The sequence below is a fragment of the Homo sapiens genome, chromosome 7 (genome assembly GCF_000001405.40).
Source record: "Homo sapiens chromosome 7, GRCh38.p14 Primary Assembly".
Classification (NCBI taxonomy): Eukaryota; Metazoa; Chordata; class Mammalia; order Primates; family Hominidae; genus Homo; species Homo sapiens.
In genome coordinates this window covers 76945674-77072099 of record NC_000007.14, presented here as the reverse complement: position 1 = coordinate 77072099, position 126426 = coordinate 76945674, and the positions used below count along the sequence as shown (strand labels likewise).

The 126426-nt window shown below is 49.5% G+C and overlaps 2 protein-coding genes and 7 pseudogenes across 6 annotated transcripts, besides 9 other annotated features; 4 read left to right on the top strand and 5 right to left on the bottom strand.

The window, feature by feature from the left end:
• Positions 1–372, top strand: part of LOC100422695 (SNF2 related chromatin remodeling ATPase 5 pseudogene) — a 764-nt pseudogene extending 392 nt beyond the window's left edge.
• Positions 6768–7442: an enhancer, noted in NCBI's record as "H3K27ac-H3K4me1 hESC enhancer chr7:76693975-76694649 (GRCh37/hg19 assembly coordinates)". NCBI's record gives its function as "activates a minimal SCP1, AML or CMV promoter by ChIP-STARR-seq in primed H9 embryonic stem cells {active_cell/tissue: H9 hESC(primed)}" and the evidence as "EXISTENCE:reporter gene assay evidence [ECO:0000049][PMID:30033119]".
• SPDYE18 (speedy/RINGO cell cycle regulator family member E18) lies at positions 9542–21709 on the top strand. 2 transcript variants are annotated; one of them, NM_001394953.1, is made up of 9 exons: positions 9542–9604; positions 11167–11747; positions 12702–12920; positions 14233–14463; positions 15492–15550; positions 16779–16864; positions 18897–19140; positions 19263–19367; positions 20221–21709. In NM_001394953.1, the coding sequence occupies exons 2-8, from the start codon at positions 11588–11590 to the stop codon at positions 19320–19322; spliced, it is 1059 nt and encodes a 352-aa protein (NP_001381882.1). In that variant the 5' UTR covers positions 9542–9604; positions 11167–11587; the 3' UTR covers positions 19323–19367; positions 20221–21709. The 2 variants fall into 2 exon arrangements, with proteins under 2 accessions (NP_001381882.1, NP_001338277.1); NM_001351348.1 differs by lacking the exons at positions 9542–9604; positions 14233–14463; positions 20221–21709 and having other exon boundaries at positions 11219–11747.
• Positions 19062–32620, bottom strand: PMS2P9 (PMS1 homolog 2, mismatch repair system component pseudogene 9; annotated as a pseudogene). Its single transcript, NR_028058.1, has 5 exons — positions 32011–32620; positions 30037–30123; positions 28322–28505; positions 25183–25271; positions 19062–20423 (listed from the first exon to the last, which is right to left on the bottom strand). The product of NR_028058.1 is annotated as a PMS1 homolog 2, mismatch repair system component pseudogene 9 (transcript).
• Positions 32621–39738: 7118 nt separating this feature from the next.
• Positions 39739–49794, top strand: SPDYE17 (speedy/RINGO cell cycle regulator family member E17). 2 transcript variants are annotated; one of them, NM_001351351.3, is made up of 8 exons: positions 39739–39860; positions 41077–41659; positions 42649–42867; positions 43900–43958; positions 45186–45271; positions 46989–47232; positions 47355–47459; positions 48313–49794. In NM_001351351.3, exons 2-7 carry the CDS (start codon positions 41530–41532, stop codon positions 47412–47414), a joined length of 798 nt encoding a protein of 265 aa, NP_001338280.1. In that variant the 5' UTR covers positions 39739–39860; positions 41077–41529; the 3' UTR covers positions 47415–47459; positions 48313–49794. The 2 variants fall into 2 exon arrangements, with proteins under 2 accessions (NP_001338280.1, XP_047275675.1); XM_047419719.1 differs by lacking the exons at positions 39739–39860; positions 48313–49794 and having other exon boundaries at positions 47355–47938.
• Positions 46546–60653, bottom strand: PMS2P11 (PMS1 homolog 2, mismatch repair system component pseudogene 11; annotated as a pseudogene).
• DTX2P1-UPK3BP1-PMS2P11 (DTX2P1-UPK3BP1-PMS2P11 readthrough, transcribed pseudogene) lies at positions 48339–91278 on the bottom strand (annotated as a pseudogene). The gene is made up of 11 exons (NR_023383.1): positions 90840–91278; positions 81731–81831; positions 71712–71791; positions 69779–69937; positions 67793–67882; positions 66325–66550; positions 60081–60220; positions 58102–58188; positions 56245–56428; positions 53103–53191; positions 48339–48506 (listed from the first exon to the last, which is right to left on the bottom strand). The product of NR_023383.1 is annotated as a DTX2P1-UPK3BP1-PMS2P11 readthrough, transcribed pseudogene (transcript).
• Positions 63774–64068: a silencer, noted in NCBI's record as "tiled region #3059; HepG2 Repressive DNase matched - State 8:EnhW, and K562 Repressive non-DNase unmatched - State 18:Pol2". NCBI's record gives its function as "represses a minimal TATA promoter and a strong SV40 promoter by Sharpr-MPRA in HepG2 and K562 cells {active_cell/tissue: HepG2 | K562}" and the evidence as "EXISTENCE:reporter gene assay evidence [ECO:0000049][PMID:27701403]".
• UPK3BP1 (uroplakin 3B pseudogene 1) lies at positions 66224–67539 on the bottom strand (annotated as a pseudogene).
• DTX2P1 (DTX2 pseudogene 1) lies at positions 67743–112332 on the bottom strand (annotated as a pseudogene).
• Positions 71470–72298: an enhancer, noted in NCBI's record as "H3K27ac-H3K4me1 hESC enhancer chr7:76629119-76629947 (GRCh37/hg19 assembly coordinates)". NCBI's record gives its function as "activates a minimal SCP1, AML or CMV promoter by ChIP-STARR-seq in naive H9 embryonic stem cells {active_cell/tissue: H9 hESC(naive)}" and the evidence as "EXISTENCE:reporter gene assay evidence [ECO:0000049][PMID:30033119]".
• Positions 72299–73129: an enhancer, noted in NCBI's record as "H3K27ac-H3K4me1 hESC enhancer chr7:76628288-76629118 (GRCh37/hg19 assembly coordinates)". NCBI's record gives its function as "activates a minimal SCP1, AML or CMV promoter by ChIP-STARR-seq in naive H9 embryonic stem cells {active_cell/tissue: H9 hESC(naive)}" and the evidence as "EXISTENCE:reporter gene assay evidence [ECO:0000049][PMID:30033119]".
• Positions 87012–87291: an enhancer, noted in NCBI's record as "active region_26202". NCBI's record gives its function as "activates an Ori minimal core promoter by ATAC-STARR-seq in GM12878 lymphoblastoid cells {active_cell/tissue: GM12878}" and the evidence as "EXISTENCE:reporter gene assay evidence [ECO:0000049][PMID:35858748]".
• Positions 87961–88534: an enhancer, noted in NCBI's record as "H3K27ac-H3K4me1 hESC enhancer chr7:76612883-76613456 (GRCh37/hg19 assembly coordinates)". NCBI's record gives its function as "activates a minimal SCP1, AML or CMV promoter by ChIP-STARR-seq in naive H9 embryonic stem cells {active_cell/tissue: H9 hESC(naive)}" and the evidence as "EXISTENCE:reporter gene assay evidence [ECO:0000049][PMID:30033119]".
• On the top strand, positions 102790–103964 carry FDPSP7 (farnesyl diphosphate synthase pseudogene 7; annotated as a pseudogene).
• Positions 114373–115237: an enhancer, noted in NCBI's record as "H3K27ac hESC enhancer chr7:76586180-76587044 (GRCh37/hg19 assembly coordinates)". NCBI's record gives its function as "activates a minimal SCP1, AML or CMV promoter by ChIP-STARR-seq in primed H9 embryonic stem cells {active_cell/tissue: H9 hESC(primed)}" and the evidence as "EXISTENCE:reporter gene assay evidence [ECO:0000049][PMID:30033119]".
• Positions 116801–117001: a silencer, noted in NCBI's record as "peak6614 fragment used in MPRA reporter construct". NCBI's record gives its function as "represses an SCP1 promoter by STARR-seq MPRAs in K562 erythroleukemia cells {active_cell/tissue: K562}" and the evidence as "EXISTENCE:reporter gene assay evidence [ECO:0000049][PMID:32103011]".
• Positions 116969–117835: an enhancer, noted in NCBI's record as "H3K27ac-H3K4me1 hESC enhancer chr7:76583582-76584448 (GRCh37/hg19 assembly coordinates)". NCBI's record gives its function as "activates a minimal SCP1, AML or CMV promoter by ChIP-STARR-seq in primed H9 embryonic stem cells {active_cell/tissue: H9 hESC(primed)}" and the evidence as "EXISTENCE:reporter gene assay evidence [ECO:0000049][PMID:30033119]".

Below are 126426 nucleotides of genomic sequence, written 5' to 3'. Positions count from 1 at the left end.
GCAAGAGAAGAAGAGGGAAAAAGCTTACGGGAGGTCCTTGAATACTCAACTGTGTTCTGGGAAAAACGCAATGAGCTCCAGGACATAGACAAGATTATGGCTCAGAGTGAAAGGGAGAGATAAGAATTCAGAGAATAATTTGCATCAGAAAAGCACCTGACAAAAAGATCAGATGGTACAGAGCATCTAGCACCTTTTCTTCAGCTGAGGATATCATGGTACTAGTATAACAGAGGGAAAAACTGTACTGAGGAAGAGGATCATTCTGTACTTTGTGTGCTTGGATTCAACAAGGAAAATATTTATGATGAAATGCAATAGTGTAATCACAACTCTCCTCAGTTCAGATTTTGTTATTGAACCAAACGGAGGTCCACTCGCCCAGCGTAATAAGACTATGTATCTATACCATATCTAAACCAAGGCTTGTAGCAAGAGAAGGGAAAGCCTTTGTTTGTAGGGACCAAGCAAGGAGAATCAGGCAGATTATACTTAACACTTGAACTCTCAGATGGCTTATAGGTAAGGGTTTTTAAAGGTGGAGAGAGCCCTTTAAAAGACTAGATTGCGGCTCTGACTCGGACGGACAGAGCAGCGTGTAGAGGCTCGTGTCATGCATTTTAGCTCCAGAACAACCATAGGAATAAATCAGGAAACCTAAGAGGACCCACAGACCCTCTGAAGGAAGCAGATTGCTCCTGCAGGACCCAAGAGACACCCGAAATACTATGCTGGTATCCATGGCTGAGAGACCCATAGACGGTTCACATCACAGGAATCTGTGCAGCCAACCCCCGTACCAGCCCAGAGCCTGGTAGACTTGCTGGGTGGCTAGATCAGAAGAGAGATAACAATCACCACAGCTCGGCTCTCAGGAAGCCACATCCATAGAAAAAGGGGGATGGTATTACATCAAGAGAACACCCCATGGGACAAAATCTCAACAGCCTTCAGCCCTAGCCCTTCCCTCTGACAGAGCCTACCCAAATGAGAAGGAACCAGAAAATTGTGTTGGTTTTCTGACAAAACAAGGCTCTTTAACAACCCCGCAAAAATCACACTAACTCACCAGCAATGGATCCAAACCAAGAAGAAACCCCTGATTTACCTGAAAAAGAATTCAGGAGGTTAGTTATTAAGCTAACCAGGGAGGGACCAGAGAAAGATGAAGCCCAATACAACGAAATCCAAAAAATGGTACAAGAAGTGAAGGGAGAAATATTCAATGAAATAGATAGCATAAATAAAAACAATAAAAACTTCAGGAAACAGACACACTTATAGAAATGCAAAATGCTCTGGAAAGTCTCAGCAATAGAATTGAATAAGTAGAAGAGAGAAATTAAGAGCTTGAAGACAAGGTCTTTGAATTAACCCAATCCAACAAAGAAAAAAGAAGAAAATATGAACAAAGCCTCCAAGACATCTGGGATTATGTTAAATGACCAAATCTAAGAATAATTGGTGTTCCTGAGGAAGAAGAGAAATCTAAAAGCTTGGAAAACATATTTGGGAGAATAACTGAGGAAAACTTCCCTGGCCTTGCTAGAGACCTAGACATCCAAATACAAGAAGCACAAAGAACACCTGGGAAATTCATCGGAAAAAGATCTTCTCGTAGGCACATTGACATCAGGTTATCCAAAGTTGAGACAAAAGAAAGAATCTAAACTGCGAGACAAAAGCACCAGGTAACTGATAAAGGAAAACCTATCAGATTAACAGCAGATTTTCAGCAGAAACCCTAGAAGCTAGAAGGGATTGGGGCCCATCTTCAGCCTTCTCAAACAAAACAATTATCAGCCGAGAATTTTGTATCCAGCGAAACTAGGCATTGTGTATGAAAGATACAGTCTTTTTCAGACAAAAAATTGCTGAGAGAATTCACCACTACCAAGCCACCACTACAAGAACTGCTAAAAGGAGCTCTAAATCTTAAATCCTGGAAACACATCAAAACAGAACCTCTTTAAGACATAAATCTCACAGGACCTATAAAACAAAAATACAATTTAAAAAACAAAAACAAAAAACCAAAGTACACAGGCAACAAATAAAATGACAAATGGAATGCTACCTCATATCTCAATACTAACATCGAATGTAAATGGCCTAAATGCTCCACTTAAAAGATAAGAACTGCAGAATGGATAAGAATTCACCAACCAACTATCTGCTGCTTGAAGAGACTCACCTAACACATAAGGACTCACATAAACTTAAGGTAAAGGGGTGTAAAAAGGCATTTCATGCAAGTGGACACCAAAGGCGAGCAGGAGTAGCTATTATATCAGAAAAACTAACTTGAAAGCAACAGCAGTTAAAAAAGACTAGAAGGGCCAGGTGCAGTGGCTCATGCCTGTAATCCCAGCACTTTGGGAGGCCGATGCGGGTAGATTGCCTGAGGTCAAGAGTTCAAGACCACCCTGGCCAATATGGTGAAACCCTGTCTCTACTAAAAATATAAAAATTAGCCAGGCGTGGTGGTGGGCACCTGTAATCCCAGCTACTCGGGAGGCTGAGGCAGAATTGCTTGAACCCGGGAAGCAGAGGTTGCAGTGAGCTGAGATCACGCCACTGCACTCCAGCCTGGGCCACAGAGGGAGACTACGTCTCAAAAAAAAAAAAAAAAAAGAAGAAGAAGAAAAAGACAAAGAAGGACATTATATAATGCTAAAAGACCTTGTCCAACAGGAAAATATCACAATCCCAAACATTTATGCACCTACCACTGGAGCTCCCAAATTTATAAAACAGTTACTAATAGACCTAAGAAATGAGACAGACAGCAACACAATAATAGTGAAGGACTTCATTACTCCACTGACAGCACTGGACAGGTCATCAAGACTGAAAGTCAATGAAGAAAAAATGGATTTAAACTATATCTTGGAACAAATGGACTTAACAGATATATACAGAACATTCCATCCAACAACTGCAGGATACATTCTATTCAACAGCACATGGAACTTTCTCCAAGATAGACCATACGATAGGCCACAAAATGAGCCTCAATAAATTTAAGAAAGTTGAAATTATATCAAGCACTCTCTCAGACCACAGTGGAATAAAACTGGAAATCAACTCCAAAAGGAACCTTCAAAACCATGCAAATACATGGAAATTAAATAATGTGCACCTGAATGATCACTGGGTCAAAAACAAAATCCAGATGGAAATTTGAAAATTCTTTGAACTGAAGGACAATAGTGACACAGCCTATCAAAACTTCTGGGATACAGCAAAGGCCACCTTTCCTCCTAAGAGGAAAGTTCACAGCCCTAAATGCATACATCAAAAAGACTGAAAGAGCACAAACTGACATTCTAAGGTCACACGTCAAGGAACTAGAGAAACAAGAACAAACCAAACCCAAACCCAGTAGAAGAAAGGAAATAACCAAGATCAGAGAAGAACTAAATGAAATTGAAACAAACAAAAAAATTCAGAAGATAAAAACAAAACGCTGGTTCCTTGAAAAGATAAATAAAATTGATAGACCATTAGTAAGATTAACCAAGAAAAAAAGAGAGAAAATTCAAATAACCTCAATAAGAAACAAAATGGGGGCAGAAATACAAAAGATCATTCAAGGCTACTATGAACACCTTTACGCATATAAACTAGAAAACCTAGAAGAGATGGATAAATTCCTGGAAAGATACAAACTTCCTAGCTTAAATCAGGAAGAATTAGATACCCTGAACAGATCAATAACAAGCAGGAGATTGAAGTGGTAATTAAAAATTACCAACCAAAAAAGTCCAGGACCAGACTGATTCATAGCAGAATTCTACCAGACATTCAAAGAAGAATTGGTACCAATCCTATTGACACTATTCCACAAGACAGAGAAAGAAGGAACCCTCCCTAATTCATTCTATGAAGCCAGCATCACCCTAATACCAAAACCAGGAAAGGATACAACTAAAAAAGAAAACTACAGGCTGATATCCCTGATGAACACAGATGCTAAAATTCTTAACAAAATACTAGCTAACCGAATCCAACAACATATCAAAAAGACAATCCACCATGATCAAGTGGGTTTCATACCAGGGATGGAGGGATGGTTTAACATATGCAAGTCAATAAATGTGATACACCACATAAACAGAATTAAAAACAAAAATCACATGATCATCTCAATAGATGCAGAAAAAGCATTAGACAAAATCCAGCATCTCTTTATGGTTAAAACTCTCAGCAAAATCGGCATACAAGGGACATACCTCAATGTAATAAAAGCCATCTATGACAAACCCACAGCTAACATAATACTGAATGGGGAAAAGTTGAAAGCATTCCCTCTGAGAAATGAAACAAGACAAGGATGCCCTCTCTCACCACTCCTCTTCAACACAGTACTGAAAGTCCTAGCCAGAGCAGTCAGACAAGAGAAGGAAATAAAGGGTATCCAAATTGGTAAAGAGGAAGTCATACTGTCACTGTTTGCTGATGATGTGATTGTTTACCTCAAAAACCCTAAAGACTCCTATAGAAAGCTCCTAGAACTGATAAAAGGATTAGCAAAGTTTCCAGATACAAAATTAATGTACACAAATCAGTAGCTCTTCTAAACACCAACAGCAACCAAGCAGAGAATCAAATCAAGAACTCAACCCCTTTTACAATAGCTGCAAAAAAAAATGAAGTACTTAGGAATATACCTAGCCAAGGAGGTGAAAGACCTCTATGAGGAAAACTACAAAACACTGCTGAAACAAATCATAGATGACACAAACAAATGGAAACACATCCCATGCTCATGGATGGGTAGAATCAATATTGTGAAAATGACCATACTGCCAAAAGCAATCTACAAATTCAACACAATCCCCATCAAAAAACCACCATCATTCTTCACAGAGTTAGAGAAAACAATTCTAAAATTCATATGGAACCAAAAAAGAGTCCCATAGCCAAAGCAAGACTAAGCAAAAAGAACAAATGTGGAGGCATCATATTACCTGACTTCAAACTATACTTTAAGGCCATCATCACCAAAACAGCATGGTACTGGTATAATAATAGGCGCATAGACCAATGGAACAGAATAGAGAACCCAGAAATAAACCCAAACACAGCCAACTGATCTTCGAGAAAGCAAACAAAAACATAAAGTGGGGAAAGGACACCCTTTTCAACAAATAGTGCTGGGATAACTGGCTAGCCACATGTAAGAGAATGAAACTGGATCCTCATCTCTCACCTTATACAAAAATCAACTCAAGATGGATTAAAGACTTAAATCTAAGACCTGAAACTGTACAAATTCTAGAAGATAACATTAGAAAAACCCTTCTAGACATTGGCTTAGGCAAGGATTTCATGACCAGTGTGTGTCTGTAGTTTGAGCTACTCAGAAAGCCGAGGCAGGAAGATTGCTTGAGCCTAGGAGGGGAGGCTGCAGTGAGGTATGATCGGACCACTGCACTCCAGCGTGGGCGACAGAGCAAAACTCTGTCTCCAAAAACAAAAACAAAAACAAGGCCAGGCGTGGTGGCTCACACCTGTAATCCCAGCACTTTGGGAGGCCGAGGTGGGTGGATCACCTGCGGTCAGGAGTTCGAGACCAGCCTGGCCAACATGGTGAAACCCCATATCTACTAAAAATACAAAAATTAGCCGGGCATGGTGGCAGGCGCCTGTAATCCCAGCTACTCTGGAGGCTGAGGCAAGAGAACCCGGGAGGCAGAGGTTGCAGTGAGCCAAGTTCGCACCATTGCACTCTAAGCCTGGGTGACAAGAGTGAAACTCAGTCTCAACAAACAAACAAACAAACAAACAAAGCAAGGAAGGAAATTCTTACACATGCTAAAAGATGGATGAAACCTGAAGACATAATGCTAAGTGAAATGAGCCAGTTACAAAGAAAGACAAATAGTGGTTGCTTCAACCTATGGGAGGTATCTGGAATAGTACAATTCACAGAAGCAGAAAGGAGAGTAGAAGTTTTCAGGGGCTGGAGCGGGGCAGGGAAAGCGAGTTGTTTGTTGAGTGTAGGGTTTCAGTATTGCAAGGTGAAAAAGTTCCAGAGATCTATTGCACAACGATGTGCATATAGTTAATACTACTGTGCTGTCCACTTAAAAATAGTGAAGATGGGCCAGGGGCGGTGGCTCAAGCCTGGAATCCCAGCACTTTGGGAGGCCGAGGTGCATGGATCGCCTGAGGTCAGGAGTTTGAGACCAGCCTGGCCAACGTGGTAAAACTCTGTCTCTACTAAAAATATAAAAATTAGCTGGGCGTGGTGGTGCACGCCTGTAGTCCTAGCTATTCAGGAGGCTGAGGCGGGGAGAATCGCTTGAACCTGGGAGGTGGAGGTTGCAGTGAGCTGAGATGGCACCACTGTACTCCAGCCTGAATGACAGAGAGAGACCTCGTCAAAAAAAAAAAAAAAAAAAAAGCTTAAGATGGGCTGCGTGCGCTGACTCATGCCTGTAATCCCAGCACTTTGGGAGGCTGAGGCGGGCGGATCACCTGAGGTCGGGAGTTCGAGACCAGCCTGGCCAACATGGTGAAACCCCGTCTCTACCAAAATACAAAAATCAGCCGGGCATGGTGGCGGGTGCCTGTAATCCCAGCTATTCAGGAGGGTGAGGCACGAGAATCGCTTGAACCCAGGAGGTGGAGGTTGCAATGAGTCAAGATCGCGCCACTGCACTCCAGCCTGGGTGACAGAGCCAGACTCTGTCTCAAAAGCAAAAAAAAAGAAAAAAGAGAGGCAGCTGAGGGGAGGGACAAGGGTCATTAGTCGACATGGGAGCTGGCTGAGGCTGGTGCCCAGGGATAGGGGAGCTGAGTGGGTGCAGGCCCAGGAAGTGAGCAATTGCCAGTGACACCGGGTGGAGGGACAGGTGGAGGAGGAGTTGTGAGCTCAGCTGCACAGGACATTACTCCAAATGGGGCTGAGGAGCAAGGGGGACCCCCACACTCCCCACCTCCCAATGCTGAGGCATGTGGGTAGGGGGCTATCCAGGAGGGCTTCAGGGAAAAAGTGTTCTGAAGGAAGAGGCAGGAGGGTGGTGAAGGGGACATTTGGGGGCCACCCCTTCTCCAGCTGGCAAAATTGTCCTGTCCCCGCTGGGTGCGGTGGCTCATGCCTGTAATCCCAGCACCTGGGGAGGCTGAAGCGGGAGGATCACTTGAGGTCAGGAGTTTGAGACCAGCTTGGGCCACACGGTGAAACCCGCACCCCACCCCCCACCCCGCCCAATCTCTACTAAAAATACAAAAATTAGCTGGGCATGGTGGTGCACGCCTGTAGTCCCAGTTACTCATGAGGCTGAGGGTTGAGGCATGAGAATTGCTTGAGCTGAGGGTGGTTGGGGGAGGTTGGGGGGATGGAGGGTAGAGCTGAGCTGGGATAGTGCACCACCGCATCCAGTCTGGGTGACAGAGTGAGACCCTGTCTCAAAAAAAAAAAAAAAATGCATCTTATACCTTGAGGGTCATGGAGTCTTTCACGCCTTCCTGTGTGTGTGTGTGTGTGTGTGTGTGTGTGTGTATGTGTGTATTCAGGTCAACTTCTGGAATTTCTGTTTCATTTCTTGGATCAATCTGTCTGTTCAGGTGTCAGTACTAGACTATTTTAATCCCTGTATGTATGTATGCATGTATGTATGTATGTATTTTGAGACGGAGTTTTGCTCTTGTTGCCCAGGCTAGAGTGCAATGGTGCGGTCTCAGCTCACTGCAACCTCCACCTCCTGGGTTCAAGCGATTCATTCTCCTGCCTCAGCCTCCCAACTAGCTAGGATTACAGGTGCCCACCACCACGCCTGGCTAATTTTTGTGTTTTTAGTAGAGATGGGGTTTCACCATTTTGGCCAGGCTGGTTGAGAACTCCTGACCTCAAGTCATCCGCCCGCCTCTGCCTCCCAAAGTGCTGGGATTACAGGCGTGAGCCACTGCGCCCAGCCAATCGCTGTATTTTTATAGTCTGCTTTGTTCTGTAAATGATCCCTCTCGAGTGTAACTCACTAGTGGGCTGTGTCCTTCTTTGGTGAATGTCTCTTTTTCCCATTAAACTGTAACTCTCTGAGGGCGGGGACTGGATCTGTTTATCTGTTTAGTTCTCCCACTGAATCCTCACTGTTAACCTAGGGGTCTGGCACAATAATTGTGTCCAGTAATTTTTTTTTTTTTTTTTTTTGAAGCAGGGTCTTGCTGTGTCACTCAGGCTGGAGTGCAGTGGTGCGATCAGAGCTCACTGCAGCCTCGAACTCCCAGGCTCAAGTCATCCTCCTACCTCAGCTTCCTTAGTACCTGGGATTACAGGCACATGTCACCATGCCCATCTAATTTTTAAATTTTTTACTTTTTCTTTTTTTTTTTTGAGATGGAGTCTAGGTTTGCTGTCCAGGCTGGAGTGCAATGGCATGATCCTAGCTCACTACAACCTCCGCCTCCTGGGTTCAAGCGATTCTCCTGCCTCAGCCTCCCACGTAGCTAGGATTACAGGTGCCCACCACCATGCCCAGCTAATTTTTGTATTTTTAGTAGAGACGGGGTTTCACCATGTTGGCCAGGCTGGTCTCAAACTCCTGACCTCAAATGATCCATCCCCCTCGGCCTCCCAAAGTGCTGGGATCACAGGCATGAGCCACTGCGCCCAGCCAATTTTTAAATTTTTTCTGGAGATGGGGTGCTCGCTATGTTGCCCAGGCTGATCTCAAACTCTAGGCCTCAAGTCCTCCTGCCCCGACCTCCCAAAGTGCTGAGATTACAGGCATGAGCCACTGTGCTCAGCCCCAACAATTATTTTTGACAGATAATAGGGATGTCTCCTTGCTCTCTGTGTCTGGCCAAGTAGCCCCAGGTGACACTCGTTTTTTTTGTTTGTTTGTTTTTGAGACGGAGTCATGCTCTGTTGCCCAGCCTGGAGTCCAATGCCGTCGTCTCGGCTCACTGCAATCTCTGCCTCCTGGGTTTAAGTGATTCTCCTGCCTCAGCCTCCAGAGGAGCTGGGACTACAGGTATGTGCCACCACACCTGGCTAATGTTCTTATTTTTAGTAGAGACGGGATTTCACTATGTTGGCCCGGCTGGTCTCGAACTCCAGACCTCATGATCCACCCGCCTTGGCCTCCTAAAGTGCTGGGATTACAGGTGTGAGCCACCATGCCCGGCCATGACACTCGTTTTATAACATCAGGCTGGTGACCAGAATGTCATGGCTTCTGGGCAGAGGCCAGCTTCCATGCCGTGTCCTGTCTTCCTAGTGCAGATGTCCCCAGCTGCAGTGAGTACCAGTGTGAGGGAATGGGCTCCAGACTCCCAGAGGGGCCAGAGGGATGGCCACGCCAAGCTCTGGGGAGTAGCCGATTCCCCAGCACCTGCCTGCCCATGCACCTTTGGGGTGACTCATGAGACAGGGTGGGGCTCCCACCTGCCCTCTCCCAAAAGGCAATCAGCTATAAAGGCTCTCAGAGGCCCACCCAGCCCCAGGTCACCAAACAAGCCCCAGTTCCATGGCAACCATTATACCCATTCATCAAGGAGATGTAGAGGGAGGTGCTTCCTGGTTCACCCCACCCTCAGCAGAGACAGACCCCAGATCTGGGCCCAGGACTTTGTGCAGGGAGGGGAAATGCAGGTGACCAGCCCCTATTCCTCCATCAAACCAGGCTTGAAGATGGGTTAAATCAGAGCTTTTCATTCCACAAAAGAGAAATTTTAATGGGGTCAGAACATTGATCTTCTAATATTTGAAAGCCTGTTAACTAGGAGAGAGAGAGCAAACGATTTTGTTGTAGGAGGACCCACCCAGCTCTGACGGTTTAAAGCGTCATGAATGCGAATTTGAACTCCAGAAAAGCAGAGCTTCCTAACAATGGGACTTCCACAGCAATGGGATCTGCTTCCTCTTTCAGTGTGTGCCTTTTCTATGAGCGAGAGACTCCTAGGAAAGCAGCAGCCCATTAGGAAAACGTGTGGGAACTCACTCGCAGGTTATTTTTTTTGAGATGGAGTTTTGCTCTTGTTGCCCAGGCTGGAGCACAATGGTGCGATCTTGGCTCCCTGCAACCTGCGCACCATGAGTTCAAGTGATTCTCCAGCGCCCTCTCCTGAGTAGCTGCGATTACAGGCATCCACCACCATGCCTGGCTAATTTTTTGTATTTTTAGTAGAGATGGGGTTTCACCATGTTGTCCAGGCTGGTCTCAAACTCCTGACCTCAAGTGATCCACCCACTGTGGCCTCCCAAAGTGCTGGGATTACAGGCATGAGCCACTGAGCCCAGCCGGGAACCCACAGGTTTTTTGGATGGTCTCTGAATGTCATGTAACTCTTTTATTTTTTATCAAAAAAAAATTTTTTGACACAATATCTTGCTGTGTTGCCCAGACTGGAGTGCAGTGGCAAGATCATGGCTCACTGCAGCTTCTAACTCCTGGGCTCAAGTGATCTTCCTGTCACATGAGTCTCCCAAGTAGTTGGAACACAGGTGCCAGCCACCACACCTGGCTAATTTGGTTTGGTTTGGTTTTTTTAGAGATGGGCTCTTGCTATGTTGCCTATACTGGTCTTGAACTGCTGGCCTCAGGCAATCTTCCTCCCTTGGCCACCCAAAGTGCTGGGATTACAAGCAGGAGCCACTGTGCACAGCTGAAATTTTTCGACTTAGTCTTTTTGTACATGTGATATTTTATTCATAGAATCCATAAATGGAAGGGAAATTTCTGAGTTCAGAGCAATACATATGATACAAAACTTGATATATAGACTAGAGTTTCTTAGCCAAACTGGAGGGGCTGGCTTAGGTAATCCATGGATTCCCTGAAATTGGGGACACCATTGGAAATATGTGTGAGCTCAGGGGCAGTTTCCTATGATCTTTAGGCCTCAAAATGTCTCTTGGACTCAAAATTGCCTTAGGGCAGAGGACGTGTGTACCCCCAGTATAGAATCTCGGACAGTGAATGTGAGTAAACATTCGGCAGAAAAGCTCTGCCAAACTGAGTGCTCTGATGTGACTTTTTCATCAAGTCAGTATTCCTGGGATCTCTTGTACATGATAATCTCACTCTTGTACGTGATAATCTCACTCTTGTACGTGATAATCTCACTCTTGTACATGATAATCTCACTCTTATAAGGTTTCATCATTTCTGCTTACCCTAGTTTTCTTTCCCACTCTGTTCCCTCTCCCACCAGACTGGACTCTGAAATGGGCATGTACAGAGATGAAGAGACCCCAACATGCTTCAGGCTTTGAGTGGAGAGGACACAGCCTCTGCTGGGACAGGGAACACAGGGATGTGGAGTCCCTGAAGATGCTTTTGGACAATGGTCTGAGGTTGGGACAGTGGCAGGAGATACCATTCACCCAGGATCTCCAGGACAAGAGATCAGCCTGGCAGTTACATGTGTTTTTTTTCAAACTGGTTGCCAGGTTGGCATGAACGATGACATCAGAGATTCCGACCTTCCTGATTGGAGGGACCGGACTCCGTGGTGCCTGGAGATCAGTTGGACAACAGTATCTTCTCAGAGCTGTTCTCCACTCCTGACTTCTCCTAGGCTTGAGAATTGATAACATACTCTTCTGGATCCTAGCAGTGTCCAGAAGAAGGCCATGGACAGAACGAAGACTAGGTTCCGTAAGAGGGGACAGATTACGGGAAAGATCACGACCAGCCGTCAACCGCACCCCCAGAATGAGCAGAGTCTCCAGCGGAGCACCTCGGGGTACCCCCTCCAGGAGGTGGTGGATGATGAAGTGTTGGGACCATCAGGTGAGGGGACTGGTGGAAGAAGAGGTGGGATAGGGTTGACTAAGACGAAGGAAGGGGGCCGGGTGCGGTGGCTCACGCCTGTAACCCCAGCACTTTGGGAGGCCGAGGCGGGCGAATCACCTGAGGTCAGGAGTTCAAGGCCAGCCTGGCCAATATGGTGAAACCCCATCTCTACTAAAAGTATAAAAAGTAGTCAAGTGGTAGTGGTGCACACCTGTAATCCCAGCTACTCAGGAGGCTGAGACAGGAGAATCACTTGAGACTGGGAGGAAGAGGTTGCAGTGAGCTGAGATCACGCTACTGCACTCCAAAAAAAAAAAAAAAGAAAAGAAAAAAGAAAAGAAGGGTCAGCGGTCAGGAAGGAGAACCTGAGGAGGGTGTGTGGGAAGAATGGAGAAATTCAGGCTGGGTGCAGTGGCTCACACCTGTAATCCCAGAACTTTGGGAGGCCAAGACAGGCAGATCACTTGAGGCCAGGAGTTTGAGACCAGCCTGGCCAACATGGTGAAACCCTGTCTCTACTAAAAGTACAAAATTGAGCTGGGCATTATGGCAGGCACCTGTAATCCCAGCTACCTGAGAGGCTGAGGCAGAAGAATAAATGGAATCCAGGAGATGGATGTGGCAGTGAGCTGAGATTGCACCACTACACTCCAGCCTGGGTGACAAACCAAGATTCTGTGTCAAAACAAAACAAAACAAAAAAGGAGGGACTCAGAGAGCCAGAGACCAGGGAAGGACATGAAGCAGTGTTCGGAGGACAGAGAGAGAGAAGAATGGGGAGGGGAAGGAGCGGCACATGGGGTTGAGCAGAGGAGAAAATCAGAAAGATGGCTTAGAGAAGCCAGCAGTCTGCGAGTCTGGGGAGGATGGAGAGTGGTTTGGGGTTTTGGGTCGGGGTCTAAGGTGATCAGATGCAGAAGCATTACACAGTGGCCTGGTTTCTTTACTCAGCCCCTGGGGTAGATCCCAGCCCCCCATGTAGGTCCCTTGGCTGGAAAAGGAAGAAGGAGTGGTCAGATGAATCTGAGGAGGAGCCGGAGAAGGAGCTCGCCCCTGAGCCTGAGGAGACCTGGGTAGTGGAGATGCTGTGTGGGCTCAAGATGAAGCTGAAGCAACAGCGAGTGTCACCCATCCTCCCTGAGCACCACAAGGACTTCAACAGTCAGCTTGGTAGGAGGACACCCCAGAGAGCACCTCCAATCCTGTTCTTTCTAAAAAGAGGAAACTTCCAATAACCACACTTTTACAATGGGAAAGATACGCCCCCAGTGGGTGAGCTCTCCACGCAGGAGGACTCAGAAGTGATCACTCATGAGGGACACTTAGGAGATGATAGAGGACTAGGCTAGACTTGATAAAGGTTGGCGCTTGGGATGAGAAAGCTTGGTTTCGGGCTAGGTGCAGTGGCTCACGCCTGAGATCCTAGCACGCTGGGAGGCTGAGGCAAGAGGATTGCTTGAACTCAGGACTTTGAGGCTGCAGTGAGCTATGACTGCACCACTGCACTCCAGCCTGGGTGACAGAGCAAAACCCTGTGTCAAAAGAAAAACGAAGGCCGGGTGTGGTAGCTCATGCCTGTAATCCCATTACTTTGGGAGGCTGAGATGGGTGGATCACTTGAGGTCAGTTGTTCGAGACCAACCAGACCAATATAGCGAAACCTCATTTATACTAACAATACAAAAATTAGCCAGGCATGCCTGTTATCCCAGCTACTCGGGAGGCTGAGACAGGATAATCGCTTGAACCCAGGTGGAAGAGGTTGCTTTGAGCCAAGATAGCGCCACTGCATTCCATTCTGGGTGAGAGAGTGAGACGCTGTCTCAAAAAAAAAAAAAAAAAAAAAAAGAAGGAAGGAAGGGCCCAGAAGTCAGGAAGGAGCACGTGAGGAGGGTGTGTGGGAAGAATGGAGGTACTGAGGCAGGGTGCAGTGGCTCACACCTGTAATCCCAGCACTTTGGGAGGCCAGGCAGGCAGATCACTTGAGGCCAGGAGTTGGAGACCAGCCTGGCCAACATGGTGAAACCCTGTCTCTTCTAGAAGCACAAAAATGAGCTGGGTGTTCTGGTGGGCACCTGTAATCCCAGCTACTTGGGAGGCTTAGGCAGGAGAATCACTGGAACCCAGGAGGCGGAGGTTCCAGTGAGCCAAGATCGCACCACTACACTCCAGCCTAGGCCACAAAGCAAGACTGTTTCTCAACAACAACAACAAAAAAAAAAAAAAAAAAAAAGAGACTCAGAGAGCCAGGGACCAGGGAAGGATATGAGGAAGTGTTCTGAGGACAGAGAAACGGGAGAATGGGGAGGAGAAGGAGCGGCACATGGAGCTCAGCAGAGGAGACAGACAGAAGGAAAGATGGCTTGGAGAAGCCAGCAGTCTGCGAGGCTGAGGAGGATGGAGAGTGGTTTGGGGTTTTGGGTCGGGCTCTAGTGTGATCAACTGCAGAAGCATTACACCGTGGCCTGGTTTCTTTACTCAGCCCCTGGGGTAGATCCCAGCCCCCCGCATAGGTCCTTTTGCTGGAAAAGGAAGAGGGAGTGGTGGGACGAATCTGAGGAGTCGTTGGAGGAGGAGCCACGGAAGGTGCTCGCCCCTGAGCCTGAGGAGATCTGGGTGGCGGAGATGCTGTGTGGCCTCAAGATGAAGCTGAAGCGACGGCGAGTGTCGCTCGTGCTCCCTGAGCACCACGAGGCCTTCAACAGGCTGCTTGGTAGGAGGACACCCCAGAGAGCACCTCCAATCCTGTTCTTTCCAAAAACAGGAAACTTCCAATAACCACACTTTTCCAATGGGAAAAATATGCCCCAGTGGGTGAGCTCTCCATGTGGGAGGAATGTGAAGTGATCACTCATGAGGGACACTTAGGAGATGATAAAGGATTAGGTCAACTTGATAAAGGTCAGCGCTTGGGATAAGAAAGCTTGGTTTTGGGCCAGATGCAGTGGCTCCCGCCTGAGATCCCAGCACGTTGGGAGGCTGAGGCAAGAGGATTGCTTGAACTCAGGACTTTGAGGCTGCAGTGAGCTATGACTACACCACTGCACTCCAGCCTGGGTGACAGAGCAAAACCCTGTCTCAAAAGAAAAACCAAGGCTGGGCACAGTAGCTCATGCATGTAATCCCAGCTACTCGGGAGGCTGAGACAGGAGAATCGCTTAAACCCAGGAGGCAGAGGTTGCAGCGAGCCAAGATCAGGCCACTGCATTCCAGCCTGGCCCACAGAGCAAGACTCTGTCTCAAAATAAATTAATAAATAAATAAAAATAAAAATCAAGAAAAACAAAATCAATAAACAAAGAAAGTGGTTTCAGCTGTGCCCTCTGAAACTTAAAGTCTCTTACTGACTTTTCTAAACCTAAGTGTCTCCATCCATAGTGGGGGATCCCAAGGCCATGGTCACACCCTGATGTGACTGTCTCATGAGGAAATGATGGGAATTCCTTTATGACTCTGCAGTGGTCCCTCCGTGTCTGCTGGAGGGGGTCCTGGCTGATTCCCAGCTCTACATCCTGTAGATTCTCACACCCAGGGCCTCCTTCGGCCTCTTCTCAGGGGAGTCTCAGAGCAGGAGCCTCTCTCCCTTGCCCAGTGAAAGTCATTCTCCCCTCTCCCATCCACCTCACCCGCAGCCACAATCCTGAGACTTCCCCCCGGGAGGCACACTTCTCCTCGCTGCCCTGCTGCTCCCACGGAAACCCTGTCCTGCTTCTCACACTGACATCTGCTCTCTAATCACAGAGGATCCTGTCATTAAAAGATTCCTGGCCTGGGACAAAGATCTGAGGGTGTCGGACAAGGTAAGGTTGTTCTCCATGTAACTGTTCCTGTTCCAACGCATGGCTGGGGGGAGGGCGCAGCTTCCAAACCCACAGTTCTCCCTCCACCACCTCCCACCAGATGCTCCTACAGTCTTTTTTTTTTTTTTTTTTTTTTTTGTGAGACAGAGTCTTGCTCTGTTGCCCAGGCTGGAGGGCAGTGTCTCGATCTTGACTCACTGCAGCCGATGCCTCCCGGGTTCAAGCGATTCTCCTGCCTCAGCCTCCAAGCAGCTGGGATTACAGACATGAACCACCACGCCTGGCTAATTTTTGTGTTTTTAGTAGAAACGGGGTTTTGCCATGTTGGCCAGGTTGGTCCTGAACACCTGACCTCAGGCGATCCACCCGCCTTGGCCTCCCAAAGTGCTGAGATTATAGACGTCAGCCACTGTGCCCGACCAGCTCCCACGGTCTTGAGTCTTGGCACCCACACATTTTTTTTTTGTGAGACAGAGTCTAGCTCTGCTCCCCAGGATGGAGTGCAGTGGCATGATCATAGCTCATTGCAGCCTCTAATTCCTGGGCTCAAGCAATCTTCTTTCCTCAGCCTCCTGAGGAGCTGGGACTAGGCACATGCCACCATGCTCAACTAATTTTTGAAATGTTTGTAGAAACAGGGTCTCACTATGTTGCCCAGGTTGTTCTTGAACTGTTGGGCTCACATGATCCTCCTGTCTCCACCTCTCAAAAAGTACTGGGATCACAGGCTTGAGCCACCACTCCCGGCTATTCTTGGTCTTTTTATGATTTGTCAGCATCTCCCTCAGGATTCTGCTGGTCTCTTGCAGAGTGAATGAGTGGCCCCTGCCTCTCCTATGGGTCCTTTGGGATCTGAGCCCTGGGCCACAGTCTGGCTGCAGCCCTGAAGCTCCTGGCCCCTCTACTCTCAGCTCCTTGGGACAGTTCTCTGCCTGGCACACAAAAGACCCTCCTGACACCAGCCGACCTAGACACACCCCCTCCAAAGATCCCATCGGAGCCCACCATCCTGGGAGCATCACCCAAAACCCTTCCTCTGGCTTCTCAGATTTGCATCCGACCTTCGAATACCCCTCCATCCCGCAATTTCCAAATGAGTACAGTCACCCCAACACTGAGGTCCCTTCTCTGATGGGCAGCCCCTCCCCAGACCCTCATTCCCCCTCTCCACAATCTTCCTCTTCCAAGATGTGACCTCTCCCTCTCTGTGTTCCTTTCTCTCCATCAGTATCTCCTGGCTATGGTCATAGCGTATTTCAGCCGGGCCGGCCTCCCCTCCTGGCAATACCAACGCATTCATTTCTTCCTGGCTCTGTGAGTGGTTTGCTTCCTCCTATCCGTCAATATCCAATGCCCTGGGACAGCGGGGGAAGTGGGATTCCAGCCTTTCATTTATTCTTTCACCTATTTGTCCTCTTTACTCTGTGTACAAAAAAGAGAGGATTATACTATCATAGACTGTTGTTTCTAAACAGAAACTCAGGCTGGGCACAGTGGCATACGCCTGTAATCCCAGCACTTTGGGAGGCCGAGGCAGGCAGATCACCTGAGGTCAGCAGTTCGAGACCAGCCTGGCCAACATGGCCAAACCCCGTCTCTACTAAAAATAGAAAAATTAGCTGGGCGTGGTGGTGTGCATCTGTAATCCCAGCTACTTGGGAGGCTGAGGCAAGAGAACCCTTTGAACCCAGGAGGTGGAGGTTGCAGTAAGTTAAGGTCGAGCCACTGCACTCCAGCCTGGGTGACAGAGTGAGACTTTTTCTCAAAAAAAAAAAAAAAAGCCAAAAAAACAAACTCCAATGCCAGTGTACAAATAAAAGAATAAAACAAAAGGAACCATAAACCGCTCCTAAGGGGAAAAGAAAAGGAGTGGAGGAGCGGACATGCCGCTTCCTCCAGCAAGCAGACGTTTCTGGTTCTTCTCTCTCTCTCTCCTTCCCACATCAACCACAAACGCCATCGACCTCCTCTGGGTTCCCATGACAGAGGCCACAGTTCAGGTCCCCCTCGCATCACTCGAATCCACTGTCAAATGCTCCCTGCTGGGGTCTCCTGGAGTCTCTCCCCAAGCCAGGGGGCTTCCTAGTGCAGCCTGAACATCTTTCCAAAGCACGACAACCTCACTGCCCACCTGAACAACTTCCTTAGCTGATGCCTTTCTCTATCGAGGCCAGGGTCCACAGTGTCAATTCTACAATCTCTACAAGCACACTGGCTCGCCATCTTGGTATTTCCTGGCTCGGCTTCACTGCTTCTTCCAAATGCCCTCCACTCGACTTTGTGTTTGTGTTTTCTGTCTGGGTGTCCCGCACACATGTGGCTCTGAAGGGAAGGACCCATTCCTTGAAGTCAGTTCACCCCACAGCCTCTGTGATGCCTTCCCTCATCTTCCAACTTCTGCATGCCCGTAGCTCTCTAGTTACATCCTGGACACTGGGATTAGCTCATCTGCCTTGGTTACTGCCAGTCCCATTAGACTAGATGCCTGTAGAAGGCAGGGTCCTGGCAAAATATCAATGTATTCAATTTCTTTTATTTTTTTGAGACAGACTTGCCCTGTCCCCCAAGCTGGAGTGCAGTGGTGAGATCATAGCTCACTGCAGCCTCCATATCCTGGGCTCAAGCGATCCTCCCACCTCAGCTTCTTTATTAGCTCCGACTACAGGGCTGTGCCACCACACCTGGACAGTTTGTTTGTTTGTTTGATTATTGAGATAGAGTCTTGCTCTGCCTCTCAGGCTGGAATGGAGTGGCCCAATCTCGACTCACTGCAACCTCCGCCTCCTGGGTTCACACAATTCTTATGCTTCAGCCTCCTGAGTAGCTAGGCCTAACGGGTGTGCCACCGCACCAGGCTGATTTTTGTATTTTTAGTAGAGATGGGGTTTCTCCGTGTTGACCAGGCTGGTCTCCAACTCCTGGTCTCAAGCGATCCACCTGCTTCAGCATTCTAAAGTGCTGGGATTACAGGCATGAGCCACCGCGTCTGGCATATTTCTTATATTTTTAATAGAGACGAGGGTCTTGCTATGTTGCCCAGGCCCGTCTCAAACTCCTGGCCTCAAGTGATCCTCCTGCTTTGGCCTCCCAGTGTGCTGGGATTCCAGGCATAAGCCACCACTCTCGGCCACCAGTTGGGCTTTTGTCTCCATCCTGAAGGAGTGGGAGACGCCCTTGATCAGGTCTCTGTCCAGCAGAGCCCTCCTGAGGAAGGCGTGGCTCTCTGCAGGGTGGGTGCCAGTCCTGAGCTAGGGACAGTCCCTTACCTTCCTCTCTGGGAAGCTGACCTCAGCCGGAGGCCTCTCCTGGTGGTGCCCCTGAGCACCAACCTGATTTCTGTCCTCAGCTACCTGGCCAATGACATGGAGGAGGACGACGAGGACCCCAAACAAAACATCTTCTACTTCCTGTATGGGAAGACCCGCTCTCGCATACCCTTGGTCCGTAACCGTCGGTTCCAGTTATGCCGTTGCTTGAACCCGAGGGCCAGGAAGAACCGCTCTCAGATAGCCCTGTTCCAGAAACTTCGGTTCCAGTTCTTCTGTTCCATGAGCGGCAGGGCTTGGGTTTCCCGGGAGGAGTTGGAGGAGGTGAGTGGGGCCTGGGGAGGTGGAGGAGGTGGGGAGGAATCGGGTGGGCTGGAGGCTGGATGAGGGGAGAGAGGGGTATCCTGGCGAGTCCCCGTCTTCTCAAAGGGCGTTTGTTTTTCCAGATCCAGGCTTATGACCCAGAGCACTGGGTGTGGGCGCGAGATCGCGCTCGCCTTTCCTAGAGCTCCAGGGACCGTGGAGGCCTGAGGTCATCGGCCTGAGAGAAGGTACATCTGCATCCTCCGGGGTAAAGGCAGAATATTGGGGTCTATTTTGGAAATCCGAGGAACCCAATTGCTTGATCCGGCTTCAAGCCTGGGCAACGTGGCGAGATCCCCTCTCCACAAAAATACAAAAATTAGCCAGGCGATGTGGGACGCATCTCTACTCCCAACTACTCAGGAGGCTGAGGCGGGAGGATCGCTGGAGCCTGGAAGGTCAGGGCTGCACGGAGCCCTGATCCTGCCACTGCACTCCAGTCTGGGCGACAGAGTGAGACCCTGCCTCAAAAATAATCATAAATACTGAGTTTGGGGAGGTTCATTATGATTGACGCACTTGAGTTACCGATTTGGGTCGAGGGTTCAGTGAAGCTTTGGTTTACATCTTGTGCAGCTAACCACGGTGAGCACAGAGCATGAGACTTCATCATGAGGAGGTAGGATTAAGGATTAGGCTTCTGGACTCGTGGTTCGTGATGTTGTCACATTAGAAACACATCTAGCATGGTTACAAGTTTAGATCTTAAGTGACACAAAAGGCCCCAGCTATGATGAAGTCCAAAGCCACATTCTCTGAGGGTGCCCTACTCCCTGGGCAGACCCACCCAAAGTCCTTGCTATGAAGCAGATCACTGGGGCTGACCTTGGGTGTATTAAGTGAGTTTTGGAGTTGTGGTCACCAAAGTGTGAGTTTCACAGTTGAACACGATGGTTCAGAAGCAGGGTATAGAATGAAAGGCAGCAGATAAAATTGCATTTCTCAATTGCTCTGAACTCTAGACTTGACATGGGACGTGAATAACCTTCCTGTCTAGAGAGCTGCCTCCTTCAAGTGTGACATTGTCTCTCTCACTTCCAGAACACCGGACCCAGGGGAGATGTGGATTTTCAGCAGGAACTTTATTCCAATGCTAATGGCAGACAACAGGAAAGAGGAGAGGAACCATTTGTGCAGATCATCTAGAAGAACCTGGACCATTCTTGATGGAGCTGAATACAGTGATCACGTTGTCCTCCTGGGAGCAGGGGTGGGGGGAGGGGGGTGGGGTCCTTCTAGGAGTCCTTGGAGAAAAGTAAGAAAACAGGAGTGTTTCCAGTTCCACCCTTTCCTGCGGCACCACCACCCTTTCTATATTGCTGAATTCCAACCTCCCTGGGCCGGAACCTGGAGGTCCTGTTTCTTACAGACTTGGTTGCCACAGTCCAGGAGCATTTGAAGGCACAATGCAGGGGCTCAGATTGGCACAGAATTCTTTTGTGAAATATCAGTGCCACAGATTGTAACAGATAGCTTCATGCACACTCTGCATTTTATTGGTTTGTTTGGAAATGTTGGCCATTGAATTATTCATAGATTTATTTCAAATAGTTTGGAAATTGTTGTACTTTTGAAAACATGCTGTTCCTGTAGTTTTTTGATGAGAGTTATAGTTGTTATATATACATAAAGATAATTTTCTTTTCATTTTTAAGAGACAATTCTTTTTATCCTAAATATTTTATTATCTTTAAATTTGTTTCTGTATTATTATATGTGCTCCTGAAGCGAGCACTCTTTTTATCTATGATACTTCCATAAAAATCTCTTCTATTTATAGCTATTGGTAGTTCCCCACCAGAAAAAAACATAATTCTGGTGATAGAAATTTTTATTTGCTGTTTAGGTTTGTGACTGAATTGTGAGAATTCAGTTGTGATTTTTAACATGTCTCAGATATATATACTAACACGTCTAATACATACTATCTAATTTATTGGTTTATTTTGAAAAACATGGGTATAGAATTATTTAAGTATTATTTTATTTATTGAAATATTTATTAAATATATTTATTTATTTAAATATTATTATTACTTTAAATATTATTTTAAATATTTTGGAAATACTGGTATTTTTGAATAGATGCTGTTTCTATAAAGCTGTGTGATGGGTGTTATAACTATTATATACACATACATATAATTTTGTTTTCCTTTTTAAGAGAGGATTCTTTTCATCCTAAATCTTTTACCTTTCAATCTTTGTATCTATTATTACACGTGCTGCTGAAGGGAGCATGGTTTTTATCTGTGATACTTAGTTAACATATATATTACATTTATAGCTATGTAGTAGTTCCCCTAAATTCTTGTAAAAATAAATTTTTATTTGATATTTCATATATGTTTGAAATGTGAGAATTCAGATGTAATTTTTTACCTTGTTTTGGCATCTTTGTATGTTACTTTAAAGAGGATGTGTGTTCTAAAGGAGGACATGAGCTGTGTGTTTTCAAGAGAACAATAGAGTGCGTCTCTTGTGGAAACATAATAAAAATGAACTTTTCTCACCTTCACAGCAACTGTGATCATATTGGTCTGGATTGATTATTTGCTGCCCAGTGATATTTTTCCTTAATGGGGTTGTGGTTATTTGAACATATTTATTAGCTCTGGAAGATAATCCTGTGCTGTTTTTTATGTAGAAAAAAAACATACGGCTGGGTGCAGTGCTCACACCTACAATCCCTGCAGTTTTGGAGGTCTTGGCAGGAGGATCACCTGAGGCCAGGAGTTTGAGGCCGGCCTCAGCAACATAGCATCTACATCTATTTTTAATTTTTATTTTTTAAAGAAAAACAATAGAAGAGAAGGCTCAAGCTACAGGGTTTTTTTGTTTGTTTGTTTTGGAGACAGTCTTGCTCTGTCTCCCAGGCTGGAGTGCAGTGGCACAACCTCGGCTCCCTGCAACTTTCACCTCTGGGTTCAAACAAATTCTCCTGCCTCAGTCTCCCAAGCAGCTGGGACTACAGGCACCCGTCTGTACGTCCGACCAACTTTTGTAAAAATAGTAGAGACAAGGTTTCACCATGTTGGCCAGGCTGGTCTCGAACTCCTGACTTCAAGTGATCCACCCACCTCGGCCTCCCAAAGTGCTGGGATTAACAGGCATGAGCTACTGCGCCCAGATGCCAAGCTAGAGTTTTAAGGCAGGAAATGAGAGAAAGATATTGAGAGAGGAAAACCAGGTGGTAAGAAAACTCTAAAGGTGGCCGGGCGTGGTGGCTCACGCCCATGATCCCAGCAGGAGTTTGAGACCAGCCTGGCCAACATGGTGAAACCCTGTCTCTACTAAAAATACAAAAATTAGGCAGACGTGGTGGTGCATGCCTATAATCCCAGCTATTTGGGAGGCTGAGGCAGGAGAATCACTAGCAGAGATTGTGTCTCCTCACGCCCTCTCAAAAAAAAAAAAAAAAAAAAAAAGAAAGTTCCTGCAGCAGTTAAAGCTGTGAAAGACAGGCACTCTGCCATGAAATTCTTTGTGATTTTTCTTTTTTCTTTTTGGAATTGGGGTCTTGCGCTGTCACCCAGACTGGGGTGCAGTGGTGTGGTCATAGCTCACTGCGGCCTCAGGCTCAAGCTCAAGCTCAAGCGATCCTCTTACCTTGCCTTTCAAATTGCTGGGATTATAAGCATGAGCCACTGCATCTGGCCTGTGTGACACAATTCTGTTTTTTGTCTTTTTTTTTTTTGGGGGGGGGATGGAGTCTCGCTCTGTCACCCAGGCTGGAGTGCGGTGGCGTGATCTTGGCTCAATGCAAGCTCCGCCTCCTGGGTTCACGCCATTCTCCTGCCTCAGCCTCCCGAGTAGCTGGGACTACAGGCGCCCGCCACCATGCCTGGCTAATTTTTTGTATTTTTAGTAGAGACGGGGTTTCACTGTGTTAGCCAGGATGGTCTCGATCTCCTGACCTCGTGATCTCTCCGCCTTGGCCTCCCAAAGTGCTAGGATTACAGGCGTGAGCCACTGCGCCCAGCCTATGTGATGCAATTCTGATGTCAACTCCCTGATGTTACCTCAAATGCCACAGGTTAAGGCCACCAGCCCCCACTAGGCTGCCCTCGCTTTAGACACACCTGCAGGCTTGGGTGTCCTCAGACCACATGTACTTCTCACCAACTGGCTGCAAATTTGGAGGTTCCCACCATGCCCTGAAGTTCGATAACTCACTAAAACAATTCACAGAATGCAGAAAAGCATGATACTTTCTTTCTCTTTTTTTTTTTTTTTTTTTTTTTTTTTGAGACGGAGTCTTGCTCTGTCGCCCAGGCTGGAGTACAGTGGCCACCATGCTTGGCTAATTTTTGTATTTGTATTAGAGACGGGATTTCGCCATGTTGGCCAGGCTGGTCTTGAACTCCTGACCTCAGGTGATCCACCCGCTTTGGCATCCCAAAATGCTGGGATTATAGGCATAGCCACCATGCCCGGTCGACTTCTAGAGTTTCAATAACAGAGATGTGATTCAAGAAGGGAGACATGTTTTGTAGATGGCAGGAGCTTCATGAAAAGAAGCCAATGAAGGGCAGGACGTGTAGCTGTCTACCTACAGGAAACCAGCCAGGAGCCTCCCCACAGGGACTTCAGCACAGACAGCTGGGAAAATCTGTATTCACCTGAGCTCTGGACCTAAGAGAGGACAAGGCCTTGACTGTTTCTACAGACTCACAAGATGCAATCTCTGCGGTCCATGCCCGTGGTGTGATCTGGGAAACAGGGGGCCTTCTAAATGCCAACAACAAGGAAATCAAATGTGCAACAGACAGAAATATCGGCATTGACACGGGCCATGGAGAGGCCTAAACAGATGACTGCAGTCCACTGCCAAGGTCATCAAAGGGGTGACTCTGAAATAAGAAATTTCAGACGCCACGGCCCAAATAGCTGCACGAGGTGGGGAAGTCCTCCACATGCCTCTGCTTCCTTCAGTACCTCTTCATGAAATAAGCCGAGGTACTTCCCTGGGGAATTTCCTTTCTCTTTCTTTCTTTCGAGACGGAGTCTTGCTCTGTCGCCCAGGCTAGAGTGCAGTGGCGCGATCTCGGCTCACTGCAACCTCTCCCTCCCGGGTTTTGGCAATTCTTCTGTCTCAGACTTCTGAGTAGCTGAGATTACAGGTGTGTGCCACCATGCCCAGCTAATATTTGTATTTTTACTCGAGACAGGGTTTCACCATCTAGGCCAGGCTGGTCTTGAACTCCTGACCTCGTGATCCACCCATCTTGGCCTCCCAAAGTCCTGGGATTACAGGCACGAGCCACCACACCCAGACTTCTTTTTTTATTTTTTGAGATGAAGTTTCGCTCTTGTTGCCCAGGCTGGAGTGCAATGGCGAGATCTCAGCTCACTGCCACCTCCTCCTCCCAGGTTCAAGTGATTATCCTGCCTCAGCCTCCCGAGTAGCTGGGATTACAGGCACCCAACACCAAACCCCGCTGACTTTTTGTATTTTTAGTAGAGATGGAATGTCACCATGTTGGCCAGGATGGTCTTGAACCCCTGACCTCTAATGATCTACCCGAATTGGTCTCCCAAAATGCTGGGATTACAGGCGTGAGCCACTGTGCCCAGCCCCTCCCATACCTCTTTTGGCCAAGGCAGTACAATTCAGAGAATCTTGCCAGGGAAGACTGGTAAATGGACATCAACATGATGCCTATGGCTCCTGGTGGATTTAGATACCTCCTGGTGCTTACTGATACCTTTACCAGTTACATGGGGGCTTTTCCATGCCAGACTGAAAATGCTGGAGATCACTGATCAACCTTCAACTATTTACTAGCAGAACACTGAGGGGACTCTGCAGTCACCAATATCTCCTATTGCACTTGGATAAACACCTCCCGGGAAATAGAGATGAATAGAAAGGAAATACTTAAACAAGCAGAATGGCTACATTCCTTCAACCAGAAGGGTCCATTAGTCTGTTTTCACACTGCTATAAAGAACTACTGGAAACTGGGGAATTTATGAAGAAAAGAGGTTTAATTGACTCACAGTTTTGCAGGCTGTACAGGAAGCATGGCTGGGGAGCCCTCAAGAAGCTGACAATCACGGCAGAAGGCGAAGGGGAAGCAGGCACGTTTCTGGCCATGGTGGAGCAGGAGAGACAGAGAGAGTGAAGCAGGAGGTGCTGCATGCTTCTAAACAACCAGATCCCATGAGCGCTCACTCACTATCACGAGACCAGCAAGGGGGACGTCAGCCGCCATGAGCCAATCATCTCCCACCAGGTCCCTCCCTCAACACTGGGAATTGCAATTTGACATGAGATTTGGTTGGGGATACAGAGCTGAACCATATCAAGGGTAGTTCAACCACTGAGATTGATTGATTGACTGAGATGGGGTCCTGCTCTGTTACCTAGGCTGGAGTGCAGTGGCACAATCTCGGCTCACTGCAACCTCCGCCTCCCAGGTTCAAGCAATTCTCCTGCCTCAGCCTCCCTAGTAGCTGGGACTACAGCACACGCCACCACACCTGGCTAATTTTTGTATTTTCAGTAGAGACGGGGTTTCACCATGTTTGCCCGGCTGGTCTTGAACTCCTGACCTCGTGATCACCCTGCCTCGGCTCTTCTTTTGCTGGAATTACAGGTGTGAGCCACCGCACCCGGACAACCACTGAGATTTAGAAGGCAGTCGAGTCCACTATACCACACCTCACCTGGTTTCTTCCTCTGTTGGGGCCCCTCGTGGCCACTGTTCCGTTACTTTTTGGTCCTATTTATTTAAATGGATGGTGAGCTGTTTGTCCTCCAGGATCCAACACTTCCACCTTCAGCTTGTATTACAACAATACCAGCCTTTCAAGCTACTCCGGGTGACCCCAGAACTCATCTGAACTCAGAAGCCCAAGAGTTTCATTCCTCTCACTTTAGGGGACTAAGTGCCCCTGGTCAGCATGAAGTCGATACAGAAGCATGACCTCCATCCCTAATCCCTCAAGAATGAGGAGTGGAAGGTGTTGGCAGGAGGGTGGGACGCGGTTTGTAAATCTGTAACTGCATCAGACCAAATCTAGTTCAACTTTTTTTTTTTTTGATGGAGTTTCACTCTTGTCACCCAGGCTGGAGTGCAATGGCACGATCTCAGCTCACTGCAACCTCCACGTCCTAGGTTCAAGCATTCTGCTGCCTCAGCCTCTGGGGTAGCTGGGATTACAAGGGTGCGCCACCACGCCTGGCTAATATTTATATTTTTAGTAGAGACGGGGTTTCACCATTTTGGCCAGGCTGGTCTTGAACTCCTCGACCTCAGGTGATCCACCTGCCTTGGCCTCCCAAAGTGCTGGGATTACAGGCGTGAGTCACCGCACCCGAATCAGTTCAACTTTTATGTAATGAAGTTGTCAGTTGTTTTCCAATTGCCATCGACCTGCAGGTTGAAGGTCATGTACCCTGTGCATGCCCAGGTTAACCACGCGTGCCACCGTGGAGTGGAACCTAAGAGCTCAGCCTGAAGAGCTCGGACCGATTTAAGAACCAGACACCCCCAGGCAGGAGCCAGGATCCAATCAGATTGAGTTTTGGTGTCACCCCATGGCAGGATCCAGTCAGATCACACCTCCCAGCATTACTTTATTGCAAGATCCAATCAAATCACACCTCATTACCCTATGCTTATAAAACCTGACATAGCCCCCAGCTGTGTAAGGGAGATTTGAGTACTTCCTCCTGTGTTCTTGCTGGCTGACTTACAAAAAAGCTTTAAAAAAAAAAGCCAGGCGTGGTGGCTCACGCCTGTAACCCCAGCACTTTGGGAGGCTGAGGTGGGCAGATCACTTGAGGTCAGGGGTGCAAGACCAGCCTGGCCAACATGGTGAAACCCCATCTCTACTAAAAATACAAAAATTAGCTGGGTGTGGTGACACACACCTATAATCCCAGCTACTTGGGAGGCTGAGGTAGGAGAATCACTTGAACCCAGGAGGCGGAGGTTGCAGTGAGCCAAGATCACACCACTGCACTCCAGCCTGGGCGACAGAGTGAGAAGACTCCGTCTAAAAAAAAAAGTTAAAATTAGCACCAAACGCTTTACAAGTAAAAAAAGTTTTTAGCTGCATATGTTTAAGTAACTTTTTAGATTATAAGAAATACGCATGCAAAATGGAAAGGCACAAAGAAGAGAGCAAAAAGTGCATGAGATCTCACATCCAAGGATAACCGCTGAGAACATGGAAGTGCTGACTCTTCAGTCTTTATACTATACACATTTAGGCCTGTTTTGTTTTTATAAAACTGTAATCATATAATACAGACAGTTTTATAATCTGCTTTTTAAACACGACAATTATATAACATTTAGCTGTTTCATTTGCATTCAAATTCATAAGGGTGCCAGTAACTCATTTATCAGAAAACCAAGAGAAATATTCTCATAAAAATATAAGTACATAAGGTCAGGCATGGTGGCTCACGCCTGTAATCCCAGCACTTTGAGAGGCCGAGGTGGGCGGATCACCTGAGGGCAGGAATTCGAGACCAGCCTGGCCAGCCTGGACAACATGGTGGAACCCCGTCTCCACTGAAAATACAAAAATTAGCCGGGCGTGGTGGCGCGCGCCTGTAATGGTAGCTACTCAGAAGGCTGAAGCAGGAGAATCGCTTGAACTTGGCAGGTGGAGGTTGCAGTGAACTGAGATCGCGCCACTGCACTGCAGCCAGGGCGCCAAAGTGAGACTCCATCTCAAAAAAAGATAAAAATAAAAAATAAAAAAAATGTATATATATGTATATATATTTTTCCAGACAGGGTCTTACTCTGTCTCACAGTCTGAAGTGTGGTGACGCAATCATAGCTCACTGCAGTCTCAAGTTCCTGGGCTCAGGTGATCCTCCCACTTCAGCCTCCCAAGTAGCTGGAACTACAGGTGCATGCCACCATGCCCAGTCAATTTTTTTTTTAATTTTTCATAGAGACAGAGTCTCACTATGTTTCCCAGTCCTAATAAACATTATGTGATAAAAAGAAAAAAGTAAATCATCCTGAAGTTAAGTCTTTAATGAGAAATGCAAATAAAGCATTTCTCAATAAATTATGGGAAGAGAATCAACTGAAGAATAAACATCTTTAGTAAATCTTTTGCTCGTGTGCATTAACCAATACTCTTGAAAACCAGGATTAATTTACTGTACCTTCTTAATATTCCTTTGAAATTCCTTATGGCGCACAGGTAGCGTAGAAAATAACTGCTTCACGCTGACTGTGGTCCCTCTGGGGTGGGGGTAGGGGGTTTTCTGGATGATTTTCCCATCGTGATCAAACACCAGTCGAGTCCCAACCTTCGCCGATACGTGGCAGGTAGAAATGGTGACATCACTGTGAGAGAATACCAGGCATGGTGTGTTCAGTGAGAGATCCGTGATGTTGGGCACTGACTACTCTTTTCTTCACTTGCTTTTCTCTCAAAATTTTCTTAAAAAGCTGATGATCCCTCTGAGATAACCGAGATCTAAACGGTTGAGGAGTCATCACAAAATCTAAGGTCTGGCATCTAAAAGACAGTGAGACAGAGAGCACTAAACATGCTTTGTTTTGATAAAAGCTCTGACTTCATTTTTCAGGTTGAATTGCAAAACCATAAATGATCTCAAGATTTATTGATTCTCAAATAGAGATTTGTTTTGTTATTACTCTTCAAACAAAATTTTTTAAAAGAATTTTTTTAAAGAATTTTTTAAAATTTTTAAAAATTTTTTTAAAGAATCCAAAAGATATTATAATTAAAATGTATATGTAGGGCAGGGTGCGGTGGCTCGTGCCTGTAATTCCAGCACTTTGGGAGGCCAAGGAGGGCAGATCACTTGAGGCCTGGAGTTCCAGACCAGCCTGGGCAACATGGCAAAACCCCATCTCTACTAAAAATACAAAAATTAGCCAGGAGTGGTGGTGCACGCTATAGTCCCAGCTCTTCAGGAGGCTGAGTCACGAAAGTCACTTGAACCTGGGAGGCAGAGACTGCAGTGAGCTGAGACTGTGCCACTGCACTCCAGCCTGGGTGACAGAGTGCGACTCTGTCTAAAAAAAAAAAAATATATATATATATATATATATGTGTGTGTGTATATATATATGTATATATGTATATATATGTATATATGTATATATGTATATATATGTATACATATATGTATATATATGTATACATATATGTATATATATGTATATATATGTATATATATGTATATATGTGTGTGTGCATGTAATTATTTATAAAAATTTAGTATCTGTGCTATAATTAAATAGTGCTTTGGTGAAATGTTTCCCTAAAAATTGATAATGAAAACCAATGGTAACTATCATTTATTATCTATATGTTATGTTCAAATTGAGAAGTTACTGTTTTAATAAGGGTAACCAATTTTTTAAACAATACTATTTGCTTCATTTCATTCATTTATTGCTCACATTTCAGAAGTACTAGGACTTAGATTGGCTGTGAGACAAAACAGAATTCAGAAGCTAGAAGCTGAGATATTGAGATAGAAAATTGTAAATAATAATGATTCCAATTAATTTTCAGAGAGGTTTTTCTAAGGGGTCAAGTGAATGGATAAAAATATTTTATCACCTCAGTGCACAAAGTGAGCTCAGAGCTTTCCCCCGAAAGCCAAAAGTTTCAACCCGAGTTAGGTCGGCAAACTCTTGAATCTTAGATGTGTGATGTTTCAGAGCTGAAAGAGACTGTAAAGTAAGGACTAAGATATCTCAAGTGCTATAACAACAAATATACATGATATCTAGTAACTGGCTTTAAAAAACTGTTTTTGTGTTTCCCAAGACAGTGTTACTCAAAATTCTAAGACATGTGGCCCAATTATTTTATAATAGGATTAGAAAGTTAACTTACTTAAGCCTTCGAAGTTTTCTTCTTCTACCCCACATCCATTGCCTGAAACTTCAATGAGATCCATTCCATAGTCCTTAAGCTTTAGATCTAGAAAGTTTAAAATATTTATATATTTATTAAAAATGGACCCACGCTATCAGTTTTTATATTGATATTATTTATAACGTGCAAATTTAAGTGTCGTAACTATACCTTTAGTTAAACATACTAGTGTCATTTTGTATATTTCATTTTTATAAAGTTCTTTCTGGCCATTTACTAGCCCAGATTAAATAGTTTAGCATTTTCTTTCTTTCCTCTTTTTTTTTTTTTTTCCTTACACTAGTCAAGTGAAGCAGTTGGAGTGGAGAAGGAACAAAAAAATCTGTAACTGGTTGTGATCAATTAGTTGTAAAGACCGTTGCACTTTGACCAGCCTTTTCCTTTGAAAGAAATAATTTTAACATACCCAGTAAGGAGAACGGGGGCCGGGCGCAGTGGTTCATGCCTGTAATCCCAGCACTTTGGGAGACCAAAGCGAGCGGATCACCTGAGGTCAGTAGTTCGAGACCAGCCTGACCAACGTAGAGAAACTCTATCTCTACTAAAAATACAAAATTAGCCAGGCGTGGTGGTGCATGCCTGTAATCCCAGCTACTTGTGAGGCTGAGGCAGGAGAATCGCTTGAACCTGGGAGGTGGAGGTTGCAGTGAGTTGAGATCGTGCCATTGCACCGCAGCCTCGGCAACAAGAGCAAAACTCTATCTCAAAAAAAAAAAAAAAAGAAAAAAAAACAGAACTGGTTCTGGAATCAGACTTCCTAGATTCTATTTTATTAGCTTTATAATCTCAAAAAAAGGAAATTTACTGTCCCTTAATTTCCTCAACTGTAAAATGGAGGTAATAAGTTCTATCTCATAAAGTTATTTGGCAGATTAATAATTTTTTTTTAATTTTGTCATTTTCTTTTTTTTCTTTCCTTTTTTTTTTTTTTTTTTTAATTTTTTGAGATGGACTTTTGCTCTTGTCACCCAGGCTGGAATGCAGTGGCACAATCGATCTTGGCTCACTGCAACCTCCACCTCCCAGGTTTAAGCAATTCTCCTCCCTCAGCCTTCTGAGGAGCTGAGATTACAACCATGCACCATCACATCTGGCTAATTTTTGTATTTTTAGTAGAGACAGGGTTTTACCACATTGGTTAGGCTGGTCTTGAACTCCTGACCTCAAAGCATCAGCCCCCCTCAGCCTCCCAAAGTGCTGGGATTACAGATGTGAGCCACTACTCCAGGATTTATTTTATTTTATTTTATTTTATTTTTTTGAGACAGAGTCTTGCTCTGTCCCCAGGCTGGCGTGCAGTGGCACAATCTCGGTTCACTGCAACCTCCACCTCCCAAATTTAAACAATTCTCATTCCTGAGCCTCCCCAGTAGCTGGGATTACAGGCTTCTGCCACCAGGTCTGGCTAATTTTTGTATTTTTAGTAGAGACAGAGTTTCACCATTTTGGACAGGCTGGTCTCGAATTCCTGACCTCAGGTATCCACCCGCCTTGGCCTCCCAAAGTGCTGGGATTACAGGCGTGAGCCACCACACCCGGCCTGCTTTATTTTTTAATAGAGACGAGGTCTCCCCATGTTGGCCAGGTTGGTCTTGAACTCTTGGCTTCAAGCAATCCCCCCACCTCAGCCTCTCAAAGGGCTAGGATTACAGGCGTCAGACACCACGCCCAGCTATTCTGCAAATTAAATATTTCTGTGCAATTCTTAGCATAACACCTGCCTGGCACACCATAAGAACACAAGAAAAGCTGTCGTTATTATTATTACTACCTAGCTAAGTACTAGGCACATAATAGGTGCTAACTTTAACTTAAAAATAATAACTTATTACTACATCAACACTTGATAGTCTTATTTCAATAACAAATGTTTCTTGACTACAACAACATTCACTGATCATTTCTTGTGGCTTAAAACTCTCCCAAACTTACCAACATTAGTGGCACCAGCATCCAGACTGTTTTCTACTATCTTCTTCATCCAGTGCTTAGACTCAGTACCACCTGCCCAGAGCAAATCTGATGGACTGACTTCCGATCAATAGGTTTGATGGCCTTAGCAGGTTCTGTACTAAAGAAATCAGTTACAAGAAACAAAGCAAGTATTCAGCTATATATTTTCATCCTGATTTTAACTGTGGGAAATGACTCAACACTGCAAATAGTTTATGGGTCTAATCTATTCATTTATTATATTAACAAATACATTTATTATATCCAGAAATGGAAACATTGTTTTACAATCCTTAAACAAGTACCCAAAATACTTCTGGATAGACACTTCAAATTCAACACATCCTTACTATCTAGTATCCACATGGAGAAAACATACATTGTATCTCTCAAATTACCAAAATCTTTGGCAATAATGGTGTCTTCTTTCTTGAAAACTGAAAGCATGGCCGGTGCGGTGGCTCATGCCTGTAATCCCAGCAATTTGGGACACAGAGGCAGGCGGATCACTTGAGATCAGGAGTTTGAGACCAGCCTGGCCAACGTCGTGAAACCCTGTCTCTACCAAAAATACAAAAAATTAGCCAGGCATGGTGGTGGGCGCCTGTAATCCCAGCTACTTGGGAGGCTGAGGCAGAAGAATCACTTAAACCTGGGAGGCGGAGGTTGCAGTGAGCTGAGATTGCAGCATTGCACCCTAGGCTGGGCAATGAGCAAAAAAAAAAGTAAAAGCAACATAATTTCCCACATAATTAGAAAAACCAACAGTATGCTGGGAAATACACAATGTTTAAGTCAAAATCATCTCAGAAATTGGATACCAGTTATATAACTATTCCTTATACACAGTTGCCTTTGATACCCTACTCCAAATTGAAGCTGCCAGCTGCTGTCTTAGCAAAGACCCTCAAAGTTCTTGCTGTACTTGTTTTAAGAGGTTTTTTTTTTTTTTTTTTTTTTTTTTTTTTTTTTTTGAGACGGATTCTTGCTCTGTCGCCCTGTCGCCCAGGCTGGAGTGCAGTGGCACAATCTTAGCTCACTGCAAGCTCTGCCTCCCGGGTTCACACCATTCTCCTGCCTCAGCCTCCTGAGTGGCTGGGACTACAGGCGCCCACCACCATGCCCAGCTAATTTTTTGTATTTTTAGTAGAGACAGGGTTTCACCGTTTTAGCCAGGATGGTCTCGATCTCCTGACTTCGTGATCCGCCCGCCTCAGCCTCCCAAAGTGCTGGGATTACAGGCGTGAGCCACCATGCCCAGCCCACTTTAAGAGTTTTATAACGGTTTCATTTCCCCTTATTCCCTGCTCCAACCCATCCTCCACTCTATCACCAGAGCTATTTTTGAAATCACGAATCTGGTCAAATAATTTTTCTGCTTGAAAAATTACTAGTGCCCCACTTCCTACTATATGAAACTTAAAATCTAGTCATCACTGGGCCCCAAACTACCTTCTTTTCAGAATCTCTCTAATCCTTTCCCTTCATCAAGTCCCCTACATTATTATTATTATTATTATTATTATTATTATTATTATTATTATTATTTGAGACAGAGTCTCACCCTGTCACCTGGGCTAGAGTGCAATGGCATGATCTCGGCTCACTGCAACCTCCACCTCCCAAGTTCAAGTGATTCTCCTGTCTCAGCCTCCCAAGTTGCTGGGATTATAGGCATCCACCATTACACTCAGCTAATTTTTGTGTTTTTAGTAGAGATGGGGTTTCACCATGTTGGCCAGGCTGGTTTCTAACTCCTGACCTCAGGTGATCTGCCCGCCTTGGCCTTCCAAAGCACTAGGATTACAGGTGTGAGCCACCGCAACTGGCCGTCCCCTATATTGCAGCACAGTGAACAACTGTTTCCTGAACATCACAAGCTCTTTTAGACACTACAGTGTATAAGCAGGTCTCTGTCTAAACTGCTCTCCTCTTGCCCCTCTGCCCAACCAATGTCTGCTCATCCAAAGAATGTATCCCGTGTGTTCATTAACTTAGCAAGTTCCCAGTAAACAGTTTAATTGATCACTCGTTAAGAGAAGGCGGGAAACCTCCATGAAAAGAGAAATCAGTGGGTATTTCCTACAGCATTTAACACATCGTAGGCCTTCAATAAACCCTTGTGAAATAAACAAACCTCTTTACTCTTCATTCTATGTTGCTAAGAATCTCACCTAAGTCTGTCTACCATGTGAAACTGCAGATGACCTCACAGAAAATGGAAAGAAGTATCTCTAAAAATAAGTTTATTTGGCAACACACTACAGGCTACAGGTTCACTTCTGATTCTTTTTCTTTTTTTTTTTGAGATGGAGTCTTGCTGTGTTTACCCAAGACATGTTTTAGACTGTAAATTGGAGGCTGAAAAACATCATAACATCACTTTTGCCCTACTCAATGACTATCCTGTTACTAAGGTTGGGCCAAAATTAAAGGGGGGGTCATAGGCCCCCACCTCTTTTTTTATTTTCAGACAGGGTCTCCCTCCGCTGCCCAGGCTGGAGTGCAGGGGCGCAATCATAGCTCACTGCAGCCTTGACCTCCCAGGCTCAAGCAATCCTCCTGCTTCAGCCTCCCAAGTAGCTGGGACATGGGCATGCATCATCACAGCTGGCTAATTAAAAACATTTTTTTTTTGAGACGGAGTCTCGCTCTGTTGTCCAGGCTGGAGTGGAGTGGCGCGCTCTCGGCTCACTGCAACCTCTGCCTCCTGGGTTCAAGCAATTCTCCTGCCTCAGCCTCCTGAGTACCTGGGATTATAGGTGCCCAACACCACACCTGGCTAATTTTTTGTATTTTAGTAGAGACAGGATTTCACCATGTTGCCCAGGCTGGTCTCAAACTCCTCAGCTCAGGCAACCCGCCTGCCTTGGCCTCCCAAAGTGCTAGGATTACAGGCATGAGTGACCATGCCCAGCCTAAAAACTTTTTTTTAAGGGATGGGATCTTGCTAGGCTGCCCAGGCTGGTCTTGAAGTCCTGGCCTCAAGCAATCCTCCCACCTTGGCCTCCCAAAGTTCTAGGATTACAGGCGTGAGCCACCATGCCTGGCTGATCCTCACCTATTTTTTTGTTGTTGTTTGAGACAGGGTCTATCTCCATCTCCTCGGCTGGAGTGCAGTGGCTTGATCATGGCTCACTCCAGCCTCAACCTCCTGGGCTCAAGCAATGCTACCACTTCAGCCTCCCGAGTGGCTGCGACTACAGGTGTGCACCACCACACCCTGCTAATTTGTGTATTTTTTGTAGAGATGAGGTCTTGCTATGTTGCCCAGGCTAGTTTCAAACTCCTGGCCTCAGTCAATCCTCCCACCTTGGCCTCCCAAAGTGCTGGGATTATAGGTGTGAGCCACCACCTCTGGCCAGCTCCCACCTGTTGATCAAAGGAGCATCAAAGAATTTGCAGCCTCCAGAAGGAGGTCATTTCCTGCCTCTGAGTCTCAGTTTCCACATCTATGAAATAAAGTTAATGATCCTTCACTCCAGGGTTGTCGTGAAGGCTAAATTAAGTTGTATTTGGAAAAATATGTGGGGCACAGTAGGTGTGTTTCTCACACCCAGAGTCAGAGTGTTTAGCAGAGGGTTAGTAGTTGCCTCCAGGGCATGAAGGGCTCTTCCTGACCCTAAGTGTGAGGAACGCTTTGGGTTAAAAGATTGTACTTTTCTGCGTTCAGCTGAAAGGTGGAGGGCTCAGTGAGGTGGCTCACACCTGTAATTCCAATGCTTTGGGAGGCCGAGGTGGGAGGATCACTTGAGCCCAGGAGTTTGAGAGCAGCTTAAACAACACAGTAAGACCTTGTTTCTACACACACACACACACACACACACACACACACACACACACACACACACATATTAGCCAGGCGTGGTGGCATGCGCCTGTAGTTCCAGCTACTTGGGAGGCTGAGGTGGGTGGATTGCTTGAGGCAAGGAGTTTGAGACAAGCCTGGTCAACATAGTGACACCCCATCATCCCCCAAAATCATTTTTCTTTGTTTTAAGGCAGAGCCTCACTCTATTGCCCAGGCTGGAGTGCAGTGGTGTGATCTCACCTCCTTGCAACCTCTGCCTCCCGGGTTCAAGCGATTCTTGTGTCTCAGCCTCCTGAGTAGCTAGGATTACAGGTGTGCACCACCATGCCTGGCTAATTTTTGTATTTTTAGCGGAGATGGGGTTTTGCCGTGTTGGTCAGGCTGGTCTTCAACTCCTGGCCTCAAGTGATCCGTCTGCCTTGGCCTCCCAAAGTGCTGGGATTACAGGTGTGAGCCACTGTGCCCAGCCACAATAAATCATTTTTAAAAGGTTAAATTTAACCTCATTTAAGTAATACATGTAAGTCTCATCGAATAATTGAAGCCAGTTTGTGAGGTAAAGTCTATTATTATGTGCATTTTAATTCTTAGCGTTTAATTAAAGCCTCATAAGTACAAATAAAAACAGGACTTGCTATAACAGGTTGCCACCTATTTTCTTTAAAGATGACGAGCAGCATCTTATTTGCGTTAACACAAGTCATCCACATAACAAATATAGATAAGAAAAGTGGCCAGGTGTGGTGGCTCATGCCTCTAATCCTAGTACTTTGGGAGGCCGAGGCAGACAGATCACTTGAGGTCAGGAGTTCGAGACCAGCCTGGGCAATATGGTGAAACCCCATCTCTATCAAAAATACAAATATTAGCCCGGCATGGTGGTGGGCGCCTGTAATCCCAGCTACTTGGGAGGCTGAGGCAGGAGAATTGCTTGAACCTGGAAGGCGAAGTTTGCAGTGAGCCAAGATCATGCCACTGCACTCCAGCCTGGGTGACAGAGCGAGACTCTGTCTCGAAAAAAGAAAAAAGAAAAGAAAAGAAAAGTAAGGCACTTAGAGGGTAAGTGGCTTCACTCGGTACTAAGTAGGGGAGTGTGGATTTGAGCCAAGCTGTGGGTTCAAACCACATCAACACCTGCTATGCCTGACTGCGTCTCCACGCTGCTGGGAAGGTTGACTGAATCTGCCACTACCTCCCTGGGGTGCATGTGCTTACCAAACCATTGCATTATGTAAAAGGCGGTACTGTAGGTTTTTAGTTTTTTAATTTTTATTTTTTTGAGATAGAGTCTCACTCTGTCACCCAGGCTGGAGTGTAGTGGCATGATCTTGGCTGACTGCAATCTCTGCCTTCCGGGTTCAAGCGATTCTCTTGCCTCAGCCTCCTGAGTAGCTGGGACTACAGGCCCACACCACCACGCCTGGCTAATTTTTGTATTTTTAGTAGAGACAGGGTTTCACCATGTTGGACATCATGGTCTCGGTCTCTTGGGCTCATTATCTGCCTGCCTCGGCCTCCCGAAGTGCTGGGATTACAGGTGTGAGCCACCGTGCCTGGCCTCTAGTGACCTCATTTTAACTTGATCACCTCTGTAAAGACTCTGGTTCCAATAAGGTCACCTCTAAGGTCTGGAGGGTCATGGCTTCAATACATGAATTAGGGGTGGGGGGCACACCATGCAGCCCATAATACTAGCGTATCTGGTTATGTTAAACTTGCTATAGCCACAGTCTCGCTGACTTGGATTATGGTACCATGGGAAGGGCCCTTAAAGATCATCTTATCTGGTTGGGCTCAATGGCTCACGCGTGTAATTCCAGCACTTTGAGAGGCCAAGGCAAGAGGATCGCTTGTGACCAAGAGTTCAAGACCAGTCTGGGCAACAGAGCAAGATGCTATATCTACTACAGGCATGCACCTGTAGTCTCAGCTACTTGGGAGGCTGAGAGAAGAGGATTGCTTGAGCCCAGGAGGCAACAGAGAGCTGATTGTACCACTGCACCCCAGCCAAGGCAACAGAGACCTTGTCTCTAAAAAACAAAAACAGGCCGGGTGCAGTGTCTTATGCCTGTATTCCCAGCACTTTGAGAGGCAGAGGCGGGTGGATCATTTGAAGTCAGGTGTTCAAGACCAGCCTGGCAAACATGACGAAACCCTAAAATACAAAAATTAGCCGGGAGTGGTGGTGGGTGCCTGTAATCTCAGCTACTCGGGAGGCTGAGGCAGGAGAATCGCTTGAACCTGGGAGGCAGAGGTTGCAGTGAGCCGAGATGGAGCCACTGCACTGCAGCCTGGGTGACAAGAGCGAAACTCTGTCTCAAAATATTAGGAAAAAAAGAGAGAGAGAGCCTCTTTTCCATCTCCCCGCCACAGAGTTGTCTTCAGTAATTTCATTCCCTTTTTTCCTGAGGATTCACTGGGTTTCTGGGTCCCAGAGGGGAAGTTCTCTTCAAGGTACAGAAACCACGACTCCGCAGAGAACCGCAGAGATGGCAGCATGACCAGACCACGGACAGGTGTGTAGAAGCTGCTGGGCTGAAACTTGGGCTGAACTTCCGCTGCAGGTTGACTTATTCCCATCAGCACCAAAGCCGCTGGAGGGGGTCATCCACTAGCAAATGAAGTGGGGGCACGGATTGGAGGCTGTTTCAGAAGGTCCCACTGAGCCACGGACTCAAGGCCTGGCCACAGCCCTCCCAAGCGAGGCCCAGATCATATTTCACCACGCTCAGAAAACCTTGCCAGCTCATTTCAGTCCACAGTGACTTTGCTTTCTTTAGGATCTCTCTTGCACTGTCCAACTCAGAGAATTTCAAATCTGAATGGATTCCAATGATGGAGCTAAATCAGGCCTCACCTCAGTTTTTTAATTACAATCAATAGGGCTGGGTCCCAGCATCTGTGTCTTAATGTTCCTCCATGTGATCCTCATGCTGAAAGGCTGGTATTTGAAAATCCCTTTTTTTGGGGAGTGAAGGGTTTTTTTAGAGACAGGCCTCACTCTGATGCCCAGCCTGGAATGCAGTGGTGGATCACAGCTCACTGCAGCCTCGAACTCCTGGCCGCAAGAAATCCTCCCACCTTAGCCAACCAAAGTGTTGGGATTGCAGGAGTGACCACTGTGTCCAGCCAGGAAAGCCCTTCTGTTTCACTTGAATGATATTTCTGCCGCAGACCTACAGCCATTGTTGTATTAAACGGCATCATTGCAGGAAAAGAAAAGGTGAGAGGTGACTGTTTTGCTTTTTTCTGAACATATCAGACCAAACCTGGGCTGTCTGGCACTTTTTTTTTTTTTTTTTTTGAGTCGGAGACTCACTCTGTCGCCCAGGCTGGAGTGTAGTGTCGTGATCTCGGCTCACTGGAACCTCCACCTTCCCGGTTCAAGTGATTCTCCTGCCTCAGCCCCACAAGTAGCTGGGATTACAGAAGTGCACTCCCACGCCCAGCTCATTGTTTCTGTATTTTTACAGAAAAACAGACAGGTTTCACCATGTTGGCCAGGCTGATCTCAACCTCCTCACCTCTGGTTATCTGTCGGCATCAGCTTCCAAAAGTGCTGGGATTACAAGTGTGAGCCGCCGCACCTGGTTTGCCCATTTTTTGACAATGTATCAACATCATCTAAGATGGGCACTGCCTCAGTGTAGTGTGTCTAGACAAGGTGGCCGGAACAGAGAGGAATATGCATACCAGGCTTAAAGACGGGTTAAATCAGAGCTTTTCATTCCACAAAAGAGCAATTTTAATGAAGTCAGAACATGGATGTTCTAATATTTGAAAGCCTGTTAACTAGGAGAGAGAGTAAAGTGATTTGTTGTAGGAGGACACACCCAGCTCTGACGGTTTAAAGCGTCATGAATGCAAATTTGAACTCCAGAAAAGCAGAGCTTCCTAACAATGGGACTTCCATAGCAATGGGATTTCCTTCCGCATTCAGTTTGTGCCTTTCCCATGAGCGAGAGACTCCTAGGAGAGCCGCAGCCCGTTAGGAAGCCATGTGGGAACTCATCCACAGGTTCTTTTTGTTTGTTTTTTTTTTTTTTTGAGATGTAGTTTTGCTCTTGTTGCCCAGGCTGGAGTGCAATGGTGTGACCTTGGCTCACTGCAACCTCCGCCTCCCAAGTTTAAGCCATTCTGCTGTCCCCGCCTCCTGAGTGGCTGGGATTACAGGCACCCACCACCATGCCTGACTAATTTTTTGTATTTTTAGAAGAGATGGGGTTTCACCATGTTGGCCAGGCTGCTCTTAAACTCCTGACCTCAAGCGATCCACCTGCTATGGCCTCCCAAAGCGCTGGGATTACAGGCGTGAGCCACTGTGCCTGGCCGGAACCCACAGGTTCTTTGGATGGTCTCTGAATGTCATGAAACTCTTTTATATTTAATTTAAAAAAATTTTTTGACACAAGGTCTTGCTGTGTTGCCCAGACTGGAGTGCGGTGTCACGATCACAGCTCACTGCAGCCCCTAACTCCTAGGCTCAAGCAATCCTCCTGCCACCTCAGTCTCTCAAGTTGTTGGAACACAGGTGCCAGCCACGACACCTGGCTAATTTTTTGTTTTGTTTTGTTTTGTTTTAGAGATGGGCTCTTGCTATGTTGCCTATACTGGTCTTGAACTGCTGGCCTCAGGCAGTCTTCCTCCCTTGGCCACCCAAAGAGATGGGATTACAAGCATGAGCCACTGTGCACAGCTGAGATTTTTCGACTTAGTCTTTTTGTACACCCAGTATCTTATAGAATATCCATAATATAGATTCATAAATAAACCATTTCCTTCAATGGTATAAATAAATAAACCACTGCTATAAATGGTGGAATTTTCTGAGTTAAGAGCAATACATATGATACAAAACTTGATATATAGAGTTTCTTAGCCAAACTGGAGGGGCTGGCTTTAGGTGATCCGTGGACTCCCTGAAATTGGGGACACCATTGGAAATATGTGTGAACTCATGGGCAGTTTCCTATGATTTCCAGTCCTCAAAATATCTCTTGGACTCAAAGATGCCTTAGGGCAGAGGACGCGTGTACCCCCAGTACAGAATCTCGGACAGTGAATGTCAGTAGACACTCGGCAGAAAACCTCTGCCAAATTGAGTGCTCTGATGTGACTTTTTCATCAAGTCAATGTTCCTGGGATCTCTTGTACATGATAATCTCACTCTTGTAAGGTTTCATCGTTTCTGCTTACCCTACTTTTCTTTCCCATCCTGATCCCTCTCCCACCAGACTGGACTCTGAAACGGGCATGTACAGAGAAGAGGAGACCCCAACACGCTTCAAGCTTTGAGTGGAGAGGACACAGCCTCTGCTGGGACAGGGAACAGAGGGATGCGGAGACCCTGAAGATGCTTTTGGACAGTGGTCTGAGGTTGGGACAGTGGCAGGAGATACCATTCACCCAGGATCTCCAGGACAAGAGATCAGCCTGGCAGTTACATGTGTTTTTTTTCAAACTGGTTGCCAGGTTGGCATGAGCGATGACATCAGAGATTCCGACCTTCCTGATTGGAGGGACCGGACTCTGTCGGCACCTGGGAGTTCAGTTGGACAACAGTAACTTCTCAGAGCTGTTCTCCACTCCTGACTTCTCCCAGCCTCGAGAATTGATAACACACTCTTCTGGATCCCAGCAGTGTCCAGAAGAAGACCAAGGACAGAACAGAGACTAGGTTTGGTGAGATGGGACAGATTTTGGGAAAGATCATGATGAGCCATCAACCGCAGCCCCAGGAAGAGCGGAGCCCCCAGCGGAGCACCTCAGGGTACCCCCTCCAGGAGGTGGTGGATGATGAAGTGTCGGGACCATCAGGTGAGGGGACTGGAGGAAGAAGAGGTGGCATAGGATTGACTAAGATGAAGGAAGGGGGCCAGGCGTGGTGGCTCACCCCTGTAACCCCAACACTTTGGGAGGCTGAGGCGGGCAGATCACCTGAGGTCAGGAGTTCAAGACCAGCCTGGCCAACATGGTGAAACCCCATCTCTACTAAAAGTACAAAAATTAGCCAGGCGGTAGTGGTGTGTGCCTATAATCCCAGCTACTTGGGAGGCTAAGACAGGAGAATCACTTGAGCCTGGGAGGAAGAGGTTGCAGTGAGCCGAGATCGTGCTACTGCACTCCAGTCTGGGTGACAGAGTGACATGCTATCTCAAAAAAAAAAAAAAAAAAAAAGAAGAAACAAAAGAAGGGTCAGAGGTCAGGAAGGAGAACCTGGGGAGGGTGTGTGGGAAGAATGGAGAAATTCAGGCTGGGTGCAGTGGCTCACACTTGTAATCCCAGCACTTTGGGAAGCCAAGGCAGGCAGATCACTTGAGGCCAGGAGTTTGAGACCAGCCTGGCCAACATGGTGAAACCCTGTCTCTATTAAAAGTACAAAATTGAGCTGGGCATTATGGCAGGCACCTGTAATCCCAGCTACCTGAGAGGCTGAGGCAGGAGAATAAATGGAATCCGGGAGATGGATGTTGCAGTGAGCTGAGATTGCACCACTACACTCCAGCCTGGGTGACAAAGCAAGATTCTGTCTCGAAACAAAAAAAAAAAAAAAAAAAAAGAGGGACTCAGAGAGCCAGGGACCAGGGAAGGATATGAGGCAGTGTTCTGAGGACAGAGAGAGGGAAGAATGGGGAGGGGAAGGAGTGGCACATGGGGTTGAGCAGAGGAGAAAGTCAGAAAGGTGGCTTGGAGAAGCCAGCAGTCTGCGAGGCTGGGGAGGATGGAGAGTGGTTTGGGGTTTGGGGTCGGGGTCTAACGTGATCAGTTGCAGAAGCATTACACGGTGGCCTGGTTTCTTTACTCAGCCCCTGGGGTAGATCCCAGCCCCCCACGTAGGTCCCTTGGCTGGAAAAGGAAGAGGGAATGTTTGGATGAATCTGATGATGAGCCAGAGAAGGAGCTCGCCCCTGAGCCTGAGGAGACCTGGGTGGCGGAGACGCTGTGTGGCCTCAAGATGAAGGCGAAGCGACGGCGAGTGTCGCTCGTGCTCCCTGAGTACTACGAGGCCTTCAACAGGCTGCTTGGTAGGAGGACACCCCAGAGAGCACCTCCAATCCTGTTCTTTCTAAAGAGGAAACTTCCAATAACCACACTTTTCCAATGGGAAAAATATGCCCCAGTGGGTGAGCTCTCCATGCGGGAGGACTCTGAAGTGATCACTCATGAGGGACACTTAGGAGACAACAGAGGATTAGGTAGACTTGATAAAGGTCGGTGCTTGGGATAAGAAAGCTTGGTTTTGGGCCAGGCGCTGTGGCTCCCGCCTGAGATCCCAGCACGTTGGGAGGCTGAGGCAAGAGGATTGCTTGAACTCAGGACTTTGAGGCTGCAGTGAGCTATGACTGCACCACTGCACTCCAGCCTGGGTGACAGAGCAAAACTCTGCGTCAAAAGAAAAACCAAGGCTGGGCACAGTAGCTCATCCCTGTAGTTCCAGCTACTCGGGAGGCTGAGACAGGAGAACTGCTTAAACCCAGGAGGCAGAGGTTGCAGTGAGCCAAGATCAGGCCAATGCATTCCAGCCTGGCCCACAGAGCAAGACTCTGTCTCAAAATAAATTAATAAATAAATAAAAATAAAAATCAAATAAAGAAAAACAAAATCAAAAATCAAAAAAGTGGTTTCAGCTGTGCCCTCTGAAACTTAATGTTTCTTACTGACTTTTCTAAACCTAAGTGTTTCCATCCATAGTGAGGGATACCAAGGCCATGGTCACACCCTGATGTGTGACTGTCTCATGAGGAAATGATGGGAATTCCTTTATGACTCTGCAGTGGTCCCTCCGTGTCTGCTGGAGGGGGTCCTGGCTGATTCCCAGCTCTACATCCTGTAGATTCTCACACCCAGGGCCTCCTTCGGCCTCTTCTCAGGGGAGTCTCAGAGCAGGAGCCTCTCTCCCTTGCCCAGTGAAAGTCATTCTCCCCTCTCCCATCCACCTCACCCGCAGCCACAATCCTGAGACTTTCCCCCGGGAGGCACACTTCTCCTCGCTGCCCTGCTGCTCTCAGGGAAACCCTGTCCTGCTTCTCACACTGACATCTGCTCTCTAATCACAGAGGATCCTGTCATTAAAAGACTCCTGGCCTGGGACAAAGATCTGAGGGTGTCGGACAAGGTAAGGTTGTTCTCTATGTAACTGTGTTCCTGTTCTAACGCACGGCCAGGGAGAGGGCGCAGCTTCCAAACCCACAGTTCTCCGTCCACCACCTCCCACCAGATGCTCCTACAGTTTTTTTTTGTTTTTGTTTTTGTTTTTTTTTGTGAGACACAGTCTTGCTCTGTTGCCCAGGCTGGAGGGCAGTGTCTCGATCTTGACTCACTGCAGCTGATGCCTCCTGGGTTCAAGCGATTCTCCCACCTCAGCCTCCAAGCAGCTGGGATTACAAACATGAACCACCATGCCTGGCTAATTTTTGTGTTTTTAGTAGAGACGGGGTTTTGCCATGTTGGCCAGATTGGTCCCGAACACCTGACCTCAGGTGATCCACCCGCCTTGGCCTCCCAAAGTGCTCAGATTACAGACGTCAGCACTGTGTCTGACCAGCTCCCATGGTCTTGAGTCTTGGCACCCACACATTTTTTTTTCTGAGACAGAGTCCAGCTCTGCTCCCCAGGATGGAGTACAGTGGCATGATCATAGCTCACTCTAATTCCTGGGCTCAAGCAATCTTCTTTCCTTAGCCTCCTGAGGAGCTGGGACTAGGCACATGCTACCATGCTCAACTCATTTTTGAAATCTTCTTAGAAACAGGGTCTCGCTGTGTTGCCCAGGTTGTTCTCCAACTGTTGGGCTCACATGATCCTCCTGTCTCCACCTCTCAAAAAGTACTGGGATCACAGGCTTGAGCTGCCACTCCCGGCTATTCTTTGTCTTTTTATGATTTGTCAGCATCTCCGTCAGGATTCTGCTGGTCTCTTGCAGAGTGAATGAGTGGCCCCTGCCTCTCCTATGGGTCCTTTGGGATCTGAGCCCTGGGCCACAGTCTGGCTGCAGCCCTGAAGCTCCTGGGCCCTCTACTCTCAGCTCCTTGGGACAGTTCTCTGCCTGGCACACAAAAGACCCTCCTGACACCAGCCGACCTAGACACACCCCCTCCAAAGATCCCATCGGAGCCCACCATCCTGGGAGCATCACCGAAAACCCTTCCTCCGGCTTCTCGGATTTGCATCCGACCTTCGAATACCCCTCCACCCCGCAATTTCCACATGAGCACAGTCACCCCAACACTGAGGTCCCTTCTCTGATGGGCAACCCCTCCCCAGACCCCCATTCCACTATATCCACAATCTTCCTCTCCCAAGATGTGACCTCTCCCTCTCTGTGTTCCTTTCTCTCCATCAGTATCTCCTGGCTATGGTCATAGCGTATTTCAGCCGGGCCGGCCTCCCCTCCTGGCAATACCAACGCATTCATTTCTTCCTGGCTCTGTGAGTGGTTTGCTGCCTCCTATCCGTCAATATCCAATGCCCTGGGACAGCGGGGGAAGTGGGATTCCAGCCTTTCATTTATTCTTTCACCTATTTGTCCTCTTTACTCTGTGTACAAAAAAGACAGGATTATAGTCTCAAAAAAAAAAAAAAAAAAAAGAACAAAAAACAAAAGGAACCATGAACCGCTCCTAAGGGGAGAAGAAAAGGAGCGGAGGAGCGGACATGACACTTCCCCCAGCAAGCAGACGTTTCCGGTTGTTCTCTCTCTCTCCTTCCCACATCAACCGCAAAAGCCATCAGCCTCCTCCGGGTTCCCGTGACAGAGGTCACAGTCCAGGTCCCCCTTGCATCACTCGAATCCACTGTCAAATGCTCCCTGCTGGGGTTTCCTGGAGTCTCTCCCCAAGCCAAGGGGCTTCCTAGTGCAGCCTGAACATCTTTCCAAAGCACGACAACCTCACTGCCCACCTGAACAACTTCCTTAGCTGATGTCTTTCTCTATCGAGGCCAGGGTCCACAGTGCCAATTCCACCCTCTCTACAATCTCTACAACCACACTGGCTCGCCATCTTGGTGTTTCCTGGCTTGGCTTCACTGCTCCTTCCAAATGCCCTCCACTTGACTTTGCATTTGTGTTTTCTGTCTGGGTGTCCCGCACACATGTGGCTCTGAAGGGAAGGACCCATTCCTTGAAGTCGGTTCACCTCACAGCCTCTGTGATGCCTTCCCTCGTCTTCCAACTTCTGCATGCCCGTAGCTCTCCAGTTACATCCTATTATAATGTGACATTGGGATTAGGTCATCTCCCCTGATTACTCCCAGTCCCATTAGACTAGATGCCTGTAGAAGGCAGGGTCCTGGCAAAATATCAGTGTATTCAATTGCTTTTTTTTTTTTGAGACAGACTTGCCCTGTCCCCTAAGCTGGAGTGCAGTGGTGAGATCATAGCTCACTGCAGCCTCCATATCCTGGGCTCAAGCGATCCTCCCACCTCAGCCTCTTGATTAGCTCCGACTACAGGGCTGTACCACCACACCTGGACAGTTATTTATTTATTTATTTATTTATTTATTTATTTATCAAGACAAGAGTGTTGCTGTGTCTCTCAGGCTGGAATGGAGGGGCCCAATCTTGGCTCACTGCAACCTCCGCCTCCTGGGTTCACACAATTCTTATGCTTCAGCCTCCTGAGTAGCTAGGACTAATGGGTGTGCCACCGCACCAGGCTGATTTTTGTATTTTTAGTATAGATGGGGTTTCTCTGTGTTGACCAGGCTGGTCTCAAACTCCTGGTCTCAAGCAATCCACCTGCTTCAGCCTTCCAAAGCGCTGGGATTACAGGCATGAGCCACGTCTGGCGTATTTTTTATATTTTTAATAGAGACGAGGGTCTTGCTATGTTGCCCAGGCCTGTCTCAAACTCCTGGCCTCAAGTGATCCTCCTGCTTCGGCCTCCCAGTGTGCTGGGATTCCAGGCATAAGCCACCACTCTTGGTCACCAGTTGGGTTTTTGTCTCCATCCTGAAGGAGTGGGAGACGCCCTTGATCAGGTCTCTGTCCAGCAGAGCCCTCCTGAGGAAGGCGTGGCTCTCTGCAGGGTGGGTGCCAGTCCTGAGCTAGGGACGGTCCCTTACCTTCCTCTCTGAGAAGCTGACCTCAGCCGGAGGTCTCTCCTGGTGGTGCCCCTGAGCAGCAACCTGATTTCTGTCCTCAGCTATCTGGCCAATGACATGGAGGAGGACGACGAGGCCCCCAAACAAAACATCTTCTACTTCCTGTACGAGGAGACCCGCTCTCATATACCCTTGCTCAGTGAGCTTTGGTTCCAGTTATGCCGTTACATGAACCCGAGGGCCAGGAAGAACTGCTCTCAGATAGCCTTGTTCCGGAAGTATCGGTTCCACTTCTTTTGTTCCATGCGCTGCAGGGCTTGGGTTTCCCTGGAGGAGTTGGAAGAGGTGGGTGGGGCCTGGGGACGTGGAGGATGTGGGGAGGAATCGGGTGGGCTGGAGGCTGGACGAGGGGAGAGAGGGGTATCCTGGGGAGTCCCCGTCTTCTCAAAGCGCGTTTGTTTTTCCAGATCCAGGCTTATGACCCAGAGCACTGGGTGTGGGCGCGAGATCGCGCCCACCTTTCCTAGAGCTCCAGGGACCGTGGAGGCCTGAGGTCATCGGCCTGAGAGAAGGTACATCTGCATCCTCCGGGGTAAAGGCAGAATATTGGGGTCTATTTCGGAAATCCAAGGAACCCAATTGCTTGATCTGGCTTCAAGCCTGGGCAACGTGGCGAGATCCCCTCTCCACAAAAATACAAAAATTAGCCAGGCGATGTGGGAGGCATCTCTACTCCCAACTACTCAGGAGGCTGAGGCGGGAGGATCGCTGGAGCCTGGGAGGTCGGGGCTGCAGGGAGCCCTGATCCTGCCACTGCACTCCAGCCCGGGCGACAGAGTGAGACCCTGCCTCAAAAATAATCATAAATACTGAGTTCGGGGAGGTTCATTATGATTGATGCACTTGAGTTACCGATTTGGGTCGAGGGTTCAGTGAAGCTTTGGTTTACATCTTGTGCAGCTAACCATGTTGAGCACAGAGCATGAGACTTCGTCATGAGGAGGGAGGATTATGGATTAGGCTTCTGGACTCGTGGTTCGTGATGTTGTCACGTTAGAAGCAGATCTAGCACGGTTACAAGTTTAGATCTGAAGTGACACAAAAGGCCCCAGCTGTGATGAAGTCCAAAGCCACATTCTCTGAGGGTGCCCTACTCCCTGGGAAGACCCACCCAAAGTCCTGGCTATGAAGCAGATCACTGGGGCTGACCTTGGGTGTATTAAGTTTTGGAGTCAGGGTCACCAAAGTGTGAGTTTCACAGTTGAACACGATGGTTCAGAAGCAGGGTATAGAATGAAAGGCAGGAGATAAAATTGCACTTCTCAATTGCTCTGAACTCTAGCTAGACTTGACATGGGACGTGAATAACCTTCCTGTCTAGAGAGCTGCCTCCTTGAAGTGTGACATTGTCTCTCTCACTTCCAGAACACCGGACCCAGGGGAGATGTGGATTTTCAGCAGGAACTTTATTCCAATGCTAATGGCAGACATCAGGAAGGAGGAGAGGAACCATTTGTGCAGATCATCTAGAAGAACCTGGACCATTCTTGATGGAGCTGAATACAGTGATCACGTTGTCCTCCAAGGAGCAGGGGTGGGGTGGGGTACTTCTAGGAGTCCTTGGAGAAAAGTAAGAAACCAGGAGTGTTTCCAGTTCCACCCTTTCCTGCGGCACCACCTCCCTTTTTATATTGCTGAATGCCAACCTCCCTGGGGCGGAACCTGGAGGTCCTGTTTCTTATGGACTTGGTTGCCACAGTCCAGGAGCATTTGAAGGCACAGTGCAAGGGCTCAGATTGGCACAGAATTCTTTGTGAAATATGAGTGCCACAGACTGTAACAGATAGCTTCATGCACACTATGCATTTTATTGGTTTGTTTGGAAAATGTTGGCCATTGAATTATTAATAGGTTTATTTCAAATAGTTTGGAAATTGTTGTACTTTTGAAAACATGCTGTTCCTGTAGAGTTTTTTGATGAGAGTTATAGTTGTTATATATACATAAAGATAATTTTCTTTTCATTTTTAAGTGAGAATTCTTTTTATCCTAAATCTTTTATTATCTTTAAATTTTTTTCTGTATTATTATATGTGCTCCTGAAGCGAGCACTCTTTTTATCTATGATACTTCCATAATAATCTCTTCTATTTATAGCTATTGGTAGTTCCCCACCAGAAAAAAACATAATTCTGGTGATAGAAATTTTTATTTGCTGTTTAGGTTTGTGACTGAATTGTGAGAATTCAGTTGTGATTTTTAACATGTCTCAGATATATATACTAACACGTCTAATGTATACTATCTATTTTATTGGTTTATTTTGAAAAACATGGGTACAGAATTATTTAAATATTATTTTATTTATTGAAATATTTATTAAATATATTTATTTATTTAAATATTATTATTACTTTAAATATTATTTTAAATATTTTGGAAATACTGGTATTTTTGAATAGATGCTGTTTCTATAAAGCTGTGTGATGGGTGTTATAACTGTTGTATACACATACATATAATTTTGTTTTCCTTTTTAAGAGAGGATTCTTTTCATCCTAAATCTTTTACCTTTCAATCTTTGTATCTATTATTACACGTGCTGCTGAAGGGAGCATGGTTTTTATCTATGATACTTAGTTAACATATATATTACATTTATAGCTATGTGGTAGTTCCCCTAAATTCTTGTAAAAATAAATTTTTATTTGATATTTAGTGTATGTTTGAAATGTGAGAATTCAGATGGAATTTTTTATCTTGTTTTGGCATGTTTGTATGTTACTTTAAAGAGGATGTGTGTTCTAAAGGAGGACATGAGCTGTGTGTTTTCAAGAGAACAGTGCAGTGCATCTCTTGGGGAAACATAATAAAGATGAACTTTTCTCACCTTCACAGTGAGTGTGATCATATTGTGGTCTGGATTGATTATTTGCTGTCAAGTGACATTTTTCCTTAATGGGGTTGTGGTTATTTGAACATATTTATTAGCTTTGGAAGATAATCCTGTGCTGTTTTTTATGTAGAAAAAAACATACGGCTGGGTGCAGTGCTCACACCTACAATCCCAGCAGTTTTGGAGGTCATGGCGGGAGGATCACTTGAAGCCTATTTTTAATTTTTATTTTTTAAAGAAAAACAATAGAAGAGAAGGCTGATCCCAAGCTACAGGGTTTTTTTGTTTGTTTGTTTGTTTTGGAGACAGTCTCGCTCTGTCTCCCAGGCTGGAGTGCAGTGGCACAACCTCGGCTCCCTGCAACTTTCACCTCCGCGTTCAAGCAAATTCTCCTGCCTCAGCCTCCCAAGTAGCTGGGACTACAGGCATCCGCCTGTACGTCTGACTAACTTTTGTAAAAATAGTAGAGACAAGGTTTCACCATGTTGGCCAGGCTGGTCTCAAACTCCTGACCTCAAGTGATCCACCCGCCTCAGTCTCCCAAAGTGCTGGGATTATAGGCATGAGCTACTGTGCCCAGACCCCAAGCTAGAGTTTTAAAGCAGGAAATGAGAGAAAGATATTGAGAGAGGAAAACCAGGTGGTAAGAAAACTCTAAAGGTGGCTGGGCGTGGTGGCTCACGCCTGTGATCCCAGCAGGAGTTCGAGACCAGGCAGGAGAATCACTAGCAGAGAATATGTCTCCCCAACCCCTCTCAAAAAAAAAAAAAAAAAAAAAAAGTCCAGGTGCGGTGGCTCAGGACTGTAATCCCAGCACTTTGGGAGGCTGAGGTGGGCGGATCATGAGGTCAGGAGATCAAGACCATCCTGGCTAATACGGTGAAACCCCATCTCTGCTAAAAATACAAAAAATTAGCTGGGCGCGGTGGCAGGCGCCTGTAGTCCCAGCTACTCCGGAGGCTGAGGCAGGAGAATGGTGTGAACCCAGGAGGCGGAGCCTGCAGTGAGCAGAGATCGCGCCACTGCACTCCAGCCTGGGTGAAAGCGCGAGACTCCATCACAAAAGAAAAAAAAAAAAAAAGAAAAAAAGAAAGTTCCTGCAACAGTTCAAGCTGTGAAAGACAGGCACTCTGCCATGCAATTCTTTGTGATTTTTCTTTTTTATTTTTGGAGTCGGGGTCTTGTGCTGTCACCCAGACTGGGGTGCAGTGGTGCGGTCATAGCTCACTGTGGGCTCAGACTCAAGCTCAAGCAATCTTCTTATCTTGCCTTTCTAATTCCTGGGATTATAAGCATGAGCCACTGCACCTGGCCTGTGTGACGTAATTCTGATGTCAACTCCCTGATGTTACATCAAATGCCACAGGTTAAGGCCACCAGCCCCCGCTAGGCTGCCCTCGCTTCAGATGCAGCTGCAAGCTTGGGTGTCCACAGACCGCATGTACTTCTCACCAACTGGCTGCAAATTTGGAGGTTCCCACCACGTCCTCAGGTTTGATAATACACCATAACAACCCACAGAACTCTGAAAAGCATGATACTTTCTCTTTCTTTATTTGAGACAGAGTCTTGCTCTGTCACCCAGGCTGGAGTGCAGTGGCCACCATGCTTGGCTAATTTTAGTATTTGTATTAGAGACAGGGTTTCGCCATGTTGGCCAGGCTGGTCTTGAACTCCTGACCTCAGGTGATCCGCCCACCTTGGCCTCCCAAAGTGCTGGGATTACAGGCATAGCCACTGTGCCTGGCTGACTTCTAGAGTTTCAATAACAGAGATGTGGTTCAAGAAGAAAAGGGAGACATGTTTTGTAGACAGCAGGAGCTTCATGAAAAGAAGCCAATGAAGGGCAGGACGTGTAGCTGTCTACCTACAGGAAACCAGCCAGGAGCCTCCCCACAGGGACTTCAGCACAGATGGCCGGGAAAATCTGCATTCACCTGAGCTCTGGACCTAAGAGAGGACAAGGCCTTGACTGTTTCTACAGACTCACAAGATGCAATCTCTGCGGTCCATGCCCGTGGTGTGATCTGGGAAACAGGGGGCCTTCTAAATGCCAACAACAAGGAAATCAAATGTGCAACAGACAGAAATACCGGCATTGACACGGGCCATGGAAAGGCCTAAACAGATGACTGCAGTCCACTGCCAAGGTCATCAAAGGGGTGACTCTGAAATAAGAAATTTCAGACGCCACGGCCCAAATAGCTGCACGAGGTGGGGAAGTCCTCCACATGCCTCTGCTTCCTTCAGTACCTCTTCATGAAATAAGCCGAGGTACTTCCCTGGGGGAATTTCCTTTCTCTTTCTTTCTTTCGAGACGGAGTCTTGCTCTGTCGCCCAGGCTAGAGTGCAGTGGCGCGATCTCGGCTCACTGCAACCTCTCCCTCCCGGGTTTTGGCAATTCTTCTGTCTCAGACTTCTGAGTAGCTGAGATTACAGGTGTGTGCCACCATGCCCAGCTAATATTTGTATTTTTACTCGAGACAGGGTTTCACCATCTAGGCCAGGCTGGTCTTGAACTCCTGACCTCGTGATCCACCCATCTTGGCCTCCCAAAGTCCTGGGATTACAGGCACGAGCCACCACACCCAGACTTCTTTTTTTATTTTTTGAGATGAAGTTTCGCTCTTGTTGCCCAGGCTGGAGTGCAATGGCGAGATCTCAGCTCACTGCCACCTCCTCCTCCCAGGTTCAAGTGATTATCCTGCCTCAGCCTCCCGAGTAGCTGGGATTACAGGCACCCAACACCAAACCCCGCTGACTTTTTGTATTTTTAGTAGAGATGGAATGTCACCATGTTGGCCAGGATGGTCTTGAACCCCTGACCTCTAATGATCTACCCGAATTGGTCTCCCAAAATGCTGGGATTACAGGCGTGAGCCACTGTGCCCAGCCCCTCCCATACCTCTTTTGGCCAAGGCAGTACAATTCAGAGAATCTTGCCAGGGAAGACTGGTAAATGGACATCAACATGATGCCTATGGCTCCTGGTGGATTTAGATACCTCCTGGTGCTTACTGATACCTTTACCAGTTACATGGGGGCTTTTCCATGCCAGACTGAAAATGCTGGAGATCACTGATCAACCTTCAACTATTTACTAGCAGAACACTGAGGGGACTCTGCAGTCACCAATATCTCCTATTGCACTTGGATAAACACCTCCCGGGAAATAGAGATGAATAGAAAGGAAATACTTAAACAAGCAGAATGGCTACATTCCTTCAACCAGAAGGGTCCATTAGTCTGTTTTCACACTGCTATGAAGAACTACTGGAAACTGGGGAATTTATGAAGAAAAGAGGTTTAATTGACTCACAGTTTTGCAGGCTGTACAGGAAGCATGGCTGGGGAGCCCTCAAGAAGCTGACAATCACGGCAGAAGGCGAAGGGGAAGCAGGCACGTTTCTGGCCATGGTGGAGCAGGAGAGACAGAGAGAGTGAAGCAGGAGGTGCTGCATGCTTCTAAACAACCAGATCCCATGAGCGCTCACTCACTATCACGAGACCAGCAAGGGGGACGTCAGCCGCCATGAGCCAATCATCTCCCACCAGGTCCCTCCCTCAACACTGGGAATTGCAATTTGACATGAGATTTGGTTGGGGATACAGAGCTGAACCATATCAAGGGTAGTTCAACCACTGAGATTGATTGATTGACTGAGATGGGGTCCTGCTCTGTTACCTAGGCTGGAGTGCAGTGGCACAATCTCGGCTCACTGCAACCTCCGCCTCCCAGGTTCAAGCAATTCTCCTGCCTCAGCCTCCCTAGTAGCTGGGACTACAGCACACGCCACCACACCTGGCTAATTTTTGTATTTTCAGTAGAGACGGGGTTTCACCATGTTTGCCCGGCTGGTCTTGAACTCCTGACCTCGTGATCACCCTGCCTCGGCTCTTCTTTTGCTGGAATTACAGGCGTGAGCCACCGCACCCGGACAACCACTGAGATTTAGAAGGCAGTCGAGTCCACTATACCACACCTCACCTGGTTTCTTCCTCTGTTGGGGCCCCTCGTGGCCACTGTTCCGTTACTTTTTGGTCCTATTTATTTAAATGGATGGTGAGCTGTTTGTCCTCCAGGATCCAACACTTCCACCTTCAGCTTGTATTACAACAATACCAGCCTTTCAAGCTACTCCGGGTGACCCCAGAACTCATCTGAACTCAGAAGCCCAAGAGTTTCATTCCTCTCACTTTAGGGGACTAAGTGCCCCTGGTCAGCATGAAGTCGATACAGAAGCATGACCTCCATCCCTAATCCCTCAAGAATGAGGAGTGGAAGGTGTTGGCAGGAGGGTGGGACGCGGTTTGTAAATCTGTAACTGCCATCAGACCAAATCTAGTTCAACTTTTTTTTTTTTTGATGGAGTTTCACTCTTGTCACCCAGGCTGGAGTGCAATGGCACGATCTCAGCTCACTGCAACCTCCACGTCCTAGGTTCAAGCATTCTGCTGCCTCAGCCTCTGGGGTAGCTGGGATTACAAGGGTGCGCCACCACGCCTGGCTAATATTTATATTTTTAGTAGAGACGGGGTTTCACCATTTTGGCCAGGCTGGTCTTGAACTCCTCGACCTCAGGTGATCCACCTGCCTTGGCCTCCCAAAGTGCTGGGATTACAGGCGTGAGTCACCGCACCCGAATCAGTTCAACTTTTATGTAATGAAGTTGTCAGTTGTTTTCCAATTGCCATCGACCTGCAGGTTGAAGGTCATGTACCCTGTGCATGCCCAGGTTAACCACGCGTGCCACCGTGGAGTGGAACCTAAGAGCTCAGCCTGAAGAGCTCGGACCGATTTAAGAACCAGACACCCCCAGGCAGGAGCCAGGATCCAATCAGATTGAGTTTTGGTGTCACCCCATGGCAGGATCCAGTCAGATCACACCTCCCAGCATTACTTTATTGCAAGATCCAATCAAATCACACCTCATTACCCTATGCTTATAAAACCTGACATAGCCCCCAGCTGTGTAAGGGAGATTTGAGTACTTCCTCCTGTGTTCTTGCTGGCTGACTTACAAAAAAGCTTTAAAAAAAAAAAAGCCAGGCGTGGTGGCTCACGCCTGTAACCCCAGCACTTTGGGAGGCTGAGGTGGGCAGATCACTTGAGGTCAGGGGTGCAAGACCAGCCTGGCCAACATGGTGAAACCCCATCTCTACTAAAAATACAAAAATTAGCTGGGTGTGGTGACACACACCTATAATCCCAGCTACTTGGGAGGCTGAGGTAGGAGAATCACTTGAACCCAGGAGGCGGAGGTTGCAGTGAGCCAAGATCACACCACTGCACTCCAGCCTGGGCGACAGAGTGAGAAGACTCCGTCTAAAAAAAAAAGTTAAAATTAGCACCAAACGCTTTACAAGTAAAAAAAGTTTTTAGCTGCATATGTTTAAGTAACTTTTTAGATTATAAGAAATACGCATGCAAAATGGAAAGGCACAAAGAAGAGAGCAAAAAGTGCATGAGATCTCACATCCAAGGATAACCGCTGAGAACATGGAAGTGCTGACTCTTCAGTCTTTATACTATACACATTTAGGCCTGTTTTGTTTTTATAAAACTGTAATCATATAATACAGACAGTTTTATAATCTGCTTTTTAAACACAACAATTATATAACATTTAGCTGTTTCATTTGCATTCAAATTCATAAGGGTTCCAGTAACTCATTTATCAGAAAACCAAGAGAAATATTCTCATAAAAATATAAGTACATAAGGTCAGGCATGGTGGCTCACGCCTGTAATCCCAGCACTTTGAGAGGCCGAGGTGGGCGGATCACCTGAGGGCAGGAATTCGAGACCAGCCTGGCCAGCCTGGACAACATGGTGGAACCCCGTCTCCACTGAAAATACAAAAATTAGCCGGGCGTGGTGGTGCGCGCCTGTAATGGTAGCTACTCAGAAGGCTGAAGCAGGAGAATCGCTTGAACTTGGCAGGTGGAGGTTGCAGTGAACTGAGATCGCGCCACTGCACTGCAGCCAGGGCGCCAAAGTGAGACTCCATCTCAAAAAAAGATAAAAATAAAAAATAAAAAAAATGTATATATATGTATATATATTTTTCCAGACAGGGTCTTACTCTGTCTCACAGTCTGAAGTGTAGTGACGCAATCATAGCTCACTGCAGTCTCAAGTTCCTGGGCTCAGGTGATCCTCCCACTTCAGCCTCCCAAGTAGCTGGAACTACAGGTGCATGCCACCATGCCCAGTCAGTTTTTTTTTTAATTTTTCATAGAGACAGAGTCTCACTATGTTTCCCAGTCCTAATAAACATTATGTGATAAAAAGAAAAAAGTAAATCATCCTGAAGTTAAGTCTTTAATGAGAAATGCAAATAAAGCATTTCTCAATAAATTATGGGAAGAGAATCAACTGAAGAATAAACATCTTTAGTAAATCTTTTGCTCGTGTGCATTAACCAATACTCTTGAAAACCAGGATTAATTTACTGTACCTTCTTAATATTCCTTTGAAATTCCTTATGGCGCACAGGTAGCGTAGAAAATAACTGCTTCACGCTGACTGTGGTCCCTCTGGGGTGGGGGTAGGGGGTTTTCTGGATGATTTTCCCATCGTGATCAAACACCAGTCGAGTCCCAACCTTCGCCGATACGTGGCAGGTAGAAATGGTGACATCACTGTGAGAGAATACCAGGCATGGTGTGTTCAGTGAGAGATCCGTGATGTTGGGCACTGACTACTCTTTTCTTCACTTGCTTTTCTCTCAAAATTTTCTTAAAAAGCTGATGATCCCTCTGAGATAACCGAGATCTAAACGGTTGAGGAGTCATCACAAAATCTAAGGTCTGGCATCTAAAAGACAGTGAGACAGAGAGCACTAAACATGCTTTGTTTTGATAAAAGCTCTGACTTCATTTTTCAGGTTGAATTGCAAAACCATAAATGATCTCAAGATTTATTGATTCTCAAATAGAGATTTGTTTTGTTATTACTCTTCAAACAAAATTTTTTAAAAGAATTTTTTTAAAGAATTTTTTAAAATTTTTAAAAATTTTTTTAAAGAATCCAAAAGATATAATAATTAAAATGTATATGTAGGGCAGGGTGCGGTGGCTCGTGCCTGTAATTCCAGCACTTTGGGAGGCCAAGGAGGGCAGATCACTTGAGGCCTGGAGTTCCAGACCAGCCTGGGCAACATGGCAAAACCCCATCTCTACTAAAAATACAAAAATTAGCCAGGAGTGGTGGTGCACGCTATAGTCCCAGCTCTTCAGGAGGCTGAGTCACGAAAGTCACTTGAACCTGGGAGGCAGAGACTGCAGTGAGCTGAGACTGTGCCACTGCACTCCAGCCTGGGTGACAGAGTGCGACTCTGTCTAAAAAAATATATATATATATGTATATATATATGTATATATATGTATATATGTATATATATGTATATATGTATATATATGTATATATGTATATATGTACATATATGTATACATATATGTATATATATGTATATATGTATATATGTATACACATATGTATATATGTATATATATGTATATATGTATATATATGTATACACATATGTATATATGTATATATATGTATACATATATGTATATATGTATATATATGTCTATATGTATATATATATATGTATATATGTATACATATATGTATATATATGTATATATATGTGTGTGTGCATGTAATTATTTATAAAAATTTAGTATCTGTGCTATAATTAAATAGTGCTTTGGTGAAATGTTTCCCTAAAAATTGATAATGAAAACCAATGGTAACTATCATTTATTATCTATATGTTATGTTCAAATTGAGAAGTTACTGTTTTAATAAGGGTAACCAATTTTTTAAACAATACTATTTGCTTCATTTCATTCATTTATTGCTCACATTTCAGAAGTACTAGGACTTAGATTGGCAGTGAGACAAAACAGAATTCAGAAGCTAGAAGCTGAGATATTGAGATAGAAAATTGTAAATAATAATGATTCCAATTAATTTTCAGAGAGGTTTTTCTAAGGGGTCAAGTGAATGGATAAAAATATTTTATCACCTCAGTGCACAAAGTGAGCTCAGAGCTTTCCCCCGAAAGCCAAAAGTTTCAACCCGAGTTAGGTCGGCAAACTCTTGAATCTTAGATGTGTGATGTTTCAGAGCTGAAAGAGACTGTAAAGTAAGGACTAAGATATCTCAAGTGCTATAACAACAAATATACATGATATCTAGTAACTGGCTTTAAAAAACTGTTTTTGTGTTTCCCAAGACAGTGTTACTCAAAATTCTAAGACATGTGGCCCAATTATTTTATAATAGGATTAGAAAGTTAACTTACTTAAGCCTTCGAAGTTTTCTTCTTCTACCCCACATCCATTGCCTGAAACTTCAATGAGATCCATTCCATAGTCCTTAAGCTTTAGATCTAGAAAGTTTAAAATATTTATATATTTATTAAAAATGGACCCACGCTATCAGTTTTTATATTGATATTATTTATAACGTGCAAATTTAAGTGTCGTAACTATACCTTTAGTTAAACATACTAGTGTCATTTTGTATATTTCATTTTTATAAAGTTCTTTCTGGCCATTTACTAGCCCAGATTAAATAGTTTAGCATTTTCTTTCTTTCCTCTTTTTTTTTTTTTTCCTTACACTAGTCAAGTGAAGCAGTTGGAGTGGAGAAGGAACAAAAAAATCTGTAACTGGTTGTGATCAATTAGTTGTAAAGACCGTTGCACTTTGACCAGCCTTTTCCTTTGAAAGAAATAATTTTAACATACCCAGTAAGGAGAACGGGGGCCGGGCGCAGTGGTTCATGCCTGTAATCCCAGCACTTTGGGAGACCAAAGCGAGCGGATCACCTGAGGTCAGTAGTTCGAGACCAGCCTGACCAACGTAGAGAAACTCTATCTCTACTAAAAATACAAAATTAGCCAGGCGTGGTGGTGCATGCCTGTAATCCCAGCTACTTGTGAGGCTGAGGCAGGAGAATCGCTTGAACCTGGGAGGTGGAGGTTGCAGTGAGTTGAGATCGTGCCATTGCACCGCAGCCTCAGCAACAAGAGCAAAACTCTATCTCAAAAAAAAAAAAAAAGAAAAAAAAAACAGAACTGGTTCTGGAATCAGACTTCCTAGATTCTATTTTATTAGCTTTATAATCTCAAAAAAAGGAAATTTACTGTCCCTTAATTTCCTCAACTGTAAAATGGAGGTAATAAGTTCTATCTCATAAAGTTATTTGGCAGATTAATAATTTTTTTTTAATTTTGTCATTTTCTTTTTTTTCTTTCCTTTTTTTTTTTTTTTTTTTTAATTTTTTGAGATGGACTTTTGCTCTTGTCACCCAGGCTGGAATGCAGTGGCACAATCGATCTTGGCTCACTGCAACCTCCACCTCCCAGGTTTAAGCAATTCTCCTCCCTCAGCCTTCTGAGGAGCTGAGATTACAGCCATGCACCATCACATCTGGCTAATTTTTGTATTTTTAGTAGAGACAGGGTTTTACCACGTTGGTTAGGCTGGTCTTGAACTCCTGACCTCAAAGCATCAGCCCCCCTCAGCCTCCCAAAGTGCTGGGATTACAGATGTGAGCCACTACTCCAGGATTTATTTTATTTTATTTTATTTTATTTTTTTGAGACAGAGTCTTGCTCTGTCCCCAGGCTGGCGTGCAGTGGCACAATCTCGGTTCACTGCAACCTCCACCTCCCAAATTTAAACAATTCTCATTCCTGAGCCTCCCCAGTAGCTGGGATTACAGGCTTCTGCCACCAGGTCTGGCTAATTTTTGTATTTTTAGTAGAGACAGAGTTTCACCATTTTGGACAGGCTGGTCTCGAATTCCTGACCTCAGGTATCCACCCGCCTTGGCCTCCCAAAGTGCTGGGATTACAGGCGTGAGCCACCACACCCGGCCTGCTTTATTTTTTTAATAGAGATGAGGTCTCACCATGTTGGCCAGGTTGGTCTTGAACTCTGGCCTCAAGCAATCCCCCCACCTCAGCCTCTCAAAGGGCTAGGATTACAGGCGTCAGACACCACGCCCAGCTATTCTGCAAATTAAATGAGATATTTCTGTGCAATTCTTAGCATAACACCTGCCTGGCACACCATAAGAACACAAGAAAAGCTGTCGTTATTATTATTACTACCTAGCTAAGTACTAGGCACATAATAGGTGCTAACTTTAACTTAAAAATAATAGTTTATTACTACATCAACACTTGATAGTCTTATTTCAATAACAAATGTTTCTTGACTACAACAACACACACTAATCATTTCTTGTGGCTTAAAACTCTCCCAAACTTACCAATATTAGTGGCACCAGCATCCAGACTGTTTTCTACTAACTCCTTCACTGCAGTGCTTAGACTCAGTACCACTGGCCCAGAGCAAATCTGATGGACTGACTTCCGATCAATAGGTTTGATGGCCTTAGCAGGTTCTGTACTAAAGAAATCAGTTACAAGAAACAAAGCAAGTATTCAGCTATATATTTTCATCCTGATTTTAACTGTGGGAAATGACTCAACACTGTAAATAGTTTATGGGTCTAATCTGTTCAGTTATTATATTAACAAATACATTTATTATATCCAGAAATAGAAACACTGTTTTACAATCCTTAAACATGTACCCAAAATACTTCTGGATAGATACTTCAAATTCAACAGATCCTTACTATCTAGGATCCACATGGAGAAAACATACATTGTATCTCTCAAATTACCAAAACCTTTGGCAACAATGGTGTCTTCTTTCTTGAAAACTGAAAGCATGGCCTGGTGGGGTGGCTCATGCCTGTAATCGGCTAATTTTTGTATTTTTTTTTTAGTAGAGATGGGGTTTCACCACGTCGGCCAGGCTGGTCTTGAACTCCTGACCTCAAGTGATCCACCCGCCTCGGCCTCCCAAAGTGCTGGGATTACAGGCATGAGCCACTGCACCCGGCCCACCTGGATAACTTCTAAAAATATTTTATAGAGATTAGATGTTGGTATGTTTTATTTTGTTTTGCTTTTTTTGAGACAGAGCCTCGCTCTGTCGTCCAGGCTGGAGTGCAGTGGTGTGATCTCAGCTCACTGCAACCTCCGCCTCCCAGGTTCAAGCAATTCTCCTGCCTCAGCCTCCCAAGTAGCTGAAATTACAGGCGCCCATCACCATGCCTGGCTAATTTTTGTATTTTTAGTAGAGATGGCATTTCACCATGCTGGCCAGGCTGGTCTCGAACTCCTGGCCTCAAGTGATCCGCCTGCCTTGGCCTCCCAAAGTGCTGGGATTGCAGATGTGAGCCGCCACACCTGTCTGAACCTAGATTCTGTTCTTGCAGTGTGAAGTTCCTGAATGTTGGGAGCAGAGGTGTGATGTGATCAGGTTTAGAACCTGGTCCTGGCTGGGTGCAGTGGCTCACACCTGTAATCCCAGCACTTTGGGAGGCCGAGGTGGGTGGATCACCTGAGGTCAGGAGTTTGAGACCAGCCTGGTCAACATGGTGAAACCCCGTCTACTAAAAATACAAAAAAATTAGCCAGGCACGGTGGCGCACGTTTATAGTCTCAGCTACCTGGGAGGCTGAGGCAGGAGAATCGTTTGAACCTGAAGCTGCAGGTTGCAGTGAGCCGAGATCACACCACTGCACTCCAGCCTAGGCAACAGAGTGAGACTCTATCTTAAAAAAAAAAAAAAAAAAAGAACAAAGAACCTGGTCCCTCTGGATACTGAGAGGGGAATGGGCGACGGGCAGGAGTGGACATGGAGAGTTCAGCTAGAGAGGAACCACGGACATCCCAGCGGGAGACCAAGGTGGTTCTTGCTTGGGGATTGCAGGGATGATGGAGAGAAATGGGTGGCTTAGACACTCCAGGGAGGTAAAGCGATCGCTGGAAGTGAGAGCGAGGGAGGGGTGCTTCCTGGCTGCCTGTGCCCACCTGCTGCCATCCGAATTCCTTTGATGTTTGGCCTGCTGAGTCATCTGCAAGTCATTACCCCGCAACAGTTGCTGTTTTTCCTTTTTAACAATGCATTTGTTTCGTACCATTGAGCCATTATGTTCCGGGCCAATGGATTTTGTGGTGTTTCCCCAGCTACACAGTCCTGGGGAATATTTTAAATGCCATTTAATAAAAAGTTCTACACAATGCCGTTCCCGTGACATGTTCTGCTCAAAGCCGTCATGAGCTGGTATTCAAGGGGATGGGGTTCGGCTGAGGACCCTTTTAGGTGTGACTGTGCTGGGCAGAACGCCCTGGCATGGCTCCCCAGGGCCTGATGGGACTGTGCCTGTGCTGGGCAGTGCCCCCTCCCTTGGGTTCTTCTTTTTTTTTTTTTTTTATCTTCAGATGGAGTCTCGCTGTGTTGCCCAGGCTGGAGTGCAGTGGTGTGATCTCGGCTCACTACAACTTCTGCCTCCCAGATTCAAGCGATTCTCCTGCCTCAGCCTCCCGAGTAGCTGGGACTACAGGCACGAGCCACCGCATCTGGCTATTTTTTGTATTTTTAGTAGACACGGGGTTTTGCCATGGTGCCCAGGCTGGTCTCAAACTCCTGAGCTCAAGTGATCCACTTGCCTCAGCCACCCAAAGGGCTGGGATTACAGGTGTGAGCCACCATGCCCAGTCTTGTCTTTCAAAAATATTAACGATGTATTAATGTTCTTGTGGAACACACCTGCCGTTGAGATGACATCCCCAGAACCCCTTTTCCTGGGGCCTTGCCGTAAAGCAAACTGTGGTGGTGCACTCACTTGCAAAGCACAGAAGACCCCAATTTTTGCATTCACGCCCAGGCCACATCAGAAACTGGGCATGGCCTCTTCCCTCTGCCTTATCTCCCAATTCCTGCGGCCACCTCCTGCATATTTCTGGAATCCAACTCTTCCTCTCCAATCCTCTGTGTCTGCCCTGGTTCAGATCTGGTTCTTCCCAGCCCACAATCCCTGCTACCACCCCTTGGCCACCATGGGTGCCACTGCAGAACAGGACCGTATACACCCCTGGTCTCTCTGAGTAGCTCTCTCTCCTCCTCTCTCCTTCTTCCCTCTTTTTAAAAAAACTTTTTAGAGATGGGGTCTTGCTGTGTTGCCCAGGCTGGTCTTGAACTCTTAGGCTCAAGAGATCCTCCTGCCTCGGCCTCCTTCTTCCATTTGCCCTTCAAAATTCAGCTCAAGGCTGGGCATGGTGGCTGTCACCTGTAATCCCAGCACTTTGGGAGGCTGAGGTGGGAGGATCTGTTGAACTCAGGAATTTAAGACCAGCCTGGCCAGCATGGTGAAATCCTGTCTCTACTAAAAATACAGAAAAATTAGCCAGGCATGATGGCAGGCGCCTGTAATCCCAGCTACTTGGGAGGCTCAGGCAGGAGAATCACTTGAACCCGGGAGGTGGAGGTTGCAGTGAGCCAAGATCATGCCACTGCACTCCAGCCTGGGCAACAGAGCAAGATTCCATCAGAAAAGAAAAGAAAAGAAAAAGAAAAAGAAAAAGAAAAAGAAAAAGAAAGAAAAAGAAAAAGAAAAAGAAAAAAAAAGAAAAAGAAAAAGAGAAAGAAAAAGAAAAGAAAAGAAAAAAAAAGAGTCAGCTCAGAAATAACCCCAGGGACCAGGCGTGGTGGCTCATACCTGTAACCCCAGCACTTTGGGAGGCCAAGGCAGATGGATCACCTGAGGTCAGGAGTTCAAGACCAGCCTGGCTAACATGGTGAAATTTCATCTCTACTAAAAATACAAAAATTAGCTGGGTGTAGTGGCAGGCGCCTGTAATCCCAGCTACTCCAGAGGCTGAGGCAGTAGAATTGCTTGAACCCAGGAGGCAGAGGTTGCAGTGACCTGAGATCGCACTGTTGCACTCCAGCCTGGGCAACAAGAACAAAACTCGGTCTCAAAAAAAAAAAAAAAAAAAAAAAAAAAAGAAAGAAAAAGAAAAGAAAGAAAGAACCCCTAGGAAGCCCCCCTGGCTCTCAGTGGGGGCCAGTAGCCTCCCCTGGGCTCCTGGACTATGATTCAGTCTTTACACCCTAGGTTCCAAGATCTGTTTAGAGGGTGTTTCCAAAGTCAAGTTCCAGGCGGCTCCTGAGGGTGACGGCAGCTCCTCAGTGGGCTCAGAGAGGCTGTGCAGAAGGGAGGGGCAGCTGCAGGCTCGCATGGGAAGTCCCTGGCGCTGCGCCTGGCATCAGCACGGATTGTGACATTAAGAACAAACACAGAAGGGCCGCAGGACATGCAAAAGCCTGTGGCCAACATGGCGAAACCCCATCTCTACTGAAAGTACAAAAATTAGCTGGGTGTGGTGGCAGGCACCTGTGATCCCAGCGACTCAGGAGACCAAGGCTCGAGAATCACTTTAACCTGGGAAGTGGAGGTTGCGGTGAGCAGAGATCGCGCCACAGCACTCCAGCCTGGGCAACAGAGTGAGACTCCACGTTAAAAAAAAAACAAAAAAGCCATGGCAATCCTGCTCCTAGCTGGTCCTTGAACCCTGGGAGGATTAATTCATCTTTTCACACAGCAAACACCAACGGCCCCCTCCTTCTCCCTGTCATACCCCTCTGGGGCCGGGCCCCTAGCCAACTGTCTTGGGTCCGGATAGGACAGCGTGAGACAGTCTCTGCTGAAGAGTCACTGACAGGGAGGTGGTCTTTTAACTCTGTCTTTTTTTTTTTTTTTTTTTTTGAGTTGGAGTCTCGCTCTGTCGTCCAAGCTGGAGTGCAGTGGCACGATCTCGGCTCACTGCAACCTCCGTTTCCCAGGTTCAAGTGATTCTCCTGCCTCAGCCTGCCAAGTAGCTGGGATTACAGGCACCCACCACCACACCAGGCTAATTTTTGTATTTTTAGCAGAGACAGGGTTTCACCATGTTGGCCAGGCTGCTCTCAAACCCCTGACCTCAAGTGATCCGCCTGCCCTGGCCTCCCAAAGTTGGGATTACAGGCATGAGACACCAAGCCCGTCTGTTAACTCTCTCTCAGTTCCAGGCAGAGGGACCTGGGCTCCACCGTGGTGGGGTTTTTTTGTTTGTTTGTGTGTTTTGTTTTGTTTTGTTTTGAAGACGGAGTCTTGCTCTGTCACCCAAACTGGAGGGCAGTGGCAAGATCTCGGCTCACTGCAACCTCCACCTTCTGGGTTCAAGTGATTCTCCTGCTTCAGCCTCCCGAGTAGCTGGGATTACAGGCCCCCACCACCATGCCCTGCTAATTTTTCTATTTTTGGTAGAGACAGGGTTTTGCCACATTGGCCAGGCTGGTCTCTAACTCCTGACCTTAAGTGATCTGCCCACCTCAGCCTCCCAAAGTCCTGGGATTACAGGTGTGAGTCACTGCGCCTGGCCTGTTCGTTCAAGACAGGGTATCACTTCACCCTGGGGATGGGAGGTGGTGGGGGAGGAGGGGAGAGCTTCAGAGGCCGGGACCACCCTGGGCAGGGCCAAGCTCCAGGCAGCTCCTCTGGGGCCCTCCCATGGATGTGGAGTGGGGGTGCCGTCAAGAGCAGCAGCCCATGGCCTGGCCCTGCTCTGAGAATCCCCCTCAGATGTCTCCAGCCACTTGGCCTGTGCCACCACCCCTCATCCCCCCGAGCAATTGCTCTCCAGACACCAGACCTGGGCCGGGGATGCTGGTTTAGGGGCCCTGGTTCCTAAATGTCACAAGCCAAAAGAGCAGGTGAAGGTGGCTTAGCAGGGCACATGGGGCAGGGGTCACAGGCCTCCCGGAGGGGCAGCAGTAGCCGGGGGGCAGGGGGCTCAATCACCAGCAGCCTGAGGACCCAGGGCACCAGGAGCCCCGCAGAGGGGCTCGGTTTGTCTCTTTGCAGGGCTGGGAGCTCTGCAAGGCCTGGGAAGCGGGGAAGGACCTGGCAGGTTGGCATTGAAAAGAGTGGCTGCGGGGGATGGGGCGGGGCATGGAGCTGGAAGGCTGAGCCAGGGTGAGGCAGCGGGGAGGGCAGAGGGTGGACCTGGAGAGTGGGTGAGAGGGCAGAAGGGGGCTGGGCGGAGCGGGGTGCTGTTCCAGCCTCACCACGCCCTGCCTTCCCGGCTTCCCCTGGGCCTGGTCTTCCTGAGGTCACCCCGCCTCCTCCTGTGTCCAGACAGTCCTGACCTGGACACACTGCCTGCTTCCCCATCCCGGCTCCACCCCGATGTTGGCAGGCCACTTGACCTCCTGTGCCTCAGTTTCCTCATCTGTAAGAGCGGGTAGGAGCCACCTCTCCTGCTCCCTGCCTAATACCGACGAGACTGGGTCTGAACTCGGCCCCCGAGTTTCCTGCCAGATCTGCCCGTGGTGGGGGACAGGGGCCTAGACTTTGGGGAAGCTGCCCCCTCCCACCTTGACTAAGATCCCGCCTCCCCAAGGTGCCCACCCGCTCCTCCTGGGCCTTGCCCGGCCCCAGCGGGGGTGAGCACTGTTGCTGACTCTACAGTGGAAGGAGCCCGGGCTTGCCAAGGGGAGGACCGGGGTCGGGGGACCCCTCCCTGGAAAGATGCTAGAGAGAGCATCCCTGGTCCCAGCAATGCGTCCGCCCCAAGCACAGCCCCAGTCCCAGGGCTCCGGTGGGGACCACCCACCGATAGGGTCCAGGGCCAGGGAGGGGCGCGTTGCAGAAGGGCTGCTGGTGGCAGCCGTGGTCATGGCCCACCCGCAGCACGGGGGCGCCTCCGCTGCCCGCCATGGGGTCGTCACAGGGCAGCTGGTCCGGAGACACGGGCAGCGTCATGTAGTGGCCATCGGTCAGCAGCTGTGGGGAGGCCGGAATGTCAGCCAGTGTCTCCGGGTTCTGGAAGCCCCTGGAGGCTGCAGGAGGAGAGAACAGATGGAGGTGGGAGGGGAGAAAGCAGCTTTGTCCTTATGAGGGGGTTCTGTGTTCGCCCAGTCTCCAGCCCTGACCCCCCATGCCACCTCCTCCCTCAGGGCCCCCAGAGATAGTCCAGACCCAGTCGACTTTGTTACCCCTGAAGGGGAGCTTCCCTCTGGCCTTTTGTCCCCACCCAGAGCCAGGAGTGGGGAGCAGCGGGCAGTCCCAACCTGCCCAGCGCCAGCCCCAGCCCCATCGCAGTGCACCGGCCCTGCCCCACAGGAGGCCACATCCTCCCAGGTCGCAGCCTCGGTTCCCTGTCCAAAGGAAGAACTACTTGGATTCAGAGAAAGGGTTGCAGAGCCCTTGACAGCTGACAAACCCACCACTTGCACTACTCCCAGGATTTGGTGTTCACTACGTGTGTATTTTTCAATACACATATTACCCCTTTAGATAAAGCCCAATTCATCCACACCTACTCTCCCAAAGGCCCCCACAGGGGCTCAATCATTGAAGGCGCTTGCTGGTGAGGGGCTCCTAGGGCCCACCACTCTCCTCAGCCGTCACCCTCACCCAGGCCCCACAGCAGTCCCCGCACCATTGCTGAAGGCCACCACGAGCCAGACGGTATCGCTGGCGCTGGCAAGCCCATCGAAGACACAGCGCGGCTGCTCCAGGGAGAAGGTGGTGGCTGTGACCTTCCCTTCCAGGTCCCAAGCTGTTATCTGTGGTGTGTAGGGCACCAGCTCTGTGGCCACGGGGGACAAAAGGTGAGCCACGGAGACAGGCGTGGGGGTCCCTGGGGCTGCCTCTCCCAATCGGAGGGGGGTGGGCGCCCAGGGTCCAATCACTCCAGCAGGGCCCCCAGCCCCTTGGGTCTGGCTGCAGCCACAAAGTCCCTATTCATGTCACAGTGCAGACACCACTGCTCCAGCCTTCCGTGGTCACCTGGTCTAACACAGCCCCCGGTCCCTGCCTGTCACACTCTAACTCTCAGGAGCTCCTGACCCCACCCGGCAGGGTGCTGGAAGGTGATGGCCTCTCCTCCTCCCTCGAGGCTATGTGAGGTCCAGGCTGCCCTCCCTGTACCTACAGCAGGTCCCCAGAAAAGAGCAGCAGACACTCGGCCCGGCCTCAGCCTCTGTCCTCCGCTGCAGAAACAGAGTCCAGTGTGGCGCCTGGCCTCCTGCCGCCTGGTCAGGGCCCCGTCCACCCCCGGGGCGCATGGTGGCACTCACCTTGCGGCCCTGGGCGTTGTCTGGAAGGTAGCACTGGCGGGGAAACCCTCTGGCAGTGAACGGCTTTCCGGGATTGGGGTGCTCAGGGCCCTGCGGGAGGAACAGACACCAGGATAGGGTGCTCCGAGAGCCCGCACAGGGACAGGCCCCTGCACAGCTCCAGCTCCTCCCCCGCTCCGAGATGCCAACCCCGAATGTTCCTGAATTTCCCTCTGAGCTGTGGAGAAGTGGAGGGAAACCAGGGGAAAGGCTCATGGTTCAACAAGACAAAAAGATGCCTCCATCCACCACAGGTGGACCTTGGCTGGCAGCCAGTGCCCGCTGCCTGCTGCCCCGTTATCTTCCCACCCTGCCCCAGGCCCTACGATCCACCTTGGCTCAAGACAGGAGACCGAAAGGGCTAGGGCCCATCTGAGTCTCCTCTGGGACTCTGGGGCCTTGTGCCTGGGCTCCTGACACCCACACGCCTGGCCCTGCCACTCCCAACCCAAGGTTCCTCGACGCACACCCTGCTGTGGCCCCGCTTCTCCAGCCCCTCCGCAGGGTTCCTCCCACTGAACTGCCTGCCCTTCTGCCCAGAACAAGTCCAGCTAAGATGGCTCCTCCTCTAGGAAGGCTTCCTTGGTTCAGGAAAGAGTGGAGGGCCAGCCTTTTGCTGCCACAGCCCTAAGAGCTTACCCTAAGCCCCGGCACTGCCTCCCCATTCCCAGCCCTCCATGGCCCTGGCCTTAGGGGACCTGGGGGCCTGAGCTTGGCCACATGGGCATCCTCAGCCTTGATCCAGGGGCAGACTGCTGGGACGTGGGCGGGGTGGGAAGAGGAATGGCCAGGAGTGGGGGACTCAAGAAGGCCCCTCATCTGGATGCCATGGGGAATGCTGTAAACTATGAGGATGGTCCCGCAGTCCTCGTGGCCGGGGAGCGACATCTGGAACCGTAATACCTCCATCTTTCCCTGGGGCTGGGTCCCCGTCTTCTCTCATAGATGGTTTTGCAGGAGGGACACTGCAGACTTCCATCCTGAGAGAGGCAGACGCAACCCACTGAGCTGGCAGTCTGAGAACACCCAAGACCGTCACCTCCACCATCAGATGGTAAAGGGCCCCGGGAATGGGCTGGCCACCATCCCAGGGAGTTGCTGGCAGCCTCCTGCCCGGAAACTGGCTTCCAACAGCTTCCCTGGAAAGCTTTGTTTTGCACCAGCAACTTATGCCATTTTCGTTAAGGGACATGCTATCAGGAGACAGGTGGCGAGTGGGAAAACTTGGATCCTGAGCAGAAATCTCCACGGGTGAATCGCATTTGCAGTCGGATAGACAGCCTTGCAGCGTCTGATCTGCGGAGCTGGGCCTTGGCTGCCCAGGACGGCAGATACTAGGGAAGGCCGAGCCAGGCTCCGATGCGCCACGACTCGGTTCTCTAAGCCTCTAAACTCTGCCCATCCCGCCTGAAGGCCGATGCAGGGAGAGCAGCTGGGGGTCGGTCTGGGCGTGGCTCTTCATGTGTAGGCTACCGTGGGGCCCAGGACCAGCCCTGCCTCAAGGCCTGGCTCCCACCTCCCAGTGGGGTGACCGTGGGTACAGCCCCTGCTCTGAGCCTCTCCCTCATGAGCACTGTGCTGACTGCACAGGGATGCTGTAAGGAAGAAGGGAGACAGTGTCTGCGGTGTTTACAAGTGGCCGAGGGGGAGGCGGTGCCCTGAGGCTCAGAGAAGCCCAGAATCTTCTCAGGCCTGGCTGGAGGGGTGGAGGGAACCAGCCGCACTGGTCCTCCTTTCTAAAGTGTGCGGCAGACCTAGAAGAGTAGGGCAGGCCTAGGAGAGCCGGCCAGGCCTTTAGAAAGGTCTTCAAGCTGGCCCCACGCCCAGCACCATCTTTTGCAGAGGCCCATTCCTACAGCCACCCCCGGAACCCTCCCACCCCTGCAGGGGACAGCTCAGGACTTCCGGGGCAGGCCACCCGCCTCCGCCCCGGGCCAGTGGGGGCACCTTATTGCCGTTGCAGTACATGGCCAGGAGGCACAGCAGGTGGAAGGCGTGGCTGCACTTGGTGAGGCAGCCCACAGCCAGGGGCCCGATTGCCTTGCTGTCAGTCACATCGCTGTATCCAGACGCTGCGGACAGCTTCTCCATGCAGATGATGCAGTCCTGGAGGAGACCAAACATGGGTCATGCTCGCCAACAGTGGGCTGGGCTGACGTGGGCCAGTCTTGGAAAAAAGAGGCTTTCATGTGCTGAAATGCTGGAAGTGCAGTCAAAGTCAATTCCGAGGCCAGGCGCAGTGGCTCAGGCCTGTAATCCCAGCACTCTGGGAGGCCGATCACTTGAGGTCAGGAATTTGAGGCCAGCCTGGCCAACACGGGAAAACCCCATCTCTACTAAGAATACAAAAATTAGCTGGGCGTGTTGGCAGGCGCCTATAATCCCAGCTACTCGGGAGGCTGAGGCAAGAGAATCACTTGAACTCAGGGGGCAGAGGTTGCAGAGCTGAGATTATGCCACTGCACTCCAGCCTGGGCGACAGAGCGAGACTCCGTCTCAGAAAAAAAAAAAAAAAGTCCATTCCACAGGCTGGAGACACAGGTGAGTCACCGGGACCTGTGCCCTTGAAGGGCTTACCAGCAGCACAGGCCCGACATGACAGCAGAAGCCACCAAATGGGAAGGACGGACAGGGCAGGATCCTGGGGGAGGCCCTCGGAGTGGGGTCTTACAAGGGAGACAGGAATTGCCAGATGGACAAGCACAGAGTGGGCACCCGGAAGAGGGAGGAGGACGTTCTGAACGAGGAGCCAGCGCATGGGCACTAAAGCTGGCAGGGGGTGGGCTGGGAGCAGGAGATGAGACAGGATCAGGGAGAGGCGCGCCCTCGGGGGTCTGGCTGCCACACTCAGGGGCTTGGGGTTGTGTGTGAGTTGGGGGTCCTGCTGGGGGTTCCAGGCAGGGAGTGCTCCCATGATCCAAGCTGCGTGCTGGCTGTGCAGACGGCAGCTTGGAGAGGAGGAGCCTGGGGTGAAACGGCCCAGTCACACCAGATGGACACCAGGGCCGAGACAGAGCTGAGCGCTGGGCAGGCGGGAATGTGGCAAGGGCTTGTGGAAGGGGTGGGACACATGAGGACGACGTTCAGGCTCCTTTCCAAACCTTTACTTACCAAATTTTTCTCATGGACTCAGACTGGAGAAAGAGACAAGTGAAGAGTCCCTGGGTACTGGGGCTCCTGGCCTTCCACCCGCCCCCAAGTATCTGAAGATCTCTGGGTACTGGTACTCCCGGCCGTTCGCCCACCCCCTCCCCCAACAGTATCTCCCGGGCTCCCAGCTAAAATCAGGGGAAAGTGGTGCTGCAGCCCCCAAAACGTGGCTCAGCAGAGGTTCAGGTTCTATGGAAGCGCAATAGGAGTCTGATTGGTCCTGTTCATTACAGGAGGTCAGGAGGACAGGGCTGCAGTGAGCTGTGATCACGCCACTGCACTGAGCCTGGGTGACAGTGTGCACCCGTCTTTAAGAATAAAAAAATTATAAGAACCTTGACCAGCTCTCCCAATAGCCGGGGGACAGGACAGCCACCTGGACGAGGCCACCTCACTTCTACACCAGCATCCGCAAGGTGGAGAGTGGGGCAGGCTGGCCCATCCCTTGTCTCTGGAATTCCTGCTCCCAGGATGGCCATCAGGCTATGGAGAGGCCAGGGCCGGGAGAGGAGGGGCTTTGCTCAGGACCACAGCTCCTTAAGTGCAAAGCTCAGATCATAACGATGTGGGTCTCGGGAGGCTGGGAGATGAAACCAAAGGGGCTGGAGCAAGGCCCTGGCACCCAGAGGCACCTGGGAAGCACCCTTCAAGCAAGATGGGGCGGATGTCCTTTCCATGTGGAGTTGTTTCCAAACAGAAACAAAGGCAGCCAAGGTCCCAAGACACAAACCTCATCTGGGGGCACTTTCAGCTCTTCCGTGTAGTTTTTTATGACCTGCTCTGGCTCTGGCTCTGGCTTCGGGGTCGCTCCTAGAAGAGAGAAGTACATAAGCAGCGTCCTGAGGAGCACAGGCTGGAGAGGAGGCCAGAGGGCGAGGAAGGCAAGGAAGAGGTCTAAGCTGCCAGGAGGAAATGCGAGAGGGGCCCAGACAGGGAGGCCAGTGTGCGGGACGGGAGAGCTCAGCGCCAGGCACAGAGCCCCGAGCTCCGTCGGGCAAAGCCTTCCCCAGTCCCACCGTCCGGGGACCCGGCTCAGCCCCAGGAGCCATGGAGGATGCAGAAGAGCAGAAACAGCAGCACAGTCTCCTGGGAGCCGCATCCCCGCGCACATTGAGTGAGGAACCGACCCCGGCGCTTCTGAGGCTGCGCGGAAGAGTCAGACAGCCGCTTCGGGCACAAACTACTCCAGGGGGCGTTGTGGCACCACGATTTGATTCAACTTGCATTACCCTGGCATGAACATCGCAAGGACAAGGGAGTCTGGGGTCCAGCATGTACAGGCAGCTGCACACACGCCGACCGCCACACAGACACTGTCCCGGGAAACGCCTGCCACTGACTGGGAAGGTCTGTCACATGCAGACTAGCTCCTAAGTCCAGCGACTCTGGGGAGGGGCCAAGACGTGGCAGGAGCCCACCCTGACGGCCTCACTCGCTGTCTGTGCACACACGCACGAAGCTGGAGGGAGAAGGGCTGCATCTCCATAAACACCGAACCCCACATCCAGTAAAGCCTCTCCTACGGACAAGAAGCTCCTGAGCTGGTGAGGATCGGCGCGGCCCGGGGCGTTCTCTAGGTAGTGGGAGTAGCAGAACCACAGAAGCCAGCAGCCAAGCCCGTGCGGGGGTGAAAGAGGGACGGGGAGCCCAGTGCCACCCGTGGAGGCGCTCCTGACAGGGGCTCCACCCCAAGGTCATGGTGGGGCTGCGGTCGTCCCAGACTCCAGGACCAGAAGGGGCTCTGGTTTGAATCCAAGCTCACGGCCTTTAGGTGCTGCAGAGAATTCTAAGCCTCTAAGCCTGAGGGCGCACAGCTGCACCTGCTGAACTCCCTTTACACCAAAAAGGGCCAGGGAGGGGACAGTTTGGCAGGGAGGTGGCGTGGTGGGGCGGAGGCTGGAGTCGGCACAGTTTGTTTAATTCTAGTTCTCTTGCTGTGAACGAATCATGCCACCTCTGAGCCTCGGTTCCCTGATCTCAAACGGGAAAGACGAATATGTAACCAAGCTGGAATTGCTGTGATGGCATGGCTGCTGTGACCTGGAGGGAAACTGCTGGCAAGACCACACCCCCCAACCCCCATCCACACACCCCACACCTCCACCCACACCCCCCACACCTACAGACACACCTACACACACACACCCCAATCCACACCCACAGCCCCCACACCTAGACACCACACCTACACACACACCACACACCCCAATCCACACCCACACCCCCCCACACACACCCAACTCCACCTACACCCCCACATACCCCACACCTCCACACACCCCACACAACTCCACCCACACCCCCACACCTCCACACACCCCCATACCCACCTCCACACACCCCACACACACCCCACACAACACCCACACCCTCACCTCCACACACCCCCACATACCCACCTCCACACACACACCAACACCCACACCCCCACCTACAGACACACCTACACACACACCACACCCCAATCCACACCCCCCACACCTAAAGACACCACACCTATACACACACCACACACTCCATTCCACACCCACACACCCAACTCCACCCACAACCCCACACCTCCACACATCCCCGCATACCCCACACCTCCACACACCCCACACACACCCCACACAACACCCACACCCCCACCTCCACACACCCCCACATACCCCACACCTCCACACACACACCAACACCCACACCCCCACCTACAGACACACCTACACACACCACACCCCAATCCACACCCCCCGCACCTAAAGACACCACACCTATACACACACCACACACCCCAATCCACACCCACACCCCCCCACGCACAGCCAACTCCACCCACACCTCCCACACATCCCCGCATATCCCACACCTCCACACACCCCACACCTCATCCCACACACCTCCAAACACCCCACACCTCCACATCCCACACACCTCCACACACCCACCTCCACACATCCCACACCACACACCAACTCCACCCACACCTCACAACTCCACACACCCCACACTCCACACCTCCACACACCCCACACCTCCACACCCCCACACCTGCACACACCACACACTTCCACACACCATCTCCACATACCCCACACCTCCACACCCCACTCCTCATATCACACACCTCCACACACCCCACACCTCCACATACCCACACCTGCACACACCACATACCACACACCCCACACCTGCACATACCCACACACCTGCACACCTCCACACCTGCACACTTCCACACACCTGCACACCCCATCTCCACATACCCCACACCTGTACACACCCCACACCTCCACACACCACACATCTCCACACACACACCACACGTCCACACACACCACACACACCCCACACCTCCACACACCACACACCCCACACACCTCCAGACACCCCACACACCACCACCCACCTCCACACACCGCATACCTCCACACCCCCCACACACCCCACGCACCTCCACACACCCCACACACCCTCACCTCTACACACCCCACATCCCCACCTCCACATACCACACACCTCCACACACCAACCTCCACACACACACCCCACACACATCGCCACACAACTCCCACACCTCCACACACCCCTCACACCTTCACAGACCCCACACTCCACACCTCCACACACCACACACCTCCACACCTCACACATCTCCACACCCCACACACCCACCTCCACACACCCCACACATCCCACACCTCCACACACCCCACACCTCCACACACCCCACACCTTCACACACCCCACACCTCCTCACAGCCTACACCTCCATACACCCCACACAGCTCCACACACCCCACACCTCCACACACCCCACACCTCCACACACCACACACCTCCACACCTCCTCACACCCTACACCTCCATACACCCCACACAGCTCCACACACCCCACACCTCCACACACCTCACACCTCCACACACCACACACAGCTCCACACACCCACCTCCACACACCTCACACCCCACCTCACACCCCACACACTTCTACACACCCTACACACCTCACCCCTCCACACACCTCACACCTCCATACACCCCACACACCCACCTCCATACACCCCACACCTCCACACACCTCCACACACACTCCACACCTCCATACACCCCACACCTCCACACACCCCACACACCCTCACCTCCACACACCCCACACACCCTCACCTCTACACACCCCACACACCCACCTCCACACACCTCACACACCCCCACACCTCCACACACCCATACAGACTGCCCGAACCCAAATCCTGTCACGGTGGCGAGAACGCCAGACCAGAACGATGGCCCCCAGCTCAGGGTCACCCTCCGTGTGGCTGGAATGCCCTACTCAGGCTGAGGGGGGCCTTTTCCTTTGGAAAAGCCTGCCAACTCCAGAGCCATCTCCGGGTGAGCCTGGGCCTCGCCTCTGCCCAGCCCTGGTGAGGCCGGGCACAGCATCCCACCCCCGCCCACCCACCCCAGCCCTTGCAGCTTTTCAGAACAGAAGGGAGCTTTCCATTAGCCACGTGTCTCAGAAGGGGCCAGCCAGGCGACCCACCAAGAGCGTGTCCTTCCCAGGTAAACCCGAGTGCCACAGAAGGTTGCCAGCCGGGCTGCCAACGAGTCTGGCTCCTCCCCCAGGGCAGGGGAAGGGCAGGGCGTGCAGAGCCCTGGGCTGGGGGCAGGAGCTCGAGGCCCACCCCTCCCTGAGCCCACCTCCTCGCCTGTGGGCTGGAGGTCGGACACGATCGGAAGCCACCCTTGCCGCATGCCAGGCGCTTCGAGTATTTCCTAGACCTCGCCAAGCCCCTCTGCTAAGCGGAGGCTCCGAGAGGACCTGCTGAGATGACACAGACACTGAGGGCCAGCAGGGCCACGGCCACCCTCCCTGCCCGCCACCACGCCCACTCAAGAGCATCTGGACTGGCCACAGTCCACACTTCCACAGCCCAGGGGTGGAAGCAGGGCCAGCACCCGCTTGGGAAAGGTTCAGAACTTGACCATCACAGGCTGCTCCGAGCAGGTCTTGCTGTAACTCCCTGGACCTGCTGTGGTCCTAAAGCCCCTTCTTCTGTGGCCATGCAACGAGCAGGGCAGGGGTCACCGAGGGACCCCTCTCAAGCAGCCCACGTGGCGGCCACACAGGGCTGGGGGTCAGGGCAGCAGACCTGGGCAGCAGACCTGGGCCGCTGTCTGGGGGCCTTTCCCGAGACACGTGCTGGCCCTGGCGGAAGGGACGGTTGTCCCCGCATCCTGAGCCGGGCGCCGCCTCTCACCCACAACTTGCTGCTTACAAAAATCACAAAGTCCTCAAGAACAAGCCCCCTCATGCCAGCTGTGACTGGAGGAGAGGAGCTGAACTCTGGGGCTGCGGTGGAAAGTCAGCTTCCAGGGGCCGCCTCTGCTGCCGAGCGGGGGCAGGGAGAAGGGCCACTGAGCCCCTTCCCCCAGGAGTCAGGGAGCAGAGAGAAGGAAGAGGGTCTGTGCAGAAGAGTCGGAGGCAGCGAGGCCGGAAGGAGGCTTAGCAAAGGCCAGAGAGCTTTTGGGAACAAGAACTACCTTTCACGGACATTTTCCTCAATCTCTTAACTGAGCCGTGACTTTTGGAAGCCAGACGGGAGGCGGGAGGGCTGGTGGGCTGGGGTGCGCGGCTAAGACACACAGGGAGTCCAATGGCTGACATCAGAACACTCGTCATGCCTGCACGGGCGTGAGAGCAGACACGCAGAGAGGGAGAGACATTAGAAGACTCCTTCGGCATGTGACGCCAACAAACCCTGCTCAGGCCAAGGATGTGACACCATCAATGGCCACGGGGACGCACAGGTCTCCCTGGGGACTACCCAGGCCAGGAATCAGAGGGTGGGGCAGCCTGGCTCATGGTAGCCCTGGCCCCAGAGCCCACAGGTTTCTATAGGAGCAACAGACAAGCCCGTGCCCTCAGTGTGCAGGTGGGCACCGGGGCAGGACCCGTGACTTCAGGAGAGCAGAGGGCGGAGGACGCCACTCCAGGAAGCCGCCCGGGGCACGGGGTCTCCTGGGTGGGGCTGGCTCCAAGGGCTCAGCTTCCCCAGGAGGCCCTGGGCCCTCCTGGCTTGGAGTTACTAGGCCTCCAGCCTCCACTGGGCGCTGTGTGTGCTCCATGCCCCTCCTGGCTGATCTGGGTGCCAGGGCCTTCAGCGACAGCGCTGGGGTAGGCGGGCAGGAACGTGGCCCCTGGGCCTGCTCCCACACTGCAGCATCCCCATACTGTGAGGGCTGGGCTGCAGCAAGGCCCCAGGCTGTGGCTCTGGCGCCCTCGGGCAAGGGTGGGCCTGTGGCCAGCAGCTATGCTGGGACAGACCGGCCACTCTTTCCAGAGCTCACCACTGCCGGATGCCTGCAGGGAACCCCACACTTGCCCTGGGGGACTCTCCTCTGACACTGCTTCCTTCGTGCTCCCTGATGACCCAGCGCTTCCTGGGACACAGCGTGTCCTGCTGGACGAACCCGTTCCTGCCACACCCTCGGCCTACCCCACTTTCCATAGTGCCAGCTCCCCGGTCCTCCCTGTCATCGGTCAGTTAGGTCAAAAGCACCTCCTCTCCAGAGAAAGGGGAAGCCCAGAGCTTCTTAGCCATCCCTTAAGGTGGCTTCCAGGGTCTGCAGAACCTGGCTCAGGAGCTGGGCACAGCCGGCTGCCGGGGGAGTTGGTAGAGATCCCAGTCCTCCTGGACCCCACTCCCCATCCAGGAACAGATGGCGTGACTCAGGGGTGAAGGGCGGCCAGGCCAGCCACTGCGCCCCCACTAGAAGAACAAAGCTTCTCAACCCGGCACATGTGCCTGGCTGTGGGGACAGAAGCGGAGACCAGCCACCAGCCTGGGCAGCAGAGCCGAGGTGGGCAGGGTGAGTTGCAGTGGCCGCTCAGCAGGAGACACCAAAGCGTGCATCAGAGGACAGAGGTTTGAGCCCGGGAGCTCAATGCCCCCAACATCCCAAGCTTGTTCCTGGGCTCAAATGCGGTTCCTGTGGGAACTGAATGTCGGGTGGAGAGAAGGACAAGCGGGCGCGGGTGGCAGACAGATGGGAGAGGACAGGGACAGGTGCAATTTTCCTCAAGAGAACCTGGTGCCTCTGCGCTGCCCACGTCGTCTGGGAGGACCAAAGGCCAGGACACGTCTCCCTACCCAGGGTTCTCCGGCAACACTGCCTCGGCGGGCAGGCCTTCCCTGAACACTGCCTGACGGGGCCTGTCCCTCCAAGCCTCCCGCCCCGCCGTACTGGACTCCTGCTTTGCACTCCCCTCTGTTTCTATGGACTGTCTTCCCTCAGCACGAGTTCCACGAGGTCCCACCCGTAGCTGCATCTCCAGCACCCCGCTGGGGCAGTGCCTGATCCCTGGGAAGCCTGCAGCCCTCTGTGTTTGCTGAGGAATGAAGACATCCTTGGGCCACCACCAGCCCCCAGGAGGCCGCATGAGTGACACACGTGTCCTTTTCAATGCAGGACCCACTCCCCTGAATTCAAGTCACAAACACACAAGTTTCAACCCAGAAGCCTGGAGAGGAGGAGGGCTAGGGACAACCCCCCAAACTCCTGACAGCCCCCAAATCACCTGAATAACTCGGAGGGCCACAGCCTTTTTCTCCACCCATCTGGGAGGATTCCCGCTGTCAGAGCCCTGAAGAGTGAAGCCCCCACTCACTGATTCTCACTTCCAATTTGCAGACACCCCTCCTTCTGACACCCAGGGCCAGGGCTGAGATCCAAGCCTCTCCTCTGTGCGCTCTGACCTCCCCAGCCTGGGTTCGAGCCCAGTGCCAGCCCTCACCAGCTGAGCAGTCCTGGGCAGGCTGCTGACACCCATCCCTGCCCCAGGCAGCAGTGTGAGCTGTGGATGGACCGCTGCTGTGACCAGGTGAGGGGTGGAGACCCTGGCTCCAGCCTCACAGTCCCTGCCCCCACCCGATAGAGGGACTGGGCTATGCCACAGCCAGGGGAGCTGTCACCTGGAGGCACTGTCACTTGGAAGCAGTGCCTCCAGCACTCAGTCCTTCCAAAGCATGACCTCCTGGTTATAAACCTCCCTGCAAAAACCCTGTGCGCAAACGCTCATCTCCGCAGCCGGGCATGGTATAATTCCTCAACCCACAAGCACACCAGGGTGACAGGACACTGCTCTCCAGCTCTGGCTCCGGGGTGCTGGCCAGGCTCCTCTCATTCCCTGCTCCCCTAGACAATGCTCCCCCAGTAGGTACCAACACTGGGCCTTGAATTGGGGGAGGCAGGAGTCCACACAGCCTCCAGGCTCTCCTATTTCCTTAGGCCTGAACCAGCTTCCCGAATCTATTTCCCCACAAGTAAAATGGATGTTAAAATACCTGCTTTAGCTCCAGGATTGCTCTGAGAGCAACGGGGACAGACAACAGGATGGACAATTTGGGACACAGCCTGGACAGGACCTTCAGCCTCAAGAGCAGAGGAAGGGGGCAGGTGCTAACTCCACACCCAGGGCACTCAGATCTGTGTCATGGCCTCAGAGGTCGCTCACTGTCAGGCCTGGCCACGAAGGCTTGCGAGAGCCCCAGAACTGGAAGGAGCTGGGCCATGAGGAACCGTGTGGGGGCCCCGTCTGTTTACCCACAACCTGTCTCCAATGCCACCACGGCCGCACATGCACACACGGTACACTGTGATTTCCCTACGGCGCCGCACGGTGACTTCAGTGAGCAGGGACTTTCTGGCCAGTGTGTCTTGCTCATTCTGTCTCCCCTGCCCCGCTCCAGCTCCTCTCCCTCCTGCCCCCACCTCTCTGGCCGCTCCTTCATTTTCTCTTCAGTCCCGCCCACGGTCTCTGTGGCACACACGCTCCCACGAGGGGTCAGGGGCACCCCATTCCACCCAAGACTGCTCTTCTGAGGCCCACAGCCAAATCCCACTGCCCCGGAACAGCTCCAACGGCCACTCCACAGCCATCACCCCCTCCCAACCTCCCCCTAGACTCAGCAGCACTGAACCGTCATAGGCAAGAAGGCCCGGGGCTGTGTCTCAGCTCTGCCAAGGGCTGGCAGAGAATTTTTAAATTCTCCGAGCCTCAGTTTCCTCTAATGAAAATGGGAACAAAAGCCTCCACCTCAGTGATTTAAGGACGAAATGAATTCACACACGCCAAGCCCCAGGCTGCTCCTCAGTTGTCACTGGCTGCACTCCAGCAGGCCTCAGTCTACCCCCAATCCCCCCTCACAACCCCCCGCCTGACGGCTCATGCCTCTGAATGTTTCAAGCCAAACCTCCCCCTCAACTCCACTGCCTCGAAGCTGGTCAGGCCTTGGCTGGTGCCCCCAGGTCTGAGGTCAGGCTCTGCACCAGCCGCCCTACCTCCAGGCCTGTCCCCTCTCAGCCACTACGACAGCAACTCCCCTAAAACACCAACTCATTATTGAATTCCGCCACATCACCCTGTGAACAACGATGGCGCCATCCACCTCCTTACATACCTCGAACTTTCCAGAAGTTAGAAAATAACCTCAGCTGGGCGTGGCAGCTCATGACTGGAATCCCAGCACTTTGGGAGGCCAAGGCATGAAGACGGCTTGAGCCTGGGAGTTCAAGACCAGCCTGGGCAACATAGTGAGACCCTGTCTCTACAAAAAATAAAAAACTTCCCTGGCATGGTGGCATGTGTCTGTAATCCCAGCTACTCAGGAGGCTGAGGCAGAAGGATCGCTTCAGCCCAGGGGTTGGAGGCTGCAGTGAGCTATGACTACACCACTGCACACCAGCCTGGGGAACAGAGCAAGATCCTGTCACTTATAACAAGAAAAAAAAAATGGCCAGGCACGGTGGCTCATGCCTGTAATCCCAGCACTTTGGGAGGCCGAGGCGGATGGATCACTTGAGGTCAGGAGTTCAAGACCAGACTGGTCAACATGGCGAAACCCCATCTCTACTAAAAATACAAAAATTGCCCGGGCGTGGTGGCATGCACCTGTAATCCCAGCTACTCGGGAGGCTGAGGCAGGAGAATTGCTTGAACCTGGGAGGCAGAGGTTGCAGTGAGCCGAGATCCCACCACTGCACTCCAGCCTGGGCGAGAGAGACTCCATCTCAAAAAAAGAAAAAAGAAAAAAAATCCTGCCACCTGTGGAGCTTCTGAAAACCCTGCTAGCCAGGCTGCTAAAACAGAATGGGTGTGGGGGCCAGCAGTAGGTATTTTTAAGGATCCTTAAGGTGAAAGGATTGCTTGAGCCCAGGAGTTCAAGACTTCAGTGAGCTGGGTTAGCGCCACTGCACTCCAGCCTGGGTGACAGAGCGAGACTCTTGTCTCACAAAAAACCAAACCAAACCCAAAACAGTTCCAAGATGTAAGATGTATGGTTAGTACAGCAAAAGATCTGGTTGGACCCAAAAGGTGCCTCTTATTCAAGATGTAAGAGTAACTACAGCCGAAATAGATCTATTAATTCCCCAGAGGGCCCCTTTAAGGAAATGTTTAAAGTATTTCAGGACAGGAAAGTGACTATTTAAATATAATGCAATTCAATGCAAAAATGTTAAAGGATGTGAAAAGGTCTGCACCCGAGCGCCCACCGTCATCAGGCCCACGTACCCAGAGAGCAAAAGGAGGGGCACCTGGGCTCACTCTGGGGTGACACCATCACCAGAAAGAGGCACTGCTCCCCCAGGGAGCCCCTCTGGCTCTCCCTGAGGATCCAGAGGGTGACAAGGCCCCACATCACAATTTCCTCCCCACCAAGTCCCGCAGGGCACAGACTGCTCTGCAGCCCGAGGGCAGGCACCTACCTGCGAGCGCCTGCTGGACTCTGCTGGGCTTTGGCATCTGCATGGGCACAGTGGCAGGGACGCTCCCTGGGCTGCTTGAGGGACCGCTGGGGAGGGAGGCACTGGGGGAGAAAAGAGCAGAGCTTACTGCACACCGCTGACTTATTGGAAACGAGAGCTGGAGAAACACTGCGTCATGGCCAAGTGGGAGTCACTGAGGTGCCTTCGCGCTTTTACGCTCCTTGGGTGCCTGTGTGGAGGCCTTTGGTTTTGTTTTCCTGGGCAATTCAGAGAGACTCAGGAGGGGTGTGGTGGCTCACACCAGTAATCCCAGCACTTTGGGAGGATGAGGTGGGAGGATCACTTGAGGCCAGGAGTTTGAGACCAGCCTGGGCAACATAGTGAGACTCCATCTCCAAAAAAATTTTTAAAAGTCTGCCAAGTGTGGTGGTGCGCACCTGTACTTGGGAGGCTGAAGCAGGAGGATGGCTTGAACCCAGGAGGTTGAGGCTGCAGTGAGCCATGACCACATCACTGCAGTCCAGCCTGGGCGACAGAGTGAGACCCTGTCTCAAAAAAAAAAAAAAGACTCTGAAAACAATCATTTCATACCTGTTGTGAATAAAGAAAATAAAAAGAAAAAAAAAGATATTTTACACTCACTAGTGTCATCAAAATGCAGGCTCTCAGGCCAGGCGTGGTGGCTCACGCCTGAAATCCCAGCACTTTGGGAGGCTGAGGCAGGTGGATCACAAGGTCAGGAGATTGATACCATCCTAACACGGTGAAACCCCATCTCTACTAAAAATATAAAAAATTAGCTGGGCATGCTGGCACACAGCTGTAGTCCCAGCTATTCAGTAGGCTGAGGCAGGAGAATCACTTGAACCCAGGAGGTGGAGGTTGCTGAGACCGTGCCACTGCACTCCAGCCTGGACAACAGAGCAAGACTCCATCTCAAAAAAAAAAAAAAAAAATGGCTGGGTGCAGTGGCTCACGCCTATAATCTCAGCACTTTGGGAGGCCAAGGTGGGTGGATCGCGAGGTCAGGAGTTCAACACGAGCCTGGCCAAGATGGCAAAATCCTGTCTCTACTAAAACTACAAAAATTAGCCAGGCATGGTGGCAGGCGCCTGTAATCCCAGCTACTTGGGAGGCTGAGGCAGGAGAATCACTTGAACCTCGGGCAGCAGAGGTTGCAGTGAGCCGAGATCGCACCACTGCACTCCAGCCTGGGCAACAGAGAGAAACTCAGTCTCAAAAAAAAAAAAAAAAAAAAAAAAAAAAAAAAAGCAGGTTCTCATAGCACCTGTTTAGAGGAGAAAAATCCTGGCAGACACCACTTTAGCAAATGATCATGACCGTCATCACCAGTAAAAGACAGGTCAGTATCATAAACCCCACGATAGGATGCTCTGGGAGGGATGCAACACCATTTTGGGGGGATTTAATGTCAAAAATGCATTATCTAGCCTGGGCAACAATCAAGACCCCATCTCTAAAAAGTAAAAAACTAGCCAGGTGTGGTGGCATGCACCTGTGGTCCCAGCTACTTGAGAGGCTGAGGCAGGAGGATCACTTGAGCCTGGGAGTTCAAGGCTGCAGTGAGCTATGATCTCACCACTGTACTCCAGCCCAGGCTGGAGACTCTGTCAAAAAAGAAATAACAAAGGGCATTATCTTTGTCCAAACATGGGAAAACAAGACAAACTCAAATTAAGGGACATTCAACAAAGCACCTCTTTGAAAGTAACAAGGTTATGAAAGATAAAGACTGACAAACTGTTCCAGCCCAGAGGAGGACGGGGAGAATAAGAACTGGAAGCAAAGTGGGACCCTGGATTGGATCCTGGGACAGAAAGAGGACAGTAGTGGGAAATTGGTGAAAAATCAAGAAAGAAAAAAAAAACCTTTAGTTAAGAGTATTATACCAGTGGTAATTTTCTTTTTTTGCGGGGGTGAGGGGACGGAGTCTCGCTCTATTACCAGGCTGGAGTGCAGTGGTGTGATCTTGGCTCACTGAAACCTCTGCCTCCCAGGTTCAAGCGATTCTCCTGCCTCAGCCTCCTGAGTAGCTGGGACTACAGGTGCGTGCCACCACACCCGGCTAATTTATGTATTTTTAGTAGAGACGGGGTTTCGCTACGTTGCCCAGGATGGTCTTGATCTCTCGACTTCGTAATCCGCCTGCCTTGGCCTCCCAAAGTGCTGGGATTGCAGGAGTGAGCCACCGTGCCCAGCCAACCAGTGGTAATTTTCTGGATCTGACAACTGAACCATGGTTATGAAAGCTGTTAATGTCAGAAGCCAGATGAGGGAGATATGGAAACCCAACTACTTTTGTTAACTTTTCCGGAACTTAATTACCATAAAATAAAGGTTGTTGTTGTTTTTTTTTTTAATATGAGGGTTGTGTTCCCTACAATGATTATGTTCAAGTCACTCATTTGGTCTTTGGATTTTTTGAGACAGAGTCTCGTTCTGTGGCCCAGGCTGGAGTGCAGTGGCATGATCTTGGCTCGCTGCAACATCTGCCTCCTGGGTTCAAGCAATTCTCGTGCCTCAGCCTCTCAAGTAGCTGGGATTACAGGCATGAGCCACCACACCCTGCTAATTTTTGTATTTTTAGTAGAGACAGGGGTTTCACCGTGTTGGCCAGGCTGATTTCAAACTCCTGACCTCAGGTGATCTGCCCACCTCAGCCTCCCAAAGTGCTGGGATTACAGGCATGAGACACCATACCTGGCCACTCATTTGGTCTTAAGTCATCATATTTCTTTTTTTTAAGAGGTAGGGTCATGCCGGTAGAGTGACACACTGGAAGCATGCTGGGCCCAGAGTTGGGGTCTTGCTCTGTTACCCAGGCTGGAGGGCAATGGTGCGATCATAGCTCACTGCAGCCTCCACCTCCCAGGTTCAAGTGATCCTCCTGCCTCACCCTCCTGAGTAGCTGGGACTACAAGTGAGCACCACCACACCTGGCTAATTTTATATATATAGAGAGAGAGACAGAATCTTGCTATGTTGTCCAGGCTGGTCTGAAACTCCTGGCCTCAAGAGATCCTCCCACCTTGGCCTCTGAAAGCACTGGGATTATGGGCATGAGCCACTGTGCATGGCCTGTTTGAGTTTGTTTGTTGACTGTTCTCAAACAGGATTGCCTCTGTGGCCGTGCTAAGCAAAGAGCAGCTTCTTGCTCTCCTTGCCTACTCCCGATCCAAAGGCAAGGCTGGTAGTGGATCTGGGGGCCCTGATAATGCTAAGAAGGGCAGGGAGTCTGGACACCTGGGTCAAGGTCCTGACTCTACTGAACACTCAGTTTCATTCATTTGGAGCAAGCTCCTCCCCTTCCTCAGCTGGTTTCAACTCTTCCCCCCACTTTTTTTTTTTTTCTCGGAGTCTCACTCTGTCATCCAGGCTGGAGCGCAGTGGCGTGATCTCGGCTCGCTGCAACCTCTCTGCCTCCCAGGCTCAAGCAATTCTCCTGCCTCAGCCTCCCGAGTAGCTGGGATTACAGGTGCCCGCCACCACGCCTGGCTAATTTTTGTATTTTTAGTAGAGACGGGGTTTCACCATATTGGCCAGGCTGGTCTTGAACTCCTGAACTCAAGTGATCCACCCACCTCGGCCTCCCAAAGTGCTGGGATTACAGGTGTGAGCCACCCTACCCAGCCCTCTTTTCTTTTTTTTAAAGGAAAGTGGATCATCTCTGATGGTCTCTGCAACTCTAAGGTTCCATAAGTGAAGGCATTCAGGACCCTCTAGGGCAGCACTGAGCTCAAGCCCATAGTTGGAGCCCAGAAAGCTGAAATTTGGCACTGCAAGTCTACAAAACAAATGGGCTATGCAGCAGGCTAGGCAGCACTGGCCCAGAGGGGCTCTAAGCCCATGGTGCACCCCCCTCCGCCCCGCCCCCACCAGAGATGGGGTCCCTGGCTGCTCCATCCCACAGAAAAATCCCAGGAAGTGAGGTCTTCCTTCACCAGGGAGAGGCACATATCTGAACGAGAACGTTTGCTTCCGTTCCTAAAGAACGAACAAGAAGTCCTTGCTTCCAAGGACTACAGGAGAAAGCAGAAGCACAGCGAGGCTTCCAGTGGGCGCTCACCCTGTGAATGGAGAGCAGGAACCAGGAGAATGTTCTGTAGAAAGCTCTAAAAATGTCACCACTTCCCCCATATAATCGCAGTTCCTCCCCGGTGTGTGTCCCTGCTGTGACCTCTAGGAACTGAACCGTACAAGGATCCAGAGGTTCCCAAGATAGGGGCCCCTAGGGGTGGACGGAACCTCAGAGGTTATCAATCGCCCTCACCGTCCTCAGAGGGCTCGGACCTGCAGAACGTTCCCAGATGGGGGCACCAACTGCCTCCTGAAGTGTCCTTCTCTGAGAAGTCCCTATAGTCATGGCCTCAGGCACCCTCCTCCTCTCCCCAACTCCTGGTCCACCTATTAGGCCCTCCCTGGCTTTCCTGTCTGTGACCATCTCCAGGAGATCCCAGACAGAGTGGGAAACGTGAGACATGAGGACTCCGAGTTTTCTATGCAGGGCGAGGGGCAAAGCCAGGAGGCCGGAGAGGAAGGAGATCCAAAGCCCCTCTCCAAGTCCACACCCTCTGGGATTGGGGCTGGCAGCCAGTCCCATGAGCTGCAGAGGCTGGAGACGATGCTAGAGGCGTATGCTCCCGCTCAAAGCCGTGTGTGCTGAGCATGGCAAGTCCCCTTCCCGAGCCTCAATTCCTCTACCTGTGAGGATGATTCCCAAAGGCCGCCAGGGCAGTGGTGAGACCCAGGACAAATATCCATGGGGCCAAGGTCTTGGAGGAGCAGAGGGAGGTGAAGCCAGGCCCTAAGGGCCACCAGGCACTTTCCTGTAGGGCCCTAACTACATCCTGAAAACCACAGCAACAATAGAGCAGAAGGCAACCTCAGAAACCGACTAGCTCAAAAGAAGAAGAGGCAGGGCACGGTGGCTCACACTTGTAATCCCAGTGCTTTGGGAGGCCAAGAGTTTGGGACCAGCCTGGGCAATATAGTGAGACCCGTCTCTACAAAAAATTTAAAAAATTAGCTGGGCACAATGGCACAAGCCTGTAGTCCTGGCCACTCAGGAGGCTGAGGCAGGAGGATCCCTTGAGCCCAGGAGTTTGAGGCTGCAGTGAGCCACGATCACACCACTTCACTCTAGCCTGGGTGACAGAGTGAGACCCTGTCTCTTAAAACAAAACAAAACAAAAAACAAAGAAAAAGAAAAGAAAGAAGAAAAAAATAGAGAAGAAAAGAGACCGAGGGCCTATCATAAGTCAGGAGCAAGGCTCCATCTGGGCCCCATGACTCCAATCCCACAAGCCAAAAGACAGGTGGCAGCAGGAGGAAGAGGAAGTGAGTTCTTTTAGAGGCAAGGGCAGCAGCAGCAGCAGCAGCAGCAGCAGCCCACCACAACAGAAAGCCACCAAGAGCTGAGCGCCGTTTTGCAGGGCCACTGAGCCATTCAGCACAGAGCAAAACGCCCACAGGCTTCACCTCGCTGAGCTGTGACAGACTGCTGGTCATAACCACCACCCCAAGCCATCCAAGTGCTAAGCAGTGTCACACTCTCTCCATTAAGGGAGACAAGAGCATGCATGACACATTTAGGAAAGATTTCCATCCAACATCATTAAAACACAAGTTTTGGTGCTTAAAGGGATCAACTTCAGCTACCAGGAAATCTACTGCCACCCAGCAGCTCAGCCCCAGATGACACGCTTTCTTGTATCACGGCCTGTTCCCAGGGGGCACGTGGAAGCTGTGCACGTGAGTTCCAGGAAATTTTTCAATTTCACGCGCTCACATGGTATTTCCAGTGGCTGCCAGTAAAAAGTCGGTTCTCGGGCTTCCCCAGCCCATGGCGCTGGCTCTAGACGGGCCCTGCCTGCCCTGCCTGCCTCCTCACATCCAAGGTAACTTTCACCTGATGCTGTTGACATGCACTTGGCTGTGAGAACCTTGCCGCCTGCTAGGTTAAGAGGTCAGGTATTTACTAAGCCCCATCTGGCTCTACATCCGTCAGAGGAGGGTTAACTGCAGGGGGCCTCACTACAAATCAGGCAGGGGAAAAGCCTGTTTTTCAGCGCGTAGATAGGCTCGTGCAGGTGAATTACACCTCTCCCAGCTCCAAGAAAACCAAAGGAATCAGGATGCACCTACACCTACCCCAGGAGGCAGGCCCCTTTGAGGCTGTTTCCACTAACAGAGCCTGCTGGCCTGGTTCCCTCCTGACTTACAACGTGGGGCAAGCCACAGCATGCCCACCCCAGCACCAAGGGAAGACAGACTGGCCCATCCACCTTCTTTTCTGTAACTTGCCTGGCCCACACCGGTAGGACCCACATCAGCACTTCTGGGGGCCCTCAGGCCAGGGACGGGGACCCCAGAGAAATACTGGGAGAAACGGAAATGGTTTAGGAAAGACCAACGAGGCCCAATACCAGGAGAAAGGAACAAATCCACATTAAATGACTTAACTCCAGAATCCCAGCTCTAGCACTATCTAGAAATTTGCCTCAAAATAATTCCTAAGAACTTAAGAAGCTCCAGGAAGCTGAGTGGAACAGGGCTGACAGAAGTCCCAGCACCTCTAAGAACCCTCCTGGGCCAGCAGATAGAGCACACTGTTCTCTGAAACAGGCTGACCCAGATACTCAGGGAGGGAAGTTGGGGGAGCATCTCCCTGAGCCTGGCTTGCCTATGTCTATGTCCTCAGAGAGCCCCGATGACACCTTCCTATACTCCCAACTCCCAGAAAGATCTCAGATGCACGTGCCCCAACTCCTGGCAGAAGATGCCCCGGAAAACTCTGACTCACCCAAGGCCCATCACCCTCCTGTCTACTGGCCTCCTCCTAGCTCATCCCTCAAGAGGCCTTTTGGGCCAGGTGTGGTGGCTCATGCCTATAATCTCAGCACTTTGGAAGGCTGGGGCAAGAGGATTGCTTGAGGCCAAGAATTCAAGACCAGCCTGGACAACATGGCAAGACCTTGCCTCTACGTAAAACTGAAAAATTAGCCGGGTGTGGTGGTGTATACCTGTGGTCCCAGCTACTCAGGAGGCTGAGGCAGGAGGATCACTTGAGCACAGGAGTTCAAGCCTGCAGTGAACCATGATTGCACCACTGTACGCTAGCCTGGGTGACAGAGCAAAACCTTGTCTTTAAAAATAGTAATAAAATAAAATTAAAATGTATTAAAAGAGCCCCCTGCCTTCCCGGGAATGTCAATAACTCCCCATGTGCCCCAGATAGCCCACTCTTGGGGTCTGGGCTGAATCCCAGCTCCGCTACTTGCTGGCTGTGTCGCCAACCTCATGGGCCTGAATGTGCTCTCCTGTAAGCGAAGAACACTGCTCAGCCTGAGAGCATCGTGGGATGAGTGAAGTCACTCAAGCAGCCTGCTCAGGAGGGCCTGGCACATGACACGAACCAATGAGCGGGAGGCGCTGTCACTGTGTCTTACACAAGCTGGCAGGGTCCTCGGAAACCCAGTCTGAACAAATACTAGAGGTCCAAGAAGCTGCCAAGGCGGTCTCAACCACCCTGTGAAGTTTCAGCCCTTGATGTGGCTGCGGTGGGCAGGGGTGGGCCGGTGAGCAGGGAGGCAGCAGGATGCCGACCAGGGCCAGTGCGGAGAAAGGAGATGATTTCCTCCCTGGGACCAGGGCGGCCCCAGGCCCACCCACTCCCTCACCACCCGCACCAGGGCACTCTCAGAAAGCCCTGTCCCAGCTACCACTCTGAATTCTCAAAATGTGCTCCAAGCCCAACATTCTCAATAATGAATGACGAAGCCCCAAGTCACCCAGACAGTCAGAGGGCTACGGCCAGCCCATTCACCTTGGCCAAATCCAGGGAAATCCTGGGGGGGTTCCTCATTTTATCTTTTTTATTTTTTTCCCCCGAGATGGAGTTTCGCTCTTTGTTGCCCAGGCTGGAACGCAGTGGCACGATCTTGGCTCACTGCAACCTCCACCTCCTGGGTTCAAGGGATTCTTTTGCCTCAGCCTTCCAAGTAGCTGGGATTACAGGCGCTGGCCACCATGCCTGGCTAATTTTTGTATTTTTAGTAGAGATGGGGTTTCACCATGTTGGCCAGGCTGGTCTTGAACTCCTGACCTCAGGTGATCCGCCCACCTCGGCCTCCCAAAGTGCTGGAACTACAGGCGTGAGCCACTGGGCCCAGCTTTAAGACAGGGTCTCGCTCTGTCACCTAGGGGGCTGAAGCGCAGTGGCGCGATCACAGCTCACTGCTGCCTTGACCTCCTGGTCTCCAGCAATCCTCCTGCCTCAGTCTCCCAAGTAGCTGGGATTACAGGTGTGTACCACTATGCCTGGCTAATTAAAAAAATTTTTTTTTGTGGAGATGGGGTCTCGCTATGTTGCTCAGGCTGGTCTCTGACTGCTGGGTTCAAATGATCTTCCTGCCTTGGCCTCCCAAAGTGCTGGGATTAAAGGTGTCAGCCTCTGTGCCTGACCAATCTCCTCATTTTAAATGCCACCCGCTCTGGTCTGCACTGGGCCCGTGGTATCATTCTCTCTCTCTCTCAAGGAGCTGAGCGCTCTACCAGGCACTCTGGGCTGGGCTGCATCATCACGGGGGCCAGGTCACCCGTGCCACCTGCAGCCACTGCCACGTGCTCCACATTCTGCCCTCCCTCACACCGCGCTGACAGCCCCTTGCACTAGACTAGGGCTCAGGGGTAAGGGCTGATACTCTGGTCTCTGGGTCCTTAGGGCCTGGCACAAGGCGGGAGTCAGTGTACAGGCAGTGACCCAGTGTTCTCGGGCACAATGCTCGCCATGCAGCCCGCAAGCAGAGGCCACAGGCCTTTAACTGCTCCATGTGGAGGCCCTTAATCATCGTGAGTGAAAGGACTGTAGATTCTAACCCGTGTGGTGACTGCCAGGACTCAGGTACAAGGGGTCAGGTAGGCTCTGGACGGCCACGGCACCTCGGCACCCACATGCCACATGCAAATGAGATGCCACGGCAGGACCACCTAGGGGGCAGGAGCCGCATCTGCAGGAATTGGGGTGAGTCTTCCCAGCTAAGAGCAGAAACACAGGGCAGACAAAACGAGCGGCCGTTGCCCACGATACCTGACTGCACCGGAGGTGGAGGATCCTGGGGGCAGGTGCTGCGGTCCCAGGTGGGAGAGGCTGGAGCGGTAGAGGGGCTGGCTCCCCAGGGAAGGAGGAGCTGCGTCCCAGGCGTTCGTGGTGTTCAGCCTGGGCGCAGACCGGGCCCCGGAGAGTGAGGGTTTGTTGTATGGTGCAAAGGCCTGGTGGGTCCCAAACACAGAAGCGGTCCTGTGGGGGGGGTGCTGGGGGGCGGGGTATGCAGGGAGGTTGGTCATGGAGTGGCGGTAGCGGCCTGATACAGGGCCAGTTCTGCTGCCACTGAGGCACTGGTGGCAAGAGCAGGCGACGCCTGTGTGGCCCGGCGGAGCGATGATGGTGGTCACTGGGTAAGGCGGCCCTGCTTGGCGCCGCACGCTGCAGCAGAAGCTGGAAGTCTTGTTGGTCTGCGTGTGGGTGGTGTAGTTGACAGTGTAGTTGTACCCCAGGGGGGCCAAGTCCACGAGCTGGTTGCCCCTGGCCACCTGCTGCTCCAGATCGTCACAGACGCCGGCTTCATAGGCGGTCCAGGAGCCATCGTCGCTCAGCCACTCCCAGACGACACCTCGGCCAGGGGCTGAGTGCTGGGGGAACAGGTGTCTCCGCACAGTCCGCATGGTGCCTGTTTTCAAAGGAAAACCAAAGGTTAGTCTGCTAGCATCCCCAAGATACAGGGAACGTTCAAATTCTTTTTTCAACCGCCAAAATAAACAAATAGGAACACAGTAGGTACACAGTCATGCTGCTATTTGTTTATTTATTTATTGTTAGAGGCAGGGTACCCCTTTGTCACCCAGGCTGCAGTGCAGTGATGTGATCATAGTTCACTGCCACCCTGACCTCCTGGGCTCAAGCGATCCTCCTGCCTTAGCCTCCTAAATAACTGGGACTACAGGCACATGACACCACACCCACCTAACTTCAAATCGACCTCTACAACACCTGCCACTTTCATTCCCCGATTAACACTTCCTGCTCTCTGCCACGATATGCAATTTCCATGTTATTATTTATCCTGTCTGCTATCTTTGTCAGTTGACTTCACACACTGTGAAGGCAATGACTTGGGAGCTGACTGACAGCCACAGTTTTCACAGACTCTACGACACTCCTGGAAACACAGTTTCCAGGGCTGGGCATGACGGCTCAAGCCTGTAATCCCAACACTTTCGGAGGCCAAGGCAGGAGGATCACTTGAGCTCAGGAGTTGAAGACCAGCCTGGGCAACACAGGGCGATGGAGACCCAGTCTTTACAAAAAACAAACAAACAAACAAACAAACACGATAAAAAAAACCCATACTTTTTAAAATAAAACTAAAATTAAAATTGAAAAAAAAAAGGAAAAACCAGTTTCTCAAGTTTCCTCACTGGTGACACTGTGGGCCAATAATTCCTTACTGCAGGGCCAGCCCAGTGCACTGCCGGATGGCGAGCAGCATCCCTGGCCTCCACCCACCAGATGCCAGGAGCACCCCCACCTCCCACCCACTCAGCTGTAACAACCAACAGTGTCTCCAAACATTGTCAGATGGCCCCGGGGACAAAATCACCCCCAGTGACAACCACCAGATTAGAGTAAGGGATGGCTCCGAGAGGAAACTGGTGCCTCATTCTCAATAATACTGATCAAAACACACTGCAGGTCCAGGTGCGGTGGCTCATGCTTGTAATCCCAGCACTTTGGGAGGCCGAGGCAGGCAGATCACCTGAGGTCAGGAGCTCGACACCAGCCTGGCCAACGTGGCAAAACCCCGTCTCTACTAAAAATACAAAAATTAGCCAGGTGTGGTGGCGGATGTCTATAATCCCAGCTACTCGGGAGGCTGAGGCAGGAGAATCACTTGAACCCAGGAGGCAGGGGTTGCAGTGAGCCGAGATTGCACCACTGCACTCCAGCCTGGGCAACAGAGCCAGACTCCGTCTCAAAAAAAAAAAAAAAAAAAAAAAAAAAAGATCAAAACACATCGCAGACCAAAAAGCAGAAACGCACACACGCAGAGGGGCGCAGTTGCCTGCCCAGGGCACACAGCCACTGAGTGGTGGGACAGGGCCCTCTGAACTCCTATGACGCACCACCTCCATGCTGGCCTGCCGGCCAAAGGAACCCTTCAACCTCTGTGGTCGGAACAGGCATTTCTGCTTTGCAAGACAAGGGGAAGGGCCTCCCACAGTGCCTCTCCCACTGTGAGCTGCACTCAACCTATGTGGATGTTCCCACTCACTGCACCCACCCACCACCACGTGTGCTGCAGGGAGAGAGCAGAAGCTCTGTAAGTCACGTCCATCACCCCAACACCTGGCGCAGAGCCTGTGGGAAAGCAGGTGCGGCGCCCAGATATGTGCGAGAGGCAGACAGCGTCTTACCGGTGTCCTGGCGGAACTGGGTCCAGCTGGGGAGGTCAATAATGTAACGGGCCAGCGAGGGGTCTGCCTGGCCCAAGGGGATGCTGTGGGCCAGGCTCCCAAGCCCAAAACGTTGGCCCTTCTGCTGGACAAACTGCTGCTCGATGAAGCTGCAGATGGTGGCACTGTAGGGGTGCCAGGTGCCCAGCCCATCCTGCCATAGCCACAGCTGCGGGGCTGGTGTACACCTGCACCAGGGAAGGGCTTGGGGCCATGGCCATCTTCCCAAGGAGTCCCGCTGCTTTCCCAAACAGCTTCAGACCCCTCTGGCCTGGAGTCCCGGGGTCATTGCCCAGCGCCTCCGGCAGATCTGTGAACAGGACAGACATGAGCAGTTACCAATGCACATCAGTAGCCCTGCAGAGTCAGCCTCAGCGCAGGGGAAACACGTGATGCTTTTCCACAGCTGATTTTTTTTTTTTTTTTTGGTTACAGGGTCTCACTCTCTCACCCAGGCTAGAGTGCAGCAGTGTGATCTTGGCTCACAGCAGCCTCAAACTCCTGGTCTCAAGCAATCCTCACAACTCAGCCTCCAGAGCAGCTGGAACAATAGGCATTCACCACCACACCCAGCTCATTTTTTTACTTTTTGTAGAGATGATGTCTGTGTTGCCCAGGCTGGTCTCAAACTCCTAGCCTCAAGGGATAGACTCGCCTCAGCCTTCCCAAGTGCTGGGATCACAGGTGTGAGCCACCGCGCCTGGTCTCACGCTTGCTTTTCTTCCCCTAACACCTTAAGGGCATCATGAATCAAGAACCTGATCCTGTCTCTTTGCTGTGGCAGCCAGGAAGAATTCAAAGTCAATCCCGCAGCCTACGTACCACCGCACAGGCCCATGAAGAAAGAGAGCATAAATTCCGGGTGCTAGTCACCAGCCCAGCTTCTTTCTTGCTACTGATAATTCCCCTCTGACCCAACTGCTTAGTGTGTTTCATCATGCATGTATTTTTTTTTCTTTGAGATGGAGTTTCACTCTTGTCACCCAGGCGTGTGATCTCGGCTCACTGCAACCTCCACCTCCCGCGTAGGTTCAAGTGATTCTCCTGCCTCAGCCTCCCGAGTAGCTAGGACTACAGGCATGCACCACTGCGCCCAGCTAATTTTTTGTATTTTTAGTAGAGTCGGGGTTTCACCATGTTGGCCAGGCTGGTCTCAAACTCCTGACCTCAGGTGATCCACCCACCTCAGCCTCCCTATTAGCACCCACCATCCTGAAGATGAGAACCCAACATTTCTTGGAAAGGAGCAGGGTTTGGGACACCCAGGGAGCAGGGGCAGAGCTGGGAACTGCAACACAGGTTCTAGCTCCTCATGTCTCCCAGGTGCCCTGAAGCATCGCTAACCAAAAAGGAAGCCCTAGATGGGCACCGAATCACCCCTCTCTGGCCTCTCCAAGGCTCTCTGCACCCACTCCCCGACCTGGCCCCTGCTGACCGGCCACCAGGCCCAGGGAGCTCTTCCCCACATCCCGAGCTCCACCTCCCGAGACCTTCTCCTTGCAGTCACTCCAGCCCACCCTCTTCCCTTGCGAACACTCCACGTCCTCCAGGCCCAGCTTGCATCGCTCAGGATGACCCATCACACGCCCTCTGCACCCTCCACAGCACCCACCAGAACCCTAGTAACCGCGTCCACGTGTGGCTGTGACCACAGTCCTTCTGCTCCTCCCCAGGTGGCAGCAACCCCAAGCCTGCTTCATTCACAGCTGCATCACCGGGACCCAGCAGGGGCATGCCACGTGGTGAGTGTTCTAGAATGTTCTACACACCGCTTCAGAATGACAGAGTGAATGTGGACAATGATTCCGCTCAGCACCTGGAGCTGTCTGAATAAGAAGAGGCCTGCAAATGCCCCACCTGATGGCTGCCCCCCAGGGCACCGGCTGTTGGAGTGCCGGTCCAGGGTCCAACATTTAGTAACCAACATCAAATGTACTTGTCTCTCCTAAGCTGCACAGACTGCCAAGGTGACATTTCTCCCACTTACGGACAGGAAACCAAGGCTGAAAGAGGTCAAGGGGACTGGGTGTGGTGGCTCACACCTGTAATGCCAGTGTTTAGGGAGGCTGCGACAGGAGGGTGGTTTGAGCACAGGAGTTTGAGGCCAGCCTGGGCAACACAGTGAGATCCCATCTCTGCAGAAAATTTAAAAGTTAGCCAGGTGCGGAGGTGCATGCCAATAGTCCCAGCTACTCAAGAGGCTGAGGCAGGAGGATGGCTTGAGCCCAGGAGTTAGAGGCTGCAGTGAGCTATAATCCCAAGGCACTCCAGCCTCAGTGACAAGAGGTCCCACCTCTACAAAAAAAAAAAAAAAAAAAAAAATCAGAGCTGATGCAGTGTGTGTGCACACTGATGCCAGAGCCCAGGCCTGCTTCTTTCCAGGTGCTGCTCCACATCTGTCTCCCTTCCAGGGAAGGTGGTCTTACCCTTCTCACTGAAACCTTGCTGGGGTAGTACAGTCTGGGACCACACCAGAAGCCAGGGTCCCCATCTTATCACAAGCCACGCGACTATGAGGACGTCACTGTAACTACCTGGGTCTCAGTTTCCTCATTGGCAAAATGGGGATAAAATATGATGTGTATGCTCGGGAATCACCAGATTGTATCAGTGGGGGCCCTACTGGCCAGGGTCCTTCATGGGCGTGTTGTCACAATGAGGGTGTATAGTGCTTGAGAGACGAGGGTCGTTCTCTCCTTTTCCTTTCCCCCTCTTTAAGCAGGGCCTGTAAGTGAAGCCCAAGGTGAAGCTCAGACTGAGCCCTCCTAGCTAAGAAAATGGGCCTTAGAGCCAGACCCGACCTGGGTTTGTTCTCTGTGCTGCCTCTTAGTCATGTATGTGTGACCTTGGTTGAATAACTCAAGGTCACACATACACTACTTAATAAAAGGTGACATTTATTTATTTATTCATTTATTTATTTATTTAGAGTCCGAGTCTCACTCTGTCACCCAGGCTAGAGTGCAGTGGCCGCAATCACCACTCACTGCAGCCCCATGGCCTCCTGGGCTAAAGCCATCCTCCTGCCTCCACCTCCCGAGCAGCTGGGACTACAGGCATGTGCCACCATACTCAACTGATCTCTTAATTTTTTGTAGAGACAGGGGTCTCCCTCTGTCACCCAGCTGAGACTACAGGCACGCGCCACCATGCCTGGCTATTGTATCATCTTGATGGAAGTATCTAAGCTCGCCAAGCTTGCTTTCTTTGGGAAAATGCAGTTATCAACATGTATCCTAAGTGTTTTTCATGAGGATAACACAGACGGGTGTGTATAAGGTGCCCACACAGCACTAGGCATACAGCAGAGAGTCAACCCATCTTGGCCTCCCTGCCTCTCCTGGCCCCTCACCCCTAGCACTTGCCCACCCTTTCAGTCTCAAGGAGGAACGGCCACAAGGGCAGCCCTGAGTACACAGCATGAGAACACAGGTGAGTCAGGCCTGCAACAACTCCGAACACAGGAATTGGCAGCTCTGTGGGTGCCAGGCCCGCCACGGAGCTGCCAATTCCTCCGACAAAAGCCCACAACCCGCCCCAAAGATCAGACCTGGAGTGCCCTCGGGCGGGCGGGCAGGCGGGCGGGCGGGCGGAATGGTTCAGCTCAGTGTCTTCAATTGGAAGTTTCTGTAACCACAATGAGGTACAAATCAGAGGACTGCCTTCCAAGCCAATTACTCCTGGGTGTCACGCATCTCTCGGGCAGCCACGGCCGCCTCCATCATCGGCACACGGGGTATGTCCCAACATGTCCTCATGGCCCGATGAACCAACTCTCACAACTCTGCAAAACAGCCTGGGAAATATAGGCGAGGACTTCAGCTAAAACTTTCCACGAAGGCACGCAGCCTCCCCAATGGAGGGCGCGCCATGGCCCAGGCCCTAGGAGGGTACTGGAGACTCCAGAGGATGACAAGGCACACAAGCCCCTCCATGACCAGCCACTGTTCCTACTCACACCAAGCCCGCCACCTTTGATACCCACATCTAATTCTAGAAAGTTCCAGAACATTCCAAGCCACTTACCACCTTCTAGCAATTGATCCTCCCTCTATACCAGCCCCCAAGCAAACACGCCCATCCTTCCAGACCCAACCATGGTATCCCCTTCTCCTGGGCCCCCTGACCCACAGCTTGCCAGAGACGGCTGGCTCCACCTACCCTTGTGTGCACGGCGCAGGGCACTTACGCAAACACAACCGCACTCCCTGGTTTCAGTGGCCTTCTCCCCACCAAAACAGAAACTCCCTGAGGGCAGAGCTGCGGCTGCAGTTCTTCAGGTGCCCAATATCCCAGAGGCTCTGAAACACCAAAGGAGGGGTGAGCCTTCTGCTCCGGGGGCACAGGCACCTTTGAGTCACTGCCCAGAAACGCCCACTGCGTTCCCCTTGAACCCAGCAATTATGCACAATACAGTGGCGTGTCGGTGCACCAGTCTCTGCAGCAGCCTCGGCTTAACCATCACTTAGCTGCAGCTTAAAAACCTAATTTGTTCCAGCTCCTAATGATGCCGGTTCTTCATTATGAAAATTATTAGTATTATAATTGGCCATGGGAAAAAGCCTCAATTTGGAGGCAGCCTAAACACTTTACAATAAAGGAATTCTTGCACCAATTATGGAACATTCTAATGATGGAATACAAATCAGTCTTAAAAAATGAAAGAAAGGGCCAGGCGCGGTGGCTCATGCTTGTAATCCCAGCACTTTGGGAGGCCGAGGCGGGCGGATCGCTTGAGTCCAGAAATACAAGACCAGCGTGGGCAACACAGCAAAAGCCTGTCTTTACAAAAACTAGAAAAATTAGCCATTTGTGGTGGTGCGTGCCTGTAGTATCAGCTACTCAGGAGGCTGAGGTGGGAGGATTGCTTGAGCCCTGGAGGTTGAGGCAGCAGTGAACCATGATTGCACCACTGCACTCCAGCCTGGGTGACAGACAGAGACCCTGTCTCATAAAAATAAATTAATTAAAAATTAAAAGTCTGGAAAGAACAACACTAAAATGTCACTGGAATCAAAGAATTATGGGATTTTTTTTCTTTTTTTTATTTTTGAGAAGGAGTCTTGCTCTGTCGCCAGGCAGGAGTGCAGCAGTGCAATTTTGGCTCACTGCAACCTCCGCCTCCCGGGTTCAAGCAGTTCTCCTGCTGCAGCCTCCCAAGTAGTTGGGATTACAGGCACGCACCACTACGCCTGGCTAATTTTTGTATTTTCAGTAGAGATGTGGTTTTGCCACATTGGCCAGGTTGGTCTCAAACTCCTGACCTCAAGTGATCCACCCGCCTCAGCCTCCCAAAGTGCTGGGATTACAGGTGTGAGCCACTGCACCTGGGCTATTCTTTCTTTACCTCTTTCTGTACTTGCAAATGTTCTAAAATAGTCATATAACTTTTTAATGATCAAAGGGTTTTTTTTGTTTTTGTTTTTGTTTTTGAGACAGAGTTTCATTCTTGTTGCCCAGGCTGGAGTGCAATGGCGTGATCTCGGCTCACTGCAACCTCCGCCTCCTGGGTTCAAGCGATTCTTCTGCCTCAGCCTTCCAAGTAGCTGGGATTACAGGCACCCACCACCAAGCCCGGCTAATTTTTTTTTTTTGTATTTAGTAGAGACGGGGCTTCACCATGTTGGCCAGGCTGGTCTCGAACTCCTGACCTCAGGTGATCCACCTGCCTTGGCCTTCCAAAGTGCTGGGATTACAGGCGTGAGCCACTGCACCTGGCCAAAGTTTTTTTTTCTTCTTTTTTTTTTAGTATTAACAACTTTGACCAGGAAAAACAAACCCTGCTTTTCCTTTACAGTCTCTCGTCAGGTCTTCGCCGCAAATCTCTCTCCAGAGGATCGTGGCTGAGGCACCATGGAATGCTGCTGTTCTACTGGAGATGAAATTTCATCCAAAAGAAAAAGGGAAAAGTATCCAAAAGTCTTTCTAGTCTCCAGGCATTTAGAAAAGCTTTAGAACAAGATCTGCACTGGCACAAGAATTTGAGTGGAAATCACCCTGCCCAGCTGTGAGCCCCGGGGCGGGTGAGCCACACACTTGGATCTCACTGCAGTTGTGGCCTCTGGGAAGAAGGCTTTGAATGCAGATTTTAAACAGGTACTCAACTCATACTGAGCCACGGCTACTTTCAACTTAACAATATGTGAGAAACCCATCTGATCACTGCAGACCTGCTGAAATCTCTTACAACTAATCCTTCAATCCTCACCAGAATGCTGGCTGTCCTGCCTCTGCCGTCGCGAGAGAAGATAAAAGCTACTGGGTGGCCACAGGGCAGTTATGTCCCCTTCTCTAGGTTTTGTGATTCTGGCAGTTAGAATGGGTTTCCAGACTTTTACAAGCAGAAACCCTTATACATGTGATTATATGCTGTCCGTCAACATGTAAAACACGCCAAGCGTGGTGACTCACACCTGTAATCTCAACGTTTTGGGAGGCCAAGGTGGGAGGACCACTTGAGGCCAGGCGTTTGAGACCAGTCTGGGCAACATAGCAAGACCCTATCTCTTAAAAAAAAAAAAAAAAAGAAAGAAAGAAAAGAAAAAGAAAAAGAAAAAAAAAAGTAAGCCAGGCACGGATCACCTGAGGTCGGCAGTTCGAGACCAGCCTGACCAACATGGAGAAACCCCATCTCTACTAAAAATACAAAATTTGCCGGGCGTGGTGGCACATGCCTGTAATCTCACCTACTAGGGAGGCTGAGGCAGGAGAATCGCTTGAACCCGGGAGGTGGAGGTTGCAGTGAGCCGAGATCGCGCCATTGCACTCCAGCCTGGGCAATAAGAGTGAAACTCAGTCTCAAAAAAAAAAAAAAAAAAAAAGTGAAACACAGAAATGTGGGATGTTGTTTTTGACACAGAGGTGGCCTCCATTCCTATTTTTCTTCAAGAGAACCATGAAGCTCCTTTGCAAAATAGGTGAGTTCTTTTCTTTGAGACAGAGTCTCCTTCCATCACACAGGCTGGAGTGCAGTGGTGCGATCTTGGCTTACTGCAACCTCTGCCTCCCAGGCTCAAGTGATTCTCATGCCTCAGCCTCCTGAGTAGCTGGAACTACAGGTGTGCACCACACCACACCTGGCTAATTTTTGTATTTTTAGTAGAAACGGGGTTTCGCTATGTTGGCCAGGGCTGGTCTCAAACTCCTGGCCTCAAGTGATCTGCCCACCTCGGTCTCCTCAAGTGCTAGGATTACAGATGTGAGCCACTGCACCTGACTGCAAAATGGGAGAGTTCTGAGAAGTGTGGACTGGAAACCAGTGAGAGGAGGTAACTTCTAGAACCTCTTCCCAGCTCTGATTCCACTAACATGGTCTAAACTTTCCAAACTCAACCCACACCACCGTTAAAGTCCTTATTTTCTAAGCCGTTTCTCTTTCGGGCACTTTCCAGGAGGCCTGGGCCTGAAACTCCACACCCCACCAGCTGACACACTGTGCGTGACCTGGAACTAGAAATGACCTTCTCACAGGGCAGATGGCCACCCACGGGGGATGCCTTGTTAGAAAGCCTCTCCAAAGACCTGGGAGAGTCAAATCCTGACACAAACATATCAAAGAAATGTTCTACTTTACTAGAAATTTTGTTTAAAACATACAAGTTAAAATCAGCGGCTGAGCATGGTGGCTCACACCTATAATCTTAGCTACTCGGGAGGTGGAGGGAAGAGGATCGCTTGAGGCCAGGAGGTCAAGACCAGCCTGGGCAACACAGAGAGACCCCCATCTCTATTTATTAAAAAAAACGGAAAAGCAAACAATTTGGTAATATATGTATCAAGAGGTTTAAAAATGTTCACTTCCTTTGATCCAATAATTAAGACTCTAACTTCAGAAAATTATAGAAAAATGTTGACGTGAAGCTATTCACTACAGCACTGTCTCTATTACATAAAACAGAAGCATAGGGCAAACTCCATAGAAGTCAATAAAATGTTAACAGCTGTCTTTGAGTGGAGAAACGATAGAAGACCTTTTTTTTTCTTTTTTTTTTTAAACTTGCTTCTTTTCTTCTTCATATATAGGAGACGTTTTGTTTGACTTCCTTATATATCTGAACTTTTCACATTTTCTAAAGTGAGAAAGTATTACTTCTATTATCAGAAAAAAACTCTCCTGGCCAGGTGCAGTGGCTCATGCCTGTAATCCCCAGCACTTTGGAAGGCTGAGGGGGGCGGATCATCTGAGGTCAGGAGTATGAGACCAGCCTGGCCAACATGGTGAAATCCCGTCTCTACTAAAAATACAAAAATTAGCTGGGCATGGTGGCATGCACCTGTAATCCCAGCTACCTGGGAGGCTGAGGCAGGAGAATCCCCTGAACCCAGGAGGCGGAGGTTGCAGTGAGCCGAGAACTGCACCATTGCACTCCAGCCTGGGCAACATGAGCCTCAAAAAACAAAACAAAAAACAAACCTCCCTGAAAATGCCAAACACTTTTAAAAGGTCATAAATATAAACCAAACCACCACCACCGCTGTGTCTTACCATTATTACTTTAAATGGCTGCTGCTATCCCAGTGTAGTTTCACTAACATCAGGCCCTGTCAACTTACCATGGCACCTCCCTGACAACAGACACATCCCCCCATCCCCGAGCTCCACAAAAATGGAAGAACAAACCATCCATGTTCCTATGACAGTAGTCCTGTGAGCACGGCGAGATGCGGCTTTGCTTGAAAAGGGATCACTCAGGCCAGTGCCTCCCACATCTTACTGGAAGATGGCACGAAACTAGCATGTGATTTGTCTCTTGCACAGTGGGTGGCCGGAAGGGAAGTGACAACTCTTCTGGCTGGGGCCTCCAGGGATAGGTCAGAGCAGAACCTTCCAAAGGGCACCCATGGTGCCGGCCCCAGTAACCTACAATTCCCTTGTGGTCAACCAGCTTCTCCAGAACCAAGAACCCACTGGCTCCTGGGTAGCCAAGAGCAATCTGACCACCTGCAGCCAGTCAGAAGGTGGAGCCCTGGTTTACGGGCCTACCCAGAGGGCAAAGTAGGGGAGTAATAGGGGCAGCAGTGGATGTGTAATGGTAACAGTAATAGCAGGCCTGGTGCAGTGGCTCACACCTTGTGATCCCAGCACTTTGACTGGCTGAGGCAGAAGGACTGCTTTGAGCCTAGGGGTTCAAAGTTGCAGTGAGCTATGATCGTGCCACTACACTCCAACCTGGGCAACAGAGCGAGACCCTGTCTCTTTAAACAAAAATAAATAACAGCCAAGCAGGAACCCGCATCCAGGAACACAGCCCTTTGCTCCTCCCTCAGAATGAATGGAAACCAGGCTGGGCGCGGTGGCTCACACCTGTAATCCCAGCACTTTGGGAGGCCAAGGCGGGCGGATCACGAGGTCAGGAGATCGAGACCATCGTGGCTAACATGGTGAAACCCTGTCTCTACTAAAAATACAAAAAATTAGCCGGGCGCGGTGGCGGGTGCCTGTAGTCCCGGCTACTTGGGAGGCTGAGGCAGGAGAATGGCGTGAACCCAGGAAGTGGAGTTTGCAGTGAGCCAAGATCGCGCCACTGCACTCCAGCCTGGGCGACAGAGCAAGACTCCGTCTCAAAAAAAAAAAAAAAAAAAGACCGAATGGAAACCAGAAATCAGATATTTATGCCCAAGAAAAGCAGGATTTCGTTCAGCACTACTCCCAGATCGTTAGGGTGCTGACTGAGGATGAGATGGGGCACCCAGAGACAGGAGATGCTACTGCCCGGCTCAAGGAGGTCCTGGAGTACAATGCCATTGGAGGCAAGTATCACCGAGGTTTGATGGTGCTAGTAGCGTTCCGGGAGCTGGTGGAGCCGAGGAAACTGGATGCTGATAGTCTCCAGTGGGCACCGACTGTGGGCTGGTATGCGCAACTGCTGCAAGCTTTCTTCCTGGTGGCAGATGACATTATGGATTCATCCCTTACCTGCCAGGGACAGATCTCCTGGTATCAGAAGCTGGGCATGGGTTTGGATGCCATCAATGATGCTATCCTTCTGGAAGCATGTATCTACTGCCTGCTGAAGCTGTATTGCCGGGAGCAGCCCTATTACCTGAACCTGATGGAGCTCTTCCAGCAGAATTCTTATCAGACTGAGATTGGGCAGACCCTCGACCTCATCACAACCCCCCAGGGCAATGTGGATCTTCGCAGATGCACCGAAAAAAGGCACAAATCTGTTGTCAAGTACAAGACAGCTTTCTACTCCTTCTACCTTCCTGTAGCTGCAGCCATGTACATGTCAAGAATGGATGACAAGAAGGAGCACACCAGTGCCAAGAAGATCCTGCTGGAGATTCAAGAGTTCTTTCAGATTCAGGATGATTACCTTGACTTCTTTGGGGACCCCAGTGTGACTGGCAGAGTTGGCAATGACTTCCAGGACAACAAATGCAGCTGGCTGGTGGTTCAGTGTCTGCTACAGGCCACTCCAGAACAGTACCAGATCCTGAAGGAAAATTACAGGCAGAAGGAGGCCGAGAAGGTGGCCCGGGTGAAGGCACTATACGAGGAGCTGGATCTGCCAGCCGTGTTCTTGCAGTATGAGAAAGACAGTTACAGCCACGTTATGGGTCTCATCGAATAGTACGCAGAGCCCCTGCCCCCAGCCATCTTTCTGGGGCTTGGGCACAAAATCTACAAGTGGAAAAAGTGACCTAGAGACTGCAAGGGCGGGGAGAGAAGGCTCTCAATAAGTAAATTATTGTGTAAAATAAATAAATAAATGAATAACAGCAATGGCTACCAGGTAAAGGTTTACCAGGCACCAGGCACCGTGCTAAGCCCCTCCACCTGACTAGTAATTCTCGTTGGTCCTCACAACTGGGGAAGCGGGATATTTCCATACCACAACTGAGAAAAGTGAGTCACCAGAAGACATGCAGCTTGCCCAAGGATATCCAGGGGCTGAGAAAACCCAAATCTGTTTCCAGAGTTCCTGTCTTTCCCACCAAGACAGACTGACGACGGACAAACTGGCCTGTAGATGTGTTTTGCTTGGGTTACTAAGGTTTGGCTTTTAAAAACTGAGCTGATGTTTAAAAATTGGAATATTTGGCCGGGCTCAGTGGCTCACACCTGTAATCCCAGCACTTTGGGAGGCCGAGGCAGGCAGATCATGAGGTCAGGAGAGCGAGACCATCCTGGCTAATGCAGTGAAACCCTGTCTCTACTAAAAAATACAAAAAATTAGCCAAGTGTGGTGGCGAGCGCCTGTAGTCCCAGTTACTCGGGAGGCTGAAGCAGGAGAATTGCTTGAACCTAAGACGTGGAGGTTGCAGTGAGCCAAGATTATGCCACTGCACTCCAGCTTGGGCGACAGAGTGAGAATCTGTCTCAAAAAAAAGGAATATTCACAGTAAAAAAAAAAAAAAAAATCTAGATTTCAAGCTTCCCTTGAAAATCAGAAAAGATGGCAATATTTGCAGGCTGGACCTAGATCCATGATCTACCTAGCAACACCAGCTAAACTGCAATGGTGGCTGGAACGTCCTCTCTGGGTGGCCACAGCTACCACGACTCCCTATGGCTAGGGCCAGCATGCTTTTCCTGTAAAGGACAGAAAAAGTCTTTCCAGTGACTCTGCCACTAGACCACAAGAACAGCCATAAACAATGTGTAAACAGGAGGGGTTGCATACCAATATAACTTTATGAACAAAATCAGGCAGTGGGGCTGAATGCGGTAGCTCACGCCTGTAATCCCAGCACTTCGGGAGGCCGAGGTGGGTGGATCATTTGAGGCCAGGAGTTTGAGACCAGCCTGGCCAATACAGTGAAACCCCGTATCTACCAAAAAAATACAAAGATGAGCCAGGCGTAGTGGCGTGCACCTGTAGTCCCAGCTACTTGGGAGGCTGGGGCAGGAGAATCACTTGAACCCAGGAGGCGGAGGCTGCAGTGAGCCGAGACTGTGCCACTGTACTCCAGCCTGGGCAGGAGTTAGACCCTGCCTCAAAAAAAAAAAAAAAAAAAAAATGCTGGGCGTGGTGGCTCACGCCTATAATCCCAGCACTTTGGGAGGCCAAGCGGGGGTGGATCACCTGAGGTCAGGAGTTCGAGACCAGCCTGGCCAACATGGTGAAACCTTGTCTCTACTAAAAATACAAAAATTAGCCAGGCATGGTGGCTGGTGCCTGTAATCCCAGCTACTCAGGAGGCTGAGGCAGGAGAATTTCTTGAACCTGGGAGGCGGAGGCTGCAGTGAGCTGAGATCGTGCCATTGCACTCCAGCCTGGCAACAGAGTGAGACTCCATCTCAAAAAAAAAAAAAAAAAAAAAAAAAAAAAAATGGCAGTGGGCCAGATTTGGCTGAGGGTCCATCGTTTGCAGACCTCTGCCCTGTGGCCTCCCTCACATCTATTACTGTACTTTCACACTCCTACAGTTGAGCAATACTTCTCTGAACTCATGTCTCTATCAAAAAGTGAGAGAGTGCTCTGCCTCTGGCTAGCTTTGCCAACAACACGCCCTGCCCTCTGCAGACATGTCAGCCTTTGCCCAACACCTAAGGGTGAAATACAGCATCCAACAGCACAGCAGGCAGCATGCCAACAGCACCCGCCCCTGGGAAGTCCCAGGTGCTCCCCAGAGCCACACCAGGCGTTGATAACATTCTCTGCATCCGGGAATCAGGCCCTGGCCTCCCTCTCCCCTCCTCCCCTCCTCTCTCCATTCCGCCCGGATCCTCAGGATCTGTTCCCATGGCTTCAATATTCCCTTGCATACAGATCACCCAAAGCTGTCCTCGGGATGCCCTGCCCGAGCCCCTCAAACCATCAGCTCCTGCCATCTGGACCTCCTGGCAGCGCCCAGGGCAGGTCAGGATGTTTCATGCCCTTCGTCCCCCACTGAGAATGCCCATCGCACTTGTCCACTTACTCATCTCTTAATTCCTAGCTCAAGACTCTGCCCTGTGAGATCTTTCCTAAGTTCGCTCCCGCTCCACAGGCAGAAGTGGCCACTTCTAACAATCAATGCCCACATGACGTCTCAGTGCCATTATCTGTCTCCTCCACTGGAGAATGCATACGCTCCTTAAAGGCAAGGGTTATGTTCAGGAAAAGACTTCAAACCAGACCCAGAAAACTGAGTACTAGGGAAAAAATACATTTCGCTATGTTAAAATGAAGAATGGCTGATCAACAGAAGACACCTTAAAGAAAGAGGAATAATAGGTTAAAAGCTGGGAGAAGATATTTGCAATAGACACGAAGGATTAAAATCAGCAATATATAAAGAGCCCTATAGATCAACAAAAAATAAAGCACCAAGAACCCTAATGAAAAACTGGCAAAAGACATGAATATTTCACAGGAAACACATATGCCAATAAACATAAGAGGAGATATTCAGCAGCAGGGCTCAGGGACCTAGAAACCAAGTTCCCAAAGATTCCATTTTCTACCCATTCACTTGGCCAACAGCAAATGTTGGTAAGACTGTGGAGCTGCAAGACACAGGACACTGCTGGTAAAGTGGATACTGGTATAAGCACTTCATTCAGGAAATGGTCTAGCAATAGCTACGAAAGATGAACACTGCCGAGCATGGTGGCTCATGTCTATCATCCCAGCACTTTGGGAGGCCAAGGCGGGTGAATTGCTTGAGCCCAGGAGTTCAACACCAGCCTGGGCAACACAGTGAAGCTGCCTCTGCACAAACTTTAAAAATTAGCTAAGCATGGTAGCCTGTGCCTGTAGTCCCAGCTATTCAGGAGGCTGAAGGGGATGGATCCATTGAACCCAGGAATTTGGGGCGGCAGTGATCCGTGATCATGCCACTGCACTCCAGCTGCCTGGGTTACAAGGCGAGACACTGTCTCTAAAAAAAGAAAGAAATAGGCCAGGCGTGGTGCCTCACGCCTGTAATCCCAGCACTTTGGGAGGCCGAGGCGGGTGGATCACCTGAGGTCAGGAGTTTGAGACCAGTCTGACTAACATGGAGAAACTCTGTCTCTACTAAAAATACAAAATTAGCCGGGCATGGTGGCGCATGCCTGTAATCCTAGCTACTCCAGAGTCTGAGGCAGGAGAATCGGGAGTAGCTTGAACCCGGGAGGCGGAGGTTGCAGTGAGCCGAGATCGTGCCATTGCACTCCAGCCTAGGTAATAAGAGTGAAACTCTGCCTCAAAGAAAAAAAAAAAAGAGACAGAGAAACAAAGAAATACACATGTAAGATAAAACTAAGAAAAAAAATGAAAGAAAGGAGATAATGATTACCTCAGGGTAAGAACAGAAAACAAGTTCAAATGAAATGATTAGATGTTCTAAGGGGACCTGATAAAGTAGAAAACTTTTTAAAGTTTTTTAAAATTAAAAAAAAAAGATTAGATATATACTTTTGTTTCATGATCCCAGCTTTTGTTTTGGGTGCCTAGATTGCCAGAACTTACTACATTTATTAAAAATAACTTACTAAATAAGGAAAAGTAGGTCAGGCATGAACACTGAGGAGTGTGTACTAATCAATCTTGTTCTCAGCTTAGCTGATAAGGCAAACACCAAAGAGACTGCTGAATTCATCTTTGTACTCCAAGTGCCAAACACAAGCCTCGGCGCACAGAATTTCGGGAGGCATTTGGGGAATGAATCAGGGCTCTTCTCTCTAGCCCATGGCCTCATTTCCTGTTGGCCTCTTAATACCTTCAACACGTCTGAGGCCAAACGCATCTTCCTTCCTCATTCTCCTTTTCCCCCTGGATTTCCCCCAGGCGGCCAAGAGAAAAACCTCAGATTCTCAGTCCTCCGCAGCCCGCTCCCCCAGGCCTAGCAGCTGCCTGCCCTGCTCTCTCCTCACCTCTGAAGCCCCCTGCTAACACCTGGCCGGGACCCTTATGCCTCTCACTTTACCCCCTCCCTGCCGGGCGCAGTGGCTCACGCCTGTAATCCCAGCACTTTGGGAGGCCTCGGTGGGTGCATCACCTGAGGTCAGGAGTTCGACACCAGCCTGGCCAACAGAGGGAAACCCCGTCTCTACTAAAAATACAAAAATTAGCCAGGCATGGTGGCAGGTGCTTGTAGTCCTACCTACTTGGGAAGCTGAGGCAGGAGAATCACTTGAACCCGGGAGGTGGAGGTTGCAGTGAGCCAGGATGGCGCCACTGCACTCCAGCCTGGGTAACAGAGCGAGACTCCATCTCAAAAAAACAAAACAAAACAAAAAAACAAATAAGTGCTCCCTCCCAAACAGCTTCTCCAACTCTGCTTTCTAACCCTCTTGTACATCTCAGATGGGGGGGCAGAAAAGATTAAGCTTCCTGAACTAACGTTCTGATCCTGTCTTTTACACACCTCCCCTGGATCTCTAGAATGAAATTCAAATTCCTTAGGCTGACAGTCAAAGCCGATCACAATACCGCCCTTCCCTCGCTATCAACAATATTTGCCGGTGCCCTTCCCTTCCATCCCCTCATCTATACCTCCCTCTCCACAATTCCCTTCCAGAGTGTAAATGAGGATCCACTACTCCCATGTGCATCAGCGTGTCTGTCCCGACCCCCATGACTCTGCTCCACCCTGAATCCCACCCACTTGGTCCCCTGTCCTCACCTTACCCACCCTTTTATGGCCCAATTTAAACAGCACTTCCCACGATGCCTGGACGTGCCCAGCAGAAAGCAAACACCCTCTAAATCAGCCAGGCATGATGGTGTGCACCTGTAAGTCCAGCTACTCGGGAAGCTGAGGCACAAGACCCTCTTGAGCCTGGGAGGTGAAGTTGAGCAGTGAGCTGAGATTGCACCACCGCTCTCCAGCCTGGGTGACAGAGTAAGACCCTGTCTCAAAAAGTAAACAAACAAAACAAAACAACAACAACAAAAAGAATGAAAGAAAACACCCTCTTAGCAAGTTCCTTTTCAGTTCTCTATGTCCACTTTATCTCTTCAACTAGACTATAAGCAACTGAGGGCAAAACCACTCACCTGCCTCTCCCCACGAAGAAGCTGGCATGATGTAAGAAGACCGCCACAAAGCGAATAATCCAGTCTAAACCCATTCCACATGTTCCAGTGTGCTCCTTTAAAATGTCCCTCACGAGGCCAGGCACGGTGGCTCAGGCCTGTAATCCTAGCACTTTGGGAGGCTGGGATGGGAGGATCCCTTGAGGCCAGGAGTTAGAGACCAGCCTGGACAACGTAGAGCGGCACTGTCTCTAGATAAAATTATTAGTCGGGTATGGTGGTAGGCACCTCAGCTACCCCAGAGCCCAGGAATTTGAGGCTGTGGTGAACTATGATCACTCCACTGCACTCCAGCCTGGGCAGCAGAAGCAGACCCCAACTCAAAAAAATAATTAATAAAATGACCCTCATGGAAATCTCCTAAAATCCTTCCACTCCCGAGTCTTGGCATGGCCCACATAACCCTCCTCGCTCAGAGCCCTCTGCCTGCTTTTCCAGCCTCCTCTATTACATACTCAGCTACTTACAGTAGCCCAGCTGTGTCCCGGTAGCTTCATGACTTTGCAAACGCTGACTCCTCTCCCAGGCGACTGTGCCCCACTTTCTAAGTCCTACTCCTCCTTCACAACCCCCCTCAACTACCACCTTCCAGAAGCCTTCCTGACCTTCCCTCTAACCGTCCCCTTTCTGGATGTGGGTAGGAGAGCCTTGTGATTTCTCCCAGCTCAGTATATATCACACTGACAACACCTTGTCACTGACTCTGCTTTGTCTTTTCCACCAAACAATGCACTCCCAAAAGACAGAGATCTTATCTGGCACCCAGTAAGGGTTTATGCAACAAAAGAAATGAAAACTGCCACTTCAAATGCAGAAATCGTGACTTGTGTCTTCTATCCCATAAAGCATGTCTTAAAGTGGAAAGCATCTTCTAAGACTAGTTAGTTAAACAGGAGAAGCAGTGGCAAGACGCCACTGCAATTTATTTGAGACAGGTGGCAATCAACAGTCAACTCCCAGGGCACACGTTTATCCTGCAGACCTCAAATTCCACCCTCCCCAATCCCCACCTTCTCTGCACCAGACAGAGAAGGCAGCAAGGTCAAGTCCCCATGGCTCTCACCTTTTCTCTCTGGAGAGCTGGCACAAACTGTCCCTTCTGGATGAAGACACCAGCTCCTTAGGAGGAATGACTTGTTTGAGTTCCCATCTTGATACAAACCACAAACAACAAAAACCGGGCAAATCTGAAAGGCTTGCTGACTCAGCGACACAAATTCCAAGGCACCTTTGCCAACGAGGAAGAAGATGATCAGGTTTTAAATTAAGAAACAGCAGTTAGTAAAAACAAAGGTACAGATGTTGGATCCGTGTGCTGTGCCTGGGGACTGAAAATCACCAGATTTATTTTCCAATAGCCTGGGTGGAGCACGAGGTACAACAGTCTTCCTCCACCCACTTAACAATCAAGGAGATGGTTGAAGAAACAACAAAAAGCAAACAAACAAAAAAACCCTGAGCTCTTTTTAAAATTTTTTATTATTATTAGTTTTTGGAGACGGAGTCTTGCTCTGTCACCCAAGCTGGAGTGCAGTGGCGTGATCTCGGCTCACTGCAGCCTCCGCCTCCCAGGTTCAAGCTACTCTCCTGCCTCAGCTTCCCGAGTAGCTGGGATTATAGGCTCGAGTCACCACGCCTGGCTCTGAGCCCTTTTCTTAAAAAAAAAAAAAGTTCGTTTTTTTAGTTTGTTTGTTTTTTGTTTTTTGAGACGGGGTCTCCCTCTGTCGCCCATGCTGCAGTGCAGTGGTGTGATCACAGCTCACTGCAGCCTCCAACTCCTGGGCTCAAGCGATCCTCCTGCCTCAGCCTCCCAAGTAGCTGGGACTACAGGCACCCACCAACACGCCCATCTGATTTTTTATAGAGACAGTGATCTCAGGAATCCTCTTCGTTTCCCAGGCTTGTCTCAAATTCCTGGACTCAAATGATCCTTCCACCTCGGCCTCCCAAAGGGCTGGGATTACAGGCATGAGCCACCGTGCCTGGCCTGAGCCCTTTTACAGAAAACTCTAAAAGGACTTCATAAGCCAGTCTGGCAGCTAAGCATCCAGGAAATCAACACACCAGAGAGGGTAAATATTTAAGGTCACAGAGCAACCGAATCAGAGGGCTTGCTATCCGGATGGCTTAAGCCCGGATGGTGGCTACCAGAAAGTCTACCTTCTAGAGCGCTAGAGGAGCTAGGAAGGCATGCAGAAATATTCTGAGTTTCTCAAGGGTCCAGGCGTCTGTACACATGCTATTTATTTCCATCGCTGTTGGCGCTTAGAGAAGTGGAGCCAGCTTGGAGGAGGAGGGCAGCTGGCTGAGACAGTCGCGATGAAAGCGCAGCTCCAGAAAAGGGAACCGAGTTCTAAATCTTTTTCGGCACCCCTTACGCACCCCAAAAAGTGACCCAGGGCCCCAGGAACTCCTGGGAAGACCCCCCACAGGAAAGCAGGGAAGCAGAGTTAGGAAGCAAACTCCTCCAAAGTACAACCCCCGGCCCAGTGAGTCCCTTCACCTGGGGGTAGACCCCAGCAGGACCAACCCCTCGTCAGGGAGCCGGTGGCAATCTCGTCACCCCCTCCTCTGGGTACTTTGGGAAGGGGTGCGCGCCTTCCGAGCGACCCGGAACCGCGCCCCTCCGCCTGCGAGCCCCTCAGCCTTCATCCGAACGTCCCCTTTCGCACCCGGCACCCTGTCCCGTCCAAAGCTGCCGGCGCCTCCCAAGTCCCCCAACTCTCGCCCTCAGGACCTTGATCCCGGAGACCGATCCCCCCGACACCCCCGATCTCCCGGGACCCCCGGGTGTCCCCGCCGCCCCGGCCGTCGGTCCCCCTCACACCCACGCCCGCCCCCTTCCGGTCCCAGCTAGGCTCCGGCTCCCCGCGCCCCCCCGCGCCCCTGGGACCGCAGCCCTAGCGACGCGCAGGTGGCCTTCCCGCCCTCTCACCGAGGCTGAGGAGGACAAGAGGACGGGGCTGAGGGCACCACCGCGCTCGGGCTGCAGCTCCGGCTCGGCCTGGGCAGGGCTCTGGCTGTGGCTCCGACTCTCAGGAGAAGGCAGCCAGAGTGAAACTCGGCGTCGCAGCTTCCGAGCGAGCCGCTGCGCATGCCCGGGGCGTGCGGCCTTCTGGGAAATGTAGTCCCGGTAGGGCCCAGGGGCGGGCAGAAGGCGGGGCTCAGCGGGGAAGGGCTCAACCCAAGGCGCACCTGCTCCGGTCTATGTTTTCTTCCTTCGCCTGCTCACTCATTGACTTATTCCTTCATTAATTACTGACTTAATTTTAACTAGTTTTTACTAGTACATACATGGTGCCAGTACATACATGTGCTACTGTTTCTCTTTTTTTGTTTTTAAAATTAATTTTATTTTTCTTTTTTGTACAGATGGGGGTTTTGCAATGCTGCAACGTTGCTCAGGCCGATCTCAAACTCCTGGCCTCAAGCGATCCTCTTGCTTCATTCAGCCTCCCAAAGCACTGGGGTTGCAAGTGTGAGCCATCGAGCACAACCTTTTTAAATTTAAATTTTTGTCTTTTTCTTTTCTTTTTTTCTCTCTTTCTTTCCTATTTATTTTTAATATTTATTTATTTATTTAGCTACTGTGTAGTGGGAGTGCGGGAGTGAATAGGTGAATCAGAAATGGTTTCTTGGCTGGGCGCAGTGGCTCATGCCTGTAATCCCTGCACTTTGAGAGGCAGAGGTGGGCGGATCACCTGAGGTCGGGAGTTCCAGACCAGCCTGGCCATCATGGCGAAACCCCGTCTCTACTAAAAATACCAAAAAAAAACTAGCCGGGCGTGGTGGCTCGTGCCTGTAATCCCAGCTACTCGGGAGGCTGAGGCAAGAGAATCGCTTAAACCCGGGAGGCAGAGGCTGTAGTGAGCCAAGATCGCGCCATTGCACTCCAGCCTGGGCGACGGAACAGGAATCCCTCTCAAAAGAAAAAAAAAAAAAGACGAAGAAGAAGAAAAAAGAAAAAGAAAAGGTTTCTCGCCGGGAGCGGTGGCTCACGCCTGTAATCCCAGCACTTTGGGAGGCCGAGGCAGCCAGATCACAAGGTCAAGAGATTGAGACCATCCTGGCCAACATGGTGAAACCCCGTCTCTACTAAAAATACAAAAATTAACTGGGTGTGGAGGCCGGGCGCAGTGGCTCACGCCTGTAATCCCAGCACTCTGGGAGGCCGAGGCGGGCGGATCACGAGGGCAGGAGATCGAGACCACTGTGAAACCCCGTCTCTACTAAAATTACAAAAAAAAAAAAAAAAAAAATTAGCCGGGCGTAGTGGTGGGCTCCTGTAGTCCCAGCTACTCGGGAGGCTGAGGCAGGAGAATGGCGTGAACCCGGGAGGCGGAGCTTGCAGTGAGCCGGGATTGTGCCACTGCACTCCAGCCTGGGTGACAGAGCGAGACTCCGTCTCAAAAACAAAAAAAAAAAATAATAATAATAATAATTAACTGGGTGTGGTGGCGCGTGCCTGTAATCCCAGCTACTTGGAAGACTGAGGCAAGAGAATCACTTGAACCCTGGAGGTGGAGGTTGCACTGAGCCAAGATTGTGCCACTGCACTCCAGCCTGGACGACACAGTGGGAATCTGTCTCAAAAAAAAAAAAAAAAAAAGAAAGAAAAGAAAAGAAAAGAAAGAAAGAAGAAAAGAAAAGGATTTCTTTCCTGGGAAAGCTTTGTATCTAGTTGGAAAGTCCGGCACTTAAACACACAATTACGATATAGTGGGGAAAATGTTTGGATAAAGGAGGGCATAGAAGGGTATGCCTAACTTGAGGGTGGGGAGAAGACATCACAAGACAGATAAAGGCTATGTGGGTTTTTCAGTCCATAGAGAAATTTGCCAGTTGGAGCATAGGGAAGCTCTTGTAAAGCAAGAGAGATGTGAAAGTGCCTCATGCACTCCGGAGGCAGCACAAAGTTCCTGGTGGCCAGGGCAGAGGACACATGGAGGGAAGGGAGTGAGGAAGGAGAAAATGCACTAGGCTATAGCAGGATCTGAGGAGTATGGGGAGAAGCCGGGGTAAGATTATGATGAATTTTAGATAATGTGAGTGTTTGCACATGTGTGCACATACTATGTATGTTGAATATTATGTATACAGTTTCAGGGGGATCAAGGTCCTCTGAATCTTGGAGGACCAAGTACCCAGTTAAAGATACTTACCTGGAATGACATTATCCTAAGGTCATTGATCCTTTATCAGGGATTTTTATTTTCCTTTTTTTTTTTTTTTTTTGAGACGAGTTTTGCTCTTGTTGTCCAGGCTGGAGTGAAATGGCACAATCTCGGCTCACTGCAACCTCCGCCTCCCAGGTTCAAGTGATTCTCCTGCCTCACCTCCCGAGTAGCTGGGATTACAGGCATGCACCACCACACTCAGCTAATTTTTGTATATATATATATTTTTGAGATGGAGTCTTGCTCTGTCGCCCAGGCTGGAGTGCAATGGCACAATCTCAGCTCACTGCAAACTCCGCCTCCCAGGTTCAAGCAATTCTTCCTCAGCCTGCCGAGTAACTGTGATTACAGGCGGATGCCACCATGCCCAGCTAATTTTTGTATTTTAGTAGAGACAGGGTTTCACCATGTTGGCCAGGCTGGTCTTGAACTCCTGACCTCGTGATCTGCCCACCTCGGTCTCCCAAAGTACTGGGATTACAGATGTGAGCCACCGCATCCGGGCTAATTTTTGTATTTTTAGTAGAGACAGAGTTTCACCATGTCAGCCAGGCTGATCTCAAACTCCTGACCTCAGGTAATCTGCCCACTGCAGCCTTCCAAAGTGCTGGGATTACAGGTGAGGGCCACCGCATCCGGCCAGAGTTCCATTTTTAAAATCTGAAAAGACGGACTATTTTTATTTGGGAAAAATAAAGAGTTCTGGTTGTGAAAAGAAGTAAAATAGGACAGTATCAAGAGGGAGAGTGGGGGGCATGGACTTTTGTATTTTAGACAGGAGAGAGAAGAGTGTGCTGACTTCTGAAATTGCAGCAGGATGTCTGCCCCCTGGGAACCTGGAAATGAGGGAAACAGCCTTGGCCACTTGCAAAGTGAACTTTAAACTAATATACGTAGCAAAGGGCCAGAGACAAAAGAACTGCCTGGTAGGAGGGGGCTGGTTAAATAACCCCGGAACACTAGGTAGCCCTAGAAGGAATGAGGAAGACTCACAGTGGCCTAGATCTATTGTTAAACCAAAAAGGAACTTTGAGCCAGGCAAGGCGGCTCATGCCTATAATCCCAGCACTTTGGGAGGCGGAGGCAGGTGGATCACCTGAGATCAGGAGTTCAAGACCAGTCTGGCCAACATGGTGAAACCTCGTCTCTACTAAAAATACAAAAATTAGCTGGGTGCAGCGGTGCACACCTGTAATCCACCTACTCGGGAGGCTGAGGCAGGAGAATCGCTTGAATCTGGGAGGCAGAGGGTGTAGTGAGCCAAAATTGCACCATTGCACTAGCCTGGGTGACAGACTGAGACTCGGTCTGAAAAAAAGAAAAAAAAGGAACGTTCAAAATAGAGGGTAGAGAATATGAGAATATGCACCCATTTGTGTTTTTTAAACAATTGCATACAATAAACGGGCTTACAGACGAAGAAAGTTTCTGGGAAGAGACCCAAGAAGCCCCAGAAGGTAGGGGGATAAGCTGAAGAATTGTTAAAGATTTTATTTATTTATTTTTTGAGACAGTGTCTCCCAGGCTGGAGTACAGTGGCGTGATCATAGCTCACTGCAGCCTCGACCTCCTGGGTTCAAGTGATCTTCCTGCCTCAGCCTCCTGAGTAGCTGGGACTACAAGCGTGCACCACCATGCCAGGCTGATTTTTGTATTTTCTGTCAAGATAGGGTCTCACCATATTGCCCAAGTTGGTCTCAAACTCCTGGGCTCACACATTCCTCTTGCCTCAGCCTCCTAAAGTGCTGAGATTACAGGCATGAGCCACCACGCCTGACTGAATTTTTAAAGATTTAGAGAGGGCTGTCAGCTGGGCGCAGTGGCTCATGCCTCTAATCCCAGCACTTTGGGAGGCCAAGGTGGGAGGATCACATAAGGTCAGGAGTTTGGCCAACATGGGGAAACCCCGTCTCCACTAAAAATACAAAAATTAGCCAGGCGTGGTGGCATGCGCCTGTAATCCCAGCTACTGGGGAGGCTGAGGGAGGAGAATCTCTTGAACCCAGGGGGCAGAGGTTGCAGTGAGCCGAGATCGTGCCATTGCACTCCAGCCTGGGCAACAGAGTGAGACTCTGTCTTTAAAATAAAATAAAATAAAATAAAATAGGGCTCTCTCCTCTCTGGCAGTACCCCCACTCCCCACAACATACACAGTAGGGCAGTTTGCCACTTGCGTTCTTGCATAAAGGTCCACAGCCTAAGGGGCAGTGGCAGGAGCAGCGGCAGGAAATATTCCTGGCAGGGGTTCTTTGTCTGAAATTTTCCGCCTAGAGATGGTGTCTTTTTTTTTTTTTTTTTGAACTCCTCAAAGGCTGGGGTTTGTTCAACACACCCAAGGGGCCACCAGTGCTCTGAAGCAACTGAAAATGAATGACGTGGCCCAAGAAAGAATGTGACTGTTGGCCACAAAATGGGGAGTGGTGTTGAGCAAAGAAATTTAAACTCTAATACCCATAATCCCAGCACCTGGCTAGGTCCAAGTGGGAGGATCGCTTGAGCTCAGAAGTTTAAGACCAGCCTGGGTGACAAGACAAGACCCCATCTCTACAAAAAATAAAAAAATTAGCTGGGTGTGGTGGGACACCCCTGTGGTCCCAGCTACTTGGGAGACTGAGGCAGGAGGATCACTTGAGCCCAGGGGGTCCAGGCTGCAGTGAGCTATGACGACACCACTGCATTCCAGCCTGGGTGACAGGGTGACATCTTGTCTCTTAAAAAAAAAAGGGCCGGGTGCGGTGTCTCATGCCTGTAATCCTAGCACTTTGGGAGGCCGAGGCGGGCGGATCACAAGGTCAGGAGATCAAGACCATCCTGGCTAACATGGAGAAACCCCGTCTCTACTAAAAATACAAAAATAAAATAAAATAAAATTAGCCGGGCATGGTGGCGGGCGCCTGTAGTCCCAGCTACTTGGGAGGCTGAGGCAGGAGAATGGCGTGAACCCGGGAGGCAGAGCTTGCAGTGAGCCGAGATTGCGCCACTGCACTCCAGCCTGGGCAACAGAGTGAGACTCTGTCTCAAATAAAAAAAAAAAAAAAAAAGGACAACACGTGGGGGTGGGGTATGGGTAGAGGGTATTTGCAAACTGTTAGAACTTTTCAGATGAATGAACGGCGAGCACACGTACCTTATTTTAGATTTGCCACAAGGGAACCAGTGAAAAGGGTGAGCCTTTTCTTTTGTTTTTGAGATGGGGTTTCACTCTTCTTGCCCAAGCTAGAGTGCAATGGTATGATCCCGGCTCACTGCAACTTCCACCTCCCATATTCAAGTGATTCTCCTGCCTCAGCCTCCCAAGTAGCTGAGACTACAGGCGTGTCCCACCATGCCTGGCTAATTTTTGTATTTTTAGTAGAGATGGGTTTCGCCATGTTGGCCAGGCTGGTCTTGAACTTCTGACCTCAGGTGATCCGCCTGCCTCAGCCTCCCAAAGTGCAGGGATTACAGGCGTGAGTCACCTGCCCAGATGGGTGAGCCCTTTCAAAACATGTTCCAAGGGGCTGGGACTTACATAAGATAATTATTTGGGGAAGACTGGTTTACTCCTCAGGGCTGTAAAGCCATCTTTTTTTTTTTTTTTTTTTTTTTGAGACAGAGTCTCTCTGTGTCGCCAAGGCTGGAGTGCAGTGGCATGATCTTGGCTCACTGCAACCTCTGCCTCCTAGATTTAAGCGATTCTCCTGCCTCAGCCTACTGAGTAGCTGGGATTACAGGCGCCCGCCACCACGTCCGGCTAATTTTTTTTTTTTTGTATTTTTAATAGAGATGGGGTTTCACCATGTTGGCTGCAAAGCTATCTTGCTTTTCTTTGTTGTGCAGGTCACACCTGGGTCCTGAGCTGGCGCCATCACCGGAGACGCCAGGTGATGTCCATTCATCAGAAATAATGAGCAAAGCAGCTGTGGCTTCTAATCAGCCCATCCCTCCAGGGTGTCAGATGGAGGCCAATTAGTGGACGCACTAGACAACCAAATTCTGCCTTTCCAAGCAAAACATCAGAAAATGTTCTAGCCCTTAGCATTGATGCTGGAACCCAGTGTCTTGCTTCTGCTTGGGTTTTCATGATCTTTCCTTGCTCTGGGTGAGCTGGGGGCTGGTTCTAGATCAGAACCTTCAGAGGCACTAAGAAATGCCACCTGGAGTGGAGTTAAAGAAGTTATTTTTTTTTTTTAACTTCTACTATTGTCAGAGGCGGGTGAACCAGAGCAACTCCATTTTGAATAGGGGCTGGATAAAATGAGGCTGAGACCTATTGGGCTGCATTCCCAGATGGTAAAGGCATTCTAAGTCACAGGATGAGATGGGAGGTTGGCACAAGATACAGGTCATAAAGACCTTGCTGATAAAACAGGTTGCAGTGATGGCCGGGCACGGTGGCTCACGCCTGTAATCCCAGCACTTTGGGAGGCTGAGGCGAGCGGATCACAAGGTCAGGAGATCGAGACCATCCTGGCTAACACGGTGAAATCCCGTCTCTACTAAAAATACAAAAAATTAGTTGGATATGGTGGCGGGCACCTGCAGTCCCAGCTACTCGGGAGGCTGAGGCAGGACAATGGCGTGAACCCGGGAGGCGGAGCTTGCAGTGAGCCGAGATCGCGGTACTGCACTCCAGCCTGCGTGACAGAGCGAGACTCCGTTTCAAAAAATATATAAATAAATAAATAAATAAATAAATAAATAAATAAATAAAACAGGTTGCAGTGAAGAAGCCGGTTAAAACCCACCAAGACCAAGATGGCGACGAGAGTGACCTCTGGTCGTCCTCACTGCTACACTCCCACCAGCTTCATGACAGTTTACAAATGCCATGGCAACGTCAGGAAGTTACCCTATGTGGTCTAAAAAGGGGAGGCATGAATAATCCACCCCTTGTTTAGCATATCATCAAGAAATAATCATAAAAATGGGTAACCAGCCACCCTCGGGGCTGCTCTGTCTATGGAATGGTCATTCTTTCATTCCTCTACTGTCTTAATAAACTTGCGTTCACTTTATGCACTCGCCCTGAATTCTTTCTTGCGTGAGATCCAAGAACCCTCACTTGGGGTCTGGGTAGGGACCCCTTTCCTGTAACACTATCATTCTCAAGTTTTTGTTTTTTTTTTTTTGAGATGGAGTCTCGCTCTGTCACCCAGGCTGGAGTGCAGTGGCACGATCTCGGCTCACTGCAACCTCCGCCCCCCAGGTTCAAGCGATTCTCCTGCCTCAGCCTCCCGAGTAGCTGGGATTACAGGTACGCTGTAATTTTTGTATTTTTAGTAGAGACGAGGTTTCACCATCTTGGCCAGGCTGGTCTTGAACTCCTGACCTCATGATCCACCCGCCTTGGCCTCCCAAAGTGCTGGGATTACAGGCGTGAGCCACCGCGTCTGGCCCATTCTCAAGTTTTGTTTTGTTTTGTTTTGTTTTGTTTTAGAGACAAGGTCTCACTCTGTTGTCCAGGCTAGAGTGCAGTGATATGATCACGGCTCACTGCAGCCTGGCACTCCTGAGCTCAAGCGATCTTCCTACCTCAGCCTCTTAGAGTGCTGGGATTATAGGCTTGAGCCACTGCATTCAAACTCGAGCCCTTTTTCTTTTTTAATCTAAATTCCTTTTTTTTTTCTTTTTGAGTTGGGGTCTTGCTCTGTTGCCCTGGCTAGAGTGCAGTAGCTGGATCATATCTCACTGCAGCCTCCAACTCCTGGGCTCAAGTGATCCTCCCACCTCAGCCTCTGGAGCTGGGAATACAGGCACTCACCACCATGCCTGGCTAATTTTTATATTTTGTTTGGTAGAGATGGAGTTGCACTATGTTGGCCAGGCTGGTCTCTAACTCTTGGGCTCAAGAGATCCCTCCACCTCAGCCTCCCAAAGTGCTGGAATTACAGGTGTGAGCCACCGCGCCCAGCCCAAATTGATTGTGTTTTTTTTTTTTTTAATTTCACTTTTCCCCCTGTGATACAGCCCCAGAAGATCCCCAAATAAATTCTTAAAACAGTCTTCTGACTCTAATGTCAGAAATCCTATCTACAGGAACAATGGTATGCAATGGTCAGGAACTAGTGCCACCTGACTTTTAGCAACAAGGAAGTGGGCCAAAATGCAGCCTGATGAATGCTTAATTATAACTCTATTTCTGTCCAGAACCCAGCATGCAGTTCTTGTTGCTCCTGTGGGGATAGTTTCATTCTCATTGTAAATGAATATTCTGGTGTGTTGCTTTGGGATATATAAGTTGTTCAAGAAAAGGGATCAAGCCTGGTGCGGTGGCTTATGCCTGTAATCCCAACACTTTGGGAGGCTGAGGTGGGTGGATCACCTGAGGTCAGGAGTTTCAGACCAGCCTGGCCAACAGGGCAAAACCCCCATCTCTACTAAAAATACAAAAATTAGCTGGCTGTGATGGTACGCAACTGTAATCCCAGCTACTCAGCAGGCTGAGGCAGGAGAATCTCTCAAAACCTGGGAGGCGGAGGTTGCAGTGAGCCAAGATCGCGCCATTTACACTCCGGCATGGCTGACAGAGCGAGAATCCGCCTCCAAAAAAAAAAAAAAGAGAGAGAAAGAAAAGCAAAGCACGCTTGGTGACCGTGCTAGGTTTTTTGAGATAAGTTTTTTGTTAAATAAGAGCAATTTTGTTTAAGTTGGGGGTTATTTAAAGATTGTTTCAAAATATGGATTTAGGAAGGAAATAGAAACAAGGTGGGAAGAAGGCCAGTAAGTAGGAGAGATGTGAAAAAAAGTTATAAATATGAGGATGTATTTTTGGTAAAGAAAGTTGAAAAAAGAGTAATTTTTCATTTTGCATAAGAGAGGACTTTGGTCAAAATCAAGAGGAAAGGAAAGTAAATTTCTGTCCTAAAGTAGATTGCTAATATAAAAAAAGAAGTATAGGACAAAATCAAAGATTTAAGGAAGTGTAGAAGTTGTGGAAGATTAATCTCATGAAAGGAATTTGGTGTGTGATTAAGCTGGCCGAAATTAGAAGGGGATTATTTATAAGATTTTTGGCCAGGCGTGGTGGCTCATGCCTGTAATCCCAGCACTTTGGGAGGCTGAGGCGAGCTGATCACCTGAGGTCAGGAGTTCGAGACCAGCCTGCTCAACATGGCGAAACCACATCTCTACTAAAAATACAAAAAGTTAGCTGGGCATGGTGATAGGCGCCTGTAATCCCAGCTACTCACAAGGCTGAGGCAGGAGAATCGCTTGAATCCAGGAGGTGGAGGTTGCAGTGAGCCGAGATCATGCCACTGCACACCAGCCTGGGTGACAAGAGGGAAACTCTATCTCAAAAAAAAAAAGCCATAAATATTTATAAGATTTTCTAAAAATTGAACTTTCTTTTCCTTTATTTATTTTATTTATTTACTTTTTCTGAGATAGTTTCACTCTGTCACCCAGGCTGGAGTGAAGTGGCTCTATCTCGACTCACTGCAACTTCCACCTCCCTGGTTCAAGCAATTCTCCTGCCTCGGCCTCCTGAGTAGCTGGGATCACGGGTGTGTGCCACCACACCCGGCTAATTTTTGTATTTTTAGTAGAGACGGGGGTCTCACCATGTTGGTCAGGCTGGTCTCGAACTCCTGACCTCGTGATCTGCCCGCCTCAGCCTCCCAAAGTGCTGGGATTACAGGCCTGAGCCACTGCGCCTGGCCTAAAATTGAAGCTTTTTTTGAGGCAGGGTCTCACTCTGTCACCCAGGCTGGAGTGCAGTGGCATGATCATAACTCACTGTAGCTTTAATCTCCTGGGCTCAAGTGATTCTCCCACTTCAGCCTCCCAAGTAGACAGGACTACAGGTGTGCACCACCACACCTGGCTAATTTTTACTTTTAGTAGCGGTGAGGTCTTCCCATGTTGCCTAGGCTAAAAACTGAGCGTTAATATCAAAAGCACACTGATGGATACAAGGCCGCAATTTGGGCCCCTGTGTTGCAACAACAGAGTTTTTGTGGACCATTGATCTACCCTTTACAAGAAAATTGTAAAAGATTTTTCTTTACCTTTTAGGTAACTGGCCTAGGAAACAGAGAATCTGTTTCATCAAGAACATTGGCCAGGGCTGGGCGCGGTGGCTCACGCCTGTAATCCCAGCACTTTGGGAGGCTGAGGCAGGCGGATCATGAGGTCAGGAGATCGAGACCATCCTGGCAAACACGGTGAAACCCTGTCTCTATTAAAAATACAAAAAAATTAGCTGGGCGTGGTGGCAGGCGCCTGTAGTCCCAGCTACTCGGGAGGCTGAGGCAGGAGAATGGCGTGAACCCGGGGGGTGGAGCTTGCAGTGAGCCGAGATCACACCACTGCACTCCAGCCTGGGTGACAGAGCGAGACTCCGTCTCAAAAAAAAAAAAAAAAAAAAATTGACCAGGCACGGTGGCTCACGCCTGTAATCCCAGCACTTTGGGAGGGCAAGACAGTGAGATCACCTGACGTCAAGAGTTCAAGACCAGCCTGGCCAACATGGTGAAACTCTGTCTCTCCTTAAAATACAAAAATTAGCCGGTATGGTGGCGAGCACCTGTAATCCCAGCTACTTGGGAGGCTGAGGCAGGAGAATTGCTTAAACCCAGGAGGCAGAGGTTGCAGTGAGCTGAGATCACACCACTGCACTCCAGCATGGGCAGCAGAGCAAGACTCCCTCTCAAAAAAAAAAAGAGTATTTATTGTGTTTTGTGTCTTTCAAATATTTTCTCACTTTGGTTTTATTTCACAGTGACTTGTGATCCTACTTTGATCAAGCGTTTTAAAACTTTGATATTTGACAAACTTTTCAAAAATCAAAATTAAGGCAGACACAGTGGCGCACACCTGAATTCCCAACACTTTGGGAGGCTGAGGCAGGAGGATTGCTTGAGCCCAGGAGTTTGAGACCCACTTGGGCAACATAACAAGATCCCATCTCTACAAAAAATAAACAAAATTAGCTGGACGTGGTGGCACATGCCTGTAGACCCAGCTACTCTGGAGGCTAAGGTGGGACAATCACTTGCTTCAAGAGTTTGAGAGTGCAGTGAGATATGATTGTGTCCATGCACTCCAGCCAGGGTGACAGAGTAAGACCCTATCTCAAAAAAAAAAAAAAATCAAAATTAAGTATTTTTGACCTCAAACTAACTTTAGGATGTTCCAGAGGACCCCTGAACCTCTCAAAGGATCTACAAAAAAAGAAATATTAAATCAACTGGGCTTATCTGATATATTAAATTATATGAGGCTGGGCACAGTGGCTAATGCCTGTAATCCCAAGGGACGCCAAGGCAGGAGGATTGCTTGAGCCCAGGAGTTTGAGACCAGTCTGGGCAAAATATCGAGACTCCTGTATCTACAAAAAAAATTTTATTTTATTTTTATTTTTATTTTTTTTGAGACGGAGTCTGGCTCTTGTGGGCCAGGCTGGAGTGCAGTGGCGCCATCTCGGCTCACTGCAAGCTCCGCCTCCCAGGTTCAAGTGATTCTCCCGCTTCAGCCTCCTGAGTAGATGGGATTACAGGCGCCGGCCATCCTGCCTGGCTAATTTTTGTACTTTTAGTAGAGACCGGGTTTCACCATGTTGGCCAGGCTGGTCTTGAAGTCCTGACCTCAGGTGATCCACCCACCTCGGCCTCCCAAAGTGCTGGGATTACAGGAATGAGCCACTGCACCCGGCCAAAAAATTTAAAAATTTTAAATATAAAATAAAAAATAAGGCCAGGCACAGTGTCTCATGCCTGTAATCCCAGCTCTTTGGGAGGCCGAGGCAGGCGGATCACGAGGTCAGGAGTTTGAGACCATCCTGGCTAACACGGTGAAACCCCATCTCTACTAAAAATACAAAAAATTAGCTGGGCGTGGTGGCAGGCGCCTGTAGTCCCAGCTACTCTGGAGGCTGAGGCAGGAGAATGGCATGAACCTGGGAGGCGGAGCTTGCAGTGAGCCGAGATTGCGCCACTGTACTCCAGCCTGGGTGACAGAGCGAGACTCCATCTCAAAAAAAAAAAAAAAAGAAATACATAAAATAAATTATAAGAGAAGGATTGGCAAAATAAGAAATATTTCACCTTGAGGTATATTTATATGGATATGTTATTAATATACTGAAAAATTGTATAACATATTTAAAAATCTGATGTGTCTTGGTATAAATGGTATCAGTCAATTTTGGTTCAGAAATAACATTCTTGTCAATTATGTCGTCATTACCATGGACTCAGACCAGGTTTTGGCCATGGTCACTTGAAGTCTTCATGTCCACACTTAATTGCTTTAGTCTAATGTCTTTCTGAAAGCTTCTTGCAGGCAATTATAATCCCAGAGAGTTATGTCTTCAAGGAGCTTCATGGAAAGAATGAAGTCTGACAAGTACGGGTTTCTAATAACTTTGAGTTCACACTATTGAACTAAATTTCCAAAACTCGGCCAGGCACAGTGGCTCAAGCCTGTAATCCCAGCACTCTGGGAGGCCGAGGTGGGCGGATCACCTGAGGTCGGGAGTTCGAGACCAGCCTGATCAACATGGAGAAAACCCGTCTCTACTAAAAAAAAAAAAAAAAACACAAAAAAATTAGCTGGGCGTGGTAGCATATGCCTGTAATCCCAGCTACTCAGGAGTCTGAGGCAGGAGAATCGCTTAAACCCGGGAGGCGGAGGTTGCAGTGAGCTGAGATTCTGTCGTTGCACTCCAGCCTGGGCAACAAGAGTGAAACTCTGTCAAAAAAAAAAAAAAAATTCCAAAACTCGAATGAAGAAACTGATGGGTTTGTGAAATTGCTAATACAGATCACAGCAAGAATTAATTACAAGACTGAATGAACTGATGAAAAATAATTATTAATCTTTTTTTTTTTTTTTTTTTGAGATAGAACCTCACTCTGTCGCCCAGGCTGGGGTGCAATGGCGAGATCTTGGCTCACTGCAACCTCTGCCTCCCAGGTTCAAGCAATTCTCCTGCCTCAGCCTCCCTAGTAGCTGGGATTACAGGCATGTGCCACCACGCATGGCTAATTTTATATTTTCAGTAGAGACAGGGTTTCTACATGTTGGTCAGGCTGGTCTCGAACTCCCAACCTCAGGTGATCTGCCTGCCTCGGCCTCCCAAAGTGCTGGGATGCTGGGATTACAGGTGTGAGCCACTGCGCCCGGCCTCATTTTTGTATTTTTAGTAGAGATGGGGGTTTCACCATGTTGGCCAGGCTGGTCTCGAACTCTGACCTCAGGTGATCCGCCTGCCTAGGCCTCCCAAAGTGCTGGGATTACAGGTGTGAGCCACCAAACCGGGCCTGAATCTTTTTTTTTTTTTTTATGGCAGGGTCTTGGCTCTGTCACCCAGGCTGAAGTGCAGTGGTGTGATCATGGCTCACAGCAGCCTTGAATTCCTGAGCTCAATCGATCCTCCCACCTCAGCCTCCCAAAATGCTGTGATTACAGGTGCAAGCCACTAGACCCAGCTGAATTATGGATTTTTAAGGCTGCTTTATGTCACATTACTAACAAGGATATTTTCTTAACAGCATGGATTGAGTAGGAAGGGTAGAGGGAGATGGCAGTGAAAAAAGGAACTTGATTGCTTCTGTTTGAAATAACTATCTGATTAAAACAACAGCAACAATAACAACACCAACAAAGAGGAAAATATACTCTACCACCAAAAAAAAAAATAAAACACAACAATTTTCACTTTGGATGGACCATTTCCTTTGAAATGAAAAGAAAAAATGAAGCAGTTACACCATGGGTGTCCCTAGCACAAGATGTATCCAACCTATAACTTCTGATTACTCAGAAATTCACAGAAAGTAAATTCAGATAGGATTAAGAAAGCCCCTAGGGACTAACAAGTGGAAGAATATTTATTTGTTTGCACCAAATAGTTGACTGAATACTGAATAACTATTAGCTTAAATTGCAATAAACTCAGTTATTTAACTGAGATCTAACAGTTTGCATTTTTCTTTTTTTTCTCCTAAGCAGCCTCTGAATAACATCTCTAGAGTATCTCACGAACAGAATGACTATGATCTTCATAACTGAATAGCAGCTAGCAGGATTGTTCAGCAATTTTCTAATT

What these genes read in the sequence shown, in the direction of transcription:
- SPDYE18 (NM_001394953.1), top strand. Translation starts at nt 11,588, where the DNA reads ATGGACAGAACGAAGACTAGGTTCCGTAAGAGGGGACAGATTACGGGA. An exon ending in GGACTTCAACAGTCAGCTTG is followed by an intron (nt 12,921 to 14,232) that starts GTAGGAGGACAC and finishes TTCTTTACTCAG; the next exon opens with CCCCTGGGGTAGATCCCAGC. An exon ending in ATTCATTTCTTCCTGGCTCT is followed by an intron (nt 16,865 to 18,896) that starts GTGAGTGGTTTG and finishes TTCTGTCCTCAG; the next exon opens with CTACCTGGCCAATGACATGG.
- SPDYE17 (NM_001351351.3), top strand. Translation starts at nt 41,530, where the DNA reads ATGGGACAGATTTTGGGAAAGATCATGATGAGCCATCAACCGCAGCCC. An exon ending in ATCTGAGGGTGTCGGACAAG is followed by an intron (nt 43,959 to 45,185) that starts GTAAGGTTGTTC and finishes TCTCTCCATCAG; the next exon opens with TATCTCCTGGCTATGGTCAT. An exon ending in CCCTGGAGGAGTTGGAAGAG is followed by an intron (nt 47,233 to 47,354) that starts GTGGGTGGGGCC and finishes TTGTTTTTCCAG; the next exon opens with ATCCAGGCTTATGACCCAGA.